At 39.8% G+C, this 144179-nt stretch overlaps 1 protein-coding gene across 3 annotated transcripts; it reads left to right on the top strand.

Moving 5' to 3' along the window:
• The first annotated feature begins 30934 nt into the window (after positions 1 to 30934).
• On the top strand, positions 30935 to 143723 carry LOC126284277 (uncharacterized). 3 transcript variants are annotated; one of them, XM_049983094.1, is made up of 8 exons: positions 30935 to 31041; positions 31147 to 31310; positions 79978 to 80242; positions 93371 to 93492; positions 110863 to 111034; positions 117146 to 117273; positions 134399 to 134607; positions 142527 to 143714. In XM_049983094.1, the coding sequence occupies exons 2-8, from the start codon at positions 31227 to 31229 to the stop codon at positions 142615 to 142617; spliced, it is 1071 nt and encodes a 356-aa protein (XP_049839051.1). In that variant the 5' UTR covers positions 30935 to 31041; positions 31147 to 31226; the 3' UTR covers positions 142618 to 143714. The 3 variants fall into 3 exon arrangements, with proteins under 3 accessions (XP_049839051.1, XP_049839052.1, XP_049839050.1); XM_049983093.1 differs by lacking the exon at positions 30935 to 31041 and adding an exon at positions 83830 to 84087 and having other exon boundaries at positions 31107 to 31310; XM_049983095.1 differs by having other exon boundaries at positions 31006 to 31310; positions 142527 to 143723.
• The last annotated feature ends 456 nt before the right edge of the window (positions 143724 to 144179 follow it).

Below are 144179 nucleotides of genomic sequence, written 5' to 3'. Positions count from 1 at the left end.
GCACCTTTCTCTACAGCGAGGCCACGAATGTATTTTAGCAAAATGATCAAATCAGAATCAGCTTCCGTGGCCTGTGCAATTATCCTATAGTTCAGCAGGAAGGATCCTGAGCATCGATGTGACAGCGAAATGCAGCAGAAGCATCAAAGTCTGTATCGGAGCCAGTCGGAAGACATAGAAGTGCATCCGCATTACCATGTTGAGCTGTCAGAGTATGCACAATCTCGTACTGGTATTGAGGCGACAACAAAGCCCACATTTGCAATTTTTGGGCAGTTCGTACAGAATCGGTTTCCTCGGATAAAACAAGGACTGCAATGGCTTGTGATCCATTACTAAGTGGAATTTTCTGTCATACAAATAGTGGTGGAATTTGTTGACACCATACACAATATCCAAAGCCTCTGTATCTAATTGTGAATGCTTATACTGAGCTTTGGACAACACTTTTGATGAAAAGGCGGTAGGCCTGTCTTTATCACCAATTCTGAGTGAAAGCACTGTATCAATTCCGTAACTTGCAGTACAACTGGTTTGCCAGGATCAAAGTGAACTAAGCGTCGATCACTGAGTAATACATCTTCAAGTTTTTGAAAAGCTGCTTGGCACTCCGCTATCATGCAATTCTTTAAGTTCAGCAGTGACATTGTCCCGTAATTCAATTGGAACAGTTCTGGACTAGCAAAATTTTGGCTGAGCAGTGTCTTGCAGAGTAATATGTGCAACAAAATTTTTAGCCTTGCCCAAACCTTCAGGAAAGAGTTCCGGGGATTATTTCACCAAGCTAGCCACACTGTCTTTTGCATTGAATGCAGACTCTGAGAACACAGTGTCTTCAATGTTAAAGCCAAAAAAATCAAATGAATCAAGACCAAATACGTTCTCACAATCGTGTGATTGTAGCACCGTAAAAGTCACTGTCGCGTATGCGAGCGATACATGGCAGGTATATTGCATTTTCTGAGAATAGGAAGTCTTGTCCATTGTAAGCCATCAGGTGCATGTTAGTTTTAGACAGGCGTGGCGAGCCTAACGTTTCAAATGTGTGACGATTCAGCAATGTTACAGAGGCACGATTGTCCAACTGAAATTTCGCACGTTTCCCGTAAAGAAGCAAATGAACAAAAAGTTTGTTGGACTGGCGTAGCACTGAAGAAACTGTTCGCTTGCTAGTTTTGCTAAGGCTGTTGCAGACTTTGAATATATGGCATTAAATACATGGACCTTGTGACTAGATTTTTGTGAGTGGGCTGAATTCTTATGTTTGTTTTGTTGCAAACATACGGATTGTACATGTCCTTTCTTGTCATAAATGTAACATCATGCTTGTTGGGAAGGGCTCTCTTGGCGATTGTGTCGTGAATGTAAGAGGGGTAACTAACTACTGGCTTCGATCATAACTAGCAAATAGGGTAAAAAGAGTAGAGATAACACATACTTCAAATAGGTCTAAACATTTAGTAAAACGCTTATCACCACCAAAATACATTAATATAGGGGTGCCACAAGGTAGGATATTAGGACCAATACTATTCCTAATATACATCAATGACTTCCCCAGTAGTGTTATTCAAGATGAAAAAATTCTCTTCACTGATGACAGCAATATTATAGTCACTGAGGAAACAAGAGAACTCCTTGCAGAGAATGCAAATGAAACTCTCAAGGAAGTTTATGATTGGTGAATAAGAAATAACGTGACATTGAACATAAAGAAAGCTAATGTCATGAATTTCAGGTTGAAGAGCAAAAATGACAATGTTAAATTAAATGTAGATGGCACCCCTATAGACTGTAACAAATGCAAAATTTCTAGGAATGAATACTGATTCTCAGTTGAAGTGGTGTGAACACACGAAGGTATCTGTAAACAGAATGTCATCAGCATGTTATGCCCTTAGAATTCTATCATCAGTGTGTAACATGCTGTGTCTTTTAGTTACATATTACTCATATGTACACTCAATTCTTAGCTATCGCATTCTTTCTTGGGAACAAACGCACAAAATATATACACAATTTTCAAACTCCAGAAAAGAGTAATAAGAATAATAACTAAAAATACCAGTCAAGCTCATTGTAAAGATCTGTTCAAAACACTGGGGATTTCAACTGCCCCATGTGCATACATTTACCAGTCAGTTGTACACATCAAATATAACATTGGTAATTACTGCACAAACAGCTCTGTCTATGGCCATGCAACAAGAGCTGGACTCAACTTACATTTACGAAAAAAATAAACATAAAACTCAAAACCGCATTTTCTACCAAGGAATAAAACTGTACAATAAATTACCAAAAGAGATTAAAGAAATTTCAAAAATACACATATTTAAAAAGGCAGCTAAAAAGTACCTGTTATCCAATACATTTTATACATTGAAGGAATAGGGGTTTGATAAGAAATGTTATACAAATAAATAATAATACTTATTATAAAACATCCAACATTCCACATAACACCTTCACTTTATGTTTTTCTCTTCTTATTTTCCTTTATAGAAATACTTATCCCCAAGCTATGCACAGCACAGTACAAACACCTCTTCCTCTTTCGGAGCTCAACATCTCACTCACTATGGAAGGATGCAGACTCACGTTTCGGGATAACAAATAAGAAGTTGTGGTACAGAAATAGTGAGTCCAGTGACTGATAATGAGATGTGAGTGAACACTGAGGCATTACATTATTTAATAAGTTATTTGTGAAAAAAGTATTGTATACCAGGAGTATATCTAATGATTGTCTCCAACTAGAAGTCTGTAAATGTATGTGCATACGAATTAGCTTATTTTAAATTGTCATAACTTGTAAATACGTTGACATGACCTATATCCTTGTAAAAAGAGGTCTACAGTTGAATAAAGCAGCAGCAGCAGCAGCAGCAGCAGCAGCAGCAGCTGCTGCTGCTGCTGCTGCTGCTACTACTACTACTACTACTACTACTATTAACACCGAGGGCATGACTTAATTCTGTTCTACTGTGTAGCCGCCTGTTTACCGAGCTGCTTACATGGCGTGGGGAGTTGCTAACGTGGCGTGGCGAGCGGAAGCTACTGCTGTCGAATGGGCTGGATGCTAACAAGGGACTCAACCTGACAAATTGCTGACTGCTCAAATTTATTGGCCAACAGGGCACCTGAATCGACTGATCTAGTATTTACACCACTTGCTGAAATGATGGATCAGGCTGTTTCAAAATCTTTTCTCAGAGTTTGACATCAGTTACAATGTACACGATCGCATCACGCAACATAGCATCAGAATACAAAGCCCCACAAGCATATTTGAATGTTCCTTTCCTTGTCATGCCCTGCAAATCTATTACTCGCTCATGATAAGTTTGTTCTGACCATTTTTTACAATTGAAGAACTGATCTCTAGTTGCTACACATTCACTTCTTGGTTATAATAGCTAGTTAGCGAATCTACAACCTGCTCATACGAAAGTTCACTCGGATGTTGTTGTTGTTGTTGGGATGTTTAAGGGGGACTAAACAGCTAAGGTCATCAGTCCCCCATTCCAAAAGCAGGCGAAACAAAATTTACGGAACAAGTAAAACCCCAAGGGGGGAGGAGACGCCCCTCCCCCAGTCACTGAAAGAACACCAATGTGGCAGCGAACACTAGAGACAAGAAGTGTACAGACGAACACTGGACAGAAAGAAACAGAAGAAAAGAAGAGGGCCGGAGACTGGTTGACTGACCATGGGAACAAAAATTGGGAAAGAGTCAACCATCCGAATACACACATTAAAATCTGCAAGCAATGAGACACTCGAGGACAAGATACACAGAAAGGGAAAGGGACAGGTCCCCCCTAAATGGAACCAAAAAAGGACTACCACGGATAAAATTTAAAACGTCGTCAGCCATGGAGGCATCGTCGCATAAAACCAAAGGCAACGTGCCCGGGAGATTAAAAGTCTGCCGGAGGGTGCGCAGGCGGGGACACTCCAACAATATGTGGGCGACTGTCAACCGGGACCCACACTGACACAGGGGGGGCGGGGGGGGGGGGGGATCCTCCTGACGCAAAAGATGTCCGTGCGTCAGGTAGGTATGGCCGATGCGGAGCCGACACAGGATGACAGAGTCCCTGCGAGAAGCCCGCAGGCAGGACTGCCACACATCGGTCGTCTCCTTAACAGCCCGCAGTTTATTCGGAGAAGTCAGACTACGCCACTCGTCACGCCACATCTGAAGCACCTTACGGCGCAACGCCAGCTGCAAATCACGAGCCGGGAGGCCGATCGCCAAAGTGGGGGCGTCGACCACCCCTTTGGCCAGCCTGTCGACACGTTCATTCCCCGGGATGCCAACGTGACCTGGCGTCCAAACAAAGACCACCGAACGACCAGAGCGGGTAATGGCAAAAACAGACTCCTGAATAAAGGATACCAGAGGAGAAGAGGTATAGCAGCGGTCGATAGCCTGGAGGCTGCTCAGGGAGTCACTGCAGATGACGATGGACGTACCTGAGCAGGAACGCATATGCTCAAGAGCGCGCAATATGGCCACCAGCTCTGCAGTAAAAATACTGCAGCCAGCCGGCAAGGAGCGCTGTTCAACATGGGCAGCGTGAGCAAAAGCGTAGGCAGGACGACCATCCACCAGGGAACCATCAGTGTAGACAGGCTCACAGCCTGAAAATGAGGCGACGAGCGCAAGAAAACGGTGACGGAGGGCCACATGCGGAACCGAGTCCTTGGGTTCCCGTGCCAAGTCCAGGCGGACGGACGGACGGGTCATACACCAGGGAGGCGTGGGTGCACAGGCCCAGAAGGGCGGCAGAAGAGGGAACGACCCCAGTTCCAACAGCAGGGACTGGATGCGGACAGCAATGGAAAGCCCAGACCTAGGTCGCCGGTCGGGCAGAGGGAGGACCCTGGCAGGGAAAAGCAGGCGATGATTGGGATGGCCCGGTGAGCAATGCACGTGGACAGCATAGTCGGCGAGCAGTCGGTGGCGGCGAATCCGCAGCGGGGGAACCCCGGCCTCCACCAGCAGACTATCCACGGGGCTCATACGGAAAGCGCCAGTTGCAAGCCGAACCCCACAGTGGTGTATGGGGTCCAACAACGTCAACACTTTGGGTGATGCAGACCCATGGGCCAGGCTCCCATAATCAAGCCTGGACTGCACAAGGGCTCTGTACAATCGCAACAGCGTGCTGCGATCTGCACCCCAAGACGCATGGCTCAGGCAGCGGAGGGCGTTGAGGTGCCGCCAGCACTTTTGCTTCAGCTGAGTAATATGAGGAACCCATGTGAGCCGGGCATCAAAGACGAGTCCTAAGAAGCGGCTAGTGTCCACCACTTCAAGTAGGTGACCGTCGAGGTAAAGTTCCGGATGAGGGTGGACCGTCCGACGCCTGCAGAAATGCATAACTCGAGTCTTGGCCGCAGAGAACTGAAATCCATGAGTCAGAGTCCATGATGCCGCCTTGCGAATGGCTGCTTGCAGCCTGCGTTCGGCGACTCCTGTAGTCGTTGAGCTGAATGAGATGCAGAAGTCGTCGGCATACAAAGAAGGAGACACCGACGACCCCACGGCTGCAGCCAGACCATTAATGGCCACTATAAATAAGGAAACGCTCAACACCGAGCCCTGAGGGACCCCATTTTCCTGTATATAAGATGAACTAGAGGCGGCACCGACTTGCACCCGGAAAGAGCGGCGCAATAAGAAGTTTTGAAGAAAAGCTGGGAGCTGACCACGAAGACCCCACTCGCGCAACGTAGCAAGGATGTGATGCCTCCATGTTGTGTCATATGCCTTCCGCAGATCAAAAAAGACGGGAAAAGGCCGTACGGATAGCAGATTCCAGGCGCACCAAATTGTCCGCAGCAGACCGGCCCTGACAGAAGCCAGCCTGGGATGGAGCGAGGAGACCGCGCGACTCAAGGACCCAACACAAACGCCGCCCCACCATACGTTCGAGCAATTTGCACAAAACGTTGGTGAGGGTAATGGGACGATAGCTGTCCACCGCCAGAGGGTCCGCACCGGGCTTCAAGATGGGGACGATAACACCCTCTCGCCATTGCGACGGGAACACGCCCTCGCTCCAAATGCGGTTAAAGATGGTGAGGATGTGTCTCTGGCAGTCCCCGGAGAGATGCTTCAGCATCTGCGCGTGGATGCAGTCCGGTCCTGGCGCTGTATCAGGGCAATCGGCGAGGGCAGCGAGGAATTCCCTCTCGCTGAAAGGAGCATTGTATTTTTCAGAACGACGTGTGTGGAATGATAACGGCGTCCGCTCGGCGCGCTCCTTTAGAGAGCGAAAGGCAGGAGGGTAAGTTGCAGTCGCAGAGCTCGTAGCAAAGTGCGTGGCAAGGTGGTCAGCAATGGTGGCAGCGTCCGTGCAGACAGCGCCGTCCAGGGAGATTCCAGGGACACCCATAGGGGTCTGGTATCCATAAATCCGCCGGATGCGGGACCACACGAGCGATGGGGAGACACGGGAGCCCAAGGATGAAATGTACCTCTCCCAGCATTCCTGCTTACGCCGTGCAATAAAACGACGGGCCAAGGCACGGAGCTTCTTAAAGGCGATGAGGGTCTCCAGAGACGGGTGCCGCTTATGACGCTGGAGAGCCCGCCTACGGTCGCGAATAGCCTCAGCAATCTCCGGCGACCACCAGGGGACAGCCTTCCTCCGAGGGATCCAGAAGAGCGGGGGATGGCAGTCTCGGCCGCAGAAATAATTGACGAGGTCAAGACGCGGACCACCTCGTCAATGTCACCCTGTGGGGGAGAAGCAATGGTGGCAGCGGAAGTAAAAGCCGGCCAGTCAGCCCTGTTGAGAGCCCAGCGGGGCAGGCGCCCAGAAGAATGACACTGGGGCAGTGACAAATAGATGGGAAAATGGTCACTACCACACAGGTCAGGATGCACTCTCCAGTGAAGGGATGGGACAAGTCCGGGGCTGCAAAGAGAGAGATCGATGGCCGAGAACGAGCCATCGGCCACACTGAAATGCGTGGGACCACCGGTGTTCAAGAGGCTAAGGTCGAGCTGAGCCAACACATGCTCCACACTGCGACCGCGGTCATCGGAGACAGTCCCACCCCATAGAGGGTTGTGGGCATTGAAATCGCCCAGAAGCAGCAATGGCGGCGGGAGTTGAGCCAGCAGCGCAGCTAAGACATGTCGGGGGAGCTGCCCATACGGAGGAACGTAAACAGAGCAAACAGTAATAACCGGCGACAGCTCAATCCTGACAGCGACTGCCTCTAAAGGCGTCAGAAGGGGGACTGGCGAGCTACAGACAGAATGGTGAAGAAAGAGGCAAACTCCACCTGAAGCTCGTTGACAGTCAGCGCGGTTCTTATAGTATCCCCGATAACCGCGAAGGGCAGGGGTCCGCATTGCTGGAAACCAAGTTTCCTGAAGAGCAATGCAGAGAACAGGGGAAACACTCAGAAGCATCCGGAGCTCAGGCAGGTGGCGGAAATAACCGCCGCAATTCCACTGGAGAATGGAAGCAGGAAGGGACTGGGAGGGCGTGAAGGCGACTAAGAGGCAGACGGCGCCGCAGAGTCAACGGCCGCCACTGGGCGAGAGACAGCTGTGTCCATAGGAGAGGCCCCGAGGGTTCCGCGAGGGCGAGATCCGCGGCAGAGGCGAGGATCTCCACCGCATCCCCAGAGCCAGAACTATTGACAGCAGGCGGTACTGAAACTGCCGGAGCGTCCTTCTTCTTGGACACGTTCCGTTCCTTCTTCTCGCGTCTGTCCTTTGGCTTAGAGGGCTGGGAGAGTTTCTCTGAAGGAGCGTCGGAGGCTGACGACGACGCAGAAGCCCTACGACCAGCAGGTGGAGGAACCTTCAGCCACTGGCTGACATCCGGCGGGGTAGCAAAAGAAACGGAAGAAGGGAGGGCCCCGAGGGACCCCTTCCGCGAGAGAAGAGCCGGCAGAGACGACGCCGGCGGGGAAGGAGGGGGAGGGGGAGGGATCGAGCCCCCTGGTTTTGGAGCAGATGTCACTCCTGAAACATGTGCGGGGGGAGTGACAGAAGGGGGTTTGCCCCCAACTGCTAAGGGGGCAACAGAGGAAGGCTTGCCCCCAGACACGAGGGGGGCAGACAGAGATGTACGGCCCCGAGGGCCCACTGAAGGCGGCACAGAGGAGGCGACAACTGCCGCCCGCGAGGGCGACGATAACGTAGCTGCAGCATAAGAAGTTTGAAGAGGGACAGGATGCAACCTTTCAAATTTCAGTTTTGCCTCACGATAAGTAAGCCGGTCCAGGGTCTTAAATTCCATAATCTTCCGCTCCTTATGAAGAACGGGGCAGTCTGGCGAGCATGGAGAGTGGTGTTCCCCACAGTTGACACAGACAGGTGGAGGTGCACATGGAGAATCAGGATGAGAGGGGCGTCCGCAATCTCGACATGTGGCGCTGGATGGGCAACGGGAGGACATATGCCCAAACTTCCAGCACTGGAAGCACCGCATCGGGGGAGGGACGTATGGCTTGACGTCACAACGATAAACCATTACCTTGACCTTCTCAGGCAATACAGCACCCTCGAAGGCCAAGATAAAGGCACCGGTGGCCACCCTGTTGGTCCTGGGTCCTCTGTGCACACGACGGGCAAAATGCACACCACGTCGTTCCAAGTCAGCTCTCAGCTCGTCATCGGACTGTAACAAGAGGTCGCGATGGTAAATAATCCCCTGGACCATATTTAAGCTACTGTGGGGAGTGACGGTAACAGGGACGTCTCCCAGCTTATCACACAAGAGCAACGCCCGTGACTGGGCTGGGGAGGATGTCTTGAGGAGGATGGACCCATTCCTCATTTTAGACAACCCCGCCACTTCCCCAAACTTATCCTCCAGGTGTTCCACAAAAAACATAGGCTTTGTCGAAAGAAAGGAGTCACCATCAGTCCTGCTGCAGACAAGGTATTGTGGTACATAAGGCTCCTGCTTGGCACTAGATCTGCGTCCCTCCCATGGCGCAGCCAACGAGGGGAACGACTGAGGATCATATTGTGCAGCATCGAATTCAATTCTGCCTCGCTTAGAGACGCTGGTGGCAGTGCGACCACCAGCTTGGTGAGATTTATTGCGCTTCATTGCGCCACATCCGCCCAGATGCCACCTACTCCGAACGAGGGCTCTCCCAAAGGGCGCCACTCAGCCAAAGCAACGGGTACCTGGCCGATATCCCATTGCCCGAAGTCCCCGTGCCCCAGACAAGATGGGCACATACTCCTTGGCATGCATGGGGAGGAAACAGCTCTGGCATCTGTAGTGCGATCCCTGCGTGGTCAGGGGGCTACCACCAAGAGGGTACATGACGACCCCACCACAACGGACTGGCTACCGTGCTGGATTTTAGGTGTTGAAAGGGTCCACAGTTGTCGTGGGCGGTAAGAAGGGGATTGCGCACAAGACGAGGAGGCAACCCAGAAGACATGGGGTGTAAATCCCTCCACACGACAATAGATAGCATGCAAGATGGAGGTGCACGATGGACCAATAGAAAAACACCACGTAAGGCGTCCTTCCCCAAATGGCACGCACTAACAACGGAAATTTTGAAAATGGCAGGTCAAACCCAAGTGGGGACCATCACATAAGGCCGAAACTTTGGAGACTCCTTTTAGTCGCCTCTTACGACAGGCAGGAATACCGCGGGCCTATTCTTACCCCCGAACCCGCAGGGGGAGTTCACTCGGAGTGACGCTCGGAAATAACTTCTAAGTGAGTCTGAACATGCTCTTCCTTCCGTGGACAATAAATACGGGAGTTTCACAGTACCCAGTACGTTGTGAGCGATTACGTGGGCTTCAGATTGTTGCAACTACTTGAGCCATTCCTCTTTTTGTTCATGAAACTGGTGGAAAGGCGGTATAGCAATTGGAGCTGCTGTTGGTGTTGCTTGTGCTGCATTAGCAGTTTGGTCAACCAGGAGCTGCTGTCCCATGTTTAGCAGCGAGGATTTTTGCTGGTTCTGGAGCTAAAAACATTTGAATTAGCTGCGTTGCATCTAACGCTGGCAGCTGTGGCGCCTGAGCATAGGGGTGGGAAAGGGGTAGGGTGAGCATGTTGAAAGAGACAAATGCAAGAAACAGGCTAGGCAAGCAAGAAAAATAAGTACAAAAGCAAATAAAAATTATGCAAAGCCCACCTGACAACACTGATTAGCAAAAACACGATAAGAAACTGTTAAAGCAAACAAATACATCTGCAATGAAAAGAAAAGAGAGAATTAAGGCGCAAGCAAAACACAAAAGAAGATTCCATGGCGGCGAGGCGCGAGGTTTTCTTTTTTTGTTTTTTTTAATTCTCGTCGTCGATATTGTGCTCCGACCACTCGTCTGATATAGGGTGTCTGGGAAGCTGTTTTCTCGGAACGCCAGACAACAATTCAAGCAAATCGTATCAATGGAGTTTATTACAGTAAGTTAAACTGACAATACTTATCTTTGCGTATTCACAAAGGTGTGTCGCAAGCAAATGGCGACATGCAAATAATCAATGTCCTTCGGTATATAAAATTTCATTGCAAGCAAAACAACACAGTTCATAAGTCACTGCTGTAACGTTTGTACTCGTATGACGGCTCGTTTTCCATTCCGCCTGCAGCTAGGCAACGCGGCGCTCATACTCTATTCGTATAGATGCCGCTCCTGTCTTGGTGTCGTCCTAGAGAGGGGTTCGTCAACCTACTATTGGCTGACGTAGTCTCACAGCCCTATCTGCTCTTACATTCTTGATCATCGTGCCGGCACTCGCAGTTACGCTGGAACACATTTCACAAGTGTACCATGAATATCAGGAATCCGGCAAAACATCAAATCTTCGACACTGCTGCGGCAGAAAAAGTTCCTGCAAGAACGGGGCCAACAACGATTGAAGAGAATCGTTCAACGTGACAGAAATGCAACCTTTCCACAAATTGCTCCAGATTTCAATGCTGGGCCATCAACAAGTGTCAGTGTGCGACACATTCAATGAAGCATCATCGATATGGACTGTCGGAGCTGAAGACCCACTCGTGTACCCTTGATGACTGCATGACACAAAGCTTTATGACTCACCTGGACCTACAAACACCGATACTGGGCTGTTGATGAATGGAAAAGTGTTGCCTGGTTGGACAAGTCTCGTTTCAAATTGTACCGAGCGAATGGACATGTACGGTTATGGAGACGACCTCATGACTCCATGGACCTTGCATATCATCAGAGGATTATTCAAGCTGGTGGAGGCTCTGTAATGGCGTGGGGCGTGTGCATTTGGAGTGATATAGAATCCTTTATACGTCTAGATACTGTTCTGACAGGTGACATATACGTAAGTATCCTGTCTGATCACCTGCATCCATTCATGTCCATTGTGCATTCCGAAGGACTTCGGCAGTTCCAGTAAGACAATGTGACACCCCACAGGTTCAATTGCTACAGAGTAGCTCCAGGAACACTTCTGAGTTTAAACACTTCCGCTGGTCACCAAACTCCGCAGGCATGAAAATTATTGAGCATAACTGGGATGCCTTGCAACGTGCTGTTCAGAAGAGATCTCCACCCCCTTGTACTCTTATGCATTTATGGACAGCCCTTCAGGATTCATTGTGTCAGTATAACGTTTAAATTTATTACTTCTGTGCTGCTAACTCTACGCCCAATAAACTTCGCAGGAAGGATACATATATACAGCTAAATGCACGTACAAAATTATATCATGGTATTGCACACAGTTCACAAGATATGACGGCATAAACATAGAGATACGTGAAAAAATACTACATCGTGCATGATGTTTTAATACATTTATTCTTTACTGCTTATACCCCCTTCAGGCGAGTCAACTTGGCGAAATCTTTGACACCTGGTAGCGCTTTTGACAGCTTTCAACTGTGGAGCGTAAAAGGCTGAAGGCGAAAACAATCACCATCCATAAAGCTATGAAGAGACGTTGCCATTGAGACGTTTTCAAAATCGCGTTGTAGCACCAGCGTTTAAGAGTTCTGGTTGCAGACACGCGAAGCAGCTGCGTCCAGCGTGTAGGAAGTGTCCGGGACATTACACTACAAACAATGTTATTTTTTGTTTCCATTCCTAACAGAAAATTGACAAAATGAATACCTGGACAATCATGGGCTTTGTCAGCTAGCAAACGAAAAAGCAAGACCACATCACAATGCCGCCTTTTGGTCCTCCATTTCTTTTACTACAGAAACTTTCCCAATGCTGATGTTAAGCAGCTTTCCAAGTTTCAATGTTTTAACTTAGTTCGTCCATAACCATTAATCTTAGATACATAAACTGCCTATTTCACATGTGATTCAAGTCTTTACGTCTTTAACCAGAAGCACTATGACATATGTGAACCTTTCCTTTTCGTTTCCATCGCTCTTCTGAAGTTACCGAGCGAGGTGGTGCGGTGGTTGGCACACTGGACTCGCACTCGGAAGATGATGGTTCAAATGCCCGTCCGGCAATCCACGCTTAGGTTTTCCTTGATTTCCCTAAATCGGTCCACCCAAATGACGGGGTGTTTCCTTTGAAAACGGCACGTCCGATTCTCTTCCCCATCCTTTCGTAATCCGAGATTGTGCTACATCTCTAACGACCTCGCTATCGACGGAAAGTTAAACTTTCATTTTTCTTTCTTTCTTTTTCTTGTGAAGTTTACTTTTACTTCCCTCTTCCCTTCTTCTGCTTATCTACAAACAACTTAATCAACATTGCCAAACCATTACAACTATGTCTTACACTTAGATTCTCCTCATGCACCAATTTTATTATTCTTACAAGATGTTCGACGATATTGTATATTATTACTAGTTTGTACCAGTGCTTCATCCCAGACTTTCAATCGTCTATTTGCAGTACACAATGCCGAAGGATTACTCTGTGCCCATAAAGAGACATTGATATTTATTAGGGTTCCGTATCACAATCGGTGAAAACGGAATCCTTAAAGGATCACGCTATAACTCCGTAGTCCATCTGTCTTCCTATTTGTCTGTCCGACTGTTCAAAACCCTGTTTCTGCAGAACGGATAGACGTATGAAGTTGAATTTTGTCACGCATTAAGGTCTACAGTCACTTGGCAATGTGAAAAAGTAAAATTTCTAAGTCACTGAAATAAAAAGGTATGGCCATTTATGTCACATACTTCGATATTCACAAACTCACAAATCAAAACCACAGGTTGCTTTCTGCTGACCTAGAGTCATGAAATTTGGTAAAAAGCAAGGTTTCACCCTACAACCGAAAGATAAAATCCGAAAATTGTTGATTTGTAATTATATCACAGGAAAAAAGTTTTGTCGTTTGTTATCAGGCTGTGTGTCCGTCCATCCATCTGTTAAGGCCCCTTTTTCTAGAGTGTCTACACATGAATCAAGTTGAAATTTATGCCACATACTGATGTCTATATTCTTTTGGTGTTACAGAATCATGAAATTTGGAAAGACGAAAGGTTTCATAGTACAAGTAAAGGAAAATATCAGAAAATTCTTAATTTGTAATTACGTCATATGGTAAAATTATTTCTTTTGTCATTTGTTATGCGACATCAAACTTGAAAGTAGAATACTCTCGAAAGTCTTGAACACTCTGGGGTCGACATCTTGCATTACCAATTTCGCAATAGATTCCGGAATGGATGAATTGTCTATATACATAATTAAGTTTGTACGGAAACCTCAGTGCGCGAGTCCTACTCGCCCCTCGCCGATTTCTTCTTTTTATGTTCAAGCAGTAAAGTGAAATGTTATAAATGCTTCTCTGATAGCATAACTGAATATCAGTGCAATTTACCTCCCGCCTAATCTTTTTCTCCCGTGCGAGTGTCTACAGTACATCGAGAGAGGTAACCTCCATCGTTTTTTAACAGACGATGGAGCAAGTAATCGTCGTACATATTTTCAGACTCAACAAAGGTAGAAGGTTAATACCACCAAAAACGAGCCTTGAAGTCCACGTTTTTTCAAAGGAGGCGGCAGCAGAGGTGCAGCGTTCCGTCTGAGAACAGCTGCGTGCCAGGGAACCAGTTTGTCCATTAGCACTGGGCTATCCCTGTACCAGCGCTTGCGATGGCAAAAAGTACCCACCGCTGCGCACCGCGCCTCCATCTGCACGAGACTGCGTGAGAACATGGCCACCTCTCGAGCCTACAGTCTTTCCATCAACAGATGGCTCCGGTCATCGGCGCGACGCAGCAAATGACTCCCACAGAAGTAACGTGCGAGCTCTCGAAATGCCGTGATTGCAAATTGCCATCCGACATTCTGATTTAGATTTTCCGCCGCTTTTGTAAATAACTTCTCGTGAATGCTGCAGTAGTCCACGGTTATCTGTTTCTCCATCCTCCTCCAACTGATCGTCTGCTGCAAATCTGATGTCGCTATCGACGAGACCTAAAAGTCCAGCCAACCTTTATCATTTGCATCAGGTCTGGAGCTATATCCTATTTCCCCTTGAATACTAAGAATGCAGTTATTACTGTGATAAGAACTTTACAGATCAGAACAGTTCGATTTTTTTACATTATTTCATTATTGGTGTTTGGACCAGTTGGCACACAACCATCTTCTGTAAACAGGTATGCGTAAAACATTTGAGCGAGAATAACTAATTATTCTATTGAAAAACTTTATAAATTTTTCACTCTCACTGGATTAGCGGCCTTCACTCGTAGGTTTTACACATATAAATACGCTCTAAGACGATTAAAAAGAAATGACGCACCTCAAAGGAATTATTCGAATGGAACAGAAATCGGTAGATGTGACCTACATGTACAAACAAATAAATAATTACAATTTCAGAAAAACTGGATGATTTAGTCAAGAGAAAGAGCCTCACAAATTGAGCAAGTCAATATCGCGCTGGTCGACCTCTCACCCTTAGGCACGCATTTATTCAGCTTGGCATCGACTGATAAGAGTTGTTGGTTGTCCCGCTGAAGGGTTTTGCGCAAAATTCCATCCAATTGGCGCGTTAGGTCCTCAAAATCCCGAGATGATTGGAGAGATCGCCCATAATGCTCTAAACGTTCTCAATCGGTGAGAGATTCGGCGACTTTACTGGCCAAGGTTCAAATGGTTCAAATGGCTCTGAGCACTATGGGACTCAGCATCTTAGGTCATTAACCTAAGGACATCACACACATCCATGCCCGAGGCAGGATTCGAACCTGCGACCGTAGCAGCCCCGCGGTTCCGGACTGCAGCGCCAGAACCGCACGGCCACCGCGGCCGGCCACTGGACAAAGAAAGGTATGGCAAACATGAAGACAAGCAGTAGAAATTCTCGCCGTGTGCGGACGGGCATTATCGTGCTGAAATGTAAGCCCAGGATAGCTTGCCATGAAGAGCAACAAAACAGGGTGTAGAGTATTGCCGACGAACCGCTGTGCTTTAAGGGTATGGCGACCAAAGGGGTCCTGCTACGTAAAGAAATGGTATCCTTTATCATCACTCCTGGCTGTCGGGCCATATGGCGAACGACAGTCATATTGATATTCCACCGCCGTCTGGGACATCTGGAGACACACCTTTGTTTGTCATCGAGGCTCACTTCGAAGCAGGACTCATCACTGAAGACAATTCTACTCCAGTCAATCAGATTCCAGGCCGAAGACATGTCTGGAAACCGCCAATACTGCGGTGGTACACCAATATGGCTATCGCCCGCCATACGGTCCGACAACCAGGTGTGATGGTCTGGGGTAATATTTCTTTTCATAGCAGGACCCCTTCAGTTGTCATCCACGTCAACCTTGCAACACAGCGGTACGTCGACGATATTCTATGCTTCGTTTTGTTGCCCTTCATGACAAGCCATCCTGGGTTTACATTTCAGCAAGATAATTTCCGCCTGCAAATGCCGAGAATTTCTATTGCTTGTCTTCATGTTTGCCAAACCTTACTTTGGGCAGCAAGTCGCCGGATCTCTCGTCTGCTGAGAACTAATGTGGCACATTACCCTCAGGAGGATATCCAACAACTATATCAATCAATGCCAAGCCGAATATATGATTACATAAGCGACAGAGATGGACCAACGCGTTATTAACTTGCTCAGTGTGAGAAGCTCTTTCTCTTGAATAAAGCAACGAATTTTTCTGAAACTGCAATCATTTGCTTGTCTGTCATCACATCTACCGATTTCCGGCTCATTCGAATAAATTTTTCGTGGTGTGTCGTTCTTTTCTCTTAGAATCTATTTTTGCATCATATTTTAAGTCATGATAGTAACTGTCTCATTATAAATAATAATCACGTTAATAATAGAAGTGAAAGCAAAATATGAAGCCAGATTTACATATATCTAAAGGTATTTGGAGTAACAGTCTGACTAGCAACTAATAATAATAGATATAATAACAACAATGTTAATAATAATAATAATAATAATAATTTTAGTAATTGCAGAAGTACTGTAGGAGTTTCTACACAGAGAACTACAGGTAGAATAAGGGGAAATAAAATGGACAAAGAGGTTTAAATATCTAGGAAATTGGATAGGGACAAACTCCTCTAAGAAGGATTTGCATCACAGATCAGAAATATAGAAGCTGCTTATCAAACAACTAAAAGTGTCTACAGGGGAAGTCAACATCACTTAATGCCAAGATAAGACACTACTGCATAGTTATATGACTGAAGGCCCTATATGCTGCAGAATGCCTTGCTAAGGATAAAAAACATCTGATCAAGAAATCAGAAATGACAGAAAGACAGATCTTGAGAAAAATTCTAGGCCAGATCAAAAAAAGATGATGAATTCAGGTAATGGCGCAACCATGAACTCTATAGACTTGTATAAAAGATCACAGACTACATTCATAGGAGGAGGATTGCTTTATATGGACACATCGCCTACATGACTCCTACATGGTTGAGTCATTGGCTCTTCCTTTACTTTCTCAACAAGAAAATCAAGGAGGTGTTGTTCATCAAGATAGAAAAAGACCTGCAAAGAGTGGGGATAACACTGGAGGATATCCATAAATCCATTCTGCTGTCGCTGCCCACTTCATACATCGTAGTGCCTAATGCATTGGCATTCCACTTCACGACCAACAACACGGGATGCCTGCATCACAGGGCTCATATTCACCAGGAAAACCTAAGTCGCCTGTGTTGTCAACACAAATATTTACCGGAAGCCACAACACCATACCAGGTCTCCACCAACGGCCGCCAGGCACCGCTACCCGTTCGCGGAGCCTGCAGAATAGCTTCACCAGAGGTCGCAGTGAGCCCAAGAACTACTCTGATACGCCAGGCATGTGATCACAAATAGTTCCGGCAGATACATCCGCCAAACGGGCTTTATACGACGGTGCACTGGCGGCAAAGGGCAGGTCGACGCACCGCTTGGAAGTATACACAGGTGCCAGCCCGTCAGACATTGTCAGACGCCTCTTCCAGCTGACCGATCTCTTGCAGATGGCCGGCCGAGGTGGCCGAGCGGTTCTAGGCGCTACAGTCTGGAACCGCGCGACCGCTACGGTCGCAGGTTCGAATCCTGCCTCGGGCATGGATGTGTGTGATGTGCTTAGGTTAGTTAGGTTTAAGTAGTTCTAAGTTTAGAGGACTGACGACCCCAGAAGTTAAGTCCCATAGTGCTCAGAGCCATTTGAACCATTTATTTGTTTCCCTTGCAGATGAACTTTGCATAGTCGACAAACATCTTCACATTGTAGAATTGTTTTATTTTGGTCTCTCTCCGTGAAGGGACGGGTCTTTTCTACTATTTGTTATTTTATATGTGACGATCCGCAGTTGGGATCGAGTCTGTTGTGCTTTTGGAGATTGTATTATTGTCTCGTTTTTTTGGGTCCAATAAATTGTTTTCGGACGTGTTTCCAGCATTTCTATTCTGCTAGCACAGATACTTCACACTCCACTCGATAATAATCTCGAAGAATATCTTGGTTTCCAAGAAAATCAAAACTAAAAGCAGGGAAAGCTTGGAATGAAGCAAGGACGGAAAAGAATAGGAACCGAAGTGCGAATACTGGGTTTACACGCACAAGTAAACGAGAAAGTGCAATTGAAATAGCGTCGTCAGGAGATGGACAATACGAAAAAAAGAAGAAGAAGAGTAGTTACTTTATAAAATGCAAATGTCATCATGAATAAGGGTGCGAACTGAGTATTAAGTCATTGCAGTTTGTAACAGAAATTGAGTTACACTTTCCCAACAAAATAGGAAATGTTCGGTGGAGAAAGAGTGTAACTAATTGAAACATGCATACGAATAGGAGTTTCCCAAATGCTAGCAAAAGGCAGGAGCCCAGATTCGACTCACAGTCCAGAACAGAGTTTTAATCTGACACCAAGTTTCAATGGCAGATATTACTCTTGTTTCAGAGTACGAGTGATTTCCTGTCTTTTTAAACAAGAAATGTGATATTGAGAGGGATATTTCGTGGAAGCACCACGTGATGCAACAGAACGTAAGAGATTTTACTTTAATTGTAATGAGTGTTTCTGCTCTGCGGTTCACATAAATGTTTTTAAGGTTGAGGAGATTTATGAGAGACTTCGAATGCTTATCAGACTGCTAAGCAGGCAGAGCATAAGCAAATCTATGGACTTGTCTGCACTTAGCCAGAAAAACTGTACATAAAATCGTGAAACATCATCAAGTAGTCGACTGTCTCAGATATAGTATATGCAGTTCACAGCTTGCTCCACTTGCCATGATCTATCTTGAATAAAAAGAACACGACTAATTTCCTTCCCATCGCTCCTCAATTTGAGCTTGGGCTCAGTTTTTGATGACTTCATCGTTGACAGGAAGTTAAATACTAAAAATTCCCACAAAAAATACTGCAGGATAACATTACTGTGACCAACAACTGGAGTTACTAGCTCTTCTACAAGTTTCTTTTTGCGGTTCAAAAGGATGAGATCTTCATTTATTGATGTCAGTTAAAATTATAACACCTGGAAGGATACCAAAAAACGAAATTTTACTTATTGTGTACATATCATGTACAGCACCGTTCACACTGCAGTAGTTCAGGACAGCATCGACAACGTGTGGTATTGTATTATCTTGCTGAAAGATAACGTCATGGAGCTTTCTAAAATAGGTCACATCCACTCACTTAACAAGTAACATACGCTTATGCAGGCAAGCTAATCAGCCACCTAGAATTGCTATGAGGTAAGGTGTATTTCATGTACAGCTGGGCGCTAGTGGGCCCAGTGCTCAGTGTGGGCCATAGCGGCTGCTCCAGGCCAGCCAAGATGAAGACTCGATGTGACCAAGTCCCGCCAGAGGGGAGCCGTACAATGGTTGCTCGCTTAGCAGAATGTGACAAACTGAACGATGGGATCTTACAGCTTTTTGAGAGTGTATAATAATTTACAATCAAATATTAACGCAAATCTGAACACATCTGCAATCTCAAAAAAAAGAGGCACGTACAATGACACATCAGTGTTTCAATATCTTTAAAACTATAGAAGTTAATATTTCACAGCCAACAATCATTTTCACGAATGAACCTGTGAATCAACAACTTTTAAACGCTTCATGCAATTACTACATGCGATATCCCTGATTATAGCACTGCATGATAGTTATCGTTCCTAATGCCACTCATCTGTATGTAATTTATATGTTGACTTATTACGTCTTTTATAACTTTTTCGTTGCGCATACGTTTGTCGGAACATCGTAGTCTCCACATTTACACACCTGATGAATACAGAATGAATACCTCAAGTATAGTAGTACTTGTGATGTTATTTAATGAACAGTTTACAATTTTGAAAGTAACTGTATTTAAATGTTTATTCCAAGTGCTACTACGTACAAAAAAAAAAAAAAAACTGTGCTGATTTAAAAGTGATCAATCGCATGTTAGCAAGCACCACAATTGAATGAGAACCGAAAGACGCCTCTGTCAAGAAGTCACAAACAATTGTTTAAATAATATTTAACAAAAATTCGATGTCATTTAATGTGAGTGCAATGCAAGAGTTATCTTTGCCTTTACACATGTCTGTGCTTGTGTGTGTGTGTGTGTGTGTGTGTGTGTGTGTGTACCTGTCCTTTTTTCCGCTTAAGGTAAATCTTTCCGCTCCCAGGATTGGAATGACTCCTTACCCTCTCCCTTAAAAGCCACATCCTTTCGTCTTTTCCTCCCCTTCCCTCTTTCCTGAAGAAGCAACCACTGGTTGCGAAAGCTTGAATTTTGTGTGTATGTTTGTGTTTGTTTGTGTGTCTATCGACCTGCCAGCGCTTTTGTTTGGTAAGTCACATCATCTTTGTTTTTAGATATATTTTTCCCACGTGGAATGTTTCCCTCTATTATGTTCATATAAAAGTATATTCATGATATCTCACACACACACACACACACACACACACACACACACACACACACACACAGAGAGAGAGAGAGAGAGAGAGAGAGAGAGAGAGAGAGAGAGTGTCAATGACAAATGACATACTATCTGAAAGATAATGAAATTAGCTATGCAATGAGCCTATCTGATATAATGTTGAGCATAAGAGGAAATTAGAATAACCAAGAATACTGTATTATATTGTGATGTGCATTAGTAAGAAAATTTGGTAATACAGTATTATAAGAGCATCATATGGCTTAAGCAGCCATGCAGAAGGATGAAGAAATAGGCTGTGAACTTGACTAGGTTCTTGCATTTGCGACCCATAATGCAAAAATAGCTATCTAAAAGACGTAATTCCAGCAATGTATAAAACTAACCTGTATAATAATGAGATGCAAGTGAATTATAAAGATAGATCTTGTTTGTTTAATTTCAAATGTGCATAAATTTTGTAACTGATTTAAAGTGGCAGTCTAGAAGTTAACAGTTTCGGTCACTCTCCTTGGACTGGATAAAGGGTTGTGAGGCCTATGGACTGCTTGAGATAATGTGGTGTGCAGATAATTTGAACTTTGTCATTTCAGTGCAACAATTTGAAATTCTGGAAATGTGTTTCATAGGATGTTAGTGTGAACACTTCTAATTAATTTTATTTTCAGAATGATTTACTCAACAGATTTCAATTATTTGGTTAGATGTGGGAAATATTCTTAGAACAACAATTAGTGCATTGGGCAGGACAACTGGCACAAATTAAATTTTTCCTGTGTATGCTCTGCTCTCTTTAATTGCACTGCTATTCCAAATTGTATATAATGATCATGTATAATATCAGCCTTTGAAAGGCTACCATTCTAAATAACTTGTTTTTTGACTTAAATAAAATTGACATTGAACATAAGTCTGGTCTCAGAGTAGTTCCTTGTCCTAAAGAACAATCCCCACTTCACTTATTTAATATTTCATATTTATTTGTGCTTTTCAATCTATTCACTGACTGCTCTTTAGGCTGACATTATTATTGAAAGTATTTCTTACAAGCACTATGCTACAGCATACAGTCAGAGCCCTGCATTAGCAGATGAACCACAATTTTTTTTAAATGATTGTGTGCTTGCTCACCAGTTCTTATGTACAACAAATTTGTTCATCTGATAAATAATTTCATCTCATTTTGTGTTGCTATAAACCAAATGGTACATCACAACTGGTTATCTTTCATCAGAAAACTAAAGCATCAATAGTAAAATGTGATGTTTTTATCAGACACGCAGTGTGTTCCTTGGAAGAATCAACTGAATCTTTGATGAATCAATTAGCTAAGTTGAAAGCAGACACGGAGGTGCATAGGCAGCTTTCTTCTATAAGAGAAGGTAGGACTTCATTTAGTTTAACCAACCCTTCATTAGAATCAGCTGCTGCCAGGTTTGTTAACACCTTTTCAGGCAAACAATGGAGGCTGTGTTGGTGTGTGACCTAGTAGTAGCCACAAGGCTAGGTTTCTAGGTGGATGAGCAACTGTTACAAATGACAAAGTTCCATTTAATGGGTGAGGCAAAGACTTACAAAATGTATCACAAAGATGTAATGAATGTGCTTACATTCGAGCAGCTTCAGGTGGATCCTGTACAATGCTATAAAAACAAAAACAAAACATTAGATTCTTTTGCGAACATTTGAATGGGGTGTCGTAGAGGCAAAATGAATTGCTAGAAGCTTTTGTGTACAGGGTAGGGAAGATAAACGCTAATACCTATGAGTTGACGGGGAATGATGAGACAAACGAAGTTATTCCCCAAGAAAGCAGAACATAGAGCATTAGATGGTTTCCTAAGGGGCTGCCACCCTTATGTGAAGAAGGGTGCATACAGGAACCCTGATGCACATGGCTACCACAATCAGGGTGGCCACAAACTGGGAAGAGGTTGACATAGTGACAGGCGTACAGGATAAAAGGGCTCTCTTCTCTGCAGACTTAAGGTGTTGTAGATGTAGTCATGGTCCCTCCCATCCTGCACCTTTATCTCATTGTCATGTAAATTTCATGCATCAGTGTTGGCCCCCTAGTGGTGTCATTCTCCACCAAGCTGCAATAAATCCTGGACAGATCGACTGTCACCAAAAACTGTTACTAAAACTGCCTGCTGGCTGACACAAACAACATTATGTGTTGGGATTAGTAAAATAAGAGTCCATATCTTACTCGAAGAGAAGACTTTATCTCTCAAAAAAATATTATTTTTCAATCTAATTTCACTATATGTATAACATCTAGCAGTGTTTTCCAGCGTGCCTGTCCAATACTCAATGCTTGCTCTACATGATGAGAAGCAACCTATCTTTTTCATATTTTTTTATTCTGTCCCAGGTATTTCACTAGCTGACCACTCATCCTATCCTGAGAGAAGCATACTTATATATTCTGTGTTTGTGTGTTTTGAGTTATTTATTTCTATTGTGTTATGATGGCAGATCATATAATATATGACTGTGACTGTGGGATGATTTCTGGATGAAAGAATAAATAAGTAAATCTTTCTTTTTTTTTTCCTAATCTTATCCTGTACCTCTCATGCAGTAAGCATGTTACTCTGGATTTGGCACTGTTAGTGGTAGAGAGTGACTGGATACCCTTCCTGTCATCACCTGTACACTCCTCCCAGAACAAGATTTGTGAACCCAATGTGTTATTCATGTGAAATTGTAAGTACAGTTTCAAACTGCCTGCAAATCATTTAGCTGACGTGGGAGATGGGTATCACCTGGGTGTTCACCTAGTCAGATGTCGCGAACTGCCTAAAAACCAGATCCATGTTGCCCAGCACACTGGCCCTCATTGTTAATCAACCAGGTGGATTCAATCCAGGCTACCCAAATCAGAATGCTAATGCACATAGCTCTCTGGGAGGGTTAATAAATTAATAAATAAAATAAATAATTTCAGTTTGTTATTTTAAGACAGATCGACAAAAGTGGGGCTATTATTTACATTTCAACAAATATTGTCCTGTATTTCTCTGTTAACAGTGCATATATCACTATGGATTTCTAAGGATGTTGTAACCTTTGGAGATTACAATATTCCAAACACCTATCCCAGGTATTGCAAATAATCTGGTTGAAATAAATCTTCCTACTGTGACACTGAATTTCATTGCCTATTGCCTTAGATAATGTTATCAAAGCCAAAGAGAACAAGTTTAACTGGCAAATAAAACACATATTTAATAGGAAATCTTTTTTTAAAAATTCTATCAATTTTTGAAGACACATTATTGGAATAAAGTAGGAATCAGAGTGATATTTGTGTGTTTCTGACAATGGTCCAAACTGCAAGGCTCAAATCTGCTTCTCACTATATCAATTTTCTTTATACAGATAGTTTGTATAATTTTTTCTTAAAAGTGTCAGTGCCAGAGGTGGAATAACTCTTTGTGGTGACATAGTAAGGATCATAGTGCATTAATACAGAAGATAGCACTCGTGTTAATTGCAATGTTCTAAAGTTTCATCTTAAAACCACTACAGTAAAAAATGAGAGCTTTCTATTACTTTCAACTTACAAGACAAACGTAATGTTGGTATCAAATGAATTAAAACCAGATAAGATCATTTGAACAGATCATGAATACATCAGCATATATCTCCGAAACAACTTAGTTTTAACAACATTATTAGGAAATGACAGATCACTACTCTGAGATTGCTATCCTGCTTGCCATGAAACAACTGCATTCTGGCCACAGTATCCAGAGGGAGCAGTCATGTATGTGTGAGATGTGACTCTGTGTGTGTGTGTGTGTGTGTGTGTGTGTGTGTGTGTGTGTGTGTGTGTGTGTGCTTGCGCGCGCTCATCTTTGTGGTGGGTGAGCAGCAAGCTATAATTTTTGTAATATTGTTGATATTCTAATCTGTTAAAATAAAACAACTATGGCTAATAAAGGACTTACATCATCTGCCCAAAAACTTCCGAGACATTTTATTCCTAGTGCCTAAGCAACATCACTGCAGTAATTACAGTGCCAGCTTAAATTAATGACTGCAAACAACAGATGTGCATTCAGTCAGCCAGCAGTAAGCATACAGTGTTAGGTAGTCACTAAATCAAGTATCAGGACATTCTCCAGAATGTTCTGAAGAAGAGAGAATTGTGTGTAAAATGTGTTTCTCACTTATTGAGCCCCTAAAAAACACAACAATCATGGATGCCTAACATGACTTGATTGAAATACAAAATGCAGACGATTCTATTCTGGAAAAAATTATCACCTGACAGTTTCACTTGGTTGTATGAAGTGGGAGGAGACTGTCGAATGCTTGAAACATTAAAACCTCCACCCTATCTTTTCTCTAATTGTTATTAATCCAATACTGAAACTTTTTGGAGTGGCAGAGTACCACAGCTACTGCATCAGTATGCTCAGAAATCTTGTGACTGAAAGCCATAACAGAGATTTCTGTGAAATGGTCATATTATTTCTTCTAGATGTAGATACAGGTTCATCTCTCAGGTGACATCAGTTCAACGAGATGCAGCACAGCACATTATTTGAGTGGACTAATGAAATATCATGTTTGGCTGAATACAGGAGCTGGTACCAAATCTGAAAATAAAACAATATTATGTTTTATTGGGGAAGTTACGGAAGTCACATTCTACCCTGATTAGTTTCACATCCCTGAAGAGATTTTTTTTTCCGATGAAAGCTACAAAACATAGCAAATTAATGGATGAATGAACCAAGTGAATGAATTGAAGAAACAGGTTTGATATCATTAGATTGCCACTGAACAGCAGAAAGTGTTGATTTAAATAAGAAAATTGCCTGAAAAAACAATTATATATAAATTTTTACGTATGAATTACTGATTCTGAAATCAGGGTAGTAGCATAAGGAAGATTTCCTAGAACAATATTTGAGAATAGAGGCAGATGTGACTCTAAGAAGTTCAGGACATCTCTTGTTTTCAAGTTGCTTCAAGTAGATATTAAGTAATGGGAAGAGTAGTACCAGTACATAAAAAAGAACGGCCGCTTCAAATCTCCATTAATGCAGACTTTTATGGTGAAGGAAGTTAAATATGAAATGTACTGAGGCCTGTAGTTCCAAAAATGTATAGTTTATTCCTAGTTCATGTCATCCCTCTGCTGAAGATATACAGTGTGTCAATGCATTATGTTTTGCATTAACATGGTAATATAGGACACACAACGAGTCCCCATACAATGGATCTGATTGTCCAGGATAACTTTCAGCAACACTCCTCATTATTGGATGAGTGCTATCTGTAGGTCAGAAATGGCATAGTGGCAATTTTTTGGTCTAGTCTCTAGAGCATCCCACACATGTTCGACTGAGTTTAAGTTTGGGTAGCAAACTGTTCTCTCAAGACAAATGATGTTGTTATGTTGCAAGTACTTGTCAAACCTGTGTGATTGGGTATTGTCACCCAACAGGAGCCTAGATCCATATGAACCACACTGCACCCCCACACACCATAGTCTTCACTGTTACTAAGATGATACTACTCAAGAGGAGAGGCCTAGTGCTATCATATATACCCCTTTTCACAATATAGGCAGATCTGTCACTTTACCAGGAGTGTCCCAATGAATATGTAGTGAAATCATTCCCCTGACTTAACTGTGATTCATCCACAAAGTAGACAATGTACCACTGTTCTTGGATCTACACACAATTGTAAAGAAAACATTCACCAAGACACAAGGTTCTTTTGCGCAAGTGGTATCAATTTGGAGTCACACACAGTCTAGCAGAGCAACCTCATGAAGCCAGTGATACGCAGTCTGATGGGAGATGTCACCCAGGGGCAGACCCTATTTTTAATGCTGCTTAAAGTTTACTCCTCCCTGGAATCTTGCTGAAACCCCAAAAAATGACAGTAAATGTGACATTCACATCCCATAATTTTAGAATATTCTTATAATATACAAATAGTAGGTATTCTATTCTTATTGCTGGAATGCTATGATTTACCAGTTTTACACCAAGTGCGTGAATTGTCAACTCAATGAAAATTTGTGCATTCATATTTAATATTCTTCTAAGTCTTTGTAGAAAGAGCTGAGTATTTAAATTGTTATTGAATAATACCATCAAAGATCATATGTACAGGATATGTAATACCACGAGAGTAGTGGAGTTCGATAAGGTTGGGCAGCAGAAACTCAAACAAAAATTGGAGAGCAAAGTGAACCAGCTATGAAGTTGTGACCCTTTGATTAAGGACATAGCAGGTCAAGTTGATGCAACAGTCAAATTCTTCTGGTTGTGCAAACAGGTGATATTAGTCACTAGAAGATATTATCTATCTGTGTCCAGTCATTACTAATACAAACTAATTCTCTTCATGCCTGTAAGGTTTAATGGAAAAGTCACTATACAGCTTATTATGTTGAGGCTTCTAGTTTTCTATTCACCCATCCTGATTTAGTTTCAATAAAAGGAATACTAGTTGTGAAAGAGGCCTACATATTTTCTACACTTCAGTATGGCTGGTGTACATCATTTTGGTGAGAAGAGCTGTTTCAGCTACTTTTTGCAGTGTTTTGTGTATCATTGCCATTAAAGGAATTAGCTATTCATAAAAACAAAGACACTATACATGCACATCTGCAAGCTAACATAGAAAAGTGTGACCATACAATATAGAATAAACTTAAACAAAGTCAGTCCCAGGTACATTAAGGCCATTATGTTACACACACTGTCAAGCTTCCGGATGTATATATAAATAAAAAAGATATACCTCTACATCTATATGTCATTTTACAGTGTGTAGCAGAGGACACTTCTAGTACCACTATCATGTTCCTCCTATCCTGTTCATGAATGGTTTGTGGGAAGAATAACTGTTGGTAAGCTTCAGTGAGAGCTTTTAATTTTCCCATCATAGGGATTTCACTAGTTGGATAGTTTTATATTCCGTGGATCATTGTGTATGATTAGATTAGATTAGTTTTTCGTTCCATAGATCTGTGTTGAGGAGATCCTTGTGGATGTGGAACATGTCACCCTCTTTTTTTTTTTTTTTTTTAAAAAAAAAAAAAGGCTGAAATAACAATACTAATAGTATAAATATATACAACAGATCATTTGTTTCTATTAAAAAATTCGTCAATGGTGTAGAAGGAGTTGGCCACTAGTAAGTCTTTCAGGCTCCTTTTAAACTGATCTTAATTTGTAACTAAATTTTTTATGTTTGCTGGCAAATTATTGAAGATGAGTGTCCCTGAGTAGTGGACCCCTTTTTGAACTAAAGTAAGTTCTTTTAAGTCCTTGTGCAGATCATTTTTGTTCCTGGTATTATATGTATGAACTGAACTGTTTGTTGGAAAAAAGAGATATATTATTTAGGACAAATTTCATTAAAGAGTAAACATACTGAGATGCAGTAGTTAGTATACCCAGTTCTTTGAAGAGGTTTCCACAAGACGTCCGTGAGTTTACTCCACAAATAATACGTATTACACGCTTTTGGACTCTGAAAACTTTTGTTTGACTTGAAGAGTTACCCAAAAATATTATACCATATGACATTATGGAATGAAAGTAGGCAAAGTATGCAAGCTTTTTCACTTTTATGTCGCCTATGTCTGCTAACACTCGAATTGCAAATACAGATTTGTTAAGGCGTTTCTGCAGTTCTGTGGTGTGCTCCTCCCAACTGAATTTATTATCAAGTTGTAATCCCAGGAATTTAAGACTGTCAACCTCTTCTATCTGCTCTTCTTCATACTTTATGCATATGTTGGGTGGAAACCTCTTACAGGTTCTGAATTGCATGTAATGAGTCTTTTCAAAGTTTAATGCCAATGAGTTGGCTTTAAACCATTTATTAATATCCATGAAAATATCATTAGCAGATCCTTCTAGAACTACACTCGACATACTATTTATTGCAATACTTGTGTCATCTACAAAAATCTTAATGATGTGAAATGAGTCATTTTACATTTGGTGTTTTCTGTGTAAGGGAGTAACAGATACCCTAGCACTTCTTGGAAGCTCTAGTCTAGAAATTTTAAAACTGAACACCCGCAGTGATACCCAATTCTCTCTCTAGTAGTGTGTGACACTGTAGTTTTATGAGCATCTCCGTAACTCACACTTATTAAACAAATCTGTGATGAAATGTGACACTCTTCTTATATCTTCTCTATCTCCTTTATCACTTGTAACTGCTAAGGGTCCCAAACTGTTGCACAAAACTCAAGAACTGTTAGAACAAGTGTTTTGTAAGCCACTTCCTTCATGGACGAATTACATTTTCTTAGGATTCTTACAATGAACATTGCCCAGGAAACTGTTTTCCCCATGGTCATTCCATTTTAGGACATTCTAAATGGAAATTCTTAGATATTTCATGATTATTACTGTTTCAGACAGTGATTAATTGCCAACATTGTAAACAGTAATGATTCATTATATATGTATATGTAAAATGTGTTACATTTATTTAGGTTGGAGTTAACTGCAAATTCTTTAACCATGAGTCAATCCTTCATCATTATTCCTGCATTTCCATAGGAACACAGTTCTCTGGGCTCATATACATTTCCTGTAAACAACAGCTTCTACAGATGGTGTCATGAAGCTTTCCAAGTTAGTCCCCTCCAATACTCACAGAAAGGGAAAAATATATTGTTATCAAGCATTTTTATTACAAGAAAATGATGCAAAAGTCAATGTTCTGCAGGTTTTTAACAGGGTTGGAACTGGAGCTTTTTTATGGCTGCTTACAAGTTACCATTTGTCTTCCAAAACATTAAAAATGTCCCATACCCCCAGGTCTAAGCACTCCTACCCCCTACATCTGCATCTTCATCTGTACTGTGCAAACCACTGTGAAGTGCATGGCAGAGGGTATGTCCTATCGTACAAGTTAATTAGTGTTTCTTTCCATCCAATTCACATATGGAGTGTGGGAAGAATGATGGATTGAATGCGTTTGTGCATGCAGTAATCGTGTGCTACGCTCATCTTCAGTTCCTGTCTCATGCACTAGGAGCTGGACACTAACTTTGGTGCCACCAACAGGCTTTGCATACAATTACAATTTCTTTGGATTTTGTGAAACGTCATTTGACTATGTTCAGCCGTGGTAAGCATTGAAGGCATCACACACTGCTCTCTTGACAGCCAAATATGTTTCATTTAATATCTTTCTATCTATAGCCCTATATTTTGTTTTACATCTCTCATGCAGTAATCTCCATCAAGTTTCTGTGCTGTGACTACGTACCATTGTGGTTCCCTCCCATTATGAACTGTTCTACTGGGTACGTCCATTGTGAGGTCAATGTGGGAGCCAGGGTTCCCCTACATGCTTATGACCGGTGCTGATAGTTTCAAGTTCCTCACTGAGATATGACATTACTGATTTTGTATCTAATTTTCTGTCACTGAGAACAGTTTCGATGTGGGTACCCTCAAAGAGGTCACATCTATTTGTTGCGATGAGATCCAATATATTTCCATCATGAGTGGGGATCCGAACTATCTGTTCTAGGTAGTTTTCAGAGATGGCATTTAGTAAAGTTTCACAGGGTGTTTTATCACGCCCACCACTAATTAAACTAAAAATTTCCCAATTAGTTGTTGGATGATTAAATTCTCCGCGTATGGTTACAGTACGATTGGGGAACTTACGTAAAAAGTGAACTCTCTGGCAGTTATCAGCTTTCGTGGTTGGAGCCGTTACTTCTCAAGCAAGTCACAAAGGCTTAGTGCACCCCCGCTCGGCAGACCCATCCAAATACTAGCCAGGATCGACAACGCTTAACTTGTTTCGGGAATCGGTGTTATAGCTGCAAGATCGCTCCAGAAGATAAGACGACAACAAATTTCTGTTTATTGACTTTTTAAATTCTGAAGTGAACACATTTCAATATCTTATATTCTACTTTTCAGAGCATGCTCTGCAAACAGACAGTGTTTCTAACTACCGGTAGTTTAGCTGATAGGCTTTTGCTCCAAGAATTCACTCTTCAATAGAATAAACCAATAGGAAAAGCCCTGCAATTGATTACACGCAGTTTTTTTGTGGGTTTTCTCTTCCAGTGTCACTGTGTCAGAGAAATAATTCTCAATGAAGGCGAATTTGTTTTTCAATGTGGTAGACATGAAAAGTCAGCTACCTGTAACGTACTATTTAGGCTATATTTTCAACGTCTTTCAGAGGGGGGCGATGGGCCACATTTTCTACGGGCGACTGTAGGTTTGGCGAAGGGAAGTGCAAACACACAACAGTGTATTCCGAGGACTCGAGTACTGCATGTTGCACATTGGGTTAACTTCAAAGACAAGAACATAAATATAATAAAACAATGCATATACGGTACCGTACTAAAAACGCTTTCTAACGGTTTGCATGGAACTATTTGTTACCAGCATATGGTGAAATCGAAAACACAACAGATCACACTAATCCTTACTGCACTAACGTTTAACACACACTTCCGCCGACCTTCCAGTTTTCATTTACAAATAACCGGCAAGTTGAACAGCCTGGTGTTTGAGAATAATGCTGCTTTCAGTTGTTTCTTCTTTGCTTGTATTAAACTTCTCTGAAAATTTACGACTACAATGATACCCATCTCTGTACAGAGATACAAATTCTTATTCGTTCTCAATTACATCGTCGTCTTGCAGCCTCGGGTAACAATGCTTTTACTGATTATTGTGTTTACAAGCGAATGTTTGTATTGTTATACGTCGTTGAATCAACAGTTAGTGTCACAGTCGCTTGTTCGTATGTCGTAGGTCGCTCTGATTAGCATAACACGGCTTTTTAAAAAGAAAGGAATTAGTGTTTTCTTGTAATTTGGACAGTACTGGCATTTATGGAACAGAAGCCGATAGTTCCTGTTAATTCGGGGCCATCTGTCCAGTACTGTTGTGTCCTATTGGAGCAGCTGAAGAAGCACGTGAGTCACCCAAATTAAATCTTATTTTCGAGACTGTTAGTTATTTCAAATTTCGTTGTGTTATTCTTGTATATGTAATTAACAAAGTAAGATACTGACCGATATTACTGTATTTTGCTACAAGATTTATTCTGCTGCACGTAACTGTGTTTGATTTGGAGACAGATGAATCGTTTCATTTTGTTTCGATGAAAAATCACTATAGCCGTGCTTATTGCTGACAGTCCACCAAGGCACTTGAGAGTTTGGGCACTTGCAAAACATCTGCTCCGTAGTTGTATAATTGTTTTTGTTTCATAATGTTTGAACTTTGACATTTTGGCGTCTGACTTTAAATTTCGGGGTTTTTTACTTCAGATAAGGTACATATGACGTTATTTTCGTGAGGCCAGCCAGTCCGTCAGGTGTAGATTACGTGATATTTTTTGCTGTTATTCTGTACTGCACGGTTTACCAGTAATTCTGGGTGTGAAGTTCGTTGATCCGTATATATATAGTGAGTGATTCCCGCTTAAACATTTTTTATTTTTTTTTTAAAAGTCACGAAAGTGTTATATAACGTAGGGTACATTTACAGAAATGAAGTATCTTTGAGAAGTAAACTTGTTGCTGAGTAACGAATAGTATCGTATTGAGCAACCAGTAAGCATGCTAAGCAGGTGTGTTTGTTGAATTACTGCCAGTGATGTTCTTCCCGAACTGGAAAGACAGAACGCTTGGTGTTCGTATTGAGGTGCGCCCACACATGCAGTTTTTGCGTTAAATTTTGCGCATGCGTATAAACTTCCAATAGCGCAACTACGCATGCGCATTTTTCTAGATGTGAAGACCGTGCATAAAGCTGCCTCTAGACGGTCAATAATATTGCCCAATATTACCGGAAACGCAGTAACATTGAATGTGTAGGGGTGAAACTGAGAGACCGCGCCATGAAATTGAGAACATAAAAAAACTTCTGAAATATTTTGTGCTCTCCGGAAACGTGCCGTCAATGGGAAGTGTTGCACAGTAGCCATTGAAGTCTCGCTCGTGCTACAGACACCGGATATCTTTTGTTCACTGTACGTTATTGTTATGGTGTTGCAAGTGAGTTCAAAACTAGAGGAAAGAGCGTTTATAATTAGAGTACATCGAAATGTGTATATAATTGCTAGCATTGTGATATCTCAGGGCATTTGAGTACAACAATAGAAATATTAAGAATGAATCATACTCAGAAAATAAAAGGAAAGGCCACAAATGACTATGGTTTTTGAAATAATTAATGCAAAATTATAAAAATAATATATGGATAATTGTGTGTGTGTGTGTGTGTGTGTGTGTGTGTGTGTGTGTGTGTGTGTATACATTACCTGCCCACAGATAATCGTATTATTTGCTGACACGTTTGTATAATTATGTGCCAAATACTTAAAGTTGACATTGCACTTGAAAATTTAAAGTCTTCGAAAGAATTTCCAATGGCAAGGTGTTGTAGCATAATAGGCAATCGCTGCTGTAGTGGAATTACGTGCCTCATTATAGTATTTTGTTTTCTGATCACGTGGATTTCAGTGTCCGTGGATACTTAACCAGGAATGAGGGGGCGCTAAAGGACTCTAAAATTTATATTTTTCACGTAAAGAGGCGGTCAGTTTTTATAGAAAAACTTAATATCCCAGAAAACCAGTGCTGGTTGTCCACACAGTTTTTGTTACACTGTCATTATTTCGATACAACAAATAACAACAAATAATCGATCATTCAGCAATTGCTAAAGCGGTAGTATTGTAACTGAGATAAGCCTCGCAGTGTCACATTTGACTAAACGAGAGATTTAGCGGAATCACAGGAAACTACATCTGCAAGTTTATAATAATTTTGTAATGAATAAAAACACTGCAAAGAGATTCCAAGAGGGAAGGGGAGGAGCAAATGCATATGCATGGGTACCGTTAAGTATGTTGCTAACCATTTCCAGTGATGTGTCAAATGTTGGAACATCAAAACACACGAAGTTATGATAATCCTTTTTAACCTCAATTCCATCAACAAGTTTCGTGAGAGATCTTTAACGCTCCTTGTCCTTCGTCCACCGTGCAACAAAGTAGAGCCTCTATCACAGCAGCAGCGTCTTTCTCGTCAACAGTATGAACCACAGTATTATTGCACAATATTGTTGTGCAGTATTATTGACCGTGCAGGGGCCGCTCGCCCACACCATGCCTTTTTCGTCTTCAGCATTGCGCGTAATTGCAGGAGTAATTTCCTGGAAATCGAGGCCGTGCGTAAAGCGCATTACTACCCGCCTTCTGTGAGAATCGTTGTTGCTTTTTAGCAGATGATAGATAACTGAGGCCCATATGTGTTTGATAGTCTTAAGTGTTCAGGTTATGCCGTGAAGCGAATTATGTGCAATAATGTCTTTTGATTCCAAAGGAAGCACGCTTAATTTTATAGATGATTACAGACAAAGACGAAAGTCGAATAGAGTGCTCCTTCTGAAGATTATTTGAATAAAAATTCGAGATCTGTTGTCCTGAGCGTCAAGTAGCATTTAAGAGGTCACCGATCACATATTTGTAGAATGAGATACAGTAAAGCTTAGAAATAGGAACAATTGAGAAGAATAAGCCAAAAATTTACAAAAAGTTTGTTCTTGTATGAAAACTGTGGCGACTTAAACACAACAACTAGGGTACCTGACATTTGAACAAAAGAAGTGATGTGGTATGTTTAGCTCCTCAAAGAAGTTCTAAATATTGAAATGAAGTACAGTGGTACACATACAGTACACAATTGAACAATACAACCTCTGTTCTAGTTTATTCTGGCATCTATGAAATTCCCAAATTTGTCGGGTGCGAGAATATTAACTGACATATCTTTCATGATTAAAGTTATTTAAACAAATAAGATACAAATGATGCATTGAAAGCTAATTAACCTTCACATAATGACTAAGAACTTCCTTCCAATATTTCTCAGTTTCAGGAATAGTCACTACAATGAGGAGAAATAAATAGTTCAAACTGGTATATAAGTCGCCATTTAGTAGCTAACGAAATTTATTGCCAGCCTTATCGCTGCAGTTTCCCAAGCAGAAAATCTAAAATCTCGCGTGAACTCTTGTAATTTGCACTCCATAAAGTGTAAATGGTAAATATTATCATCCAGTACTCCATTTTGCAAAGCAACAATAGGAATTTTTGCCGGGGTTTTTTTTTACGACGTTCACTGCCACGGCACTACAAGCGCTAGCTGGCGTCATTCTGTATTTCCGTAATATAACACAGCCCTTGCACTTCTTAGAATTTCGTGTTCGGTGGTGGCGGCACGTGTTTGTGCGAAATTTCGGCATTTGGAAACCGATGAAAGAAATAGCATCCACGTTAAGTGCAAATAACCTCAAAACTAAGTCCTCTCTCTCTCTCTCTCTCTCTCTCTCTCTCTCTCTCTCTGTGTGTGTGTGTGTGTGTGTGTGTGTGTGTGTGTGTGTGTGTGTGTGTGTGTTCTCTTACAATTATTGCTGCTACATTGAGAACTAATAATTAAGTGTAATCAAATGAACACTTTACAACACCAATAACACTTGTCAACCTATAACAATAGACTGATTTATAAGTTCACTAAAATATGTATAGAGAATCTGTAAACTTCGTTAGTCGCAACGTTACTGTTTAGTTTCAAGCAGCTATCTTATTAGTACGGTATCAGTATTAAGGGGCTGTCACATGCTCAATATTTATTGCGCAGTACTGAGTACTGCGCAATAATATGGACAACCTGAGAGCGTTTATGATGGTTTGCACAGCAGAGCTTAACGAAGTTCACGTATTCGTTGAAAGAGTCTCCATTCATCCTTTAAACATTCAGATACTCATCCGGCTTTGCTGCAACTTCTGTTAACCTTTAAATATAACCATGGGGCCCAGGACACCCCACCCTTTCCTTTTCAAGTTATTTCTCTTTGAAAAGAAAAGGTACGGGTATTTTACTCCTACAGGGTACGTTCCGAAAGTAATGCAATTGAATTTCCCGCGCCGCTCCTAGTAGTCGGAGTGGGAGCGGGCCACATGGAGTAGGTGGGGGGGGGGGGGGGGGGGGGGACGCTAAGCTTTGCCGCGAAACCGGTTTCAGTGCTCTCCGAGCTGTGGAAGCGGCAGGACGTCTGTTATTGTAAACCTCTGCGCGCCGACCGTGTCACAGAAAAAATGGAATCGACGATCGACCAACGTTACGCGATTAAGTCTTGTGCTACACTGAACAAATCTTTTGAGGAGACTAACAAAATGATTCGTGAGGCTTACGGGGACTCTGCTCTGTCCTACTCACAAGTTTCGAGGTGGTTAAAGGCCTTTAAGGAAGACCGGGAAGAGGTTCACGACGAACAACGCTTTGGGCGGCCGTCAACCAGCAAAACCGACAACAATGTGGCTCGTGTGCGACAACTGTTGGACTCTGACCGTCGATTGAGTATCAGGATGGTTGCCAATGAACTGAACTTGTCGTCTACTGTTGTTTTTCGCATTGTTACTGAAGATTTAGCGATGAGGAAAGTGTGCGCCAAGCTCGTGCCCAAGGTGTTGTCAGACGACGAAAAGACCAACCGAGCGGAAATTTCAAGTGAACTTTTGCAACGTGTTGAAATTGAACCTGATTATTTGGACAACGTCATCACTGGTGATGAAACCTGGGTTTTTGAATACGACCCAGAAACAAAACGCCAAAGCTCTGAGTGGCACACTGATCAGTCCCCCAAGCCCAAAAAGGCAAGAATGAGCAAATCAAAAGTGAAAACAATGCTCATTGTCTTTTTCGACAGCAAAGGAGTGGTCCATAAGGAGTTTGTTCCTCAAGGACAGACAGTTAACGCTGCCTACTACGTGGATGTGCTGGAAAGACTCGGCAAAAGGGTCGTCAGGACGAGAAAGGACATCTCCGCTACCTGGCAACTCCATCACGACAACGCGCCTTGCCACAACGCGCTACGAGTCCGCGAGTTCCTGGCCAAACACCAGGTGCCAACGCTGCCCCCCCCCCTCCCCCCCTATAGTCCTGACCTCGCCCCAGCTGACTTCTTTTTGTTTCCTAGGATTAAGTCAGCCCTGAAAGGAACCCGTTTTTCGTCCATAGACGAGATCCAATCCGCCGTGACGAAGACCTTGCGAGAGGTCCCAGAAGACGCCTTCCAGGGCGCGTACCGGTCATGGCAGAGTCGCTGGAAAAAACGTGTAGAGGCCCAAGGACAGTACTTTGAAGAATTTTAAGTGTTTGTGCAAATCTGTTCAATAAATTACTTTAAAAAAATAATTGCATTACTTTCGGAACGCACCCTGTATGTATATTCTGTTGGCATCCGTGTGATGATTTTGCTCTATTGCCCGCCAGCTGTCAGTCTGCACCCGGTTGCCCGCAGAGCAAACAACCTGCTGTGGGGTCTGCTGGACCCCAGCGTTATATTAACGTGTGCGTTTTTTAAGTTGTAAGTTTTTGTTTACATTTGAGTTTCATCAGTTTGTACTAACAAAATGGCAGAAAATTTACGTGATAGGCCAGACTTAATTCTAGCTTTGTTAGAAGCAAGTGAGGAAGAAGATTCAGAAAGCTTATTTGGTGGTGATACTGATTCTGATCCAGATGTCGTTCTTGAAGATGAGGATTTAGATGATGAGCTGGTTATTAGTGAACCTAATGATGCACGGAATAGTGGTGAGCCTCGTGAAATAGAAAATGAAGATAGTCAATAAGATGGTGACAAAGATGATAGCAGGAAAATGAGGAACACCAACGAAATAGACATCTGATTCGGGGGAGGAACAAAAAGACGTCATATATTTGGTCCACCAAACAGCCAGTACGCCATGGAAGAGTTGCAGAAAGAAACCTGGTAATGCATTTAACTGGTCCTAAGCGAGCTGCTAAAGAGGAGGAACACCTGAAAATATTTGGAAGCTTCTGAACTTTGGTCAACTGAGTTAGGGTTTTCTATTTACAGAGCTACTATGTCCTTACCTCAATTTGGCTTTATAAGTACTTGCTTGATGATCATTTGGCTGCGATACGATATTTGCGGGACACTTTTGTGGAGCACTGTATTGCTTATTACACACCATTTCAGCACTGTACCATTGATGAACACTGTTAAACGCAATTCCTTACATTGGAAAAGTAAAAATCCTGAACACCGAACCTGTACCCATGTATTATATAAGGAAGCTAACTGAGTCAGTATATGGGACAAATCGTAATATTATGAAGACAACTGTTCAACAAAATGATTGTCAACCACAAACTAACAATGGTTGGAACAACGAGAGCTGACAAAACTGTGACACCTTCTAAAATATTGCAATCTAAACCTGCAGGAGAATCTTTATTTGCTTTTGACCATATGAAGACCTTAGTTTCTTATAGCCCAAAAGAGAAGAAGAATGGTATGTGGCTCTCGACAATGCATCACAGTGCAAATGTAGATGCAGAGACCAATAAACTTGAAATAGCTTTTATCTATAACTCAACAAAAGGAGGGACTGATAGTTTTGACAAATTGTGCCACGGCTACAGTGTCAGCCAGAGAATGAAACGTTGGCCGGTAAGATTATTTTTTGGAATGTTGGGTCAGTGTGGCGTCAACTCTATGGTTCTGCACCTTTTGAATACAAAAAATCGTAAACTCATCCGAAGGAAGTATTTGCCGATGTTGGCAAAGAACCATGGCTCTATGAACGACTGGAAATTCCAACGATTCAGAGAGGAATCAGACTTGCTATTCGAGAAATACCGCAGATTCCAGCAGAACGTCAAGTTTCAAATGTCGTCGAGCCACCTAGAAAACAACGCTGCTCCTTCTGCCCTCAAACAAGAGGTCGGAAAACAAACCACCTCTGTACATCATGCCGATCTGCAATGTATGAGGAACATCGTACAATGGTTTGCAGAGATTCTATGAAGTAGAACATTTACGTTTTTCACTTAATGGTTAATTAATTGTCTTAGAATTCAATGGTCTAAAATTTATTTAACATTATATGAAATAAATGTAGTTTATAGTGAGTAAATAAAAGTCCTGGGAACAGATTTGATTAGTTTTCAATTTATACCTATTTTATAAGAGCCTGTAACTATGATGTAAGAGGATTTGGGTAATTTTTGTAGTAAAAAGTAATTTTTTTGTGTGGTATTATAAGAAAATCTTTAAATGCTTTCACTTTTCCAAAAATACTAAATTATTTTACTTTTTGTGTCCTTTCTGAAAATATAAGTAGATTCAATCCAGTTTTTAAAATTTCAATTTTTTTTGTTTTTTGAAATCAATACGTTTTAGTAAATAACAGTGTAACATCTTTTGAAAATTGCTACTAAAATTCGACAAGTTAAGGTGACCAACCAAAAATTGTTTCAGCATGATTAAATGTACATGAGAAATATGTAAACAAAATATTTTAAAAAATTTCAAAAAAGTGTGGTAAATATAAGAAGAAATACATTGTCTTCCATGAGACTCCAAGGTTATATTTGTGTATATTTTAATAAGTGTTATATTTAAAAGTTAAAAAGATGTTGGGATAGTCATCTGGCACTGCTGCAAGTTTTGTTAGGATGTTCACATAGCTGCACATAGAAGAGCTTCCAAACCCCTTTTCACCTATTGTCGCTTCCTTTTTCTTTTCCCTTTGCAGCCCATAGCCACTGCAATTGTAAATACATTCGTGTTTTACATCACCGAACGCTGTCAAGTTCACCACAAAAGTAGAGCTCCAACTGATGGGTCCCGGGCATAAATCTGTGGCTTGGTTCTAAAAGGGCCCCAAAAAAATAATCTTAGTTTTGAGTTATAAGCTTCTGAATATTTTCTGGAAACTATTAACAATATGTTTGGGCCTATGTGCTACTATCATTATAGTAAATCATCTTAACTAAAGCTTATTTTTAAATAATACACTTCTAGAGTTTTCAACTTCAAACTAAAGGACATAAGAGGACATTGACCCTTTTTAACATCATGAACTCTCTTCAATTATTTGACATCGGCCCTTTGGACATCAGGGTCAGGTAAATTGAACAACCAGAAACAGATAATTGTAAGATAAATATTTCCATGTACTCATTAAATAAATCACTTTATTCTTCCCTGAAGAATTTAATAACTGATGGCAATTGTTACATGTTCTAAAAGTCACGTTTTATCACGGTAAATCATGATAACACTGTTTGGTCTTTTAATCAGGTGGGAAACTATTTATTACATTTTTTAGCATTAGACAAATGGTTGCTATTGTAAAAGGGGAGAGAAAAAATATCACAAGTTTGTCATTATCACCATCCTCAGCCTCTCCTTCGTAACATATCTGTTTACCTCTTTCATCTGACTATGTTAGAAAACTACCAGAGTTTCAAGCACTGAAGCTGAAATCGTTGTAGGAGCAGAAAAGTGGCTGAAGCCGGAGCTAAGTTCTCCCGAAATTTTTACAGAGGTGTAAACATTGTTCAGAAAGGATAGATTAAATAAAGTAGGTGGTAGTGTGTTTGTGTCTGTTGGTAACAGTTTATCTTGTAGTGAAGTTGAAATAGATAGTTCCTGCTAATTACTGTGGATAGAGGTTATATTCAACAGCCACACCAAAATAATAATTGGCTCCTTCTACCGACCCCCCCCCCCCCCCCCCCCCCCCCCCCCGATTCAGATGATGTAATAGCTGAACGCTTCCAAGAAAACTTGAATCTCGTTACAAATAACCCCACTCATACGGTTATAATTGGTGGAGGCTTCAATCTATCCTCGATTTTTTGGCGAAAATAAATTTTCGAAGCCAGTGGTAGACAGAAAACATCTTCCGAAATTGTACTAAATGCTTTCTCTGAGAGTTACGTCGAACAATTAGTTCATGAGCCCACACAAATTGTAAATGGTTGCTAAAACACACTTGACCTCTTTGCCACAAATAATCCTGATCTAATAGAGAGCATCATGACAGATACACGGATTAGTGAACTCAAGGTCATTGTAGGGAGGCTCAAAATCATATCAATCAAAAGATCAACACAAGTATGGTTTATACTGTACTTAATATTTTTATTTTTAAGCCAGGGAAAAATATCCGCTTTTCTGGTGTTTGTACTTGGTGTTTTTTCTATAACAGTTGTATTATAACTGGCAATGAAGCAAGGTACGACAAGAATTGTGAATCACATCATGACACTGGCAGCGTTTATTTCCAAATGGTAGCCACTGCTGTTTTTCTTACATGTAAATACAAGTTTATTTTCAGAAGCAAAACCATAAGAAGAGTCAGCATGCGGAATAATTATCTAAGAAGTTATTCCTATGAGAACTTTAAAAATGCCAGTACAATCACTCATTTTCCAGCATGTCTTCCTGGAATGATTCTAATTGACATGTGTTTCACCAAGGTAATACACTGCTGAATTGTCTCCTCCTTTTGTATTGTAAATCTTTATATGGGATGTAGTTCATGCTGCACTTAAGTCACTTCTTTGAACTAAAAACTCTCTTCTAAACATATCTGCAACCATAGTCTCTTAAAATTCTTTACATTGACAAAGTGCTTACCATTGAAGCCAATTTTCTCCTGCATAACTGTAACATGTTTTTGTGATGTCAGATATTAAGCATTCACATGGAGCACATTGAAACATGTTGTTGAAACCATCCATTTGTGTTACAGGTTCCTTGTGGTTTTGATGCTTTCCAGGCAACATGAAACCAACTTTTTCTGTGGTTTCTACAGTTCTGACACTTTTGTTCAAAATTCTCTTTACAGTTCCCTTGCTTACACCACAAGGTTATCATGTCTTCAGATGTCAACAGTAAGAGGCCTGCTTTCAAATTCACGTTTGAAAAGGATATAAATCCGGTAAATAATCCCCTTCGCCTGCGTGTGAAGCACTTCACACTTATTGCCGTCACCTGATTATTTTTAATTGCACTTCAACATTTACAGATACCCATTCAAACACAGACTGATAGCAACACCTCTAGTGGTATGGAGATGAACTAAAAAAGAATAAACATTGAGGGTTGCACCCCTCCTAGCTTACATACATTGTAGATCTTTTTTCCCCTTTGTAATTTTCTTATCTCAGTTTTCTGGTCACGCTATGTAATTATTGTGGCTAGCATCGCACTAAAATAATTTAAACACAGCTGTAGTACATTGCAGTACAACAATGACAAACCTATTATTCAGGAATATTTGTGGTCCAATTTAGCAGCAACAATTTTATTTAGCTTCAGTTATTTGTACTACAAGCTTGTTTCAACTTACTGTCAGTTTCAAGTGTTACATCTAGTTCTTTAGATGCACGAAACATCCTGGAGCTTTTACATGTTGATAGAAATTGGTATAAGTGTGTCACTTTACAAGTCTATTTTTGACGTTTGTGTCTGACAGTCGCTGCTCCTATTATGTTTTCTCAAGCAACGACGGTCAGACGCGAATGTCAAAAATAGACGCGCAAACTGACACACCTATATTGTTTTCCATCAATATATAAAAGCTCCAGGACTTCTTGTGTGTCATAAGAACTAGACACAACGCTTGATACCGACAGTAAGATGAAACAAGCTTCTAGTCTAAATAAGTGTCACAAGCTAAATAAAAATTGTAGCAGCTAAATTGGACTACAAATATTCCTGAATAATGTCATACTTTTACATATTACAAGCTGTGGGGTCAAGAGAATAATAAGCAGTTAAAGAGATTCAACAAAGAAATCTTTATCACAGTGTTAACTACTGAAGAATTCTAAAATTTATTATAACTTTGTTTCAGGACTGTAATTTCTGAGTAATTGCCTAGAGACTATTAATTTCTTAAAAAATATTCCTGCACCTTATGAGTGTAAATGCTTCAGTACGAAAAGGAGACATCAGTTTTAAGTACCAAAAATAGGAAAGGTGGATAAAAACATTGAAATGAAAACAAAACTTACTTTTTATTTCTCAAGTGCACAATAAAAATTTTCTTTTAACTATCATACAGCTTTGAACCTTGTACTAATTTTGTTTTTAAGAACATTAAGTCTTTTATTATCGATGGTGTCTTTTCAATTGCTCACATGCTTGTAAACCAAAAGAGGTGCACATTTTCTTAAAATATACTGTTCAGAGAAATAGGCTTTGCAAAATGTTATATCCTCTGGAAACTTAAACAGTGAATAGAATGTATTCTCCAATTTTTCCGGATGGTCATATTTATCTAAAATTGCATACAACTGACTATGAATATTTGCTATAAAGGACATTAAGCATTCACTCTCCTCTCGAATAGGCCATGAAGGCCCAAAGGTACCGACCAGCCGTCATGTCATCCTCGGCCCAAAGGCATCACTGGATGCAGATATGGAGGGGCATGTGGCAGCAGACTGCTCTCCCGGCCGTATGTCAGTTTCCGAGACCGGAGTCGCTACTTCTCAATGAAGGGCTGAGTGCACACCGTTTGCCAACAGTGTTCAGTAGACCGGATGGTCATCCGTCCAAGTGCTAGCCCAGCCTGACAGCACTTAACTTCAGTGATCTGACAGGAACCAGTATTACCACTGCGGCAAGGTCATTGGCAAGTATCCACTACCATACAATAATTGTGGGTTTAAAGCATCATATTCCTTGAAAGTTGTAAGTAAATGATGCTCTGTGGGTATTGGTGCGAACAGAGTTGTTTTTCCGTCACTAGTTTCAGGTGGTACATCCATATTTCGTAGAATGTAACCAGCTACATATGCTCATGCTTGTCTATAATTTATTACATAAGCCAGACTGTAGCGGCTAGAACCGCACGGCCACTCTGGCCGGCGATCAATAATGGAATGGTCTGTTGTTGAGTCAAGAAAGCTGTCATCACCTGCTTCCAAAAATTACCTTAAATTTCTCAATGACATGCATCTGTCATCCTCACAATTACCTAGTGAATTTATAAGTGTGGACATGTTATCGACTACAACTGTTTTCAATGCTGGTTTGAACTGAAAGCAAATTGGGTTGGTGTTTGCAACATCATGTGGCCTCACACAACAAAATGCATTCTCCAGTGGTTCTTGATTGAAAACCCTCATGCTTAAAAAATTGAAACCAATATTTTTAATCTATTCCAAATGAACATCAGTGATCTTATTGTAGTCTGCCACCCACTTATGAAACTGAACATTTTTGTCTTATCTCTCCCTTTGCCTTGCTCCAACACTTTCCAATTTTCTATTTCCTTTAACAGACTGTACCACATTTCAATATGTTGGGACTCTGCAGAGAGGGCACACTTATAAGAATTGTCATCTTGTGGACAATAATGGGAACTGTTCAGTGAATCAGATAAGCAATCCATCTTTTCAGCAAATTCTGCACTGTGTATTGCCTCAGCTTTCATTTTAGTAAAAGAAACCTTAAATTCAAAATGATTACTCCGTAATTTTGGCAATGTCTTTAAAATCTTATACTGATCCAGATGGTAAGCCCTCTGAATAAATTCAAAACTGGCCTTTTTTTACCCAAGCTGTATTTTATTTCCTTGCAGAGCTTTTCTAGTATTCTTTAATCTGACGTGGGACATCATAAATTACTGCAATAGGTTCATCACTGACTAAAAAATGAAATGGACTGGACTCATTTCTCATGGCACAGTTCCTTCAGTGCTCTCTGGTTGGTTACACTCTGGTCACAAACTGCACAAACTACCTTTATCCCTATTTCTTGCAATTGCCTTATAACATAGGTAATAAGACTTTTTATAATGATACTTGAAAGTGAGTTCTGAGTGAAGTAATAAGCAACGACCCGCTTCTAGCTTTTATGTAAGCCTCTAACCATGAAAACTAATGCATGGTTTCTTTGTACATTTGACCTCCCTAAATGCCCTAAATCTTGAAACATTGAAATTTCTTGTTTGCTTGCATCATAATAGAACCCTCTGTCCAAAGACATTACATCAAACACAAAGCACAATATTTATTAATGTTGTTCGTTACCTCAGCTTCTGCTTTTATTATGTTTATCATAGAAGAGTTCAATCCTGGTTCAAAAGGTATAGAAGACAACAGAGATTTCAGATACCTCACAGAAGGAAGATAAAAATGAACTGACAAATATTTGTATAGGCGGCGAATTTGTATAAGGATAAAGCAAGCAGTTTGTCCTCAGATGTCCATTGCCTTGCATTTTCTGATCGATGAGCATTTCTTATTTGGCTATTTATGAAATTTTTGGCAACAGAATTTAAATTAGTTTCTATGAAAGAGACAGTATTGCTGTCATATAAATCTTTGAGTGTTTTCAGTTCTGATTTTTCATGATGTAGGTTTGATTTCAGTTTTGATAGTCTTGTTAGAGTATTCCTGTGAATCTTGTACATTATTAATTTTCTTGGAGTTAAGTCTGCTTTTGAAACCCCTGTACCTAAAGCCCCACTTTCATCATTACAAAATGTTTCAGATAAGAATGTGACCTCATTATCGCAGATACATTTTGCGGGGAGATAAAAAATTTATGAGGGGTATCACTCAATGAATTACTTTGCTCAGCATAACTAGTGCTAGGTAATTCACTAACACAAGTTTCACTTCTGGTATTGGCGCCTGTATAATAAAGATATTCCATGGCACTACTAGTGCTTGGTAGGCCTAATTCATTATTAACTACAGTTTCACCTGATTCACTACTGATATTAGCAGTTTCACAAGGAACACCTGCCACACATTTTGGAAAAACACCCCTCTGTTTAGACTAGGCCTCATTTTATTCATAGAATCTTCTTTGTAAAAATGATTGTCACAAACAAAATAAGTAGCACAGTTCACATCAGTTGACAATTTACGAACACTTCTCCATTTCAGAAGGAACTCTTGAAGTTGTTTAGGAAACCTGTAGAAATACTTGTGGCTAACTTTCTCCGTTGAACCCAGTTAGTAAACAGATGAACAGCCAGAAATTCTGAATATTCTGAAGAAATATAAAATGCTTCATTAAATAAAACTACTACTGCCATATCAAAGTTATTTAAATAAACAAACGGAAACCACATAGCTTAATTCATGATAGAAGAGACTACATTTCATTTATAGGCTATGAGATTATTTACTGGAAATTAAATGTCTTACCTTAGGATTAATTGTGGACATTTTTTCAGCAGGAAATCTCTTATATTCCACAGTGAACTTTATGAAATGTAAAGTAAAAAATCTTTTTATAATGAGGATCAGTAATAGGTAAATAAAAAGCAAATACAAAGGCACCTGTATCCATAGACTTCAGCACAGAGCAAGACGATAGAATATCAACAACAGCCATTGGACAGCTCTCATTGGTCAATTCCAGCTTTGTTTGACCCTTAGCGGCTCTAGTGGTCTGGAAGGAACTACGTGGCTTGTTGCCTCTTTGTCCCATTCAGCTTTCAAGCCCATGAGCAGAATGAATAATTTGGTTGTTGCGAAGCACGGCAACAGTGCAGGATGTAGGAGCGAGATTCTCGCTGTCCAGCTGTAACTCAGTGCTAGCTGCTTGGAAAGAAAATGAACATTATTGGTTGCCAGTGGCTAGTGGAGGGAGATGCAAAGAACATCTGAAGATTGGGCCGCCTTCCTTCATGATGCGGACTTAAGTGTCAGAAGGGACAACCACCTTAGAAACCAAAGGCCGTAATTGATGTTTTTCATATTTGCGTGTGTGTATCACGAAAACATGTAGTTTCGTGATACATTGCGCTAATGACCTCCCCAAAACACATCTTTCAGAGTGTGGTTTACTGTGCTATAGTGGCAGGATATGCGATTTTTGTGTGTAACGTTTTTGTCAGTGAGGTTATGAGCACAGAATGGTTAATTTACATGGTGAAAATACATGTTTCTGTTATATGATGCAAGGATAAAATAATGTATGTAAGTAAGCAAATATCTAATTAATGAAAGGGAGATTTTGGTTTCACAGCAGCTCACTTTATTCTAAAACACTTCATTGCTCTCTAAACACTTCCCCAGTGGATCTGAGAAAGGAAGTAACAATGTTCCTGGGGGCAGTATTATTTCAGATTGAGTGTTGCTCTTAATAAAGAAAATCAGCAAAGTTGCAGTGTCTTTTAGTGTATTTGCACCACTCCAAAACTCGGTTTAGAATAAATTAAAAATTATGTAGTACAGGTATTTAAGGTGCTAGAGTGAAAATATTAGATTTTAAATTAGTATTTCGAGTGACATAAGTAACATCCAACACATCACATAAAAACTTTGAAACTGTACTTTCCATAACATGGTATGAGGCCTAATTATTGGGAAGATGTAATTGAGAGATATCAAATATCAAGTGCCATTCCTAGTTTTACTTGAATCAGAACTGCATAGTTAATGTGAGAATCAGATTTTTAATAGACCTCGAGTCACACCTCTACAATTAGAGACCTACTTGAAATCTGTTTTGCTGAATTTATTTAATGTTGTATGGGTATAAGTCAATTAACCTTCAATGACTGTCATTCAGTATGATTGTGAAAGACAAACACAAAGTTTAGTGTAAGATTCTCTGAACACCTAAAGCACTGAAAAATGGAAACACCTACGTCCACCACATTTGCAAACTACTTCATGTAACAGAATCACCACCCTCTAATGGATTCACCACCCTACTGCCATAAAAATCATGCCAGTAAGCAGTAATAATAATTTGTAGACAGCTGTTGCTCATCTATGACAACCCAAAAACATCCACTATAGTAGCTTTAAGCAAAAGATAAGCCGTCATTGTCACTTGAACAAATTATTTTTCCAGGTCATAATCAACACCTACAATTTCTGATAAAGATTTTGCCCACTTGTGACTTCCAATAAACCTGCAGTTTCACTCCATAGATCGTCTGCAGTTTTCAGTCCATAGTTTCCTAACTGTGTCCCGGTTATATTTTTTATTCCCAGAATGCCAAAATCTCCATATTTGACTAAACTTATCAGTTTCCCACAGTTCTTGTTTCAGGTCATGTCGGCCATTAAGACCAAAGAAAACACACTGATTTGAATTTCACCGGTTGTTGTCCGAAATACATACATTCGTTCAATGAGGTTGGCTACATTGTGACTGCAGTCTGTTCATTGAATGACTACTCAGCGTACATCTTGTGTGAAGTTTTCCGTATCCAACTTGGATACACTGGAAATGTATGGAAACTTTGTGGTGGGCTTGGAGTAATCTTAGAGAAGTTTGCATAAATTATTCCATTAATAGTAATATTCCTTGATTAGAATCGTAATCTTCAGGCATGTTTGTTGTCAACACAAATACAGTCATTCTCTTCCTGTATTTCAAGGTTTCGACCTTGTGTGTGTGTGTGTGTGTGTGTGTGTGTGTGTGTGTGTGTGTGTGTGTAAGATAGCACACAAGTATATCATTGTAAGAGAGGTTTATGTTCCCAAGTATCAACAATGTTCCCTTCACTCTGATGACTATTTTGGACTAACATACACAGCAACACAATAATTCCTGTCACAGTTCTAAACATATACTGCACTTCACAACACAAGAAAATCACTGGGAATTAAACAACTATGTGGATTGAGTAGCTTCCTAACAGGATTTCGCTTTATTTGAACAGTTTATGGCTATGGGTGAATGGTTCTCAATTTAAACAACCCAAGCCAATACAAATGTCATTGATTGACTGGCAGAGGTCCTGAGGCCTCATGGAGGGTGTGTCCACCAGCACACATAAATACATCATGATAGAGCTTGTACAGTTTCACCCAAGAACACAAAATTAAATATATTACCAATGATACTCCTTCACACTGAAAGCAAGAGCATCCTCTTATTTGGTAGAGGAACCAGAAGCAAAGGCAGACTGACCACTCCTAGATATAAACTCCCCCCACCCACTGACTCTCTCCACTTTTTCTACTCTTCTAATCTCTCTCTCTCTCTCTCTCTCTCTCTCTCTCTCTCTCTCTGGTCAAACCCTAAGCAAGGGTGTAGTGACATCAGATGCTAAGCCCTCTGAAGACCTGCACCCACGAAGCTCTGTCTTGGGTGTGTTAACTTGCTTGCTGCAAGCCCTTCCCAGTCAGGCTCTTACCCTGTTCTGTCCACTGCTCCTGGTGCATGTCCTCTAGGTCTTTGGCCACTGACTTTTCCACAGTGACTCTTCTTTCCATTGACACTAGCCTTGTGGCAATGTGGCCCAAATATTTGAACTGATTTTGGTTGACAGGAGCTGAGAGTCTTCTTCTGATCCCAAGGTACCTCAGGATCTATTCATTAGTCCATGGTATTCGAAGTAATCTTCCATAGAACTATATTTTCAGAACATCAATCCAGCAATGATCCATCATCTTCATTGTTCAAGTTTCTGCTGTGTAGGTCATATAGGGAAGATTAGGGTTCAGACAAGGGTGAACTTTGTCCTGGCACTGATGGAGATGTTCTTCAAGATGCAAGCAAGTTTTGCTGTAGACTTTCTCACAATCAAAATGCAGCTATAGATCTCAGGCCTGCAATCTCCTGTATCAATGATGACCTCTTAGCTAGCAGTTCTTGCAATGTCAGGTCTGTTGTCATGAGGATGATCTACTATCACCACTTTGGTCTTTGAGTTGTTACTTTCCAGACCATATTGTCTGCTTTATTCAGCCAACCTTAACATGATGATTTGCAGTCGATGTTTGACTGTGGCAGTTACCAGAGTGTCATCTGCATACCTAAGACTCATAATTTTTGTGTCACCTACAATGATGCTGTCATATCAGTCTTCAAGAACCTACCTCATAATGTATTCACTATATGCATTGAATAATAGTGGAGAGAGAATGCAACCTTGTTACATACTATCATTTGTAGAAAAGATGTCTGAGAAAGTGTTTTTGATTCTTATTGCCACTGTTTTGAAGAGTAATTGCCAAATCTGGTATGCCAGGTGCCTCGGCATACCTACCTTGATATATACACGGTGTAAAAAACCATAACAGTGACCATAGAAAAGGGGCATACAGAACAAATAAGCTTCTTACATAAAGCTATTACAAAGAAATTAGCCAACACATATTCATCATTTACAGGAAAACTATCGCAACATACACAATACTACACCAAACATCAAACTGCCCATAGTCTCATGAATAATCACATCTCGGCTTCTTACATAAAACTATTACAAAGAAATATCGCCAACACTTATTCATTATTTGCATTTCCTGTCACAACATACACAAGACTACAGCAGACATCGACCTGCCCATAGTCTCATGAATAATCACATCCCAGATTCATGCTCTACAGATTAAAAACAGTGCCACTAGACAAGCACAACAATAGCAAGAACTAGACATAATAACTCAAACAGCATGAAACAATAGTTACTATGAATTCCTTGTAAGAAAATTGAATAAGAAAATGCACAAGAAGACAAAAATTAAACAAGCTAACAAGTAAAGCTGAACAGCAAGGACCCCCCTCCCACACACACACACACACACACACACACACACACACACACACACACACACACACACGTAAATTGAATAAGAAAATTCATAACACAGAGAAGGATATTCAGTGTAATAGTTGTGATGTTATGTAGTTTTCGTGTAACATACAAAGAGAGTGGAAATATGACACCAATCATTGAACACTAGCAGAACGCCTTAGGGTTTTGTAGCAGAGTACCTAAACAAAATATCTGTCACTGACATTTCACCTGCCCTGCTGAAAAATAACTACGCTATTCTGTAATTCAAAGGGAATAAAACTTATTTATTGATGCATAACTCTGTACAGGCCAATACATAATTGTTTATATGTAACTACTCCGATATACAGTACACAGTTTTGATATAAGGATATGAGGATTTCTCAGACACACAGAGAGTAAAACAAGCTACACAGCATATATGTGGCATTTGAGGAAATACTACAGTGAGCTGGCATGTGGTCCATACCAGACAACTCACTGAAATGTCAGTTGCAAAGTTACTTTAATCAAAGTTTAAATTGCTCTGTCTTGGTGGGCTACCAGCCTGCTGATATGACAATCCTCCTCTGTAACATTCATGTACATTCTTCCACAGCTTCTTAAGTATGTGGTGCTCTTGACATCTATAATCGTGCATTTCTGCAAATGTTCCTGCCTCAGGCAAAATTTGAAACAATAGCAATGAATGTAATGACCAGTAACTCTGATAAGAGTGTGTGATCCCCTGTACAGTACTTGTGACCTACTCATCCATTGACTTATCCTTGGTTAACCTTAGGTAACTGTAATCTCGAATCTGATTCTTTGAAAAGCCAAAAGAGATGACATGTCATCTATTCATGCTCAGTGCAACTTGGGGTTTACTTTTCTTGACTGACCAGGCAGTGGTAGATCAGAACAGTGGTTGTGTCTCCCAGTCTTCAAATTACCCAGAGGAGATGGTATAAAGAGAGGAAAAATTCCATAAAAGTTGCTATTCTGTGTAAACACTAATTTAGTGGTTGCAGCTAAACAGAGTGTTTGTAAAAGTACATTTATTACAGTCTCATTATGTGGTATTTTCAGTATGGCACCCAAACAGATTACATAACAGAAGGATGTAGGTTCTCAATTAGTAGTACAGTGGAACCTTGCTTAACGAGCGATGTTTCGCATAATGAGTGACGACAGTTTAGTGTGACGGCATGAGCCATACGTGCATGGCTGCGGAAATGTTCAACAATATGAACACCTTTCATTATCGGCAGCAGCATATGTACAATGTCGTTAGTATCAAATGTAAAATCTGAAAAATGCAAACTTGGTGTGAGCATTGCTGATTTAGAATGAACCTGCAATCATTGTACATCAACTATTTGCACTGTCCTCAAGAACAGGTACAAGATTATGGAGACAGATGCTTCATAGGGAATGTCAAGAGTATCTACACAATGGTTTTGTATTCTGGCCAATGTTGAAAGGTTGCTCTTTATATGGATAAATGAAAAGCAATTGCAAGGCAACACTATTAACAAGAACATCATTTGTGGGAATATGAGACTGATTTTCACTGACCTCGTTAAGAAAGTGCCAGGATCATCAGTGGCCAAAGTGTACGAGGGAAGCCTTGGATGGTTTAAAAGAAGAAGTTTAAGAGAACTGGCATCCACAGAATTGTGAGGCATGGTGAATCAGCCACCTCTGAAACAAAGGCAGCAGAGAACTTCATCAGCAACATCAAGATGCTCATAGATTCTTAGGATTATCTCCCACAACTGGTTTTTGTGATGGGATGGGTGTATTCTGGAAAAATATGCCAAAGTGTACATTTATAACAACACAGGAGAATGCATTGCCCGGTCACAAGTCAATAAAAAGCCATCTCACATTACTGTTCTGTGCCAATTCAAGCATCAATTTGAAAATTAAACCACTGCTTGTTTACCCTTCAGAAACTCCACTAGCATCCAAGAAGTGTAAAGTCCAGAAGAGCAGGTTAAATATGATGTGGAGATTGAGCAAGGCTTGTGTGGCATCTGATTTTTTAGCCTATTGACCAACATACTATTTCTAATTTTAAGAAGCTACACATTTAAAGCACGTGTCAAGTATTGCTTTGAATTGACTGAAGCTACCAATCTCACTCTCACAAGGGGAGGCCGCCAATTGTGAAATTCAGATTCGATTCATACTGCACATAATAAAAGCTCATGGCCAGAGGTGTAATGTGGCAAAGCACCAAATGGCACTTCTCAGCCGTTGTCGAGAAAATCGACAGTTAAAAGTAACATTTTCGGTGAAATACTCTCTATGATTAATAATTTTCTACAGCGTCGTGGTGCAGCGGTAAGCATTTGGGTTCATAATCCGAAGGTCGCCGGATCAAATCTCGCGCCATGCAATTTTTTTTATTATCAGTTTTTTGTAATTCATATATAAACTATTAATCAATTGCTTATGCATCTTGATGATAGCAGATCACTCTCCAATTGTATCGCTTCCATTTTTCCATTTGTTTAACAGGGTGTACCAAAGCTCTCACGTCTGCACTGATTTTTATATATATATATATATATATATATATATATATATATATATATATATATATATATATATATAATTCCCGGTAATCAGGTGCAACAATTATGCATATAAGTTGTTGAAAGTCGTTTGTTGTGGAAACACTGGCGACTTCGAACATCATTATGTTTTCCGCAAACAAAGTTGTATTTCACAAATGTTATTAATTGTCTTCATAATGTTAACCACGTACAGTTAACGGAAGACGTAGAAACGATATTCCGAAACGAATACGTATAGCGTAAGTCAAACGTTCAAATTAGAATAGATACCCCATGAACACAAACTTGCTGTGGCAGGTATGAAATATAAACTCCGTTACTCTCTCATTACACTTGAAGGACAGATGTTGAATGGGCCGAAACGAGCCGCCGCATAACAGCGTAGTTGCCTGCTAACTTTGAAAGAAGGTAGATGCGGTACCTAGGGCAACTTATAACATAGTCGAAAATCAGTGCGGACGTGAGAGCTTTGGTACACCTTGTTAAACAAACAGAAAAATGGAGGTGGTACAATTGCAGAGCGATCCACCTTTACCAACATTCATAAGCAATTCATTAATGTTTCAATTACAAAAAACTAATAATAAAGAAAACTGCATGGCGCGAAATTCGATCTGGCGACCTTCGGATAACGAACCCGAGCGCTTACTGCTACGCCACGACCTGTAGAAAATTATTAATCGTAGATAGTATTTCACCGCAACGGTTTCTTTTAACTGTCAATTTTCTCGACAACGGCTGAGAAGTGCATCTTGGTGCTTTGCCACATTACACCTCTGGCCATAAGCTTTTATTATGCACAGTATGAATCGAATCTCAATTTCACAATTGGCAGCCTCCCCTTGTCAGACAGTTTTGGAAATATCACTTCAACATCATTGCCTGCATCAAGATGATTGAAAAGGCCTGGGAATGGGTTACCAAGAGAACCCTAACTTCCACTTGGAAGAAACTTTGGCCAGAGTGAGTTGTCGAATGTGACACTGAGGCATTTTAGTCAGTACCTATGCTGTAGCCAACGAGATTGTGTCTTTCGCAAAGAGCATGGGACTAATGTGGATGACAATGATATCAGTGAGCTTGTGGAAGATCCAGCCAAGAAATGACCACCAAAGATCTTACAGAAATTTGTGGAGAGGAGTTCTTCAGAGGAGAAGTAACATCAAAACAACAATCTCCTGGTGCAATAAGAGAAATGCTGAAAGCATGGGAATCTGTTGTGTCATACATTGAATGTCATCACCCAAATAAAGCAGTGGGTATGCACGCTACAAATTTATTTTACAATAATGCTTTGTCAAATTTTTGACAGGCCTTGAAGCGTTGGCAGAAACAAATTACTATAGATAGTTTCGTAGTAAAAAAGAATTAGTTATGTAGTGCGATAATAAAGTACATAATACTCTATGTATAATTTTACTTGAATAAGTGGCATGAATAAGAAAAAACTTGTAATACTTTTTCTGCATAGAACATATTATCATATTTTACACTAATTTTTATGGGATAAATTGTTTCACTTGAATGTTTCACACTAGGAGTAAAGTACTGGAATGAATTATGCTCACTATGTGAGGTTTCACTGTACTAAGGTTATATCAAAGAGTGCTCACAACACCGTGGTTTTAAAAGAGTGAGTTCTAGTGCCTTAATCAGTGCTCTCTTTTCCAGAGTTGTGACCGCAGACAGATTTAAATGTACGTTTCATTAATAAAAATGTAATAAATATTAACTTGGGCCTGGGTGCATCCACACACATTTCAGAGTCATTTATCCTAGCAAATCAAATATCAAATTGCTATGGAAAGCATGGTCTGTAAGAAACACAAGTACAGAAACAAGTTTCTCATCTGTTAGCAGGTACAGGTATTAAGCTGTCACCCCATCGTAAGGCTGTGTCTTGGTGTAGTAACAGTAGAACGAGGCACCTTGACAAGGGGTTACTCCCTTCATCAATACTTGTCTTCCTTTTCTCCACTTAGTGGGTTTTATATAGCCTCCTTGGGCCTTAGTTAAGTTTTGAGTGATACCATATCAAGTGTTCTGAGGGTCTCTACTTGACCATCTCAGGTTTTGTTCAAATTTTTTGTGCAAGTTTGCTAGGACATCAAAGGAAAATAAAGGAATTAGTGTTCCACAGATTTCAGTGTTAGTAGGATCATCATAAGTAAAGAGTGCAAAAAAAAACACTGAAACCTTTCAAAAACTTGGCCCAAGTGTTTTATTTCAGCGAATAATTACTGCAAAACTTAGCAAGATAGTTGAACAGTTTGCATTGTGCACCTTCCTTAAGTTTTACATTTTTATTTCCCAATTTTTTGCCCAATTGGCATGCAAACCTGTCAATAAATTTTGTCATGACAAATCTTGTAAGTTTAAGTAACATGATCTCTTCAGGCGGTTGGTTTGGAAAGCTCTTCGTTTGTGATATTGTTGGGTAGTGCCTTTATTATAATATCTGCAGGTTTTATTACCTTTGGGTTTATTGTTTTTTAGATGTGCACGGCTAAAGTTTATCTTTGCAAGTACCTTTCATAATGTTACTTTAAAATTATCGTGGTTTCAGCAAGTGAAGAAGACCTACTATCACTAATTTGGATGCCTCAAGTTGCCAATTGCTGACTTATAATTCCAGCTATCTTTGCAAGTACCTTTCATAATGTTACTTTAAAATTATCGTGGTTTCAGCAAGTGAAGAAGACCTACTATCACTAATTTGGATGCCTCAAGTTGCCAATTGCTGACTTATAATTCCAGCAAAACGGTGCTAAATCTTGAAGACTTTTCTCCTGAAGGAACTGTTTTTTAAAAGTATTGTATGAGATTCCGTGATGAATCAATAATTTGTCTGCGATTTTAGGCTTTCTTGGTGTATGATGCCTTTGAAACATTCCCAGGTTTTCAGCTGTGTAGTGGCATTCGTGTGGTCAGTTTCAGTTAGATGACTTGTTTTTGTCATATTCAAGAGTTTCTGATGCCTAAGTTGTCTTCTGCTGTGGTCATCTTCTGTACCCCTTCCTCCACGTGTCGAGCTTGGGCGGTGGTACCTGTGGGTGGCTCCACTGGCAAAGTGCAGAGGAATGTGCACTGCTTGGACATGAGTCACAATCCTAAGTCTCTGTCAGTGATTGGAATCCTGCTTATGCAGAGGAGGCATGTCAGTGTGGTGTGATCTAAGCTTCTCTGTTGTATGATGTGAGTGGATCTTCCCACAGCCCGCCATTGTACATCGAGCCCACTCGAGGCTGGGTTCCAAGACTTAACTGGGAACCACTGTCTACATATCAGCTCAAGTTACATGATTAATCATAATTAACAACAATGGTTTTCAGCTAAGTGAAACTTGGGATATGACTATCTGACTGCACTATGTTGTTTTATGGACTTACGTAGCTAAAATGTTGGAGTGGAACATTACATGACCTGAAAAAGCTTTATGGAACATCACTTTTGTCTGTTGTACAACCAGACAGATGGCCAGGACTCTGCCAACAACTTCATGTTCAGTTTCTAATGGGGTTTTATACACCAAGGATTTCATGTAACCTCATACAAAAATATGTAGGAGGGAGAACTAGCAGTTGCACTGACTGTGGGACAGAACCTCCCAATTCAATTTAGGTGCTCATGGACAGTGATATCAAAGTGGGATGGTGCACTGTTTGATTGGAATCACACTTCTTGCAGAGAAGAGGTACTGTCTCCAACAACTGTGGCATCTTATCTCAGATATACACCAGATAAAATGCACTTTTCAAATGAGGGCTGGAAAATAAGGCTTTATTGGTTTATCTTGAGCAATTTCAGTAGAAAAGTTTATAGAAAACCATTCCCGATGCTATTACTCCAACAGAGCTACTGCAGCAGTTGAAAACATCATTACTGTTACAAAAGGTCTCTTGTGTGAACAACACAAACTGTAGGAAGATCAGCACTTCGCTGTACTTGGTAACCTATAGACAAAATTGTACTCTGGGTTCAGATTGCTTGGGCCCCCTGTGTACAGAGATTTATTATTATTATTATTATTTTTATTATTATTATCATTATTGGGGTACAGTATAAGACAAGTTATATTGTCAGACACAAGATCGTCCACACATAAAATGTTACGTTACCTGTTAGAACACAGTATGTAAGGAACATAGATGCTGGCAGTACAGAGAAATCATCAGCCACTAGGTAGTCCTCTTTTCGTAGATAATCCAACAATGTCTACTCATATTCTAATATGTTAGCAAATATTTGTTGGGGTCTTGGCCAAGCCCCAGTGGTTTGAATGACTTGTTTTTTCCTAAGTTTCTCTCTGCAGTGATACATTTATTCAAATTAGGATGAAGGCTATTGCAAAATTTTCCCACATACACTAATTATCTTTCTGGGAGCTACATCCTGTGAGTTCCTGCAACAAGCCTTCTGCGTCCATTCTCTGTATTTGATGTACAATTGTACTACTGCTCAAAAGTAATGTGCTCCTAAAATAATGAAACATTATTTCTAAATTATTTTATGCCAATTCATGCAGTCATGGGAGCAAGGACATACATGGCGTAATTAAAGAATTGTCCATAAAATACTTGAAAATGGTCTAAGACCAAAATTTTACAATTGTACATCGAATAATTAGAATGGCAGCTGAAAGCATCTCCAAATCATTCAAAAAATCCTATATGTGTTTACAGCCTATGTGTAGATTCTCATGTCACATGCATACCATACATGCTGCACCGATAGCTACATGCTAAGTATTCATTCTCAGGCCCTTAACAGAGCCTAGCAGAACGCTGGCCTGAATATTTTGCTGCATCACCCTACAGTTGGCTGCACTCCATCAGGTGTTGTTGGAGGTGTTGGCATGCAACACTGCACTTTGCTGTACAATAAACTTTCAAAGAAGAACATCATAGTGCTCAAAATCAAAGGCTCATCACTTTTCAACAAGCACAGTTGCAAAGAGTTATCTTCTACCAGCATATACACTCCTGGAAATTGAAATAAGAACACCGTGAATTCATTGTCCCAGGAAGGGGAAACTTTATTGACACATTCTTGGGGTCAGATACATCACATGATCACACTGACACAACCACAGGCACATAGACAAAGGCAACAGAGCATGCACAATGTCGGCACTAGTACAGTGTATATCCACCTTTCGCAGCAATGCAGGCTGCTATTCTCCCATGGATACGATCGTAGAGATGCTGGATATAGTCCTGTGGAATGGCTTGCCATGCCATTTCCACCTGGCTCCTCAGTTGGACCAGCGTACGTGCTGGACGTGCAGACCGCGTGAGACGACGCTTCATCCAGTCCCAAACATGCTCAATGGGGGACAGATCCGGAGATCTTGCTGGCCAGGGTAGTTGACTTACACCTTCTAGAGCACGTTGGGTGGCACGGGATACATGCGGACGTGCATTGTCCTGTTGGAACAGCAAGTTCCCTTGCCGGTCTAGGAATGGTAGAACGATGGGTTCGATGACGGTTTGGATGTACCGTGCACTATTCAGTGTCCCCTCGGCGATCACCAGAGGGGTACGACCAGTGCAGGAGATCGCTCCCCACACCATAATGCTGGGTGTTGGCCCTGTGTGCCTCGGTCGTACGCAGTCCTGATTGTGGCGCTCACCTGCACGGCGCCAAACACGCATACGACCATCATTGGCACCAAGGCAGAAGCGACTCTCATCACTGAAGACGACACGTCTCCATTCGTCCCTCCATTCACGCCTGTCGCGACACCACGGGAGGCGGGCTACACGATGTTGGGGCGTGAGCGGAAGACGGCCTAACGGTGTGCGGGACCGTAGCCCAGCTTCATGGAGACGGTTGCGAATGGTCCTCACCGATACCCCAGGAGCAACAGTGTCCCTGATTTGCTGGGAAATGACGGTGCGGTCCCCTACGGCACTGCGTAGGATCCTACGGTCTTGGCGTGCATCCGTGCGTCGCTGCGGTCTGGTCCCAGGTCGACGGACACGTGCACCTTCTGCCGACCACTGGCGACAACATCGATGTACTGTGGAGACCTCACGCCCCACGTGTTGAGCAATTCGGCGGTACGTCCACCCGGCCTCCCGCATGCCTACTATACGCCCTCGCTCAAAGTCCATCAACTGCACATACGGTTCACGTCCACGCTGTCGCGGCATGCTACCAGTGTTAAAGACTGCGATGGAGCTCTGTATGCCACGGCAAACTGGCTGACACTGATGGCGGCGGTGCACAAATGCTGCGCAGCTAGCGCCATTCGATGGCCAACACCGCAGTTCCTGGTGTGTCCGCTGTGCCGTGCGTGTGATCATTGCTTGTACAGCCCTGTCGCAGTGTCCAGAGAAAGTATGGTGGGTCTGACACACCGGTGTCAATGTTTTCTTTTTTCCATTTCCAGGAGTGTACATTAGCCACTGTAAATAGGAAGAAATGTCCTGTTGACAATGATGTCATGAAAGACAGAGTCCTAGCCACAGCTTTTGTCCCATACATTTTATGGAAACCACAAAAATCTGAAGCAAGGTGATCAGACACTAATTTTAAACTCTCTCTTCTCACGTATGTTAAATATTGTGATAGGACAACTTGAAAATCTTTGACAGAGATTTTGTATCCGCTTCATGTGCAGGGACCTCAGTCATCATCTCATACTATTATTTTGACTTCTACCAAAACCCAGCCAATGTCGTTTCTGTGTAGAGTCTGAAGGGTTAACCCTATTACTGCTTTCTTTCTGTAGGATTTAAGACAATTTATTACAGCAACTGTTGGTTTGTTCCGTTTCATTACATATGGCCGAACATTAGGTGTGGGGATGACCTTTTGGCTAAGGATTCTTCCATATGCCTGGCAGTTCTAATTCCAAGAACTGATCTGTTGTTATTAAGTCCTGGCTAATTTTTGTGTGTAAAAAATTTATATTCCATTGTAATTTTTTGTGTTCCATTTGCTGTCACTCCTACATTTTAAATGAGTTGTTTACCTTATTATTCTTGCCCTCTGTCTACGCACTACATTTCTGCCTTACTGTTCTTCTACATCTACATCCACATCCATACTCCACAAGCCACCATATGATGCATGATGAAGGATACCATGGACCACTACTAGTCATATGATCTCCTATTCCACTCACAAACAGAGTGAGGGAAAAATTACTGTCTACAAGCCTCTGTATGATCTCTAATTTCTCTTCTCTTGTCTTCACAGCCCTTATGCAAAATGTGTATTGGCAGCAGTAGAATAAATCTTCAGTCAGTCTCAAATGCCATTTCTCTAAATTTCTACAGTAGTGCATCACAAATAGGGCATCATCTTCCCTCCAGGGATTTCCATTTCAGTTAGTGAAGCGTCACTTTAATACTTGCATTCTGGCCAGACCTCCTGGTAACAAATCCAGCAATATTCTTCTGAAGTACTTTGACATCTTCCTTTAATCTGACATGGTGATGATCTCGAACACTTTAGCAGTACTCACGAATTGGTCGCACTAATGTTCTGTACACCATCTCCTTTATAGATGTGCTACACTTACCCAAAATTCTCCCAATAAAATGAAACTGCGTGTTTGCTTTCCCTACTATCTATCTGATGTGCTCAAGCTCATTCCATTTCATATCTTTTTGCAACATTATGCCTAGATATTTAATCAGTGTGACTGTGTCAAGCACCTGTATTCAAATATTATAGGATTGTTTTTCCTACTCATACACATTAATTTACATTTTTCTACATTTAGAGCAAGTAGCCATTCATCACAGAAATAGAAATTCTGTCTAAGTCAACTTGTGTCCTCCTACAGTCACTCGGTGATGACACCTTCCCTTACATCACAGCGTCATCAGCAAGCAGCTGTAATTTGATGTTCACCCTGTCAATAAGATCATTTATGCATACAGAAAATAAGGGCTCTCCCATCACACTTCCCTGGGGCACTCCTGACGATACCCTTCTCTCTTATGAACGCTTGCTGTGCAGGACAACATAGTGTGATCTATTATTGAACAAGTCTTCGAGCCACTTAACACATATGGAACTCCAATCCATATGTTCTGACCTTCATCAGCAGTCTGCAGTGGGGCTTTATGTCAAACATTTTCCAGAAATCTAGGAATAGGAAGTCTTCCCTTTGCCCTCCATCCAGGGATTCCAGGAGGTTGTGTGAGAAAAGGGCAGACTGAGTTTTGCATGAGCAATGCTTTCTAAATTTTTGCTGATTTGTGGACTGTCTCAAAACAATTTATTCTATTTTAACTCAGAATGTGTGCAAGAATTCTGCAGCAAGCCAATATTAAGGATATTGGTCTGTAATTGTGTAGGTCTGTTATTTTAGTTTTCATAAGGACAGGAGTCTCCTGTGCTTTTTTTCCAGTCACATGGGATTTCTCACTCTGTGAGATTCATGATAAATTTGAGCTAAGTAAGGGTCGATGCAACAGAGTACTCTTCTTTAAAACCAAATTAGGATTCAATCTGCACCTGGTTGATTTATTTGTTTTCAACTCTTTCAGTTGCTCCTCTATGCTAAGGATGTCTATTTCTAAATCCTGCATTTGGGAGTCTGTGCGACAGTGGTATGTTTGTATGATCATCCTACGTAATGATTTCTAATTGCATGATATTTAAAACTTCTCCTTTCCTTTTGCTGTCTTCTATTGCCACCCCAGACTCATCGATGAGTGACTGGATAGGAACCTCTGTCCTGCTTAGCGATTTTATGTATGACCAGAATTTTCTCATATTTTGACAAGATCTTTCACCAACATATGATGGTAGAAACTGTTGAGTGCCTCGCGTGTTGATCTTACAGATGCATAAATTTCTACTTTTGCCTCTTGACATTTTTACATTCCCCTTTCTTTTTTTTTTTTTTTTTTTTTTTTACTTGGCACACACATGTCAAGAACACTATTTACAATAAGTTTAAACTTTGCCCAAAATTCCTCTACATCTGTCATATTGGAACTAAATAATGTCCATTCATTGTCTTCTTTCTCTGGGGCCATTCCATGTCAAATTACCCAGGTCACATCATTGTCATGTCAGATTTGCATGAAACTTTGTATATGTGAGGGGCATTCAAAAATAAACAAGCTGGAGGCATAATTACAGAAACAAGTACTTGTATGTTAGAAATATTGACCCTGGCTGTTTTGAAACACTTGTCCCATTGTGACAAGGCAGTGAATGGCTGTCTCATAAAATTCCCAGGGCTGCGATGTTAACCAGCTGTGCGCATACAGCTGGACATCGTCGTCCAAGGTGAATTGTTTGCCCCTATGCTGACATTCTTCTTTGACCAAGATGGCCCTCTTCTGATTCACTTCCTAATTCCTGCAGCATGGAACAAAAGTGAACGCTCAGTGTTACTCGCAAACCTTGACCACCTTTCACCAAGTGATCAAATCAAAACGACTAGACAATCTCACCCCTTGGGTCATTCTTCTCCACGACAATGCAAAGCCACATATGGCCAACACAGTCGCCGCACTCCTGCAGGAATTAAAATGAAAGGTTCTCAGCCACCCACCATACAATCCGGACCTCTCTCCCTGTGATTACGCCATTTTTGGTCCCTTTAAAAAGGCTCTGAGGGGCAAACGATTCACTTCAGATGACGACATCCAGCTGTACGTGTGTAACTGGTTAACACTGGAGCCCTGGGAATTTTATGAGACAGCCATTCACCGCCTTGTGTCACAGTGGGACAAGTGTCTCAATGGCCAGGGTCAATACCTCATACATACGGGTATTGGTTTCTGTAATTATGCCCCGGCTTGTTTCTTTTTGAACGCCCCTTATATTTATACATATAAGAACTTCTGAAAATTCCGTTTAGTCTGAGTCTAAAACTTTTTTACATTGAATTTTCTGTATAATGATGCTCTGATAATTTGACTTTATGAGAATGTCCATGTAAAGTGGTACTTACATACAGAAATACTCATAACTCAGCTGTATATGAAGCTTTTGATTTGAAATTTGTTTCAGAAATTAAGACAGGAATATAGTTAACAACAAATCATTTACTTAAGCTGTAAAGCTAGAAAGAAAATTACAAAAATACAGGGTGATTCAAAAAGAATACCACAACTTTAAAAATGTGTATTTAATGAAAGAAACATAATATAACCTTCTGTTATACATCATTACAAAGAGTATTTAAAAAAGGTTTTTTTTTTCACTCAAAAACAAGTTCAGAGATGTTCGATATGGCCCCCTCAAGACACTCGAGCAATATCAACCCGATACTCCAACTCGTTCCACACTCTCTGTAGCGTATCAGGCATAACAGTTTGGATAGCTGCTGTTATTTCTCGTTTCAAATCATCAATGGTGGCTGGGAGAGGTGGCCGAAACACCATATCCTTAACATACCCCCATAAGAAAAAATCGCAGGGGGTAAGATCAGGGTTTCTTGGAGGCCAGCGATGAAGTGCTCTGTCACGGGCTGCCTGGCGGCCGATCCATCGCCTCGGGTAGTTGACGTTCAGGTAGTTACGGACAGATAAGTGCCAATGTGGTGGCGCTCCATCCTGCTGAAATATGAATTGTTGTGCTTCTTGTTCGAGCTGAGGAAACAGCCAATTCTCTAACATCTCCAGATAATGTAGTCCAGATACAGTAGCACCTTCGAAGAAAAAGGGACCAAAAACTTTATTGGCTGAAATGGCACAGAAAACGTTCACCTTAGACGAGTCACGTTCATACTGAGTTGTTTCCCGCGGATTCTCAGTGCCCCATATACAGACATTGTGACGGTTGACTTTCCCGTTAGTGTGGAAAGTTGCTTCATCACTAAACACAATCTTTGAAACGAAAGATTCATCTGTTTCCATTTGAGCAAGGATAAAATCACAGAAATAGATTCTTTTAATCTTATCAGCTGCAGACAGTGCTTGAACCAATTTCAGACGATAAGGTTTCATAACTAACCTTTTCCGTAGGACTCTCCATTCAGTTGATTGTGAAATTTGCAGCTCTCTGCTAGCTCTGCGAGTCGATTTTCGTGGGCTGCGAACAAATGCTTGCTGGATGCGTGCTACATTTTCATCACTCGTTCTCGGCCGTCCAGAACTTTTCCCTTTGCACAAACACCCATTCTCTGTAAACTGTTTATACCAACGTTTAATGCACCACCTATCAGGAGGTTTAACACCATACTTCGTTCGAAATGCATGCTGAACAATTGTTGTCGATTCACTTCTGCCGTACTCAATAACACAAAAAGCTTTCTGTTGAGCGGTCGCCATCTTAGCATCAACTGACGCTGACGCCTAGTCAACAGCGCCTCAAGCGAACAAATGTACAACTAAATGAAACTTTATGGCTCCCTTAATTCGCCGACAGATAGTGCTTAGCTCTGCCTTTTGTGGTTGCAGAGTTTTAAATTCCTAAAGTTGTGGTATTCTTTTTGAATCACCCTGTGTATTAATATAGGTCACTTTCAAATTTCTAGAAAAATTACAAAGATGTTGAAAAACACTTATATCACAGTAGCTTAGTGCCCATTGCTTTGCCTGCATCGACTGTATGGCCTGCAGATATTTTTTGTTTTTATTTAATTTTAATAAAATTTTTATGTTGTTTACAAATTGCAACACCTTCTAAGCTTTTCACGCTGATTATGGTCAAGGCCATATAGGCATGGTCTTTTCTGAATGTACTTCTGACCAAAAAGTGGTTCTGGTAGGGAGTCCAAAGTGTTTGTTAATCATGCATTTTGCTTTCTTGTGGAGATATTTCCATAGCAAGTTTCATCCCCTAATATATATTTCTTTGTATCTAATTGCGAAGTGAAATACCAGTTTTCATAAATTTAAGCTTTACAATTTTTTTTAATATAGGCCTAATGAAATATTTTCTTAAAAATTTTCGTTCCGCAATATAGAGCACTCTCAACTCCTGTCGTGTCGTGGTTGTGGGGTACGATGTTTGACTGCAACGTGGGAGATCTGGATTCAAGTTTTTTTTTGCTAAAAATCAATCAAGTGAAACACTTTTTTTTAAAAAAAAATTGCTGACTGAGGAGTCAAAATACCAGTTGCCATAGATGTAGCCTTAAAAATCCTTTAGTAGTTCTTTAGTAATTTTTTATTTTCAAAAAAAAAAACTTTCACTGACTATTTTAACCCCTTAGTGGTTGAATTTCCAAAAATGCTGAAATGTATTTTTATTAATTATCTGACTGAGAAATCAAATACCAGTTTTTATAGTTCTATCTTCAAACTTTCCTTAATGGCGACAAACTTTAAAAAGCCTTTCATTCCCTGTTTAATCCCCTTAGGAGTGGAATTTCAGACAATCCTTTCTGTAACTATGCCTGCAGTATAAGATCCTCAGCCTCTCCAAACTTCAAGCTTCTGTCCTTAGCAATTTGGACTGGGTAATGATGAGTCAGAGAATCACTTTGACCCTATTTCACCCCCTTAGGGTTTGAATTTCCAAAAACAGTGAAACACATATTTTTTCATCTTTGATCTTGGATCCAAAACACCAATTTTCAAAGATTTGGCTTTAAAAATGCTTTTGCAATGAAATGTTTTCATAAATCCTTTCATCACCTTAGGGGTTGAATTTCCGAGAACAATGACATGTATGTTTTATTTCTAACTGTGAAGCCAAGTACAATTTTTTATAATTTAATAATGAAAATGTTTGCACAATGAAATATTTCCATAAAAACTTTCATCCCCCTTTTCACCCTCATAAAGGGTTGTGTCTTCAAAAACAGTAAAACATGCATTTTTTTATTTGTAACTGAAAATCCAAATTTAAATTTTCGTAGATTTAGCTTTAAAATGCTTTCACAATGAAATATTTTTATTTATGGCCGAGAAACTAAATACCAATTTCCATAAGTCTACCTTCAAAATTGCCTTAACAGTGACATTTTTCTTAAAAAGAAAACCTTCATCTCCTATTTCACTCCTTTAGGGTTGGAATTTCGAAACATCCCTTCCTTCTTCTCTGAATTTCAAGTTGCTGTCCTTTGCAGTTTGGGATGTTCGATGATGAGTCACTCAGTCAGCCTCATGTGTATGTAGAGATTCCTCCAACATGCTGGGAATCTTGTTTTGGTCCCAAATAATTCCCCAGGTTGTAGGCTTTCTAATAAAATAAAAAATATTAATGAGTTTTCTGTGAATGGGCTCGTAAATAAATCAGAAATCAAAAAGCTTTTTAATGTGATGAAAAACAGATCATTCCTAGTAAGTTCATCAGGTTCTAACTCCCACTGTCTCAGATTTTCATGAATTTTTTTGTACTTGTTACTTTTTCCATGGTAATAACAAGTGCAAAATTTTTCCATGTATATTTCATACAGTTTTTTAAGAAAAATATGGTAAAGTTTTCAAAAAGCTTGCACTGGGACTAAAGCTTCCCATTTGAATTGCATTACTTTAGGGAAAAAATTAGAACTTAGTTAATTTTCAACAAATTGTTACCACATTTTTCCCAATACCAAAAAAAGAATTGATCTTCATCTGAAAAACATTTAATGACTCCCCTCGACTTATGGTATTATAGAAAATCAACTTTAGTTGTTATGGCTGAAACAATGATCTCGTAAATATGCAAAATACTTTTGTACAGAGTTGTTATCAGGCCAGTTTTTTTTATATTGAAACTCAAATACGATGTGATTAAAAACAAATAAAAACTGCCTGGGTTTTCACATATAGAGGATGTTAATTTAAAGTATTTGTAACATTGTTAAAAGGTCTTTTAAAGCACGTAATGTAACTACTAAGCTTTAGTGCAAGTTTCTTGTTTGGTTAAACCATTAAAAGTACAGAGCCAAAAGTTATAATTTTAACAGAAATATTTTCATTATTAATATTAACTTTATTTAAAAGTATCAGATGTGTATATTTATGTGGCTTCAGCTGTCAGAGACTGCAGTCATGTGTGAGTTGCATTTGCATGCTTGTGTGTGTGTGTGTGTGTGTGTGTGTGTGTGTGTGTGAGAGAGAGAGAGAGAGAGAGAGAGAGATCTATTTTTAACAAAGGCCTTATTGGCCAAAAGCTTATATCGTGACAGTCTTTTTGTTGTGCCTATCTGTGACTCAATATCTCCACTATATGGTGAGTAGGAACTTTCCTTCTTATTAAGATTATTTATTTAATACCGACTATGAAGTGCATAATGTGGTTACACACACACACACACACACACACACACACACACACACACACACACACACAAAACAACAACAACAACAATTGACGAAGACGAACACCCTCAGTTCTACTGTCCAAAGATTCATTTGTACACTTATGACAAAGATATGAAAAACTCACATAACACAGATATTAAAAGGTATATCATTTTTCTTTTAATATCGATACTTCCTTCAAAGTAAAGTAAAAGGTGAGTATTGAATTTCACATGGATTTAATCTTCTGCTCTCCAGTTCTTTCATGCAGCATCTCAAATCGAATCCTTTCCAGTGGCTTGGTTAGTAGGTCAGCTAACTGGTTGGTCCCATCAATGTGCTCTAATTCAAGATCCCCATTCAAGAATTTTTCCCTGATATAGAAGTGACGGACTTCTATGTGCTTTGGTTTTCGATGATATCAACATATGGATAGCTGAAATTCCATTAGACTCAACCATTCTAAATCTTTTCAGAATTTCCTTTGTGTAATCTTCTTGGTTCACTGCTATTGACCTGTCTTCATTTTGCTGTATCTTCAAACCCAAAAAGTTGTTGGGGACCCTTAAGTTGTATAAAACTCCAGCTTCAACATTTTTCAACATTTTTATGAACACTACAATATCTGAGCTGTTCCTGCCCACAACTAAACCACTATCTATATAGATTGCAGCATGTAGACAGTTCTTGTTGCTCCAATGGTAGTAGAGACACAAATCAGCATCACTGTTTTTAAGTCCGGCCTTCATCATGAAATCTACAAAACGTTTCTTCCAACAATGTAATGCTTGTTTGAGACCATACAGACTTTCCTTCAGCAGACAAACACCCAGTACATCTTCGAAACCTTCAGGTTTTTCCATGTATACATCTTCTTTGAGTACAGCATTTAGAAAAGCTGTTTTGACATCAAACGGGTTGAGCTTCAATTTCTCTGCAGCAGCTACTGCCAATAGAGTCCAAATTGCATCATAATGCATGACAGGGCTGAACGTTTCTTCGTACTCAATTCCTTCTCTTTGTATGTGTCCTTTGGCCACAAGTCGACCTTTGAAGTGAGCTTTCCTATTTTCTGCAGTTTTCTTGCGTAGAAATCTATACACCACTTGGATGTATTATTGTCTTTCAGGGACTTCAATTCTTCATGAATGGCTTCCAGGCACAAATTTTTATTGCTAGACTGCAAAACTTCTGCATATGAACTTGGATCCTTGTCCCTGATTATAGGAGTTCCAGCCATGTACACATAATGTCCACTGCTCATCCATTCTGATTTCTTCCTCTTTCATTTGCTTCTTTGTTTATCACTCAAAACTTTGGTTCCTCCAGAACTTGATACCATATCCAAATCTTCTTCTTCCTCCTCATTTCTTCCTCTGGAACTTGATGTTGTCTCCAAGTCTTTTTCCACTACACTTACTCTTTCTGTTCTCTCGTCATGGCTGACAGCTTCTGACTCATCAGAACTCTGATTAGGCTGACTCTGTTGAACAGTGTCTTCACAAGCAACTTAAAATTCAGCATCACTGGTGTGCATATTGCATACAACTTCAGGCTTGAATTTTACATCATGACTTAGTACAAATTTTCTTTGAGGTGGAATCCAGACGCTAAAGCCATCTCTGTCATTTATGTACCCCACAAGACGTCCAAGTACAACTTTGTCATCAAATTTTGAACAAAAACTCTTAATTACATGCACATAACATTTTTCCAAGGATTCTCGGACGATCCAGGTTGCCCTCTGGTTGTCCATACCACAGTTCATATGGAGGCTGTTTTCAGTAGTGGACTTCACAGTGCGATTTAAAAGATATACAGCAGTATTGCAGGCTTATGCATACAGTTCCTGTGGCAATGTACTGGGGTCCAACATTGAATGTGCACACTCCCCAATAGTGCAGTTTTCTCTTTCTGTAACACTATTTTGCTGTGATGTGTAAGGTGAAATGATGCAGTGCTCTATGCCTCTGATTGCGAGTAATTCTAAGACATTCTTTTTATCAAACTGTCTTCTTCCATCACACCTGAATTGTTTGACAACATGACCATTTGCCTTGGCTTCATTCAAGAACTGTTCCAGGACTATACTGTCTTCAAATTTCTGCTTAAGAAAGAAAATTTTACAGAACTTGCTAAAATCGTCTTTGAAACACAAGTAATAGCAAGCTTTTCTGAGAGACTTTGTAGACATATGTCCATTTATGCCAGCATGGGTTTGTTCGCCTGTAAGCATTGGTTGATTCATTCTGTTTCTGAATGGCAGTCTGTGCATTTTTCCGAGTGCACATCCATCACAGATTTCTTCTTTGCATCCATCCACATTAATGTTCATCTGCTTCAAGATGTATTTCACTTGTTGTTTGTGCTGATGTCCAAATCTGTCATGGTAAACTTACAGCATATCTGACAATGTCACCAAATACACTTGAGCTGGCTGTACTGGTTTTGCAACACCATGTCGAGAACATAGAGATCATGGCTGACATGACCAGTCATCATTGTTTGCCCAGTCACTGTGTCTTCAGTTTCATCACTTTTGTCATCAAGTCTAGTGCAAAACCTCTTCACACAGCTGCTTTGACAGATAACAAGTGAGCACTCACTTCAGGAATATAAACTACATCTTTCAGTTAACCAATTTTCCTGACATTATTCAACTGCATTTCAATTTTCACAGTTGTCTGTTTCCAAATAGAATTTTTTTCAGGGATGGCGAACTTCATATATGATACGAAATATTGTTTATTTGCATTGATGTGATTTATATTACCACTCTCACAGTACCAACTGTCATTTCAAACACAGTTTTCGACTGAAGCACTAAAATTGTATGACAAAAATGCAACATTCTTTTCCATGTTCTTTTCAGAATGATTGATGCAAATGTTATCTGTCTTTTTCATTGGATACTCTGCTGCCCAATGGCCTACCTGCCCAGATTTGTGGCAAGGAAATCTTCATTTCACGCATTCAACATTATTTTTCGTTTTTTCACTACTGGTGTCATTACTTTTGTTTCACTGAATTATCTTTTTAGGACAACTGTGTGTAACAAACTAAGCTGATTCAACCCTACTTTGATCATGCAATCAAATTGTGCACAATTTTTCGATCAAACCGTTCACACTTTGATGATTTTCAGGTGGAATTGTGTCCCACAGGTCCTTGAAATTGTCATATTCTTTGCCTGGTGTGGAAATAATTCAGCCATTTAAAATTCTTTCAGACATCGCATTTTCATTGTGCTTCTGCAATTTGTCATTCGAATCCACGAAAGGCTTCTGCAGTTTTGCAGTGTATGTACTAATGTCCTCTTTGGTGTCACGTTGAGCACGAAAAAGTGCTTCTATCAACATGTTCAGTCATTGTGTACTGCTTCATTTGAATCCTGCATGTTGCACTTTTTTCAAATTTCACTTGCATGGGTGTATGTTAACACGAGCTCTGCAACAGGTTTTCTTAATACACTTGCTAGTAAACTTGTTGCTTTCACATCATCCTACAACACTGCTGATGTGCCGCCTTTTTCCCAGTGGTTGCATCATGTGGCAATTCAGGACACTTGTTATGTATCATTTATGACACCTTCAAGTGCATATATTTGCAACAGCATCAACACGTGCCACTTCCACATCACCCAGTCTTCAGGAGCTTCAAGTTTTTCCATTACCTGTTAAGATTATTTATTTAAAACAGACTACAAAGTGCATAAGCTTTACAATAACCATTACACACACACACACACACACACACACACACACACACACAAAGGTTCAGTTCTGTGACACAGATGAGCACTCTAGGTTCTACTGTCCAATGATTCAATTGTACACAAATGACAATGGTATGAAAAAGTCACATTACACATATGTTACAATATATTTCATTTTTCTTTTAATATTGACACTTCTCTTATATTGTTATTTATGTGATCAGGCACAGTAAATGAAGCACGAAAATATGCCGGTTTGTGCAGAGTAATGGCAGACAATGATACATGCACAGAAAAAACAGCAAAAACCAAAGCATCAAAAAATGAAAGATAACACAAATCAAAGAAAAACAGTGTTGCTTCTTTAAGATAACATTAACATTGTACCATTAACACCCTCCCTCAGTGTTAATTATCAGTGTTACTAAAACAAATTACAACCTCTAAGTAAGTCCTAACAAGGCTCTAAATTTTTCAAATTTTATTTTAGCTTGTGGCTTTGTTAGAGCATCAGCTTGTTGGTCATTTGTGCTAATGTGCTTTAACACAACTTTCTTAGTAAAAAAACCATCTTTCACAAATAAAATTTTCACATCTGTATGCTTTTGAGTTTTCTTGCAAAGGCTTATTATTGGCGTATTGTCTTCATAAAGTACAACAGCTCTTTCACTGCCAGAAAGACTATGATACAAATTACTGAGCCAACAGTTTTTCACTCATTGCCACACTTAAGACTACAAATTCAGATTCTGTTGATTAGAGACACACTGTGAGTTGCTTCTCAGATCCCCATGAAACACTACAATCCAAAACTTTTAAAACATAGTCACTTGTGAACTTTCTGTATACTCTGGCACTAGCCCAATCAGAGTCCACATAACCAATTATAGGATCAGTACTCTTTTCATACCTAGCATATAACAGACCCAGTTTTAGCGTTGTCTTAATGTAACAAAAGACATGTTTTAATGTATTCCATAAATCCAGACTGGCACATGATTGGTACCTACTTAGAGTACTTGCAGCTATACAAATATCTCATCTGGAACCTAACATAGCATACATCAGTGACCCTATTAATTTTCTATACCTCTTGTCAGTGTCTTCATTTTCAGATTTTCCCCTTTTAACTTACTGTGATGAAAAGTTTCCTCCATGGAGGTTGAAACAGAATTACATTCAAATGTATCAAAAACTTTCAACACTTTTTCAAGGTGATTTCTTTGGCAAATAGTAGTAGTACCCTCCCTTAAATTTTGAGCAATATTCATTCCCAAATAGTTCCTAATCATTCACAAATCTTTCATTGTAAACTTATCACTTGACAATAGCTTTAAATTGCCTATTTCACTCTGGGACATAGAAGCTATCAGCAGACCAGTGTTAACAAGTATGTATGCTTTATGGCTATTTTCTGTCTTTACATACAAGCAATAGTCAAAATCACTTCTTACAAATCCAAGCCAGTAACATTCCAATTTTTGGTGAGTCATACAGAGCCTTTATAAGTTTACAAACTTCACCATTCATTTTACTGCAACATGCAGTTGGTAATTTAACAAGTCTCCAACTATCTCTCCATAGAGAAATGGCCTGCAAACATCCAGTTGATAGATAAGAAAGTTATCTTCATTGAGAGAGAGAAATAATAATAATAATAATAATAATAAAGAAATAAGACAGAAAAAGTCTCACTGAAGTTAATTTTGCTACTTAATTGTAATCTCTGAATAAGACAAGCTTTGTTTGAAAGTTTGTGCTACAAGACAGGCTTTATAAGAAACGATATTACATTTCTCATCTCTTTTTTGCCTAAAAACCCACTTTGTGCCAATAACTCCACAATCATTTGGCTTACGTACATAATTCCATGAATTGTTTACTTCCAGGGCATGCAGCTCTCTTGTTATGGCATCTTTCCAATTTTTAGCTTCACTAATAGATATTGCTTTAGTGTAGGTGCTGAGGTGTTCATCATTCACTGCTGTCAAGAGGCCCAACTCATAATCCTCCAAGTAATTCAGGTGTTGAATTTTCCTCCTGAATCTAAGATTCTATGTCTTCTTGTCATCAAAACTGCATCTTCCTCTGCATCCTCAAAAGAAATGTCTCTGTTTTCTGTGTCTTCACTGATTTCTTGTTCTTCTCTAGGCTGACTCTTATTTTCTTCCATGACCTCAGTCCTAATTTCTTCTTCCTGTTCCTCTGAAGCTGAAGCTTTATCTGTGTTCTCTTCATCACAACAAATAGTATTTGATTCTTTTACTTGAACATCAGTTTTCTTTTGCCATTCAGATACTGCTGGTGCCAAGAAAATTACATCTCGATGCACCACAGTTCTCTTTGTGGGAGGAATAAATATTCTGAACCTCTTTACATCATTATCATAACCCATAAAAATTTTTATCTTGTTTTTGGGCCTAGCTTCAGTCTCTTTTCTTTGGGTACAAGGACAGACACACGACTTCCAGATATTTTCAAATCTTCTAAGGTTAACTGTCTCCCATAAAAAGCTTCAAAAGGAGTTTTATCTTCTACAGGACTTGGACCAGTCCAGTTTAGTACATAAGCTGCCATGTTAACTGCTTCAGTCCATAAATGCTTGGGAATTCCTGGAATCATGGAACGAGAAGCTGTAACCAAATTGCACACTACCCTCCCAGCTCTTCCATTTTGCTGTGGTGTGTACACAATGATTCTTTGATGGGTTATGCCATTTTCACTCAAAAATTTACCTAAGTCAGTATTCATAAACTCCAGTCTATTATCACTCCTCAGAACTTTAATTTTGAGACCAGTTTCTCTCTCAGTATTTGCAATAAAATTCCTAATCAAACCTTTAACTTCCTTCTGCTGTTTCATAAAAAATACTTTGCAATAAAAAGAGTGGTCATCCTACAAAAGCAAAAAATTTCTTGCTCCTCCAAGTGAATGCATCTGCGTGGGTCGACGTATGTCATCATGAACCAGTTAAAGTGAGGCATTAGCTCTTGACGAACTGACAGGGAAAGGCAAGCAATGTTGTTTACCAGACAAACATTCTTCAGAAGTCATCAATGAAGTTCACTCCTTTACATAACAAAAATGCTTTCACATTTGTTATGCTGTGATGGAACAATTTTTTGTGCCAGACACGGAAGTTTTCAACATGTCTAGACAAATTGACCAGGCCACTATCAGTACTGACTTATGAAAGCTCACTTGCATCATTAGCTTCAACTACGGATAGTCTTTTATGTGCACACATCAGAGTAACTATTGACAGTTCTGATTGTTTTCCATTTAGTGAAAACAACTTGTGGTACATTTTGTTGACATGTTTGGATAATGTATGAATGTCACATTTAATGTTCAAAAATTCACATTGTTCCTTGTTTAACACTAAAGACATATCTTTGTCTAACACAGTTTCTACAGAAAACAGATTGAATTTCAGTTCAGTCACAAAAAACATTCCACTAAGTACTGTTTTGATAAATTTAACTCTGTTCCATGCATACAGTTCCACCATCAACCACAGTAACTTTCATTGAGCTTTGCACACTGCCAGTTTTGTAACCAGTTCTCTCTTATTGCACATATGCTCACTAACACTTGTATCCATCCAGTTATCTTCTAGATCAAATCCTTCATTCATACAGATAAAGGCATTTACATCCTGAGCTTTTTTGCCTTCCTTTAATTTCAATATCCTGCAGTCCGACTTCAAATGACCTTTTTTCTTACAATAACTGCAGGATCTCATTTCTCTCTGCACTTTACTTTTGTAGTTCTTTGCATAATGACCTTCCTTACCAAAAGCATAACAGGTCATTCTTTGCTGCCTGTTTACATTGACCAAAGCTACCTACGGCTGATTGGACTGGCTATTTCTCTCTCCCTCTATGAGCAATCTTGAAGTTAACTCATTAAGCATCTGCTTCCCAAAGGGGACAGACTACAATACTGAGTGGAAACATTTATATCGCTCTGGCAATGACATTGACACTTTTGTTGTTATCATTTTATCTGAAAGTGGTTCACCTGCTTGCTTCAGTTTTACATCAATTTCTTCTATTTTTGACGTAACTGTAACCACAGAGTCATCACCAAATTGGAGCAAGGAAAACTTGCTGAATTAGGTGAGTACACACTGTGGACTCTTTTTCATACACAGTTCAGTTTTGTCCACATGCCGGCTGGCATACATAAAAGTAGACAATTGAGTGCTGCTGCTTCCGCCCATGTCACAATAAGTTCATGCATTTTTGCATCCATTTCCAGCTATGTTTTACTCCAGCTTCTTTCTCCTATGGTGGCTTAATAACAATACCATTGGCAATATCTAAAAGGCCTTTTACTCTGAATGTCACTTCCATTTGGAATTTCCACACCGTCCTAATTGGTCCCGTCAGACAACTTTAAACACTGAAACTGATGTGTAGATTGTTCCATTGTGCCATGCCAAATTTTGGAGTTATGCATGACACCACCAAACAAATCTCTGCCACTACATTGAAAAACAGACTTATGCACCTCAGCCCACAACCTGTGATCAGGCGTAGTAAGTGAAGCTCGAAAATAGCCTATTTGTGCAGAGTTCATTGTTATGTGTAACAGCTTATAAATAAAGGCAGACAACAATACACACAAATCAAAGAGAAACAGTGTTGCTTCCATAAGATAACATTAACGTTGTGCCATTAACAGTTTAAATGGTAATCATTCTATGCAGACAAATGTTAAATTTAAAACGTACATGTTCAGCAGTGAAGATCCTTGGAGCTCTCAAGTGAAAGTTTTAATAGCATCTCTGTTTTGAATCCATTGCGAGAAATTAAATTATGTTAACTTCAAATTATCTTCATTAAGTCAGCACTCTATATTTTCCTGCATTGTTAACATTCCTACCTGCAGTTTCCAGGTGCTGTGTTCGGCAATGCCTACATAAGACAATAAAGGTCTGGCACAGTTGTTAGATCAGTTATTTCTGCTATAATGGCAGGTTATCAAGATTAAAGCGAGTTTGAAAATGGTGTTTTAGTTGGCGCACAAAGGATGGGACACAGCACCTCGGATGTAGCGATGAAGTGGGGATTTTCGTGTACGGCCATTTCATGAGAGTATTGTGAATATCAGGAATTAGGTAAACTGCCAAATCTCTGACATTGCTGCAGCTGGAAAAAGATCCTGCAAGAACGGGTCCAAAGACAACTGAAAAGAGTCTTTCAATGTGACAGAAGTGCAACCCTTATGCAAAGTGCTGTAGATTTCAGTGCTGGGCCATCAACAAGTGTCAGTGTGTGAACCATTTAATGAAACATCATCGATATGGGCTTTTGGGCTGAAGGCTGACTCGTGTATCCTTGATGACTACACGACACAAAGCTATACATCTTGCTTGGGTCTGTCAACACCGACATTAGATGTTGATGACTGGAAACAAGTTATTTGGTCGGATGAGTCTTGTTTCAAATTGTATTAAGTAGATGGACATGTGTGGGTATAGAGACAACCTTATGAATCCATGGATGGGCCCTGCTTGTCAACAGGGGACTGTTCATACTGGTGGAGGCTCTGATCACCTGCATCCATTCATATCCATTGTGCATTTCGATGGACTTGGGAAATTCCAGCAGGACAATGTGATGCCCCACACATCAAAGATTGCTACAGAGTGGCTCCAGGAACACTCTTCTGAGTTTAAACACTACTTTTGGTCACCAAACTCCTCAGACACAAACATTATTGATCATATCTGGAATGTCGTGCAACATGCTTTTCAGAAGATCTACACCTACTCATACTCATGGATTTATGGATAGTCCTGCAGGATTCATGGTGTCATTTCCCCTCCAGCAGTACTTCAGAAATTAGTCGAGTCCATGCCACATCATGTTGCAGCACTTCTACATGTTCTTGGGGGCCCTACATGATACGAGGTAGGTGTACCAGTCTTTTTGGTTCTTCAGTGTATGTTCTTCCAAATGTGCCTGTTCTGGTGCAGTACATAAAATGTTTTCCAAAGGCACAAAACAAGAGTCATTCTTCCCAGGCCAAAAGAGTGCCACTGGTGGTCAAAGTGGGTGGAGAAAAATCTAGTTCAGCATCTCATTTTTCATCCCACACATTCTTAATGAAGGCAAAGTACAACCTGTCATCATATACAGCTGTCACAAGAATTTTGTTATGGATGGGTATGTATCCACTGCAGGGCATTTTCATTGAATGAGAAATTCAAGGAATTTCTAATGAATCCCAGGAAAGTGGTTTGTAATTGTGAAAATTCCTGGTACCAGGTACTGTGGCGGCTGTCAAAAGTCTCTTCACGAGTTTCTTTCATAGGAAATCTACATTGATTTTCTCTAAGAAATGGAAAGATATTTGCTAATGTTAGCCTTGAAGAAATTGCATACACCAGATGCAGTTGTTAGTTGTACATCATCCTCTAGTTGAAGACTAGCATTTCTCAATACATGTTTTACAATTCCTCCAAATCCATCACACATAGATTTACCATTACTAGTAGCAAAAAAGTAATGTTTAGCATCATTAACTTAAGTTTTTAAAGTTTTTTCTATTTTTATATTGAGTAGCACATACATCAGTGTAACAGCACAAGTTCTTGACTAATGGGTAGTATTAAGCAATTGCTTAATCTTTTCTTTCTTAACAACATTTACAAATCTTACAGCATCATCCATGTCATCACTTATAAAGCAATGGTTTGCTATTATTAGTTTATTGTATTTTCCTCATTTATCACATAAACGCAAACAGGATGGACTGTACAGGTGGTTCTTGTCCAGTGGTAACTCTGGATTCCATTCTGAATTACAAAACTGTAGTTTTCATCAAAATCTCGGGCTTTAAAGAATACCCTGTTATTAACTGCCTCTTGAAATGCGCTGGTTTTGTCACATCCATAACATAACGCTCCTGGTAGTTCATAAAGGTTTTCTTTTCAGCATCAAATGCATTGGATTTTACACCTTCACTTCAATTCTTATCTTTAAAATCCATCAATTGAATTTTACATTTTACATATTCAACTGTCTAATCTTCTTTCTTAGGGCACCAAACTTAAGTGGGTGCTAGAGGTAACTGAAAAATTTCGAAACTTGGTGTATCATAATTAGTAGCAGCCACTTGGTGCATCTCGGTGAGTGGGCACCAGGGGAACGCGAGTGCAAGATTTATACACAGTGCGTATCACGTTTTGTAGTGAAAACTGATATAGGTGAAAGTGTTCAAGGGAAAAGGGGTGGTGGGGGCAGGGAACGGGGGTGGAGGGGCAAAAAGCAATGTGTGTGGGAAAACGCTCTTGAGTTGGCTCTGACTATTAACGTACATTATAGCAATATGTGTTGAAAACCATCAAAGGAAAGAGAAAGAAAGAAAAAGAAATATACTTCACACAACTGTTATACGGCGATACTGATGTTCCTCAAACCATTATTTACATGGAAAATGTAAGTCCTTTTGCTCTGTCTCACACATTGTCCTGATCTGTAACTGAAGACATGGAAGTACAGAGACACGCAATATTTAGCACTAACTTCCAGAGTTTGCTGAGACAGATAAAGCATAGGTACTCCTGTGTAATGTTCCACAATTAATATTTTCATTAAAGTTAAAATGCAGAGGAAAAAAATTGGAAATCACATTTTACAATATATGTACAGTTCACACAAGAATGTTTATTGATTTAAATGGAAGATGCAGCACATCTCACCACCAAATGCAAAAAATGTTATTAAATCACTAGTTAAATTATTATTTGAGGATCATTTCAAAAGTTCTGCACACTGTAAGACAGAGTTGAAAAACAATATATTTTACAAAATACCTTTACAGGCCTTCTAATTAATCTCCATTCTTGCTTATGGCATCCCCCCCCCCCCCCCAACATTTTAGCAACTTATCTATTCCACACCTTCATTGTTTAATTATCTGCTAACAGGTCACCTTCATCAAGTGTATCAAAACGTTTTCCACATAGCTGTTCCCTCAATTTGGGAAACAAATCAAAACTCTGGTGGGTTCATATTAGGACCATATGATGATTGGGGAAGTATTTCTTGTCCAGATTTGTCAAGCATTCCTCTCACTGGTAGGGCGGTATGGACTTTTCCTCTATCGTGCAAAATGAGGACACCAGCTGCAAGCATGTGGAACTCACCTCACAGCAAATTTTCTCATCTTTAACTGCCCAGTTATTAGTCTGTAAGCTGAAGTGACAGACATTCTGACCTCAAATGCAATTTCCTACCATGTGTTTTGTTGGCCCTTTCTCAAAGTTTCATTGACAGTAACCTGAGAAGTGTGGTCTGTTGCAGTTGATAGCATTCTGATTTTTGGGTTTCCTCCATGTTTACTCATCCTTCACAGAAATGAACAGACCACTGTAAGACTGTGCTGTGATTTTCCATTGAGTTCCTTTACACGAAGAGTTTCAATTTTGATGTTACTTTCCACGAAGAGTTTCAATTTTGATGTTGGAATGCTGGTTACTATATGTAATCTGACCTGACTTGATTTTAGCTTCCATTTTAAAACTGAATTACTCCTGACACAGCCATTCAAACCAGCAAACACATATAAGAATGTCACACCTGAAGTCTGCTCACAACCGACATGAATTTCAACTTTACACAGAAGGATACATGGAGTTTGACTGACAAGTAATGCCTCCACCTTCATAACTTTTCAACAGTTGGCAGCATTGTTATATGGCAGGAACTGGCTTGTTCTGTAGCCTCTTCTCTACAGCTCCAGTTGGTGGGTAGTCTTAGCATTGAATGGTTATGTTGTTACATGTAAAGTATGGAATGCTGTGCAGATGGTTGGTCAGTGTGATTTGAGCAACATGCACCCATTGAAATCTTGACAGCAGAAGGTGTCACCCCAAATTAGATTCATCAGAGAATGAAAGCAGTTTATGGTGATTGTGTTAATGTGACTACTGTGCATCTTTTGGCGAGTAAGTTTAAAGATGTCGAAGCAGGAACATCTGACCTGCATGACAAACAAAGATTTGGACATCCTGTGACAGCAACCACCGACTTTCCAAGCAAAATGTTGACAGATTGATTCAGGACAATCGTTGTAGCACTCAGAGAGAAATTGCAAGCAGAATTGGCATTTCACAAGAACATGTGGGTCACATTATTGGTCTGCATGGTGGGTACCCCAGATGCTGACTCCTGACTCTCACCACCATATGGCATCCTCCGTACAGTCCAGATTTAGAACTGTCTGACTTACATCTGTTCCTGATAATGAAAGCCAATCTAAGGGGACATTATTATGCTTCTGATGATACTGAGAAAATTGTGAGACTGTGGTTATGCAAACAGTGTCGACTTCTTCTATGATGGCTTCAGAAAACTTGTTCATTGTTGACAGAAATGTATCCAATTGGCTTGTGATTATGTGGAAAAATGAATATTGGTAATTAAAGATCACATTCTAAGGAATATTTATGTGTTTGGTTTATTAAAATATTCCCATCCAAACCCGATTAAAGAAGATGAAGGCATTACTTTTCGTTCAACCTTCATTTGTGACCAAGTCAGGAATTTGCTTATTTACTTCCCATTCTTAAATTATGTCTTTTTTAGTATTTACTAAGAGAACAAGACAATTCTTATAGTACGTGATTACAAAATCACCTTTCAGTAAAAGCACTAAACAGTAATGATATGGAACGTCGTTTTCTTTATATTGGTGTAACAGTTGTTGTAAGACATTACTTAAGCCTTAGTCTATTAATTACACTAGCCACTGCTTTCAACATATTTATTTTCTGTCCGTTTTCAGCTTTGCATTTTATATCAAGAGGCTCAGCTTCTTCGTAATGTGGAAGAAGAATTTATGCACAGAAAAACAGTTTTCAATGAATGCAACAGTTCCATCAACAATAGACTGTTATATTTGTGGGCACTTAGTGATCAGCAGCAGCAGGACAGAACAAAAAATAGCATGCGTAATTTCTTGATACAGACTACCAAGAACTGGAAGGCGACAGAGGAAAAAATTGCACAAGAATCTGTCAGCCTTCCTATATTCTGCAGAACATCTCCAAGTAATTGTGTTATTATTTCATTAATAGTAACAAATGTAGCAATTATTTGAACCCATAAGTGGAAAGGAAAACACAGTACTTCTTCAGTATGCAACCCTAAGGGTGTCAGTTATGCTATGTTAATGTCAACTCGAACCTTTTTTTTAAAAATCGTGTAGAGGTAAAAAGTTTGTGTCAATTACAAAGCAGTACTGCTAGCTGGATATAATGGGCTGTATTTATTCAGTTGATGTTTCTTCCTATCTGATCCCATCCAAAGGTTTGCTTTGTGTAGTAACTGAAGATAAGTTGTAGAAAGCTCATGTACATTGCATGAAAACAGTTTCTTATTGTTGATCATAATGAAAATAATGTGTGACAAAATATTTAAGAGTTTTTTGAAAGTACTGTTGTCTTAAATTTAATTAGCTATTAATATTTTTATATCAAATATTATTTTTAAAACTGCCCATGGTGCAAAAATTTTGGTTACCTAAGAACCCTTCCCAAAGTAAAGAGGCTTCTGAGATGCATGGAATGATAAAAATTCAGGAATTTGAACCGTATTGAATATTAGATTCTCATTGTAACCTATGTAAAAGTAACAGTAAGAAAATGGTACACTGTGAGGCTGTAAGGGTTCAATAAACAGTCATATTTTGTACATGTTCAGATCTTTTCATGTTGTTGTTGTTGTGGTCTTCAGTTCCGAGACTGGTTTGATGCAGCTCTCCATGCTACTCTATCCTGTGCAAGCTTCTTCATCTCCCAGTACTTACTGCAACCTACATCCTTCTGAATCTGCTTAGTGTATTCATCTCTTGGTCTCCCTCTACGATTTTTACCCTCCACGCTGCCCTCCAATGCTAAATTTGTGATCCCTTGATGCCTCAAAACATGTCCTACCAACCGGTTCCTTCTTTTTGTCAAGTTGTGCCACAAACTCCTCTTCTCCCCAATTCTATTCAATACCTCCTCATTAGTTATGTGATCTACCCATCTAATCTTCAACATTCTTCTGTGGCGCCACATTTCGAAAGCTTCTATTCTCTTCTTGTCCAAACTAGTTATCGTCCATGTTTCACTTCCATACAAGGCTACACTCCATACAAATACTTTCAGAAACGACTTCCTGACACTTAAATCTATACTCAATGTTAACAAATTTCTCTTCTTCAGAAACGAATTCCTTGCCATTGCCAGTCTACATTTTATATCCTCTCTACTTATCAGTTATTTTACTCCCTAAATAGCAAAACTCCTTTACTATTTTAAGTGTCTCAATTCCTAATCTAATTCCCTCAGCATCACCCGATTTAATTTGACTGCATTCCATTATCCTCGTTTTTCTTTTGTTGATGTTCGTCTTATATCCTTTCAAGACACTGTCCATTCTGTTCAACTGCTCTTCCAAGTCCTTTGCTGTGTCTGACAGAATTACAATGTCATCGGTGAACCTCAAAGTTTTTATTTCTTCTCCATGGACTTTAATACCTACTCCGAATTTTTCTTTTGTTTGCTTTACTACTTGCTCAATATACAGATTGAATAACATCGGGGAGAGGCTACAACCCTGTCTCACTCGCTTCCCAACCACTGCTTCCCTTTCATGCCCCTCGACTCTTATAACTGCCATCTGGTTTCTGTACAAATTGTAAATAGCCTTTCGCTTCCTGTATTTTACCCCTGCCACCTTCAGAATTTGAAATAGTGTAGTCCAGTCAACATTGTCAAAAGATTTCTCTAACTCTACAAATGCTAGAAACGTAGGTTTGCGTTTCCTTAATCTACCTACTAAGATAAGTCGTAGGGGCAGTATTGCCTCACGTGTCCCAACATTTCTACATAATCCAAACTGATCTCCCCTGAGGTCGGCTTCTACTAGTTTTTCCATTCGTCTGTAAAGATTCTGCGTTAGTATTTTGCAACCGTGACTTATTAAACTGATAGTTCAGTAATTTTCACATCTGTCAACACCTGCTTTCTTTGGGATTGGATTTATTATATTCTTCTTGAAGTCTGAGGGTATTTCGCCTGTCTCATACATCTTGCTCACCAGATGGTAGAGTTTTGTCAGAACTGGCCCTCCCAAGGCAGTCAGTAGTTCTAATGGAATGTTGTCTACTCCCAGGGCCTTGTTTCGACTCAGGTCTTTCAGTGCTCTGTCAAACTCTTCACGCAGTATTGTATCTCCCATTTCATCTTCATCTACATCCTCTTCCATTTCCATAATATTGTCCTCAAGTCGCTTTCTTTTCTCCAAAGGTATCTTTAATTTTCATCTATCTTACCCCTAGTGAGATAAGCTTCTACATCTTTACATTTGTCCTCTAGCCATCCCTGCTTAGCCATTTTGCACTTCCTGTCTCTCTCATTTTTGAGACATTTGTATTCCTTTTTGCCTGCTTCATTTACTGCATTTTTATATTTCATCATTTCATCAATTAAATTCAGTATTTCATCTGTCACACAAGGATTTCTACTAGCCCTCGTCTTTTTACCTACTTGATCCTCTGCTGCCTTTACTACTTCATCCCTCAGAGCTACCCATTCTTCTTCTGCTGTATTTCTTTTCCCCATTCCTGTCAATTGTTCCCTTATGCTCTCCCTGAAACTCTGTACAACCTCTGGTTTGGTCAGTTTATCCAGGTCCCATCTCCTTAAATTCCCACCCTTTTGCAGTTTCGTCAGTTTTAATCTACAGGTCATAGACAATAGATTGTGGTCAGAATCCACATCTGCCCCTGGAAATGTCTTACAATTTAAAACCTGGTTCCTAAATCTCTGTCTTACCATTATATAATCTATCTGAAAACTGTCAGTATCTCGAGGCTTCTTCCATGTATACAACCGTCTTCCAAGATTCTTGAACCAAGTGTTAGCTATGATTAAGTTGTGCTCTGTGCAAAATTCTACCAGGCCGCTTCCTCTTTCATTTCTTACCCCCAATCCATATTCACCTACTACGTTTCCTTCTCTCCCTTTTTCTACTGCGAAATTCCAGTCACCCATGACTATTAAATTTTTGTCTTCCTTTACAATCTGAATAATTTCTTTTATTTCATAATACATTTCTTCAATTTCTTCGTCATCTGCAGAGCTAGTTGGCATATAAACTTGTACTACTGTAGTAGGTGTGGGCTTCGTATCTGTATTGGCCACAATAATGCTTTCACTATGCTGTTTTTAGTAGCTTACTCGCATTCCTATTTTCCTATTCATTATTAAACCTACTCCTTCATTACCCCTATTTGATTTTGAGTTTATAACCCAGTAGTCACCTGACCAGAAGTCTTGTTCTTCCTTCCACAGAACTTCACTAATTCCCACTATATATAAATTTAACCTATCCATTTCCCTTTTTAAATTTTCTAACCTACCTTCCCATTAAGGGATCTGACATTCCACACTCCGATCCGTAGAAGGCCAGTTTTTTTTTCTCTCCTGATAACGACATCCTCTTGTATAGTCCCCACCCAGAGATCCTAATGGGGGACTATTTTACCTCCGAATGTTTTACCCAAGAGGACGCCATCGCCATTTAACTATACAGTAAAGCTGCATGCCCTCGGAAAAAAATTACGGTCGTTGTTTCCCCTTGCTTTCAGCTGTTCGCAGTACCAGCACAGCAAGGCCGTTTTGGTTATTGTTACAAGGCCAGATCAGTCAATCATCCAGACTGTTCCCCTTGCAACTACTGAAAAGGCTGCTGCCCCTCTTCAGGAACCACACATTTGTCTGGCCTCTCAACAGATACCCCTCCGTTGTGGTTGCACCTACGGTACAGCTATCTGTATCGCTGAGCCACGCAAGCCTCCCCTCCAATGGCAAGGTCCATGGTTCATATATGGAGGATAGCTATGAGAGTGAGTTCTTGTTTTCAGTCTTCAAATAACACCTTTTAATTGGCATCAGGAGATTTGTGATAGAATAAATATTATTACGGATAGAGCACATAATCCTTGCTGTTCCATCTCCCATAATAGAAGACCAATAAAAAAAGTTCCATATGGCAAGTACTTTTGAGTGTCCACAAAGTGGTCAGTTGCTCACCTTCAGGTTGTAATGCTCATTAAACGAGAGAACTCACAGTTTGAGGAAAGAAAGTAATTAATAACAGACAACACCAGCTTTTCGTTGCAAATATTAGGAAAATAAGAAAAATGTAAAAGGTGAAAAGGAGCAAAATAACAGAAAGTAACAGATTATGCCAAATATGGCATAATATAGGAAAACGTTAACTTTGTAAGACCAAATTGAAAGCTATAGAATAATGTAATACATGATAACAACAACAATAATTTTATTGCCACAGACACATCAAAGTCTGGTTCACTGAAAGTGAAAACTGGGGAAACCTCACAGCGATGTAATAATTTTTCTGAGGAAGGAAATAATGACTGTCTTGCCTATTCTCATTGCAGTGATTATATGTGTGGTGCTCAGTTTTGAGTACAATCTCTATGAAGTGACATGTAGAACACTGCCAGGTCCTAAGCAACAAACTGTTCTGAGAGTTAAAATCAATCATATCTGTATCGCTGTGGTTGGACTTTCACTTGTTTCCACTTGTGAGAAAACCACAGATGGCATGACAGCTTTCTGTAAATGTGAATTTGTGAGTGGCCTTGTCTAGATCTCAAAAGAAACATGAGAAAAATAATTTGACATGTGGTCTTGGATGAAGAGGAGCATTGTAGGTGGTAAAAATTATGGTTTAGAATTAATGGAGAGTAGCATTGAGTTCAGTGAAAATTATAAAATTGTTTGGAAAAAGTGGAATAAGGACTACCCGAGAAACAAAAATAACTGTTGTTTTTAAGCAATAGCTGTGAAGGACTTGAGTTCAGTGCCCAGTATGACCAAGAATTTTTCTTGGAACCAAGGACTGGAACAGGGTGCACACAGTCTTGTGAGAACGGTTGAAGTGCTAATTACAGGAGAAGTGGTGGCTTCAGTTTATTTCTGGCTGAAGGAAGATAGTTTTCCAGATAGAATGAAAATAACTAGAGTCTTGCAACTGTCCAGTGTGCTCCGACAGTTACGGACCAGTTAGCCAACTACCCATTATCATAAATTCATTGAAAAAAAATGCACATTAGATTTATGTCATATTTTGAAAGAAATGTCATTACAAATGGCAAGCAGTTTGGACTCTAAGAAAGAAAAATCAACAATTTCAGCTTGATTTGAATGGATAGATATAATCTCAGCGTTACTAGAACAAGACTAAACTCCTCATTATATATTTTGTGACTTAACTAAGATTTTTGACCTATAAATAAACTTGAGCACTAAGCGATTAGAGGAACAAACTCTTTGTATCATTAAATCATACCTGAAAATAGAAAATAAGCAGTATAAAGAAATATTAATCGAAATTTGGACAAGTAAATCATAAGAGTGCAAAACACTGAAAGAGAAACAATTCTTTTTGCAAATGATGCCACCCACATCACCATTGACACAAATTTATAAAGTACCATAAAAAAAGGAAAATGATAATTGAATCTATTACTCAGTGGCTTGAAACCTATACTGTTTAGGAGCAATAACAGAAAAAGAATGAAGGGATCCTCACAATTACGAGTACTGGATATAGATGCAGTTCAAAATAAAAAAATTCTTAGGAGTCACTGTAGGTAACTGCAGAAAGATTACATTGATACCAAAACTAACAAACTGAGTTCCTCCGTATTTGTTCTCCAGAACATTGACCCACCACTAGCAAATAAGGTTATGAAAATGGCGCATTTCTTTTATTTTAATGTTGTAATGACCTACATGGTAGAAATATTGGTTAAGTTGAGGAATACAATTAAAATGTTCAAACTGCAAAAAGTATCGATCAAAATAGTGGCTAATGCAAGATCAGGTGGCTATAAGCCACTATTCAAAAAACTTCAAATTCTAACTTTCTACATTGCATATATATGGAGTGCCCCAGGATGAATGATATTCAGGGATATGACAGGAACAATAATTAATAGCAAAAAGGTGTAGTAAGTATCAGCTCTAAAAATATCTTAAGAACTATGAGCATTTCTTCATCTTTGATACTGTGAAACAAATCTCTTCTTCCACAAGCTCTTTGATTTACATGTTTTGGCAGGTGTTAGTATGCACCAAAGCAAGTGAAAATATCCAGTACTTAAAATGGGCTTGAAAGTATATAAAATGTTACTATTTGCATGGGAGCATATGAACAAGTACAATAAAAATAGAGACATACCCAGCCATGTTACCAGAAACTGTATAAAGTTAAAAGCTCCTCAACAGAAAACTGCCAAACTTGAAAGCAGCATTACTTGTATGGCAATAGAACTATACAACTGTACAGTACTTATATGTCAAACATCGTCTTGAAAAAGACATTTAACCAAAGAATAAAACTATTGTTCCATAAAATTTTGGGCTGATTGTTGGGTGCCTGTATCTTGCTGCTGCAATATTTTGATGCAGACTCTTCTGGCCATCTTCAGGCGAATACTGGCAAAAACACACTGAGCTCAGTGTATTTCCACCGGTATTCACATGAAGATGGGCTAAAGACTCTGTTCCGAAATTTCGTGGCAGCAAGTTGCAGACATTTGGCAGTTTGCCCGAAGTTTTGTGGGACAATCTATATGCCTAAAAATTTTTAAATTTCTCTCTAAAACTATTCATTAGAAAGTCCTTTCTACTCAGTCAGTGACTGTGTGCTACATGTAACACATTGGAAATAGGCATGTGGTGTAATAGACACTAAAACTATTCCTTATAAAGTCAATGGCTGTGTGATATATGCAAAACATTGGAAATAGGCAGGCAGTGTAATAGAATTAAAATTAGTGTAGACATATGGTTAGTAGATTCAAGATGTGTGCTTACATATGATGTGTTAGAACTAAAATGTGTATAGGTAAATTGTACAGTAGATTCAAAATTTATAATTATGTAGTGCCTCTGGGACTCAATCATCTTTGATTTATCTTTCTCTGTGTTCTCTCGGTGCACTACATTTGTACTTCCATTTCGTATTCACTTACTTCTGTGCTAAATAAATGTATATTGGATGTCTAAAGTGTGTTATTACCACCCTATGACACATAATAATCACAGTGGTGACCCTGACATCATCGTCATATGTGTTTGCGTATTTACAAGTGTATCTGATGTGCATTTTGTTAAAAGTGAACAATTACCTATGCCCAGCCATGCCGGTGGCCACTTAACTTTAACCAGTTCAACATGGCCACCGTCAAGTGCAACTACGCAGAAACAGCTGCTACATGGACAGTGCATGCTCGTTAGTGACATTGTGAACGATAGTCCAGTGAAGGACGTTGTGGTTCACCCCTCAGCTATGCAGTCTACTTCGCTTTTGGTTTGATGTGCTGATGAAGTTTGAGAATAGTAATTCGAACATTCCAATGCACGTTGTCATGCATTCTTATTTGCCTAACATTCACTGCCACGCTGGCTTCCACAACCATCGTTCTGTGGTCGCACCACGGTCGCCTTCTGCCTGCTTTCATTATGCCACTGCCCGTTCTTGCTCCACAGGATACAGGATCAGCCCAGCCCCCTCGCCCCTCCCCCACCTTCCCTTGGACTTTCCATGTCACCAATGTGGATGAACCTGTGATCGGGTTGGACTTCTTACACCATTACGAACTTAAGCCAGACCTCCTGCATTCCGCCACGCCTCTGGCTCTACCTTTCTGTGGTCGAACAAGTTCAGCACGACTCTGTTCTCCATCTTCTTGACTATGCTTTCCACATGTGCATCTCTGCTCAAGCATATTACTGCACAACTCTCTGATTTATCGGACGTGCATACACAAATCGACAAGCTCCGCATACATAATGAGGCATTATGCACTCGCATTGTCGGTGCCTCTGCTGAATTATCACATGCACGGAGTGTGATTCACATCCTCTCTTCAGAGCTGCAACCATCACTTGCATCTACTGCGCCTTCGCACTACATCGCTCCCTTGTTGAGTTTCCCTCCACCTGCTGCCATGTCCACGTTGTCACAGGCGAATCTACAGGATGCTCATGTTCTCGCTTCGCGGGATTCCTCGCATCATGTGGCTGCCTTGCCATGTCCTCTGTCATCTTCTGCTGCCGGTGCCCAGCCCATGCCGTTCCGGTTCGGCAAGATCAGCGAACCACTGTTGCACCAGCCCCCCCTCTCGCTGACCCCTGTCTGCCACCCTTCATGGGTATTGGCCATCACCAGCCCCCCCCCCCCTCTCGCTGACCCCTGTCTGCCACCCTTCATGGGTATTGGCCATCAGCAATGGCACTTGTCACAGAATCCGCTGCCAGTTCACCTGCATGTTATAAAGCTAGGCATCTTAATGCTTCCAAACTTCTGCGAGGGAAAGCAATCACTCAGGGTTTATTGGCTTCCGGAGTGCTCCGACCACCAGACAGCAACTGGTCTTCACCTATCCACCTTGTTGCTAAGATGGGTGGCTCCTCACACATGTGCAGGGATTAGAGGTCCCATAATGCTCGTACAATTATTGATAACTATCCCATTCCTTAAATCCAGGATTCACACAATTACTAATGGCTTGAAGTTCTTCTCAGTCTTGGATTATTCCGAAGACAGTTGTCCTTGGTACACAAAAGGGTTAGAACACTGTTGCAGAAACAACAAAAGAAACATGCTAAATTTAAACAGACGCAAAATCCCCAAATTGGCGATCTTTTACAAAAGCTCGAAATTTTGCACGGACTTCGATGCAAGATGCCTATAACAGTTTCCACGGCAAAACTTTGTCTCCAAACCTGGCAGAAAATCCAAAGAGATTTTGGTCGTATGTGAAGTATGTTAGCGGCAAGAAACAATCAATGCCTTCTCTGTTCGATAACAATGGAGATACTATCGAAGACAGTGCTGCCAAATCAGAGTTACTGAACACAGCCTTCCGAAATGCCTTCACAAAAGATAACGAAGTAAATATTCCAGAATTTGAATTAAGAACAGCTGCCAACATGAGTAACGTAGAAGTAAATATACTTGGAGTAGTGAAGCAAGTTTTCTGGTCCAGGCTGTATACTAATTAGGTTCCTTTCAGAGTATGCTGATGCATTAGTTCCATACAATCATATACAACCGTTTGCTCGAAGAAAGATCTGTACCCAAAGACTGTAAAGTTGGACAGGTCACACCAATATTCAAGAAAGGTAGTAGAAGTAATCCACTAAATTACAGGCCCATATCGTTAACATCAATATGCAGCAGGATTTTGGAACATATATTGTGTTTGAACATTATGAATTACCTTGAAGAAAATGGTCTATTGACACACAGTCAACATGGGTTTAGAAAACATCGTTCCTGTGAAACACAACTAGCTCTTTCTTCACATGAAGTGTTGAGTGCTATTGACATGGGATTTCAGATCGATTCCGTATTTCTGGATTTCCAGAAAACTTTTGACACTACCACACAAGCGGCTTGTAGTAAAATTGCATGCTTGTGGAATATCATTTCAGTTATGTGACTGGATTTGCGATTTTCTGTCAGAGATGTCACAGTTCGTAGTAACTGATGGACAGTCATTGAGTGAAACAGAGGTGATTTCTGGCGTTCCCCAAGGTAGCGTTATTGGCCCTTTTCTGTGCCTTATCTATATAAACGATTTGGGAGACAATCTGAGCAGCCGTATTCGGTTGTTTGCAGATGATGCTGTCATTTATCGACTAATAAAGTCATTTGAAGATCAAAACAAACTGCAAAATGATTTAGAAAAAATATCTGAATGGTGCAGAAAGTGGCAGTTGACCCTGAATAATGAAAAGTGTGAGGTCATCCACATGAGTGCTAACAGGAACTCATTAAACTTCGTTTACATGATAAATCAGTCTAATCTAAAAGCCATAATTTCAACCAAATACCTAGGTATTACAATTACGAACAACTTTAATTGGAAGGGACACATAGAAAATGTTGTAGGGAAGGCTAACCAAAGACTGCATTTTATTGGGAGGACACTTAGAAAATGTAACAGACCTACCAAGGAGTCTGCCTACACTATGCTCGTCCGTCCTCTTTTAGATTACTGCTGTGCAGAGTGGGATCCTTACCAGATAGGACTGATGGAGTACATCGAAAAAGTTCAAAGAAAGGCAGCAGGTTTTGTATTATTGCGAAATATGGGAGAGAGTGTCACAGAAATGATACAGGATTTGGGATGGAAATCATTAAAAGAACGCGTTTTTTGTAGTGACGGAATCTTCTCACGAAATTCCAATCACCAACTTTCTCTCCCGAATGCGAAAGCATTTTGTTGACACCAACCTATATAGGGAGGAACGATCACTATGATAAAATAAAGGGAAATCAGAGCTCGTACGGAAAGATATAAAGATATAGGTGTTAATTCTTTCTGCACACTATACGAGATTGGAATAATAGAGAACAGTGAAAGTGGTTCGATGAAGCCTCTGCCAGGCACTTAGATGTGATTTTCAGGGTATCCATGTAGATGTAGATGTAGATCACACCCTTTGGCCTATTTGAATACTGTTACATGCCTTACAGCTTGAAAAATGCTGTGCAGATGTGGCAAAGGTTCATTGATTCCATTTTGCTACCTCTGCCTTTCACTTTTGCTTATTTGGATGGCATTCTGAGTTTTTCCTCCTTTGCCAAGGAGCACCAGTTTCACCTTGGTTGCAGTTCGTTCGTCTCTCGTGGCCAACAGTGTGGTGATCGACCACAATAAATCTCGACTCTGTTTTACATCAGTTACATTCCTAGACTATACTGTCTCAGCCGATGGCCTTTGACCAATGGATTCTCATATTGAAATCATTCTCGCACTGCCTCTTCCTCAAGATTATGCTCAACTCCTTTGTTTTCTGGATATGATAAGCTTTTATCGACACCATATCTCTCAGACTGCCTCCATCCAATCAGCTCTTACCGACACCCTCTCCAGTAAAAACATGATATGGAAACAAAAGTTGGACTCAATCAAACCCATCCTTGACGACACATTTGATAATGTCTAAACTGCAGTTGCGAAAGCTGTCACTCTTGCCCACTCCAATCCTGAGGCGCCAGCTGTGGGTGCTGTTTTACAACAGCACACCACTGACTCCACCCACCCTCGCCACTTCTTTTCAAAAAGACTAACCAGGAGTCAGTGTAAGTGGTCAGCTTTCGACCGCGAGCTTCTCGTTGTTTATGAGGGAGTCGAAAAACACTTCTGGAGCGACCTCAAGGGGTGCTCTTTTGCCTAAGTACTTGGATCAAAAGCCTCTCATGGACACAATATGCAACCTGGAGAATGATCTTCTGCAGCAATGTTTCTGGCATATGGACTGTATTTGCCAACATTCTTCAGATGCTTGTTACATCCTCAGTGCAGAAAATGTTGTAGCTGACTATCTATCTCATATCTTGGTGCTTACCGCACCCTTGAACTTAGATGAAATCGCCTGACTCCAGACCGAAGACTTAGATACACAGTGATTAGTTTTGGACAATGACCTCTTGTCCTGCATGGGTCGACAACCCCGGTCCTTTGCGACATTTCTACGGGCTCCCCCTGCCCCTTGGTACCATTTGCTCTTCGGCGTGCGATCTCCGATATTTTACGCAACTTGGCCCATCCCGGAAGGTGGACAATGATGAGACTAGTCACTGAACTGTTTGTCTGGCCTGTCATGTGGCATGATTGCTGCACTTGGAGCAACACGTGTCCCATGCCAAAGTAGTAAAGTTGGCAGACACGCACAGCTTCCTTTAGGCAAGTTTGACATCACAAGGGCTCACCTCCAGCATGTCCACATTGACATGGTCGGCCTGCTCCCCCCTTCTTACGGGTACAAATACATATTGTCTATGATCGACAGTGTAACCCGTTGGGTGGAGGTGGTCCCTCTCTTTGACATAACAGCAGTCCATGACTTGTACTTTCTTCTACGCATGGGTTGCGAGGACACATTGCCGGCTGATGCCATCGATCTTACGCCCCTTGTGGAGTGGGTCGGTGCACACGTCTCATGCCTACGCCCTGCCCCGCCTCGCCCTCATACCACGCCGCCGGTGTTTGTCCACAAGGACCTGGCATCGTGTGAATTCGTGATGCTGTGCAACAACTCCTTGCAAGCAATATTGCAACCATCTTATTGAAGCCCACACCACATCTTATGTCATGGAGTGAACACTTTCATAATACATCTCAATGGATGCCCTCTAACAGTTTCTGTTAGCCACTTAAAACTGGTGTGGTCCCTGTCCGAACCACATTCTGATACTTCCGATCTGCATGCATTCACTGCCATGCCTGCTGCATTGCCAACGTGATCTCGAGCAATGTTTCACCATCTATGCAGCAGTCCAATGCACGTGACTCTGTCAGTGCAGTTCCCAACGTGACCACTTCTCATACTGGACGCCACCTCCAACTGTCGTGCTGGCATGAAGGTTGGAGGGTGAGCTATGGGCATGGGAGCCATTCACCATACACTCTTTCACATCTCAGTACTGTGTTATCTATCTCTGTACTGGACAGAAGTTAATTCCTTTTGAGGAATATGCCAACGAAGCCCTACAGTATGTAGTTATTGTATACTAGCTGAAAACTCAATTTTACCTATTTGTGTCAGCACAATAGGAGTGAAATGTCACCAGTTAATCAGCAAACCTGAAGACCTTCGAATATGACACTATTATCTGTCAATACTTCCCCCTGCCCCCTCCATGTCACAACTGTCCCATACTCACCCCTACAATGGGATGTACAGCAAGCCTTCGCCCCACTCATTTTCCAAATACTAAGTGATAAGTGTAACAAGCTTGTTTGAAGTTGTTTCACACATTCTATACTGACACTTTACATACAGTCCATTTTCCACTCACCCCTATGGATCAGTTCATTCAGTCTAGCAAACCAACTGTTACGGATATATCACTAACATTTGTCATTTTTTTTAAATCCCTTTTATGTCACCTAGCTGCCCTCCCTCAGCCCCCAACACCCAATGACCCACCGAGCTATCACCTCATCCCCTCCCCTCCCCACATTCAGACATGTGATAATGCTACTGTTAATGTTTGTTATGAAAGTAAGGTAGAATTTCTTACCTGGGTGACGTAACATAACTCAATTGCAATGAGGCTTTATTCTTATTTTGCAGATATTACACTGTCTACAATCTTGGAGAAGACACAGTATGTAGCAGACTCAACAAAATATACATTTCAGACTATAACAGCACATTTTCTATGTTCAAGACATGCTGCCTACCTTTATAATGAGGTAAGCATAGGTAATATACGTGCAGCATAGGAAAATGGGATGCCTCTTTTAGGTAGATATTTACATCATGCTTGTTATGGCACCAACCAAGCCATTATATCACTTGACATTCAACAGGCAAGATACTTTATCGTGAACATTGTTTTCTAAGTTCAAAGATATCAAATGATGATTCAAAAAAATTAATTTGAAACAATTCTCTCTAATAATGTAAATACCACATGGTCTCCTAATAATTCTTTTACATATAAAAGGCAAACCTACGTTTCTAGCATTTGTATACTTAGAGAAAGCTTTTGACAATGTTAACTGGAATACTCTCTTTCAAATTCTGAAGGTGGCAGGGGTAAAATACAGGGAGCATAAGGCTATTTACAATTTGTACAGAAACCAGATGGCAGTTATAAGAGTCGAGGGGCATGAAAGGGAAGCAGTGGTTGGGAAGGGAGTGAGACAGGGTTGTAGCCTCTCCCCGATGTTATTCAATCTGTATGTTGAAAAACCAGTAAAGGAAACAAAAGAAAAATTTGGAGTAGGTATTAAAATTCATGGAGAAGAAATAAAAACTTTCAGGTTCGCCGATGACATTGTAATTCTGTCAGAGACAGCAAAGGACTTGGAAGAGTAGTTGAACAGAATGGACAGTGTCTTGAAAGGAGGATATAAGACGAACATCAACAAAAGAAAAACGAGGATAATGGAATGCAGTCAAATTAAATCAGGTGATGCTGAGGGAATTAGATTAGGAATTGAGACACTTAAAATAGTAAAGGAGTTTTACTATTTAGGGAGTAAAATAACTGATAAGTAGAGAGGATATAAAATGTAGACTGGCAATGGCAAGGAAATCGTTTCTGAAGAAGAGAAATTTGTTAACATTGAGTATAGATTTAAGTGTCAGGAAGTCGTTTCTGAAAGTATTTGTATGGAGTGTAGCCTTGTATGGAAGTGAAACATGGACGATAACTAGTTTGGACAAGAAGAGAATAGAAGCTTTCGAAATGTGGCGCCACAGAAGAATGTTGAAGATTAGATGGGTAGATCACATAACTAATGAGGAGGTATTGAATAGAATTGGGGAGAAGAGGAGTTTGTGGCACAACTTGACAAAAAGAAGGAACCGGTTGGTAGGACATGTTTTGAGGCATCAAGGGATCACAAATTTAGCATTGGAGGGTAAAAATCGTAGAGGGAGACCAAGAGATGAATACACCAAGCAGATTCAGAAGGATATAGGTTGCAGTAAGTACTGGGAGATGAAGAAGCTTGCACAGGATAGAGTAGCATGGAGAGCTGCATCAAACCAGTCTCAGAACTGAAGACCACAACAACAAGGAGTGACTTATTTATTTATTTATTAATCCATGAAACAATTTAATTGTATGGAATTTGTCATTTGAAACATTGATAAATTAATAGCTTAAAATTAATTTTTACATTGATAAAAGACAGTAAATTCTCTTTTAATCTAATTACATTTATTTTTCTAGTCTTAAATAATTATTATTTATATATATTTGGAATACAGAACTCCTTAAATAAAGTAACCAGTTTTAATTGTGGTACTCCACTGTCATATAAAAACATTTATTTTGTAAATAATTTTTTAGTTTTGTTTTGAAAGAGCAGGCAGCAGCAATGTGTGTTATATATTGTGGTAATTTGTTATATAATTTAATGGCGTTGTACAATAAACCCTGCTGACTTAATTTTATTCTGTTGAGTTGCAAATTATGGCTGTCTCTAATTTCAAAATCATGTACTAAATAATTCTTAAGAGTGTAGTCAATATTTTTAGGGTTCCTCAGTCAGTAGAAACAGAACTCTTATGGATAACTTTATTGTCCACCTGTCTGTCAGTCCAGCTATTTTCTCAAGAACAGGTAGACATATCAAGGTGAAATTTCTGCCACATACTAAGGTTTACAGTTCCTTGCCGAAGTAAAAAATTGACCCTTCTAAGTCAGTGCAAACCAAAGATAATTGCCGTAAAATCATGAAATTTTGCATGAAGCAAGGTTTCACAGTAGAGCTACAGAAAACATCCCAGAATTGTTAATTTGTAATTATATCACATGAACATCCTCCTCCTCCTTCTTCTTCTTCCATTTGAGTCATCTCATGACCAAGCACCAATTTCATTGTGTCCTCCTTTGTTCTTCTTTCTTCTTCCTCGAGTATGTTTTTATCTTCTCACTATCTATTCTTTTTCTGTCCTGAGACAATTTTGACCCTGTGTTCTTCTCCCTCCTGCCTTGGAATCCTTCCATTTTGAATACTTTTATCTCAAAGATTTAACTTTCTGTTGCATCTTTTTCACTTATATTGTTTCTTTCCAAATCTTTACTAACTTTCTGAATCCAGGCTATTGTTGACTTCTTGTCCCAAAGATATTTAAAAATATGTTTGGTTAACCTGTTGCCATTAATTACGTATACATGTCCAAAAAGTAGCAGTCACCTCTTTCATAGTTTTCCAGTTATGTTTTCTGTGCTGTGATATACTCTTTAGTTTGTGTAACTTGTAATTCAGTACTAAACTTCACTTGCATAGAGTGAGTTTGGTATTACTACTGAGTGGTAGTGTCGTATTTTCATTCTCTCTCTCTCTCTCTCTCTCTCTCTCTCTCTCTCTCTCTCTCTCTCTCTCTCTCTCTCTCTCTCTTTTAAGGGGAGAGAGAGAGAGAGGGGGGGGGGGCCTTTTGTTGTAAATATTTCTGATTATACCATATGCTCTCTCCATTTTATGTACTTCTTCTGGTACAGAAAATTTTTGTAAGCCATTTTCTTGAATCACTTCTCAGTAACACGTAAATTTTGTTACCCTCTTTATTTGTCCAGTATCTGTTACTAGCATTTTTCTAGCGTTTTGTTTGTTTGTTTGTTTTTTCTACAGAAATTCTTAAACCAGCTTTGTTGGCTATTTCTTCTATGAGATTGAATTGTATTTCTGCATTTGTTAGGTTTTCAGAAATAATGGCAAAATCATCCACAAATGCTAGACAGTAGATTTCAGTACCTCTGTTCTTAGTGACTAGTCTTAATTGGCGATAGCTTTTGTTCTTTTAGTTTTTGTTTCCATTCTCTTACTATTTCTGTAGGAAAAGTTGAAGAGGAGCGGAGACAGGCTGTCACCGTGTGTTACACTAGGTTTCATTTTGAATGTCTTAGGTATTTCACCCCGAAACTTTATATTTGGTTTGATGTGTGTGAGATTTCATGAATAATGTTTGCTAGTTTAGATATAATGCTGAATTCTCAAATCACTTTATCTAGTGTTTACCTATCAACCAAATCAAATGTCTTTTTAAAAATCTATAAATATTACAATTATGTCTTTAGATTTTGTTGCCGGCTGGAGTGGCCACGCGGTTCTAGGCGCTGCAGTCTGGAGCCGAGCGACCGCTACGGTTGCAGGTTCGAATCCTACCTTGGGCATGAATGTGTGTGATGTCCTTAGGTTAGTTAGGTTTAATTAGTTCTAAGTTCTAGGCGACTGATGACCTCAAAAGTTAAGTCGCATAGTGTTCAAAGCCATTTTAGATTTTGTTAATGTATGAAAGACTATGGACTTTAGGTTGAAAATCTGTTCCGAGCAACATCTGCCTTTTCTAAATCCACTCTGACATTCTTCCAAGCACCAATCAAGTGCTGTTTCTACCTTGTTTAGTAATATTGTTGGCAATGGACATATACCCCTGAAGTTCTGTACTTCATGCTTATCAGCTTTCTTGTGCAAAGGATGGATAAGAGCCATTTTCCGGTCTTCTGGAATCTTTTCATGAACATTATTATTATTATTATTATTATTATTATTATTATTATTATTATTGACATGTGGAATAATAGGGTCTACTGCCTGATGTTTGTGTCGCTCTGGCACAATATTTCGGCCACGTAACTTGTTGCCTTCTTCAGGTGCTACCTGAGACTGCCGTGTTGGAGGATCTTGTCCAGTATTTATGCCCAGAGGGTGCTGGGTGCTCTCTTTGCCATCCGCGCCCACCTGGTGCTGCTTGTAATGTGTTGTCTATTCCCCGGTGCTCCCTTTGACGTCCACGCCCAACTTGACCACCATCTGTGGCAGCTCTCTGAAGCCTGTCCTTAGTTGGGCGCTCCATTTGCGGTCCGTGCCCACCTGGCGTTGATCCTGCGGTGTTGGCACTTCCCTGGTGTTCCAACGGTCGTCCGTGCTCGGCTCGTCCATCATCTGCAGTCGTGGCGGCTGTCAGAGGCCCGTCCTGCGTCGGGAGTTGCGTTCAGGTTCCGCACCCGCCTGGCGCTACTCCTGCAGTGTTACTACTTCTTGAGGAGGTTGTTGGTTCATTTTGTTGAGCCCTGATAAGCTCCAGAGCCGGATTCCACACCGAGCTGAGCTGGTAACTGCTGTCTCGGTTTATTACGTTGTCTGTGACCTTTATCTCGATGGCCTCCTTTACGTCACTGTCCCAAAATCTTGGCATCTGTGTCACAATTTTGGTATTGTTATAGTCCATTGAGTGGCTGAGCTCCAGACAGTGCTCCGCTATGGCACATTTTGTTGCCTGTCAGAGTCTGGTGTGCCTCTGGTGTTCTTTGCACCTGACATCCACCGTCCTGGTTGTCTGGCCAATGTATGACTTTCCACACTGGCACGGGATGTTGTAAATGCCTGGTTTACGTAGCCCCAGCTCGTCCTTCACACTCCCTAGCATGGTCCCAATTTTGGAGGGGGGACAGAAGATACTCTTTATATCATATTTTGAAAGAATTATGCTGATGTTTGCAGAAATAGGTCGAGCATATGGCAGGTATGCCACCTTCTTCACCGTCTCTGGCTCCTCTTGTGTACCCTGTGGTTGACTGGTAGTACGAAGTGCCCTTTGGATGTCTGTGGAGGAGTATCCATTTCTGCTGCACATCAGCTGTAGATGTTCTATCTCTGTGGTGAGACTTTCCGTATCTGACAGAACTCGAGCCCTGTGAACTAATGTTTTCAAGACTCCATTCTTCTACGCTGGGTGGTGCCAGCTACTGGCTTGAAGGTATAAGTCAGTGTGGGTGGGCTTACGATACACACTGTGCCCAAAAGTGCCATCTGCCTTCCTCTTGACCAGGACATCCAGGGATGGGAGTTGTCCATCCTTCTCTATCTCCATAGTAAATTTTATACTTGGGTGGCGTGAATTTAGATGTTCCAAAAAGTCCTCTAGCTTCTCCCTACCATGGGGCCAAATGACAAAAGTGTCATCAACATACCTAAGAAAGCACTTGGGCTGGTAAGTGGCTGATGCAAGAGCCTCTTCTTCATACCTTTCCATGAAAAGGTTGGCTACCACTGGTGATAAAGGGCTGCCCATTGCCACTCCTACCGTTTGCTCATAAAATTGACCCCCATAAAGAAAATATGTTGAGGTCAGTAGATGCTTGAGCAGGGCACCATCGAACTTCTCTCCAATGATACTGAGTGAATCGGTGAGAGGCACTCGTGTGAAGAGCGACACCACATCGAAACTGACCATGATGTCAGAGTCCACGATGTGTAGCTGCCTGTAGGAAGTCCTCAGAGTTCTGAATGTAGTGTGAACATTTGCCCACATATGGTGCCAATATCTTCTTCAGGTATTGTGCAGTGAGGTATGTCGCTGCGCCAATGTTACTGACAATAGGTCGAAGAGGGACCCCCTCCTTATGGACCTTGCGGAGTCCATAGAGTCTTGGTGGTACAGGTGCTTTGGGATAAAGCTTCTTGGTGACCTGTTCAGGTAGACCTGTCTCCTTCAGCAACTTCTGGGTCTTCTTGTCCACCTTGTCAGTGGGGTCACCATCTAGTGGTTTCTAAGGAGTGAAGATCCAGATGAGGTCACCAGGCTGGTAGACAACAGGGTGGTGGCTCGCGTCATGCCTTCGGCGATCGTTTTCTTGAGCCTGTAGCATGCAAAGTCGCTGTAACTGCCAAGCTTCCTCAGCACTGGTTAACACGTGGCTGATGTAGTTATCGTCCACATCATCAGGATGTAACGGAACACAGTGACCATTGTTGTAGTCACCCCATGCCCATGAACCAGATTTGTTGTTGTTGTTGTCTTCAGTCCTGAGACTGGTTTGGTGCAGCTCTCCATGCTACTCTATCCTGTGCAAGCTTCTTCGTTTCTTGTCAAGTTGTGCCACGAACTCCTCTTCTCCCCATTTCTATTCAATACCTCCTCATTAGTTATGTGATCTACCCATCTAATCTTCAGCACTCTTCTGTAGCACCACATTTCAAAAGCTTCTATTCTCTTCTTGTCTAAACTATTTATCGTCCATGTTTCACTTACATACATGGCTACAATCCATACAAATACTTTCAGAAACGACTTCCTGACACTTAAATCTATACTCAATGTTAATAAATTTCTCTTCTTCAGAAACAATTTCCTTGCCACTGCCAGTCTACATTTTATATCCTCTCTACTTCAACCAACATCAGTTATTTTGCTCCCCAAATAGCAAAACTCCTTTACTACTTTAAGTGTCCCATTTCACCCGACTTAATTCGACTAAATTCCATTATCCTCGTTTTGCTTTTGTTGATGTTCATCTTATATCCTCCTTTCAAGACACTGTCTATTCCATTCAACTGCTCTTCCAAGTCCCTTGCTGTCTCTGACAGAATTATAATGTCGTCGGCGAACCTCAATGTTTTTATTTCTTCTCCATGGACTTCAATACCTACTCCGAATTTTTCTTTTGTTTCCTTTACTGCTTACTCAATATACAGATTGAATGACATCGGGGAGAGGCTACAACCCTGTCTCACTCCCTTCCCAACTGCTGCTTCCCTTTCATGGCCCTCGACTCTTATAACTGCCATCTGGTTTCTGTACAAATTGTAAATAGCCTTTCGCTCCCTGTATTTTACCCCTGTCAACATTGTCAAAAGCTTTCTCTGAGTCTACAAATGCTAGAAATGTAGGTTTGCCTTTCCTTAATCTATTTTCTAAGATAAGTTGTAAGTTCAGTATTGCCTCACGTGTTCCAGCATTTCTGCGGAATACAATCTGATGTTCGCCAAGGTCGGCTTCTACCAGTTTTTCCATTTGTCTGTAAAGAATTCGTGTTAGTATTTTGCAGCTGTGACTTATTAAACTGATAGTTCGGTAATTTTCACATCTGTCAACACCTGCTTTCTTTGGGATTGGAATTATTATATTCTTGAAATCTGAGGGTATTTTGCCTGTCTCATACATCTTGCTCAACAGATGGTAGAGTTTTGTCAGGACTGGCTCTCCCAAGGCCATCAGTAGTTCCAATGGAATGTTGTCTACTCTGGGGGCCTTGTGTCGACTCAGGTCTTTCAATGCTCTGTCAAACTCTTCACGCGGTATCGTATCTCCCATTTCATCTTCGTCTAAATCCTCTTCCATTTTCATAATATTGTCCTCAAGTAAATCGCCCTTGTATAGACCCTCTATATACTCCTTCTACCTTTCTGCTTTCCCTTCTTTGCTTAGAACTGGGTTTCCACCTGAGCTCTTGATGTTCATACAAGTGGTTCTCTTACCTCCAAAGGTCTCTTTAATTTTCCTGTAGGCAGTATCTATCTTACACCTAGTGAGATAAGCCTCTACATCCTTACAATTGTCCTCTAGCCATCCCTGCTTAGCCATTTTGCACTTCCTGTCGATCTCATTTTTCAGACGTTTGTATTCCTTTTTGCCTGCTTCATTTACTGCATTTTTATATTTTCTCCTTTCTTCAATTAAATTCAATATTTCTTCTGTTACCCAAGGATTTCTATTAGCCCTCGTCTTTTTACCTACTTCATCCTCTGCTGCCTTCACTACTTCATCCTTCAGAGCTACCCATTCTTCTTCTACTGTATTTCTTTCCACCATTCCTGTCAATCGTTCCCTTATGCTCCCCCTGAAACTCTGTACAACTTCTGGTTTGGTCAGTTTATCCAGGTCCCATCTCCTTAAATTCCCACCTTTTTGCAGTTTCTTCAGTTTTAATCTACAGGTCATAGCCAATAGATTGTGGTCAGAATCCACATCTGCCCCTGGAAATGTCTTACAATTTAAAACCTGGTTCCTAAATCTCTGTCTTACCATTATATAATCTATCTGAAAACTGTCAGTATCTCGAGGCTTCTTCCATGTATACAACCGTCTTCCAAGATTCTTGAACCAAGTGTTAGCTATGATTAAGTTATGCTCTGTGCAGATAACATGGTGTAAATCCTGTGGTGTCTTGTTTGGCAGTGTTGTAAGCAAACATTATGAAAGGTAGCACCTCATCCCAGTTGCTCTGCTCAACATTGATGAACATTGATAGCATATCAGCCAAGGTCTTATTAAGGCATTCAGGAAGCCTGTTAGTTTGCCGATGGTAGGCAGTTGTCATGTGATGAGTAATGTAAAGATTCCCAGACTTACCAAGCGGGAAAACACCAGCAGACAGGCACAAGAACAAAACACACAAACACACACACAGAATTACTAGCTTTCGCAACCGATGGTTGCTTCTTCAGGAAGGAGAGGGAAAGACGAAAGGATGTGGGTTTTAAGGGAGAGGGTAAGGAGTCATTCCAATCCCGGGAGCGGAAAGACTTCCCTTAGGGGGAAAAAAAGGACAGGTGTACACTCGCGCGCACACACACACGCACACATATCCATCCGCACATACACAGACACGCGGATGGATATGTGTGCGTGTGTGTGTGTGCGCGAGTGTACACCTGTCCTTTTTTTCCCCCTAAGGGAAGTCTTTCCGCTCCCGGGATTGGAATGACTCCTTACGCTCTCTCTTAAAACCCACATCCTTTCGTCTTTCCCTCTCCTTCCTGAAGAAGCAACCATCGGTTGCGAAAGCTAGTAATTCTGTGTGTGTGTTTGTGTGTTTTGTTCTTGTGCCTGTCTGCCGGCGTTTTCCCGCTTGGTAAGTCTTGGAATCTTATATATATATATAATTGGACTGACGGTTTACTTCTGTCACAAGATTCGATTGAAAAACTTTCTCTTGATCTGTAATTTACCACCTTTGGGCACTGTGTTTTAATACAATGTCTTCGACGATGAATGTGGCTACCTTGAATGTATCAGCTGTTTTCATGGCTTTTGTAATGGCATAGTGTGTCGGGTAATCAGTGTAAACGATAATCCATCTATTGCCACTAGCAGATGTTGGAAATCATCAGAGGTCAATCCCAACACACTGGAAAGGCGTTTCGGCTGGTGGAGTCGGCCAGGTGGTTTCTGAGGAACTGCCTTTCTCCTCTGACACTCTCGAAAGTGCGACACATAGTGATGGACACTCCTAAATAAATCTGGCCAGAAAAATATCTTGCGGATTCTACCGTATGTCTTAATAAATACTAAATGTCTGGCCTCAGGTGTGTCATGGAATTTCTGTAGACATGTACGCGCATGTGATTAGGAATCACTGGTAGCCACCTCATTCAAAACGGATCAAAGTTTTTCTTGTAAAGTAATCCATTAAGTATCTTAAATTGTCCTTTCACATCCTCTGACCGATTTAAGGCAAGCATAATTTGAGATATCTTGGCGTCCTTTTTCTGCTCAGCAGAGAGATCCTGGAGTGCAGCAAGACAGTCACTATTTTCACCAAAGTCTTGATGTTCTTGCACAGGGTTTCTTGAGAGACAGTCGGCACCTTTGTTCTTCCACTTTTGTACACTATGGTAATGTTATACCCTTGAAGACGTAGTGCCCACCTGGCGAGTCGTCCTGTTGGATCCTTAAGACTTGTCAACCAAAAATTTGAATGATGGTCTATGACAACTGTGAATGGTCCTCCACACAGATATGTCAAAATTTGTACATGGGCCAGATCACAGCAAGACATTCTCTTTCTGTGTTTGAGTAGTTTCTCTTGGCTTTTGGAAGTGTCCTAAAAGCATAGGCTATACCCTTCTCTTTTTCATCCAAAATTTGCAGCAGAACAGCACCAATCCCATACCCAATGGCATCTATGTGTAGCTCTGTAGGTGCTTTCTCATCATACAGACGAAGTACGGGGTCGGTTGTCAGAGCTTTTCATAGCACATCGGAAGACTCTTGTTAGCACCACCCCAGATAAATTTAGCATCAGCTTTTAACAACTCTTGGAGTGGCCTGGCTTTGATACAAAAGTCTTTGATAAAATTACAGTAATAAGAACATAATCCGAGGAAGCTTCTCATATCTCTAATACTTTTAGGAATAGGAAATTTCATTATACATCGCCTTTTCTGGGTCTGGCCGCACACCTTTGGTTGACACAAGGTGTCACAAGTATTTTGATTTCTTTTGCTCCAAATAGACACTTGGAACAGCCCTCAGTCTTTTTATGTGTGCATCAAACGTCTCTGAGAACACTATAATGTCATCTAAATAACAAAGACACATCGTCCTCTTCACGTGACTTAGGAGATTATTCTTCATCCGTTGAAAAGTTGCTGGTGCACTTCACAAACCAAATGCCATTACCTTAAACTCATACAGGCCCTCAGGGGTGAAAACTGCAGTTTTCTCATGATCAGTCTCATCTATTTTGATTTTCCAGTATCCCAAGTACATGTCTGTGGTTGAGATAAACTTAGCCCCCTTCAGACAATCTAGTGTATCATCAATTCGTGGAAGGGGGTAAATGTCCTTTTTAGTCATCTTTTTAAGCTTCCTGTAATCAACACGAAAGCGCCAACTGCCATCGTTCCTCCTGACGAGAACCACTGATAATGACCATGGGCTCTGTGAAGGCTGAATGATCTCATTCTTCATCATTTTCTCTACCTCATTGTGAATTATTCGCCGTTCCGTTGCTGACACATGGTATGCTCTTTGGCTCGATGGTCTCCAGTGCTAACCTGGTGCTTCACCGTCGATTTATCTAATTTGCTCTTTACCTGTGGATTGAAGCATTCAGAGAACTCTTGAAGAATGGCAAGTAGCTTCTTCTGTTGTTCCTTAGTGAGATCTGGTGATAGTCGAGCTAGAAGATCTTGTCTCGTAGCAGCAGCACTAATTTCGTCCACAGACTCGGCATGGGAGGTTTCTAGGATGCTCAGCTGTTTAGCAATTAACGGCTCAGCATTTGCAATTTGCATGCGCCTTGGAAGGATCTGCAGTTCTTGGCAACAGTTAACTATCCACAATTCACTGAATCCATTCGTAAACGAAATGACAGAGGCTGGGGTGACCAAGTTATTTTTCTGTGGTATCCTTCTCTTACATTCCTTTACAAGGTCCATGGGTTGATGCATGGCATGACACATGAGACTTACCTTCCTAGTGCTGACTGCACTTCATCCAGAACACATTGTCTCCACACACTGGGCTGCACATCTTCCTGTCCACAGTGTCTCATCTCATCTAGCATAATCTTCGAGTGGCCACAGTCTATAATTGCCTGAGAAGCTTTCAAAAAGTCCCATCCGAAAATGACATCATGACTACACTCTTGTAAGACAATGAATTCTAGGGGCTGTGTATGACCACTTACACCCACATGCATGACACATCTTCCTGTAGGTTTTACATATTCCTCACTACCCACCTTCAGCAGAGATGTTTTGTTGTCGACGAATATGGTTTTCTGCAACTGGTGACGGTAATTCTTCAGAATTACTGAATTTTATGCTCCAGAGTCCACAAGAGCTTGGGCTGATTGGTCATCTACGAGGAAATTGATGTAGTTTCCTATCATTTCTGTAGTGATCAACGGTGGAGGATTTTTCTCTTCAGCGGCCTCACCTCCAATGAAGATCGCACCCTTTAGTTTTCCAGGTTGCAGCAGATAAGGTAATTGGCTGGAGCTTCTAAATGGCGATGGAGACTTTGATCGGCTTGCAGGGAAGCGTCCTCTCCAGCAGCTAGCTTGCAGCGATGGTGACCTAAATCGTCCTGGACCCACATCTTCTTGTTCATCTTCGTCATCCCGGAGTTGGCGCCAGCTAAGATTGGTCTGCTGTCTTCTGGCGCAGGCATCATGAAATATATGCTGCCTTTCTCGACAATAGTGCACCACATGTCCCGGTGATCCGCAGTGGGAACATACTGGTTGGTTATCCTGGGTCCTCCAGGCGTCAGTCTTCTTTAGTGCCAACGCAGGTTCCTCATGCGGCATTGTAGGAACGTAACTTCGCCTGGGTCTCGGACTTTTTCACCTTTTTAAAGGGAAATGAAGGACAAGAGATTGCGTTCAATGTCTGTTCCACTTCCCCCCTTATGAGCTCTTGAAGAATCTCGGTTTTTTGCTTGCCGTGCAATCCAATTGCCTTCTGAACTTCCTCTCTCACTATCTGACAAAGAACACTTGTGAAATCAGTTCCTTCCTCCGTCACAGACATCGATATGGCGTTTGGAAGCTGTTCAAACTTCTTGCATGTAATTCTTTTTTGATGCATTGTCTTGATATACTGGCACCATTTCATGAAGTCAACTGCTGTCGAAACCTCCTTCAGGAGTAGGGATTGATACATGTCCTCAGCAATAACCTTCATGAGATGCGCAACCTTATCTTTCTCCTTCATTCTAGGATACACTATTTTACACAGCTCCAAGATATCCTGAATGTAGGATGCTGTAGTTTCTCCTGAGCGCTGTGCCCTGCATGTTAATTTATCTTCAGTGTTGCACTCCTGTTGTTGTGTGTCAGCAAAATACTTGGCCAGTTCTGCCATGAATACTTCCCAGCTTGTGAACTTCTCGTTGTTGTTCTCATACCATTGCTTGGCAGTACCCTACAAGTAGAAAAATACATTAGCCAAACACATGGTGCCATCCCATTTAAATTTGGCTATACACTCATATACTTTCAGCCACTTGTTTGGATCTTGGCTATCGTCACCAGAGAACCCGGAAGGATGTCTCATGTGGTGGCACGCAGTTGCTTTCATCGTAATGTCTTCTTCTTCTTCTTCTTCTTCTTCTTCTTCTTCTTCTGTCTCCGATAGATTGCGATCTGTTGAATATGGCTCAAACTCAGGTTTCTCGCCACGTAAACAGCAGCTCTGCCATGGCCTGATGGAAGCCATTGTGTCATTGATAATGTGCAGTATCACAAGTTCCAGTACCCAGCACCTCCATCAGAATGATTGCACGTAGAAAAAGGTGTGCTTAGATGAATGATGAATACTAACTTCACTTAATGAAGGTTTATTCAGCACTTGCACATACAAAAGTGCAGAGTGAACTGCCTCCGGCCAGAACACAGGCCGGAGTGGCCGAACAGTTCTAGGCGCTTCAGTCTGGATCCGCACGACCACTATGGTTGCAGGTTCAAATCCTGCCTTGGGCATGGGTGTGTGTGATGTCCTTAGATTGGTTAGGTTTAACTAAGTTCTAGGGCACTGATGACCTCAGAAGTTAAGTTCCGTAGTGCTCAGAGCCATGTAAACCATTTGATTTCTGAGTGACTCATAAGTCGATTCGTGAATGCGTGCATAGTGTATATGATGTCTCTTTCAGGGGAATCCTCATCGCATGTAGAAAGAAACTTTCCTACAGACAAAAGGGGTTCATGAGCTGAGCGGAGCAAGGCCAAACGGATGTATGGCAACTGCTGTCTGATTGTGTGGTTGATTGGGTTTGCGAATGGTGAGCATTGTTATAACTATCGCTATACTAGTAAGGGTCAGTTGTACAATCCCTGGCCAGCAGCCGCATTAAGTTATATTCTGGAAAAAGCACGGAAAACACATTGTATGAACATGTAACAACACCTGACTGTAGAATAATCACGGGATAACTAAACTGGTGATTCTGGCAAAGTTAGTTAAGTTAACCTGCGCATAAGCTTTGACATTGGCAGGAATAGTTACAGAATTAGTGATAACAAGACTGTTCGTTAGAAAGAGGAAGGAGAAGAAACGGGTGCATCACACAAATTGTGGAACAATGTGACGATTCCAAGTTTGTATAAAAATTCTTGTACTACTACTTTTCAATTTCATACCTGAGAAACTGGAGTGTATGAATTGAAGTGTGAAACTATTTCCTAAAGTAAAGCTTTTTGCTTGTAGTAGGTCTAACAGGTATTTGATATTTACTGCTCTCACGCTAAATGAAAACAAAAGATTTCTGTGGCCAGGAGCCACCAAGTGAATTAGAATACATTCACATAATTACGGAAGGCTAAAATGAGTTACTAGTTGCAGATTTTATTTTATTTCCCCCATTCTGACAGTCAAGCATTAATTGTCTTACAGAACAATGAAGTCATTTTTGTCGGTTTGCTAAAGAAATTTTCTTTTATTAATCTTTTCCACTGAGGCAGACAATATATTTGAAACGAAGTGTTTGATTCCATACACTGTTCGCTGAATTTAAAGTGGACGTTTTCAACTTCCAGCATGTATGGCATTATGCCGTAATAAAGAACCAAACATGAGATAACACAGTACTGGTACTCCAAGAAAATTTACATCCCGAAAACCACATTGAAAACTTATTGTCAGGTCGTGGCCTACTTCACTGGGAATTTGGACATAGAAATGTGCACTTAAAATGTGCACATTTTAGTATGGGTCATGAAATTCCGATGCTCTTGGAGTATCCTCTGATGTCTTGTTTCTTTTATGATATAATGTAATATCTTTTAATGTTTTACACATACGAACATACAGGCTCCCTACGACATCGTAGTTGTGCAAACGCAGTGACACCTGTCATCTGGCGCTCTCTGGCAACTGCAGAAATGAACCTATTTCTAACAGGTCATGGGAAAATATTCGGAATGGTGATTTGAAAAGCATTACCATCAAAGTACCATTCTGGCAGTTACACCAGAACTATGTGCGAGAATGTAACAATGAATTTCTTAAATCACAGAGTGTTTCACTCTCATTTAAAAATCGACTCTTTGATGACAAGCCATTTAGATGAATTTTGAGACCAGAAGATCAGAAATTTATGTCGTTATTTAAAACTTTACTGGTACATTTGTGTGATATATCTTAAATTGTAATATGCGCATAAAAGACCAACATTATATGTGAAAGCTTAGCTTCTCTTGTAGCATATTAATGTTATAGACCAATATGACTTGTAAAAGCCTTGCGTTTCGTGTAGCAACTTTATGTATATTAATTTAAACCATTAACTGTTTCTGTTAGTGTGTTCGCGCTACTTAACAGTGATGTTGCTATTGGCTGACTACATCACGTGTCCTAAGCTCTGAATACCCCCTGACATCAGCTGGCAAGACCATGTGACATGAGCTATGACTGGCTTACAAAAGCGCATCGAAATCTCAATTTCAATACTGTGGAAAGTAACATGCAGTGTTTTCTGGAATTCAAATTTATACTTTTGTAATATGAAAATATGCAGCGTAAATGTTGCTGTACATCAAAGATCTTTCCAAAACGCGTTTCTTCCCTGTGTTTAGTTTTTGACGCCGGGAAATTCTATGCCTGTATACAAAACCCTAAACATTCAAAGGACCTGATAAGTTATACAGTTCCGAGAGAAAATATACTGTCAGTTAACAGGGGAAAAGTATGTTTTCACCCAGGAAAAAGTGTATTATTAACTGGGAAATCCGGCAATTTTTTCCCCTTGTCCGCATTTACATCCTGTCTTGAACTCGCAACCCTCCATGCAACAATCTAGTATCATAACCACTACACCACAGTGACTGTGCTACTCAGCTTCTTCTGCGACAATGTAATCCATTGTTGGTGTAATAAATTTAAGCTTCTAAGATAATGCTGTGAAAAGATACAGCCTTTTGCGTTACATAATTACATTGATACTCACAAACTCATTCATTAAAAGCTATAGGGTACTTCCCGATGACTTAGAATCATGAAAGTTGGCAAAAAGCAAGGTTTCATGGTACAACTAAAGGAAAATAAATACAATAGAATTTTTTTTTTCCCCTTAAACAACAAGAAATATAGTCACAAGTGACAGTTAAGATTTTCAGAATTTTAAAAAGTTCACGGCTGTGAGCCATACTGCTACTCATGGTAATTAAATGTATTGCCTTGTTCTGCAGTCTGACTATAGCTTGAATAGTTTTTCTGTCCACGCCCCAAAAAATTATGTCATAACTAATAACAGAATAAATACAAGCAATTCATGAAATATTTCATACTGATAAAAGAATTTGGAGGGCATATCATGCTGTAGAGTTTCTGTTACTGAGTATTTTCACAAGCTCTTCACACTTTAATCAACAGTCAACAAGTATTCCAAGAAATTTGGTGCTTTCCACACATTGTATGAAGTTCATAGTGCATGTTTTCTTTATAGTAAGTGTGACTTCATTGTTTGTTACCCACTTATAAACACTGCTAAGCATTTCTTCAGCATTCTGTCTTAGACTTATAGTGACCAGTCAGAGATCAGTACTTCGTCCATGTTTGATTCTTTGTGGGAAATTGTTAATGCAAATTAGGAACAATACTAGACGTAGCACACTACCGTGTGGTGCGCCTGTATATATAAAGTTAGAGTAAGTGTAATTTCAGTCAGCTGTACTCTGTTTTCTAGATATGACTGGAACCACTTCTTCACTAATACCCACCACCAACACCACCACCATCACCACCACCACTGTCAACCACCACTGCCCCACCCCTTATTTCCAATTTGTATTTTGTGATCATTGTATCCAATGATTTAGTTAGATTGAGTAATGTACCTTTTGTATAGTTCACTTTAACCAATGCTTCTAGGACACCTTGTTAGTGATATGCTGTTGCTGATTCAGTGCCTTTTCTTGATCACAAACCAAACTACGTGTTGAAAAGGATTTGTATTTATTTAAATAGTTAATAAGTCTATCGTCCAGGACTTTGGCTGGACGATTTCCAATAATACAATACCATTTATTAGCCAACCAGTTTCAACATTACATTATGTCATCTTCAGACCTGCGTATATCGAGTAACCCTCATGTTACAAATTAATGTAGCACTGTCAACTGGTCTCAAAGATTTTTTTCCCACAGGCATGTGCGCTTCTTGGGCAGCTGTCAGTTGGTTTGCTGACAGCTGTCCAAGGAGTGCACATGCCCATGGGCACCTGCACTTGCTGGCTATTTGTGGCTTCTGCAAGTGCTACACTGCAATACTTCCAAAGTAAAGCCCAAAAAATTGTGGCAGTTCTGCAGTTCTTGTGTCTTGAACATCAAACGAAAATATAGCCAAGCTGTGGAATAAAATAATTTTTTACTTCATTCTTCAAAGAAATGCTTCATCAGTATAATGATATAATTAAAAGAATTACAAGCAAAAAAAAGAAAGTTTTTGTTGGTGTACTCCAACACTCATGTTTAGTATTGAGAACCAATTTTTCTGTGTACCATTTCAGGTTAATGAATGTTTGTAAAGAAGAAAATTGAAATGATGGAATTTCGTGTGGTGTTACAACATCTCTTTTCCTTCTCTTATGATTGACAGATAATGTGTGCCATTGCACGTCTGTCAGGCTACATAGCAGGCGCACACTACTCTTTGCTGATGTCCAGGCTGACTCCCTATCTGCTGAAGTTGGATGCCACACTGGAGACAGTTGTCAAGACTGGTAGCTCTGAAGGTGTACAGCCCCCACCAGGACCCTCCTCTGGAACAGGTATTTCATTTTGTGTAACACGCCAACAAACATCTAAAAGGACCTACATTTTCACCAGTAGATATTATGACATCTTTGTTGTAATTACATTTAGAAGTACATAATATGAAATCTGTCTAGTGGTAAAGATGCCAGATCCTGTAGGGAATATAAATAATGGAACAAGAAAACATAACAACTCAACATATAGTAGAGGCATTGAGCTGTCAGTGGCACATAACTAGACTGAAAAAATTTCTACACTTTTGAGTGATGGCCTTTTTCAGAAAATGCATACACACATCCATGGCTATATTGTCCCAGCTGGCTATACTGTTTTGTATAGTTCAGGTGTTCATCAGTCGATAGCCAAATAGACATTGCTAAGATGTCAGATGATATCCTTTTTTGTAGACAGATAGACAGAATGACATACACATACAAATCTTGTATACCTGCATGGCAACATTGCCCCAGTCGATTACATTGTACGGGCACTGAAATTGAGCAGTTCTTTTATGCAGTACTTATTAGCCCTAGAGAAGGACATCATCCAAGCCTTGGAAGCTGTGTGGTCAGTGCAATGGGTTGCTAACGGAAGGAGCCCGGGCCCAATTCCCAGCCAGGTCAGAGATATTCTCTGCTCAGAGACTGGGTGTTGTACTGTCCTTATGTTTGCATCTTCATAACTGATGTTACATTATTGATATGGCTGTATGGGTGTGTCCAAAAAAATAAAAAATAAAAAAATAAAATAAAAAAATAAAAAGGTTAGTAGAAATTTCAGTATACCACATTGCACATGTCCTCTTTATAACTTGTCAGATATACACTGAATTGTAGATATAATGAATATCTGGACTCATTTTTCATGAAACTTTTATGAAAATTTCAGTTTTTTACCAAATTCACTGCCACATTACCTTCTACTTGTTTTTGCACAACTCATTTTTCATTATGCACTATACGCATCCACAACAAGAATTGCTATATGTGGTATTTGACTAACATCTGCTGTTTGTTATGTATTCATTAACATTTATTAGTATCTAGTTGGACAAAATTTAATGTGTAATTTTAATCTTTATTTGGAGGATACTCTTCTCACTAAAATTTATCTTATAAGTTGAGGAGAGGTCATGGGAGACAGTTTCTGTCCTGTATTAGATAATAAACCTCTCCATGTTGCATAATGCCCTCAGAGTTAGTAAATGACTTTCATTTTCAGTCACTTATTTATATGGTTTTTGTTATATTGAGCAAAAGCATTTAGCATCTAAAGTTCTCACAGGTACTGCCAGATCCAATCGTACAGTTCCACAATATTTCAATGAATAACCATTCTGCCACCATCAGGTGATGCTTATGGAATGGTGTATCTGCTGTGTGCTGGTGCTATTTATGCCTGCTGGTCCAGAGTTTGGGCCTTGCCGACTCCACTCCACGCTTGCTTGGTGGTGGGGAGTCTCATTTGCCTTCCACCCGCCATCCTTGTTGCATCTCATGTCCAGGTCTTGCACTCTGCATAGATGGAGCTTAGTATTGGCTCCCGTGCCTTGCTCAGTTGGAAGCCTGTTTCCACATTGATCAGATTATCAGTCACACATTTTAATTGCTACTTTGAAATTTGAGTCCCAAGATTTAGGAACTTTCTTTTTCTGGTAATTCATTTTTATGTACATTTTCAAACCAGTGTTCTGCTATTGCAGACTTGTTGGGCTGCAAGAAACAGATGTGGTGCTTGTGTTCTGTACATTAATTTTTTATTGTGTGGGTTGTTTGTTCAATGTAAATTTTTCTGCATTCTCTCAGAACTTAGTACACCACACCTTTTTTGAGTCATAGGTCGCCTTTCACTGTCCATAAAAAAGCTCTAGTTGGTGAAAACTGGCATTATGTGGTGTTTTCACAGCAGTCATCTGATACGGAGTATGCCCTGTGTACTAGAATGAACCATGGACCTTGCCGTTGGTGGGGAGGCTTGCGTGCCTCAGCGATACAGATAGCCGTACCGTAGGTTCAACCACAACGGAGGGGTATCTGTTGAGAGGCCAGACAAACGTGTGGTTCCTGAAGAGGGGCAGCAGCCTTTTCAGTAGTTGCAGGGGCAACAGTCTCTATGATTGACTGATCTGCCTTGTAACAATAACCAAAACGGCCTTGCTGTGCTGGTACTGCGAACGGCTGAAAGCAAGGGGATACTACGGCCGTAATTTTTCCCGAGGGCATGCAGCTTTACTGTATGATTAAATGATGATGGCGTCCTCTTGGGTAAAATATTCCGGAGGTAAAATAGTCTCCCATTCGGATCTCCGGGCGGGGAGAAAGAAAACTGGCATTCTACGGATCGGAGCGTGGAATGTCAGATCCCGTAATCGGCAGGTAGGTTAGAAAATTTAAAAAGGGAAATGGATAGGTTAAAGTTAGATATAGTGGGAATTAGTGAAGTTCGGTGGCAGGAGGAACAAGACTTCTGGTCAGGTGACTACACGGTTATAAACACAAAATCAAATAGGGGTGATGCAGGAGTAGGTTTAATAATGAATAGGAAAATAGGAATGCGGGTAAGCTACTACAAACAGCATAGTGAACGCATTATTGTGGCCAAGATAGATATGAAGCCCACACCTACTACAGTAGTACAAGTTTATATGCCAACTAGCTCTGCAGATAACGAAGAAATTGATTAAATGTATGATCAAATCAAAGAAATTATTCAGATAGTGAAGGGAGATGAAAATTTAATAGTCATGGGTGACTGGAATTCGGTAGTAGGAAAAGGGAGAGAAGGAAACATAGTGGGTGAAAATGGACTGGAGCAACGAAATGAAAGAGGAAGCCGCCTGGTAGAATTATGCACAGAGCACAACTTAATCATAGCTAACACTTGGTTCAAGAATCTTGAAAGACGGTTGTATACATGGAAGAAGCCTGGAGATACTGACAGGTCTCAGATATATTATATAATGGTAAGACAGAGATTTAGGAACCAGGTTTTAAATTGTAAGACATTTCCAGGGGCAGATGTGGACTCTGACCACAATCTATTGGTTATGACCTGTAGATTAAAACTGAAGAAACTGCAAAAAGGTGTAAATTTAAGGAGATGGGACCTGGATAAACTGAAAGAACCAGAGGTTGTACAGAGTTTCAGGGAGAGCATAAGGGAGCAATTGACAGGAATGGGGGAAAGAAATACAGTAGAAGAAGAATGGGTAGCTTTGAGGGATGAAGTAGTGAAGGCAGCAGAGGATGAAGTAGGTAAAAATACGAGGGCTAGTAGAACTCCTTGGGTAACAGAACAAATATTGAATTTAATTGATGAAAGGAGAAAATATAAAAATGCAGTAAATGAAGCAGGCAAAAAGGAATATAGACGTCTCAAAAATGAGATCGACAGGAAGTGCAAAATGGCTAAGCAGGGATGGCTAGAGGACAAATGTAAGGATGTAGAGGCTTATCTCACTAGGTGTAATATAGATACTGCCTACAGGAAAATTAAAGAGACCTTTGGAGATAAGAGAACCACTTGTATGAATATCAAGGGCTCAGATGAAAACCCAGTTCTAAGCAAAGAAGGGAAAGCAGAAAGGTGGAAGGAGTATATAGAGGGTCTATACAAGGTCGATGTACTTGAGGACAATATTATGGAAATGGAAGAGAATGTAGATGAAGATGAAATGGGAGATACGATACTGCGTGAAGAGTTTGACAGAGCATTGAAAGACCTGAGTCGACACAAGGCCCCCAGAGTAGACAACATTCCATTGGAACTACTGATGGCCTTGGGAGAGCCAGTCCTGACAAAACTCTACCATCTGTTGAGCAAGATGTATGAGACAGGCAAAATACCCTCAGATTTCAAGAATATAATAATTCCAATCCCAAAGAAAGCAGGTGTTGACAGATGTGAAAATTACCGAACTATCAGTTTAATAAGTCACAGCTGCAAAATACTAACGTGAATTCTTTACAGACGAATGGAAAAACTAGTAGAATCCGACCTCGGGGAAGATCAGTTTGGATTCCGTAGAAATGTTGGAACACGTGAGGCAATACTGACCCTACGACGTATCTTAGAAGCTAGATTAAGGAAACGCAAACCTTCGTTTCTAGCATTTGTAGACTTAGAGAAAACTTTTGATAATGTTGACTGGAATACTCTCTTTCAAATTCTGAAGGTGGCAGGGGTAAAATACAGGGAGCGAAAGGCTATTTACAATTTGTACAGAAACCAGATGGCAGTTATAAGAGTCGAGGGACATGAAAGGGAAGGGAGTGAGACAGGGTTGTAGCCTCTCCCCGATGTTCTTCAATCTGTATATTGAGCAAGCAGTAAAGGAAACAAAAAAAAAATTCGGAGTAGGTATTAAAATCCATGGAGAAGAAATAAAAAGTTTGAGGTTCGCCGATGACGTTGTAATTCTGTCAGAGACAGCAAAGGACTTGGAAGAGCAATTGAACGGAATGGATAGTGTCTTGAAAGGAGGATATAAGATGAACATCAACAAAAGCAAAACGAGGATAATGGAATGTAGTCGAATTAAGTCGGGTGATGTTGAGGGCATTAGCTTAGGAAATGAGACACTTAAAGTAGTAAAGGAGTTTTGCTATTTAGTGAGTAAAACTAACTGATGATGGTCGAAGTAGAGAGGATATAAAATGTAGACTGGCAATGGCAAGGAAAGCGTTTCTGAAGAAGAGAAATGTGTTAAGATCGAGTATAGATTTAAGTGTCAGGAAGACATTTCTGAAAGTATTTGTATGGAGTGTAGCCACGTATGTAAGTGAAGCATGGACGATAAATAGTTTGGACAAGAAGAGAATAGAAGCTTTCGAAGTGTGGTGCTACAGAAGAATGCTGAAGATTATATGGGTAAATCACATAACTAATGAGGAAGTGTTGAATAGGATTGGGGAGAAGAGAAGTTTGTGGCGCAACTTGACTAGAAGAAGGGATCGGTTGGTAGGACATGTTCTGAGGCAGCAAGGGATCACCAATTTAGTATTGGAGGGTAAAAATTGTAGAGGGAGACCAAGAAATGACTACACTATGCAGATTCAGAAGGACGTAGGTTGCAGTGGGTACTGGGAGATGAAGAGTCTTGCACAGGATAGAGTAGCATGGAGAGCTGCATCAAACCAGTCTCAGGACTGAAGACCACAACAACAACTAGAGTGTTCAGCATGCCGTTCTGTGAAGGATAATGGCAGCTGGAGCCTTGGAGATGTAAATTCATATGCATTGGCTTATGTTATATGCTATGGGCAAGTGGGCCATCAGACCTATTCTAAACTTGAATGTTTTTATGGATGGAACTCAGATGTTCTAAGAATTTCTGTAGTTGCTTAGGTGCATGTAGTCTGACAAACAAGCATGGATAGAGTAGCATGGAGAGCTGCATCAAACCAGTCTCAGGACTGAAGACCACAACAACAACTAGAGTGTTCAGCATGCCGTTCTGTGAAGGATAATGGCAGCTGGAGCCTTGGAGATGTAAATTCATATGCATTGGCTTATGTTATATGCTATGGGCAAGTGGGCCATCAGACCTATTCTAAACTTGAATGTTTTTATGGATGGAACTCAGATGTTCTAAGAATTTCTGTAGTTGCTTAGGTGCATGTAGTCTGACAAACAAGCATGGTGTCGGGCCAGTGAGGCTTAAACTCGGGGCCAGCAAGCATAAATACTGCCCTCATGGAGCAGATGTATCATTCTATCAACAATATCTGATGATGACAGAATAGTCATTTGCCAAAATGTCATGGTCCTTAATACACAAAAAACCATGGAATAAGCATATACACTGATGAAGGCTCTGATCACATATACATTTATTTTAAGTTTGAACTAAATGATAAATAGATTTCAATAGAATGATAACCATTTTTAACATAGATAAGCTCATGACATTTGTCATACAAGCAAATACTTTGAATGAGAGAAAAAACAAAACATTGCATCCTGTAAACATACCCAACTTCATAAATTTGCACCTACATGTTGTTATCTTCTTCATAATGCTTCATGCCCTTTTGAACTAATATCCGCAAGTTATGACTTATATTCTGTGTCAAAATAAAGTTTGGTCTTGAGATAAAAGAATGAGAGCTGCCTTTTGTGCATAGATCTGGAGGACAGCAGCCAGGCTGAGCAGAAAGCCCACAGTGACCACAGCTGTGCCTCTGGCCCTACAGCACCCAGCTGTCGGGATCCTATGTTTACTGTTGATGGAAAGCTTGCTCCTACTGTTCAGGTAAAAGGCATCAACTTTCACTTGGATGAGACACTTGCAATGTATTTTGCTCAGCCAGTTTCCATTCCCTTAATTCCCCCCCCCCCTCCCCCCCCCCCCCCTCTCTCTCTCTCTCTCTCTCTCTCTCTCTCTCTGCTTAGTGTTCATTTACTCATAACTTGTCATATATAGTCAATGCAGCATATACTCCATCTAGAGTTTAAAAAATTCGTATAACTTTATTCATTTATTAATGAAAATGTAAATGATGACCATTCTAATGATATATTGGATGCAAAATATTGATATTTTCAATGTTTTGAAAGCAGCTTCAAGGTATAGTTAATTATTTAACAGAAAGAAGAGTTTGTAAATTTTGTAGAGAGAGATTAAGGTTCTGATACAGTCAGCAGGTTCAAATGACCATATGTTGGAGTAATTATGCAGGAATGAAGATACTTGCACATGAGTTAAATCAGAAGAAGAAAGAAGATTTAGAGTGGGATATCACATCAACAATGTGGTTATTAGAGATGGGGCACAAGCATTGATTGGTTAAGGGTAGGAAAGGAAATCAGTTGTACCTTTTTTGAAAGGAAAAATCCCAGAATTTGCATGTAGCAATTTAGTGGAATCATGGAAAATCTAAATCTTGATAGCTGGCCAGGGATTTGAACTGTCGTCCTTCCGAAAGTAAGTGCCACCTTGCTCAGTAGGAGGTGCATCAAACCAGTCTTTTTACTGAAGACAATGACAATAACATTTGATGGTATGCATGAAAAATATTGACTACTTATAAAGGTACATAACAATAGAATTGTAATAGACTGGTGTACTCTTATTGATAGTATAATATCAGTATATAAACAAGGGAATTATTTCTACAAAATATCAGTATATATGCTATATCAATATATCATTGCCATCTTTGGGAGTAATTACAGATGAGGTACATGAAGTATTTCAAGTATGAGAAAAGGAACGGTGTTGCAATGATTTTGTACGTTATGCTTTGGACCAGGATCAGAGGTTGTTATATGGTTTCTTACCTACCTCTGATTTTCTGATCCCTACTCCATGACAGTGAGCAGCATTCTGAAAACATGAGCCACAAGCTACCTGCAAGTCACACATTTCCGGGCCATGGTGAACAGTAATCTTAATTCTTTTTCTAGGTATCATACAAGCTTCTTTTTCTGGTTATCATGAATGATAGTTTGGTAACATAACTCTGCTGTACTGTTCGGTAAGCATCAGTACAAAACACTGCTACTGAGTCCATGCTTGATAGCATAGTTACTTCTTGGTAGAATCTGTACAGTTAAAAAAAAAGTGTTCTCATCTGAAGAAGATATGAACAAAAATTGAACTATCACAGTCTCATCCTTCTTCCGTAAAAGTATTTTTTTAAAACTACAGCGAAACCCCTATTTTACATTTTGATGTGGTCCAGACTTAAGAACCCAAAACTGAAGAAAATGTTAAAACTTCCAGAATAATACAAAAACATGTGTAATTGGCATATGTGATTAAAAACCTTAATCATATCAAATACATTTACAAAATCTGTATAAGTGAAGGAAATTAAATATACAATACAATGCTTACTCAATAATTTATAATAATGAATGTCATCACTTCTTACAAAATCACAGATGTGTAACAGCAAGTAAAAACTTGTAAAAAAATTGAAATTGATGTCTGGGTATAAGGTAATTGTGCTATTTTCCAACATGGTATGACGACAAATAATATGTTAAAACATGTGTTTTTAAGAGAGTTTTTCTTTGTACACATCCAGATAAAAGCAAGAATTGATCAACGTAGTGAATTAAACCGAAAACCGTGAAATACGGTGAAAGGCATTGGAGTCTTAACATATGGGGATGTGAATTTCTGTGCACTGTGTAAAGTGTAAATTTCAAAGAAAGCTCAGGCCCTACAGTTTCACTTCGTGCCTTTTAGTTCTGCAGGCAATCTTTATGATTTACATTGTGTGATGCAAAGTATATATGTGAGTACTGTATGCAGTTGTTTCAACAGTATTGTGTCAGATTTGAATATGAAGGTCTGTTTTTTAAGCCCATAAACATGAGCAATGACAGAGGACAGAAGGTATGCTGTCATGTCTGTTGCATGTCAACAAAGTTAACGATTTTTGAAGTGTCATAGAAACAGGACAGCATAGAGGCGTATATCCATGCAGATTAGAGTTCTTGTTTAATAGATTGTCAGGGCATTAGTTTCACTGTAGTTTACACAGCTTTTCACTTGCCTGTGAGGTGTCATTCAGTGTGTGACCAATAACAGCAATTTACGGGATAAAAACACAATATAATTTTTTAAGCATGTTCCAGCTTTGTGCAATACTATAAATGTGATTAAGAGAATGGTCTCAAGCACTTAGACCCTGTAAAATGGATATTTTCCTTTAACATGTCCATAAGTAATTTTTTAAAGTAATTATAGCCTAACTTGTGTAACACAAAGGCCTACCTTTCCAACAGTAGGCTATTTGTTTATTTTGTGGGAATATTTCTCACCAGTAACTGTCAGTTTTTCAGGCATAACCAAACATATCCCAACTATAATGTGTGTCTACTTTGATTGTCTGCTTCAGTTTACTTTTGAATTTCATTCTGAGGTTTTTAAAGTATATAAGTTTATACCATTCTTTGTGATGTACCAATAGTTAGTTTGCTGGTTTGTTAATTTCGTGTCCCATGCATCATTTGCATGATAACTCATAATGATATGGAGCAAGTCATTTTATTCTCAATTAACGTTGTTTTGTAAATATTCCTCCATGCTGATCATTTATTAGATTTTTGTTTCTTAATTAAAGACAGACAGATGTTAGTAATTCCTACCAGTAGCCATTTACACATTACAGTAATAGACAGTCTTTTGCAGAGCAGGAGAAGTTGTCAAAGAGAAACATTTTCAGTTTAGTTTCAAATTTTCCTCTGCTGTCTGTCAGGCATTTTACATCACCCAGTAGGTGATCAAAACTTTTGGTTGTAGCATTGTGAAACCTCTGTGTTTGCTAAGGCAACCTTAATATAATATAATGAATGTCATATTTTTCTTCTGATTTTGTAGTTATATACATGATTGTTCCTGTTGATATGCAGTGGATGATATACCAGTGGATTATTTACAACAATATTCACGAGGCAATAACTATACTGAAAAACAGATAGATTGCTACTCATTCACTGAGCAACAAGGAAGCACTAGGAAAAGAGTGTGAACGTAAGTTTCTGGCCGAAACCTTCTTCAGAAAGGAAGCAGACACACATTCATATAATCATACACACAAACCTCACACACACATGACCCCTGTCACTGGCTGTTACAGCCAGATTCTTTTTTAAATTGGGAGGAAATGTGAACAATGAATAAATACCAGCAGGAGAAATTTAAGACATGGGATGCTGCACCAACAGTAAGTGTGGTCAGGTAGCCGTGTGTTATGCGGAGGCGAGATAGTCGATACAGTGTGGCTCGAATGGTTTGTTTGCAGGGCGGAAGGCAGTGCAAAACACAGAAATGAATACCGTATTTACTCGAATTTAAGCTGCACTTTTTTTCCGGTTTTTGTAATCCAAAAATCCGCCTGCGGCTTAGAATCGAGTGCAAAGTAAGCGGAAGTTCTGAAAAATGTTGGTAGGTGCTGCCACAACTAACTTCTGTCATCGAATATATGTAGCGCTACACAGGCATGCTTTGCAGGCACAAAGATAAATACTGACACCAAAACCTCTGCGTCAGTAAATAAATTAGAAAAGGTGGAAGACAAGCTTTTTTCCTCTGCCCCGAGTGTCGACCACTGCATTTTCATACATTATCCATCGAAGTAAATACAAATTCCATATTGTTCATCTTCAAATGTTGCAGCATTTCAATGTACTACGAAAATCTGACTGGCAAGATTGTTAGGGATGTTTGTCATTTGGCCAACTCTACGTTCTGAATTTTTTCCTACCTGTGGGAAGAGTTGGTTGCTAATAGGAACTTTTATGAATTGTGAATCACATGCAATATTCTCTTCACCATAAGGATAATACAAATATAAACATTTTGCCATGTATTTTTTCGTGTTTGCTGCTATCTCATTTAAATTCCGTCTGCCTAATAAACTACGAAACTAGAGTGAGACAACAGCAAATGCGGAAGAATACACATATCACGTCATTTTTATATATTCACATTATTCTTATGCATAATAGAGATACAGTCATAAATGACTAGAGTTTTAAATCTAAGATGACTCTAATTAATGTGCAGAATGTAATGTACTAAAGAGGCGTCTGCAAAGATTTTCAAACAGAGAAAATTTTTCGCTAAACTCTCGTTGAGAACATCTTCAATCATACGCAATCTATTATTTGGTTCTTGTTGATCATTATCAAAGAAAAGAAGCAGTGCAAGTAACAACAAATAACAAATAGCGGTCTCTTGCCACTGTTTCACTAGTTAGACGACTCCTTCCGCGAGCGGCGAGAGGCCGTAAACACAGAATGCCACAAACAATGCATGACGCAGTATAGTAATACATTTTTAGCTTAGAGTGACGTAAACACCTATAACAAAGAGAACGGCAATTATCAGATCAAAGAAAAATAAGCAACCAATTCAAACCAGTTGAAGCACGTGAAAAAGGAAGGGTACCCATATAAATACGGACGGAACGCCTGACGCATAGCAACAGCTACCTGGTAAAACTTAACTGCTAAGATTACGACTCGAACCAAACTACTGCAGCTGTATCATCATTCATTCGACCCAAAATTGTCTCTAATTTTACAATGGACCAACATTGTTTCGATTTGGAGGTGGGGCCTAAAACGTTTCTCTCCCCTTGAATTTCGAGTCTAAAATTTCAGGTGCGGCTTAGATTTGGGAAATTTATTTTTTTCCTTGATTTCGAGTCTCATTTTTCAGGTGCGGCTTAGAATCGAGTGTTGCCTAGATTCGAGTAAATATGGTAAAAGCAGACAGGGCAAGCATAATTTATATACATGAAAGAAGATATTGCTTCAACTGCTCCACTTACGAATAAGATGTGACTCCTTTAAACTTTACATAACAATCGGATTGCTTAGTACACCCATAAATTATTCAAGCTGGCATTTTTTATGAAAAAAATTACATCTCCATACAATCAGAGCACCAGTTGCTATTTGGGATACAACCGCAAAGTCAATAGATATCCCCAGCAACCGAAACTGAGCATGGACGGATCAGAGTGACATCACAGGGAAATATCACCTCCGTGAACCATGAAGGTGTAAATGTGGTGAATCTAATGTTTTGGGCTACATAAGATGGTAGACATTGGCTTCAAGTTTGTGATGTAATGACAACTCCCTTCTTTTTTAACCTCCATGGTTTTTTCCCTGTACTGACTCTTGTCTGTCTTGAGTGCTGCTTATTTTCATTTACACATCAGGGTCAAAATTGCTGTTGTTGTGATAGCTGTCTGTTGTGCAGTTTGGCATCTGATTGGTAAAAGAGAGGATATGAAGGACTATTCCTTTTATAGAAAAATTGTAATATAGTAACAAAATGCAGGAACAAACGATGTCAATAAAGAGTTTATCAATGACCCAGGCAGAACTGTAGTGGAATTTCTTGCCAAAAGTCGTGTGATAACTTCTCTACACTCATGAGAACTGAAAGAATACGAAAAGTGTCATTCAAACACTCCAGAACATGTTCATGTATTTGCTTGAGAAAATATATACTTGAAAACACATAAGACAGTATGCAAAATACAGTAAATAGTGCCTTTTTCCTTTATCCTTTGCATCTGGTTTTATTGCTAACTGTCACATAACGCCACAAATTATTTTTCTCATCCAATAATTCTGACTTTTTCGCTATTGAAATAATTTTAATTAAAACATGTTTATCTATTTAGGTTCTTATTTATGCACAGTGTAGGTTTTTTTCTCTGTAAAATGTAAATGCTTTTTGCTTCCAGTTATATATCCCTCTTCTAGGAGATCACTAAAGTGCGCATCATTTATGACGGCCGCCGAGTTTAGGTTTGTTCTGCGCATCTGACGTCACAAAACACAGTCAGCCAATGAACAGAGAATGACGTTGCCAGAGCTCGACTGCAGTGCAGAGCATGGACAAGTGTCTTCAGTTTTAGAAGCGTTCAGTCATAAATAAAGTAATTGAATAAAAGCAATTTCTTGATAGCAGACTTTCTTTTATAGAAAGTTTGGAAAAAGCATTCTTTATACCAATTGCTTCATATTATATTAATCAACTAAACCAAACAAGCAATAAGCCTCCTAATGCAGGCGATAGCAAGGAAAGGTGTTTGTGTCATTCTCACGAACCGCTTTTTCGCAATAAAATTGTTTATTTCATATTGTACTTCGACAAAACGTGAGTAATTCATAGTCATACCAACAGTGTCTGTCATTATTTTGCGTGATGTTTTAGAGTCCTCCAGGACTCCTCTTCAATAATGAGCTGCATTAGTGTAAGAGTTAAGGTGTTTGGCTGCTAAGTGATAGGTTCTCAGTTCAAACCTTGTTCGGTGCTCAATATTTTCTTTACAAGTGGAAACAGTGAAGTTGACTACTGAACAACTCAGCAACTAGGATACAAACAGCAAAAAGGCTGTATCTATGAATTTCCACACAACAGAGGACACAAACCCTTGCCAACCACTTGTAACCATTGATAAGCACTTAGGCACTACTAACACAGAAGTCAAACTTCTGTGTCTACATGTACAAGATATCTGAAATTGAATAAATACATTGATCACAGACAAAAGTATACAAGCATGATCCGTAAGATATGTTATATTCAGAGATAATTCTCCAAATGCCCTTAGCATCCTTAGAATCCAGAGGAGAGACGTGATGATCATTAATGGAAGCAAAATTATAGATCCTTGCAAACCCATTTCCAGAAGGACAGACATCCTGACTCTGCCTTGCTTATGCATTCCAGAAACCATGTAGTGCCAATCAAATGCAGACTAAATGAAAACAGTGGAAGCCATGAACATTTCACTAGAATAAATGGAAACCTGCACTTGTTATGTGAAACACACACCTTTCTCAAAATAGAGTATTCCACATGGGCATTCAGCTGTTCAATTATCTCCCCACACATATAAATTCTACTGAATACAATACATAATTTTGTAAAGTCAGGAGGTCTTATTTGCTTTGTCACTGTTTTTACTCTATAAAAGAATACCTAGAACAGTAAATGTGCTGTTTATGGTTAAGTACACCACATTAAATATTCAGTGCAGCAAATTTCATATAAATGTGTTGTCAAGTATTGTAAAAAAATGTAATATACCCAGTGTAAATATTGACATAATTTGTCTTACATATGTAACTCACTGTGTAATGTCAGATCACATAGACCAAATAAATAAACATGGGCTCAATACTGCATCTAATACTGTGGCATCTTGAATGGTGCCCATACACCAATATTTTAATGGGAAAAATAAACCACAAGTATCAGTCAGTGTCTGCTCTTACTTTACAGAATAATTTCTTGAAAATTGATATTGTGTTATTAATACATTTGTTGTGTTTGTTAATGTAGATATTGCAAATGCTTCTTATTTTAGCTTTATACTTACATCAAATGTAGGGTCACTTTTTCACATAACATCCACAGATTAATACGGCCCTTGATCTATCTGTTTTTGCGTCATTCACTTTTCAGATACCACAAGCATGATCACTGCTAGTACATTTCAAGAAATGGTCCCTATTATGAATTTTTTAAATGTCAAAGCACATACACAACAAAGTTATTAACACAAGCAAACCAGAATATTCCGAGGGTGCTTCAAAATTTAGCCATTATATGTACGTTATAATTAATGTGAAATGCAGTCATGTAAATGATCAGGGTGTTCTCACATTTTACAGTGAGAAATTGTATTATAATTATAAACATTGTCTTTCCATGTCATATCAGGCAAACACACTTTGTATTTGTGGTGAGGTAGATCATGTGAAAGGTTTATTAGAAAATCCACAATAACTATGTTAAAAATGCAAATTTCTACTTCTGTCATTGTGACAGTTTTATAAATATTTGATGTAATCCATAGTAGAACATGTTGATTGTGTTGCAGTAATCCGAATTATGCAGCAACCAGCACCCACAACAGAAGCATATAGCACCTAGCACCCACAACAAACATTAAGATGTTGTAGTACTACAGCTGAAATAAGGACATGAAAGTTTTTTCCTGGAAAAGTTCAAGTATTTAGTTTAATTTTTTATGAGATATAGAAATTTTCCTTGAGTAGACCATCCTTCTTTGTAAAGAATGTGCATACGGTATATTTGGCTGGGAGTCCCCTTCTGTGGAGTTCGGCTACTTATGCGTCAATGATGATGAAATTACGCAGTGCACAACACAGACACACCCAGTCCCAAGCAGAGAAGACCCAGGGCCCCATGATCAAGAACCAAAAATGGTGACAGTAAGACCATGAGCTATTGACAGCTTTGTAATTTGTACTCCGAGGCTCCAAAAATCATGACTTAATTTGCTAATGAGATGTAGGAACTTCTACAAATTAGCAAAATGCAATCACTGGACACTATTTATACTCTGCTAGTTGTTGAAACACACAGAGAAATATGTGCTTTCATGCAACTAAATAGTCCCGGTAATTAATTTCAGCAGATGGAGAATTTATAAAAAGGTAAATTGTTTGATTACACTGCAGAGTGTTTAGGACCCAGGACAACTGGGAGGTCCAGGAAAAGCCCAGGAGTTTTTTTCATCCAGGAGAAAACTGACAAAATCCTGGGAATTTTCATTGTTTTAGTTTTCAATTAAATTTTTGTAATTTTGACTGGTAGGACCCATTACTCTGAGGGATATTACTGTATCCTGCTACTGCAGAATAATACTGCACCAATAAAACATGAGCGAGAGAAAAAACAAAAGTAAAACTTAAGTTGCAAAGGAAATGCGCTGTATGAAACAACAAACAGGTACTTGTACAATCATCTGACAACAGCAAAGGCTTTAGGAAGACTATGCAATGCTTCATAACAATAAATTGCCTCCAGTGAGTGTGACATGACAACCATTTACATTAGATTCGTTTGAACAGTTGCGAGCAGGCTCTTGCGCATGTGCAGTTTAGTTGCATATGAGTAGTACCTTCTCCCACTTCTGGATACAGAAGTTCGGCTATTAGCTGTACAAGCAGTAGCAGCTCCCACTTCTGGATACAGAAGTTCAGCTATTAGCTGTACAAGCAGTAGCAGCAAGCAACCTGATGCTACTTGGAAAAATTTTACTTGCTCACCCAGGGTGCCAGAATCACCATGTGCAGCAGGCCTGGAGGGGGGGGGGCACAAACTGGGTATCTGCCCCAGGTGCATTAGACATTTAATATGGGTACTTTGTGAATTATATTTGTCATGTATAAAAATGACCATTTGCGCCAAAAAACTCCCGTTGATTTCATGTATTTTAGAATTGCTGCAATGTTACAAAGGCCTATTTTGTTTTATCTAGCAGTGACAAACTAGGCATAATAAGATCAAGAAACCACACCAGTCTTGGGTACTATTTGTATTAACAGCTTTTTCAGTATTAGACAATGACATTTTGATTTTTCATATAGCAAAATATTTGATGAACTTTGATTAGGTAATAGATTCTTTCACAGATGGGAAAGCGCATCATGTAAAGCTGTAACAAGATTAGAGAGAAAAAATTGCTAGGACCTAATTATTGAAGAAATGTATATTGTCTTGCTTGTATCTTGTTTTATGTATCCTTTATTTAATTTCATGTCACACAAAACAACAAGTTATTAGCAAATAGGCAATAAAGATTGCAAATTTGCTGAAGAGTTCTTGTTCTCCTGGTTACAAATAATCCCATCTAGTATTAATTGTGTGTGTTTTTTTTAAGAGGGTTAGAAGTCAAACCAGCTGACTGGGAGCAGGAGAGGCACCACAGGACATTTTAATTTCCACTGTCCTGAATATAGCTTGATGGCATCCATTACAAAATATACATGTTTGAATTTGACAGAATGAAATACAGTGATGTGCAGTAGAGGAATACAGTGTGAAGAGGCATGATGCTGCACTTCTACACACCTAAGATCAAATAACATGTCGTATATTTTGTCAAACACGTATGTTTTATGTCGCAGACTCTTCAGAAAGGACATATTTTTAAAAGTCCTATCTCAAACGCTGCTGGGTGGGGGGGACACTATCTCCTATTGACCCGGTTCAGAAATATCGTAAATCTGGAGCTGATGTGAGAGCAATCTGAGTTGTTGTGGGGAGATGGGTAGCCTTCACGTGATCCGTGTTTATGTTTAGTGATTTTGCTGTTTCCTCTTCGTTTACTTCTCTCGCATCAAATAAAACCAGAATGGATTTCTGTGGCTGGGAGTTATCAAATGAATTAAAATACATTTACATAATTATGGAAGGCTAAAATGTGTTATCAGCATTAATCACCTTGCTGAGGAATGAAGGTTTTTTTTCCGATTTGCTAGAGAAATTTGGCTTTTATTAATCTTTACTGCTGAGGCAGTCAATTTATTTGAAACAAAGTGTTTAATTCTGCACTATTGACTAGCTTTATCTGTTTGCTGCATTTCAAGTGCATGTTTTCATCTTCTAGCACATATGGTGTCATGCCATAATAAAGAACCAAACATGAGATAATACAGTACTGGTACTCCAAGAAAATTTATATCCCAAAACCTACACTGATAAACTTAAAATCAGGTTGAGATACTTCATTGGGTATCTTGATATACAAATATGCACTTTAAGCCGAATTATGCATTTTAATATGGTTCATGAAATTCTGATGCTCTTGGAGTATCCTTTGATGTCTTGTTTCTTTTATGGCATAATGTAAGATCTTCGGGGCTTCCTGCGTCATCATAGCTGCACAAGCACAGTGACACCTGTTATCTGGTGCTCTATGGCAACTTCTGGAACAAACTTGTTTCTAACAGGTCACGGGAAAATATTGCAGATGGTGGCTTGAAAAGCATTACTTTCAAAGTAAATTTCCTTTCACACAAGATGAACTATGTGCGAGAATGTATGATGAATTTCTTAAATGACAGAGCATTTGACTCTCATTTAAAAATCAGCTCTTTGATGATGATGATGATGATGATAAGCTATTTAGAAGAATTTTGAGCCCAGAAGATCAGACATTTATCTCATTATTAGAAATTTTACTGGCACATTTGTGTGATGTATTGTAAAGTGCATCATGTGCAAAAAAGATCAACATTATATGTGAAAGCTTCTCTTGCAGCTTATTAATCTTAGAGACCAATATTACATGTGAAAGCTTTGCTTTTCTTGTAGCAACATTACGTATATTAATTTAAACCATTAACTTTTTCTATTTGTGTGTTCGCACTGCTCAACAGTGATGTTGCTATTAGGTGCCTACATCATGTGTCCTATGCTTTGAATATCCACTGTCATTGACTGACAAGATCATGTGACATGAGCTATGACTGGCTTACAAAAGTGCATTGCAGTCTCAATTTAAGTGTTTCAGAAAGTAACATGGTGTTTAGTGGAATTCAAATTTAAACTTTTGTTATATGAAAATGTGCGGTGTACATGTTTCTGCACAACAAAGATCTTTCCAAATCGAGTTTTTTTCTCCAGAGTTTCGTTTGCTAAAGTGACGGGAAATCCTACAATGATCTATGAAACCATAACCATTCAAAGGATTGATAAGTTTTACAGTTCCAATGGAAAGTATACCGTCACTTGACACTGAAAAAGTGTATTTTAACCCGGGAGAAAGTTTATTTTTATCTGGGAAAAATCTGGGGATTTTTTTTTTTTTTTTTTTTCCCTTGTCCACATACACAACCTGTACTTGCATGTGTCAGTCTGGATAGCCAAATCGTTCATTCAGATTGTTTGTAATGCCTTTCAGTCAATTCTTGATCATAAGGTCACTTCATGTAGCTCACTGTTATTCTGAAGAATGACATTATTGGTAGGATACACAAAGTTAACACATTTGTGTTAGCAGCTAACTTTCTAAATTCCCATATAGGTTGTCCGTTTTTTCATTCTACACACAGAACTTCACATAAAAAACTATTTCAGTGATATATTCTTCTTTTAGGATCACTTTATTAGCCTTAGGTAACTACTTTCAGCAAATTTATCTGGAAATTGCAAAACAATTGTACTATACAAAAACTGAAAAACACAGTTATGGCACAATGTTTACCCACAGAAATCAATGTAGGCACACTACTGCCTTGTATTAAATGATATGAAAATTGCAATTTAATTTGCTGAAACTACTTATCAATGTACACATATTGTCAATCAAGGCTAATGAAGTGATCACACAAGAAGACTACACCATTGATAATTACTAATCACCTCCTACACAATTGACAATGTCAGGTAATTGAAAAATTATTTCATTGTTGTGCCATACCCTTGAAGATTGTGTTGGATTCTTGTTGAAAACACCATTACATGTTGCTGTTTCCACACTGCTGTGTGTGTTACGGTGTCTTCAAATTGACTGACATTGAGCTTTGAGCAGGCTTAAAGCTGTCACTAGAGTAAGCTGAAAACCATCATCTTTATTTATAATCCTGTAACTGGTTCTCCATTGATTACTTTCAGGTGCAGCCCAGGAGGTATAGGCTTAACGTAGCAACTTAATGTAGCATACTGAAATCCTACACATACACTTTTGTGCTTTCATGCTTCCAACTGTTATCATCCATCACAATAGCATGTTGTCTTAAAGTATTTCAGTATACAGAGCTCAGAAAATCACTGATGAAATCCTGGTAATGAAGTTAAAACTCTTACACTCAGATTTATGAATGAAGTATTACAACAGTCACCAAATCTGATGTACCCTGAAACTGATGTAGCTTGTCCCACATGTTACTGGAGAGGAACAAGAAACAAACCTACAGTGACGGAGTTCTTTCCATACATCACAAATACTTTGGATGAAATTGGAAACATTCACTGGAAATAAAAAGTTATGCATATTCAATTTGCTGCCAAAAAATAAAGCTTTAATAAGCTCTGTGAATGAAACATGAAACTCTGAAAAACCAGGAATCTGCATCATCCCATGCCAGTGAAAGAACATTTAATTAGGTTGACCATTCAGATTGTATAGGGAGGTACACAGAGCACAGGTGCCACACTAGTAAGTAACAGCTAATGAAGTTGGCTGTTGCAGATCGTTTCCTCTTCACAGTGAATAACATGAAGTATGGCAGGAGCAAATTATTACAACAAACCAATACTTTCTGGGACTGTGTCAAAAGGAAATTAGTAGAGATCAAACAATGTAATGAAAACATAGATTGCTCTCAACATAAAGATGACACATTAAGTTGCAGTCAGGCACAATTAAAAACACACATTAGCTCTCAGCCACAGGCTTTGCCAGGAAAAGAAAGAGAAACACACACCATTCGTCCACACAAGCAAGCACACTTCACGCACACATGACTACCAACTTGGTAGCTCGGAGCTTAGAACAGTTAAAATAATTTTTGGTTTAGTAAAGCATGGGACCGAGTTTTAAGCCAGCTTAAAAAACAACACGAGCTAATTCAAAAATTCACCCACACTACTCTTAATTGAAAGTCTGAGGCAATATCACAAAGACACATCTCTTCCACCCCATCAGTCACGAAGTCAGTTTGCTAAAATATTGCCTGATTTTACACAGCTGCATTTCCAAAAGCTATTGAAGACTTTTGTGTACCATTTGTTTGTTTATGTGTATCATTTTTTTTTTTTTTTTTTTTCATAATGTGAAGGAAGGGAGAGAGTGAAATTAGCTCTCAAGTCAAATAAATGCACTATCCAGTGTTAAAATCTCTATCCACAGGTTGATATCTACCATAGTGCTTTATTCCTTCACTGCAAAGAAACAGTGAAGACATGTAGATTGTATGTCAGTCTTTGGCTCACTATCTGGTCCTCAGGAACTGTATGCTGATAATTTTACCTTTGCTGTAGGTCAAATCCAGGTGGTAAATATTCTTCTATGGGCAATGTTCAAATGCCTCAATGAGTCAGATATTTCAAGCAACAAAGATGGACTTAGTTCATTTGATCACTTTTTTACTTCCTGTAAATTTGTTGCATCATACATTTCTTGTTGCAACATCTAGTTCAGGGTTTAAAAACTCACTTACTTAGAACTGGAGCATTTTTGCTAGTCCAGGATCCTACCCACAAATGGACCAGTTGTAGTATGCCAGGAAGTGAGGGAAATGTGTTAGTACATGGTTACAACAACACTGGAGGAGCACCAACTCTGAAGTGGGGGAGGGTCAGTTTTGAAAGTGATGCTACCTAATAGCTGGAGTTTTGAGCCAGCATCTTGTATCACCACCAGTGACTTTGCTCTTCAGTCCATAGTGGGAGGAATCTTATTTTTACACAAAAAGATGGGTTTCCAAAATGTTTAGAGTGTTGCAAGACACTGAATACTTTTCGGAAATTCAGCTACAAAGGCACTAAATGTCTCAATCATGCTAAAAAGTTTGGCCTTGAAAAATATGAACTGGAGCATGTGCTAGAGATATGAAACCATTAAAGGAAGCTCTCTGAAGTTGAGGACGAAGGTAAAGTAAAATCAAATCATGGGTCAGCTACAAAATTGCACTACTTTTAGCAAAGTTCTTGCCCTCTTTCAAGGATGGTGCCATTACCAAACATGGCAGTTATGATACACATACATGATATGATAGATGATGTTCAAGATCAGTTTGCAAATTTTTGCAAACAGTTTGTTATGATAAAAGTGTACATATCATGGGTGCAGATCAACTAGCTATTTTTATCAGAGGTACAAATAGTGAACTTGAGATCAGAGAACAACTCCTGGGCATAGTAGGTATTAACAGAATGACAGCTGGATGTGACATTCCTAGTACTGTTTAAAAAAGTGTAGCAAATATTGGTTTGTCATCGAATTTATTTGTTTCTGTACCTACAGACAGAGTGCTTGTCACATTGGGATTTGTAACACTTCTGTAAGGGAAAATGAATAAATGCCCAGTACCTGTATCCATTGAAATCAGGAATGTTCACTGCATGATTCACTAGGATAATTGCTGTACAAAGAATATTTCTTTGAAAGATGTGGTGTCAGTTGTTCGTATGACTAACCATACATGGAAGCATGACTTCAACAGCACAACAGCCAGTATGGAAATCTGCTTTATTACACTGAAGTGCACTGGCTTAGGGACCAACGGTAAATCGATTTTTGTCTTTTAGATAAGATGAATATATGAAGAACAATAATATACATATTATGGCAATGAATAAAGCGTGTGTGTTCCTGAACTGAAATGACCTTCATGGAAAAGTGACCTTGCATTCCTAGCTGATATAACCAGCTATCTGAATAGCTTGAACATGTCAGGGTAAAGAATTGTTGATAACACATTTGGTCAAGCATATGCAAGCGTTCAGAATGAAACTGTCATTTGGGAGGATCAGCTGGACAAAGCAGTTACAGTTCATTTTCCAAGGTTGTCTTCACTGAAGGACTCTGGTATTAACATAAGCTGCAAATACTTTCCAAATGCTCATGTGATCTTAAGAAAGGACTCTAGTTTCAATTTAATGATGCGATGATACTAGAAGATGATTTTTATGTTTTCCTCTCCATTGAATATTGATGACATTTAGGTTGATTTGCAGCTTGAAGTAATTGTAGATTTCTACAAGCATTTCCCTTGGGATTGATTTTCTCATTCACACAAGTCAAATGCAGGCACATCAGTGTTCAGTTCCATGCATGTTTGTGAACAACTATTTTCCATGATGAACAATAATACATATTTGTGAAACATTGTCTGATGGTAACCTTAGTTGCATGCTCTGTGTACAATGTCCACAAGTGATTGTGCCAAATATAGGCACTATTTCCTACAAGTAAAAGAGAAATAAGGTGAAGACTGCAAGAGTTGATTAAATAAAATGAGAAATAAGTAACTATTTAATAATAAAAGTATATTGAGGCATTGCACTTTGAGTTTATCCAGTTATTTTATGGCAGTGAAATATCATTTCGAGTGACCTACATGTTTGTGATTGCAAAATTAATAAGCCTGAGAAATATGCCTTGTCCCCTCTCAAGTCTCCACATGGCTCCCCACCATCTACCCCTGTGCTGTAAAGAAGGGAGTGGAAGGGGGGGGGGGGGGGGACGGAAGGGCTACAGTACTCGCTGCTCATAGGCCTGCACTTGCTGTCTGCTCACAGAGCACATTATATATGAAGCCCTGATCTATCTGGTATAAGATTTCAAACAATGGAAAATCCAGGATGGAATGTAACAATATTGTGAAAAGGAGACTGCTGTCATGTTGTGTGTGTGAGTTGTGTATGCATGTTTGTCATCTAATTTTGATGGAGGCCTTATTTGTGACAGTCTTTTTGTTCTGCCCATCTGTGACTCACCATCCCCCCAATATGTTGCTTAACTGCTTTCCTTTTCACAACGTTGTTAGTATAAGGTTTCTGTACGTCAGTGCATAAAAGCAGGTTTAAGAAAGTATTCTTTGGAACGCTATTTTGAAGCATGCCGAAATTTTAACAGTTATCATATTTTGACTTGCATCAGCATAGTGTAATCTTACTAAATTTTTGCACCAGAATGATTCTTTATGGTATGATGTAGTACATTTGGGATTTTTGTGAGGTTTACTCTGTTCTCAACATGTTTTCTCTGATACCAGATTGTCTACTGTCTTTCACAACTGATGACTAGCTTTTGCTCAAGTTACGCCGCAGATACTCTTTCGCAACTAGTTGAATATATATTATTTAACCAAAATTTAAGTTACTGCAGTGGATATCTGATAGCACAAATAAATGTCTATAGATCAGGAGTGTATAATCCAATGTTGAAATGTTTTGATTGGAAAACTTAAGAGATGTGTAATTGCTGAAAGGTGTGTGCGTGCGTGCGTGCGTGCGTGTGTGTGTGTGTGTGTGTGTGTGTGTGTGTGTGTGGTGTGTGTGTGTGTGTGTTGCTTTAATGGTTCATGTATGGTTTTTGTTAGTATTCTAATGCTTAAAAAAATATTGACAGGTGCCAGCACAGCTGTGTGCTGGGCCATTTCCAATGCCGATGTCTGTACGTCTCCAACGCTTGCTACGGTCATCGGCATCCCAAGTGTCACTCCGTACGGCCACCATACCAGCTAATACAACTGGCACTGCATCCACTATTACTGTCAAGGCAGAACCTCCAGATCCTGATGCATATGCATCACCACCACATGCTACTGTCAGAACCATGTGAGTATCTTTACCAGACTGCAACCATCCCAAAATATTTGCATTGGAGAGTATTCAGGTACAGTTGTCAGCAAATATCTTTATAATACCCACCAAAGTTATTGTTAGGACAAATCTTTGATTGAGTAGGAATTGTGACCTTATATTTGATGCAATAAAACCTGCACATTCTAAAGAAGACAGTTGTGTCTCTGCTATATCAAAAACTGTTGACATATTTCTGGTCCCACAGTATCATATAAATTTGTTCAGACTTTTTTTTGAGATACCTCTATCTGCAGGAATCACCAGAGGTATAATTGGACATGTCTGAAAGAACAGACACCAATCCAGTAACCATTTTGAGTTAAGATACAAAGGAATTACAGACACTGGTTGAGAGCAGGCACTGATTGAAATAAATGTGGAAAATTGAAAATTTGCACTGGATTTGGATTTGAACCGGGGTCTCCTGGTTACTAGGCAGATGCTCTCACCACTAACCCATCCAGACACAGTAGCCATTGCAACTGCACAGGCTACTCTAGCACAACTCCCATCAGATCCAAATTCTCAACTTTTTTTTTTGTCATCAGTCTACTGACTGGTTTGATGCGGCCCGCCACTAGTTCCTTTCCTGTGCTATCCTCTTCATCTCAGAGTAGCACTTGCAACCTACGCCCTCAATTATTTGCTTGACGTATTCCAATCTCTGTCTTCCTCTACAGTTTTTGCCCCCTACAGCTCCCTCTAGTACCATGGAAGTCATTCCCTCATGTCTTAGCAGATGTCCTATCATCCTGTCCCTTCTCCTTATCAGTGTTTTCCACATATTTCTTAGGTTATCAGTCCACCTAATTTTCAACATTCGTCTATAGCACCACATCTCAAATGCTTCTATTCTCTTCTGTTGCGGTTTTTCTACAGTCCATGTTTCACTACCATACAATGCTGTACTCCAGACGTACATCCTCAGAAATTTGTTCCTCAAATTAAGGCCGGTATTTGATATTAGTAGAATTCTCTTGGCCAGACATGCCTTTTTTGCCATAGCGAGTCTGCTTTTGATGTCCTCCTTGCTCCGTCTATCATTGGTTATTTTACTGCCTAGGTAGCAGAATTCCTTAACTTCATTGACTTCGTGACCATCAATCCTGATGTTAAGTTTCTCGCTGTTCTCATTTCTACTACTTCTCATTACCTTCGTCTTTCTCCGATTTACTCTCAAACCATACTGTTTACTCATTAGACTGTTCATTCCGTTCAGCAGATCATTTAATTCTTCTTCACTTTCACTCAGGATAGCAATGTCATCAGCGAATCGTATCATTGATATCCTTTCACCTTGTATTTTAATTCCACTCCAGAACCTTTCTTTTATTTCCATCATTGCTTCCTCAATGTACAGATTGAAGAGTATGGGCGAAAGGCTACAGCCTTGTCTTACACCCTTCTTAATATGAGCACTTCGTTCTTGATCGTCCACTCTTATTATTTCCTCTTGGTTGTTGTACATATTGTATATGACCCGTCTCTCGCTATAGCTTACCCCTACTTTTTTCAGAATCTCGAACAGCTTGCACCAATTTATATTGTCGGACGCTTTTTGCAGGTCGACAAACCCTATGAACGTGTCTTGATTTTTCTTGTGCCTTGCTTCCATTATTAGCCGTAACGTCAGAATTGCCTCTTTCATCCCTTTGCTTTTCCTAAAGCCAAACTGATCGTCACCTAGCGCATTCTCAATTTTCTTTTCCATTCTTCTGTATATTATTCTTGTAAGCAGCTTCGATGCTTGAGCTGTTAAGCTGATTGTGCGATAATTTTCGCACTTGTCAGCTCTTGCCGACTTCGGAATTGTGTGGATGATGCTTTTCTGAAAGTCAGATGGTATGTCGCCAGACTCATATATTCTACACACCAACGTGAATAGTCGTTTTGTTGCCACTTTCCCCAATGATTTTAGATATTCTGATGGAATGTTATCTATCCCTTCTGCCTTATTTGACCGTAAGTCCTCCAAAGCTCTTTTAAATTCCGATTCTAATATTGGATTCCCTATCTCTTTTAAATCGACCGCTGTTTCTTCTTCTATCACATCAGACAAATTTTCACCCTCATAGAGGCTTTCAATGTATTCTTTCCACCTATCTGCTCTCTTCTCTGCATTTAACAGTGGAATCCCCGTTGCACTCTTAACGTTACCACCCTTGCTTTTAATGTCACCAAAGGTTGTTTTGACTTTCCTGTATGCTGAGTCTGTCCTTCCGACAATCATATCTTTTTCGATGTCTTCACATTTTTCCTGCGGCCATTTTGTCTTAGCTTCCCTGCACTTCCTATTTATTTCATTCCTCAGCGACTTGTATTTCTGTATTCCTGATTTTCCCAGATCATGTTTGTACTTCCTCCTTTCATCAATCAACTGAAGTATTTCTTCTGTTACCCATAGTTTCTTCGCAGCTACCTTCTTTGTACCTATGTTTTCCTTCCCAACGTCTGTGATGGCCCTTTTTAGAGATGTCCATTTCTCTTCAACTGTGTTGCCTACTGCGCTATTCCTTATTGCTGTATCTATAGCGTTAGAGAACTTCAAACGTATCTCATCATTCCTTAGTACTTCCGTATCTCACTTCTTTGCGTATTGATTCTTCCTGACTAATGTCTTGAACTTCAGCCTACTCTTCATCACTACTATATTGTGATCTGAGTCTGTATCTGCTCCTGGGTACGCCTTACAATCCAGTATCTGATTTCAGAATCTCTGTCTGACCATGATGTAATCTAATTGAAATCTTCCCGTATCTCCCGGCCTTTTCCAAGTATACCTCCTCCTCTTGTGATTCTTGAACAGGGTATTCGCTATTACTTGCTGGAACTTGTTACAGAACTCAATTAGTCTTTCTCCTCTTTCATTCCTTGTCCCAAGTCCATATTCTCCTGTAACCTTTTCTTCTACTCCTTCCCCTACAACTGCATTCCAGTCGCCCATGACTATTAGATTTTCGTCCCCCTTTACATACTGCATTACCCTTTCAATATCCTCATACACTTTCTCTATCTGTTCATTTTCAGCTTGCGATGTCGGCATGTATACCTGAACTACCGTTGTCGGTGTTGATCTGCTGTCGATTCTGATTACAACAACCCGGTCACTGAACTGTTCACAGTAACACACCCTCTGCCCTACCTTCCTTTTCATAACGAATCCTACACCTGTTATACCATTTTCTACTGCTGTTGATATTACCCGATACTCATCTGACCAGAAATACTTGTCTTCCTTCCACTTCACTTCACTGACCCCTACTATGTCTAGATTGAGCCTTTGCATTTCCCTTTACAGATTTTCTAGTTTCCCTACCACGTTCAAGCTTCTGACATTCCACGCCCCGACTCGTAGAACGTTACCCTTTCGTTGATTATTCAATCTTTTTCTCATGGTAACCTCCCCCTTGGCAGTCCCCTCCCGGAGATCCGAATGGGGGACTATTCCGGAATCTTTTACCAATGGAGAGATCAACATGACACTTCTTCAACTACAGGCCACATGTCCTGTGGATACACATAACGTGGCTTTAATGCAGTGATTTCCATTGCCTTCTGCATCCTCAATTTGTTGATCATTGCTGATTCTTCCGCCTTTAGGGGCAATTTCCCACCCCTAGAACAAGAGAGTGCCCTGAACCTCTATCCGCTCCTCTGCCCTCTTTGACAAGGCCATTGGCATAATGAGGCTGACTTCTTATGCCGGAAGTCTTCGGCCACCAATGCTGACTATTTATCACAATTTAGGCAGTGGTGGGGATCAAACCCGGGGACTGAAGACATTTTGCTTATGAATCAAAGACGCTACCTCAACTTTTCAAATACTACTAATGTAGTGACCCTTGCCCATTATCCCCATTACTGACAATATTTCACTGATTCCCGTAGGAGCTCAATCCTGGTGTGCATCTGCATTGAAAGGATCATTGGCGAGCCTCACCTTAATTATGTATGTGGTGTCTGTTCTTTCAGATTTGTCTGAAAGAGCAGACACCATTTCGATCCTGCAGCCATTATGAATCAAGATACAAAGGAATTAAATGACATTTACTGCAAGTGGGCGCTGATTTACATCAATAGCGAAGATGAAAATTTGTGCTGTACTTTCCCCATTTATGTGAATCAATGCCCACTAGCAGCTAAATGTCATTAATTCCTTTGTGTCTTGATCCATAATAGCTGCAGGATCAAAATGGTGTCCATTCTTTTGGACATGACCAAAAAAACCGGCATCACATATATACATAATTAAGGCGAGACAGCCAGTGATCTCACCACTAAAAATGCACCCGAGGCTTGAACTCTTACAAGAATCCACGGAATCCTGTTAGTAATGATGATTTTGGGCAAGGGGCACTACATTAGTAGTGTACAGTGGTGGATACAAGAAGCCTCAAGGAGGAGCCACTAAAGATATCTTGAGCTAGCTGTACTTTTACTATTGTTGCATTATTATTAAAAATATTGTTACAAGTCTCTTAACAATTACCAAGAAATTACTACGAATTACTATTATTAATACTTCACCATCAACTGATCACACTCACTCTTGACTAATCTTCAAACTTGCACTTTCTACAACTAGGACTTTTTACTTATTTATTATTCAGTCTTAATATTTCTGCTTCTGAGTGTAAACTAGCTTCCTATTTGGAGAATAGTCCATATTTATAATGCTATGTATCGAATGTTCTCTGCACAAGAAAACAGTAGAATATTTGAGACTTATCTTGAACAAATGCCAGACAGAATAACATATCGAGATCACTAGAATGGCCACGATTTTTCTTGTAGGTATGTGTTAGCTATATAATGTGCCAGACAGAAACTTATAAAATATGATGACGCGGACATGCGTGCTACATAGGAAAGTACAACTACTCAATAACTTTGATTCAGTTGAGTCGACTGATGAAAGAAATGAATGAATAGTGTGCGGGCTGATTAGCGGGGGCGGTGCGGGTGGCAATGCGCGCCCTCCATATGTATCCACAACTAGTAGCATGTGATAAGTTATGAATTTGGATCTGACCGGAGGTGTGCTAGGGTACTCAAGCAGCTGCAATGACCACTGTGTCCAAATGGCTTAGTGTCAGTGCAGGTACTGCTTGTTGACTCTCAGCATATACAAATATAAAACGGGGTGTCCAGGTTAAGTGTATAATAGTATAAAATGTATTAACTTGAGTCATAATTAAGATATTCATTGACAATTTTCTTCTACAACCATGATATCTCAGAATGTTTTCGGTATTTACTTGTAGCAGTTGTTACTGAGTGTGCATGTGTGGGCATAACTCCTTTGTTCATGTAAACGCAAGTCAGTAGTGTATTCAACAGTAGAAGCTGTTCTGTGTGCTTCCCCGCACAGAGCTAAAGTCTGCTACACTGAGCTGCAAGCTGTCTTACAACTTCCTTGTGATGTGATTTTTCAACAGGATGGTGCACAATGCCATGTTCCACTTGTAGAGAAGTGAAACACAGATTAGATGTCCATTGGGCCACTAATGGTGTGCATGTTTAGATGTATTAGGAGTGTGTTAAAAAAATAAAATCAAATGAAATTGATTTATCATACTTACAGAAACATGCCATCTACAAATATCTCAATTACTTCGCAAGTTATAATATGTTATATTAATATATATGTTTAAATGAGGCACTCTGTGTATTGTCACAAATAGATGAGACTTACAAATATTGTTTGATTAAACGAGTTGCAATCAGAATAATTTTAAATAAAATTAGTTATAGCAAAAACATTTCCCAAGCTGATATTCATTGAAATTATCATAAAGAAATGCAATTCATGCACAATGGAGATGCCTTACAGTGTCCTTGCTCAACTAATTCTTGAATGTTACTTGTCAGTGTGGTTTGATGAACAGAGGAGAAGAGCTGCATATTTTTTAATTTGGTCTGGACAAATGAATCACAGGGAAGCTCTTCCAAATGTGAATGTTACAGGAGAGATATTGAGTGTGTTGGAGAGAATTATGGTTAAATTTTGAAGAACCTGTATTCAAAGATGGATCAGACAATTTATTATTTTGCCCTACACACAGGAAATGAAATGACCATGATGTTAAAATTAAATATATTGAATCTTACATGCATTTGTTCTTGCCGAGAATGATTTGCAAATGTAATATGCAGAGGGTAAATGTTAGTGATACACAGTGTATCCTTCACAACACACTGTAAGGCAGCTTCCAGAACAATTTTTAATATATTTGGCTCCTCATATATTTTTTTACTCTTAGTTTTCTTATTTGTTTCTTCTTTACCTTTTTTTTTAAAGTATCCACTTATTGTAGTATTTTGTTTTGTAAGTGCCATTGCTGGGTGAAAGGACCCTGTGGGCTTCTTCAGTAGCTAATTATAAAAGATATTTTCCTTCGCATTCCACACCAACGTTCAATCGAGGTTTGCCTTACTTGTATATCTTTAAGTACAGATGACTTTTATACATACATACACAGCCAATCACATTAATATGACTGCCTGTCAAAAGCCTGAAATATTCCCCAAGGATAGATGCGTGCCTGTGCTGATTCATACTAACCTCCATAATGATGAGATCAGCCAGGAAATGCCACAGAAACATTGTCCATACTATAACCCTCCCTCCTCCAGCCTGGGCCCTTCCGATGATTGTTGCAGGCTGTTTGCTTTCAGACATTTCATGCCATACCTGTCAGCAGCCATCTGTCCAATGGAGCATAAAACATGATTCTTCTGAAAAGGCCACCTGCATGAACCAGCAACTGCTGCAGATGCCCGTACGTAGCAGCATTCATTGAACAGTCATTGAGGAGATACTGTAGATAACCCCATGTTTCAATTCAGTGGCCACTTGCTTAACAGATGCATGTCTGTTGCTTATACACATCTCTGTAGCCACCATTTACCCTTGTCATCTGTGGCCTGTGGGGGCACAACAGTTGCCTCAGCACGAATTTTGGATAGCACCATTTTGCCATGCACAGTACCTTTTAACTATAGTGGCATGTGAATGATTTACTAACTTAGCCATTATGGAAATGCTTGCATCCTTCATCTGAAAGCAAGAGATCATACCCTTTTGGATATCAGATAAGTTGCTCTAGTTCTGCATTACGGCAATGACTTTACTGTTTTCCGTGTTCCCACAACATGCTTTATGTACCTTTCACTGCTAATGCTGCCACCTGTTGTCTGTGAGTTTATTGGTCATTGATATTGAACATAGGCAGTGGTCACAATGAAGTGACTAGACTTGTATAAAGGCTATGTGTTGTTATAGCGTCATTGTAGAAAATTAAGGAAGAGGTAAATCTCATAGCTGCCATAGTCATACTTTGTGAATGCCACCAAGAGGGCAACCAAACTTAATGCTTTCATTTGGCAAATGGATCACCTTTGACATTGTCACCTGCTTTCTTATTAAGTGATACTGCAGGCAGTACTGGAACCTAGCTCACACCATGGATGCACAGTCTAGTGATCAGGAACTTACCTTGCCAAATAAATTTCTTTTGTTTCAGTGATTTGAACCATCTACCTCTTGAGTTATTTGTATTCACACTAATGTACATATGAGACATCAGTAACAAAGGCAGATACGCAAGGAAATAGATATAATTGTATTGTATGAGAGCAAATGACTGCATCGTGGAACATCTTAAAACACAACTGCAAAACAAAAACACAAGTCACACCGTGTTTACTAATTTTGTACAACAGTCTTATGGTGAGCCACTGCCAAAACTACCACTAGCCATTACCAAAACTAGTTGTAGTTAAAACTAAGTATCTAGGTAACAGGTTTATTTCAGAGCTTGCTCAAGTCATATAACATTTTATTCCCGCAATTCACATATAGGTGATAGCTTGTTTTGATTACTGCACAGGAGTGCTTTGGATAACAGTGAGGAGGAATGTGATTTGCTGCCCATCAAGATGCCCCGGCTGGAGTCTGGCCTCTTGTCACCGCTGCCATGAGTGTATCCTGCAAGTGGCATCCACTATTAGTCATGACAGCCTGATGATGACAAGTGAATCTGCAAGTGTCCAGCTATCCAGTCTGACCAGTGCCTGCTATGGACAGGCATTTCATACATGTTAGCATCCAGTTTAGATTATGTTCCTTGGAAAGTTCTTTCACAGCAGAAGTAAATGTTTATTGAGTCCATTATGAAATTTGTTGTGATCTATGCTTCAATGTCTAAATTTTTCCATTGCTTAATGTATCGAATTGTCTTTACTTCATGGGCCAAGAGGGAGTTGGCCTAAATATTGCTTAAGTGATCCATGGTTTTCTGACACATGATCACATTTCCGGTATATCAGTATATCTGCACTGTCAATTTTAAGCAAAAACATTAGTAAAGGATTTATCCTGTTAAAATATTATACTTCTGAATTTGTACCTTTCATGCCCAATTATGTGAAGTTTCCATGTCATGCATCCAGCTAACAGAAAAATGTTGTACTATTCTGTGAATTACCAGTGCTATACACAACAGCTGTAAAAGCTCATTTCACAAAACTGACTAATGATGCTGTTTCATGATGGAAATGGGAAATTAATACCCTGCAAATAAACTTTTTGTTTTCACAGTTGTATTTTTACAAGTATGCTTATAGTGCTTAGTGAAGCATTATTGTATGAATGATGTTCAGAACAGAAAACCTAAAACCTGTATTTTAGGTTGAACCTTTTGGAAGCACAAGCTTCATAGGTTTCTGATTATATGGATTTTGACTTTTTATATTTTCATATTTGGTTTAATCACTGCCATCAGAAGGAGACAGTCGAGAAATAAGTGCACTAGCAAGGCACTTCTAATGTTGTTACACCTTTACATACTGGATATCTGACTTGTCTGCATATTTATCACTAGTGTACCTTGAGACTGAGCTGTAGCCATTTATGGAGTAGAACCACATTCATTGTGAAAAAGTACATGTGTCATATGTTCCCATTACAAGCTGAGAGTACACTATGTCATGCCAAAGTGGGCTAATCTTAGACAGCTACCATCCTTGTATGAGACATTGTGAATATGCAGATATGAAATAAAATTCTTAAAAAATTATGTGTCACCAATTATGTACATTTCACAATCTGGAAATAGCACCAAATTACCTACATTTATCTGCAGCTACATACACAGGGCTAGTTGCAAACAAACCTACTCAAGCAGTATTTTTATTTCACGAATGAGAGTCATATTAATACCCAAAAAAGAAAATCAACAGAATGGTGTCTTATGCTTTGAGCTGCGTAGCACACCATAGCAACTGGCACTGAGGGGTCCTCTCATATCACCTGTTATTAACAAAGCTGCGGCAGAACACACACGTAAAACAGGTTGTAATTAGGCAAGCTTTCAGAGCCAATGGCTTCTTCTTCAGACAGAAGGGTTGAAGGGGAAGGAAGAGGGGTGCAGAAAAATGAATGTAGATGTCAAGGAAAAGGGGCAGATTTCAGGAAAGTCACCCATAACCACATGTCAGGAGAGACTTACCACACAGGATGAGAAGAAAAGAGTCTCTCATTC

This window comes from Schistocerca gregaria, chromosome 8 (assembly GCF_023897955.1).
Source record: "Schistocerca gregaria isolate iqSchGreg1 chromosome 8, iqSchGreg1.2, whole genome shotgun sequence".
Classification (NCBI taxonomy): domain Eukaryota; kingdom Metazoa; phylum Arthropoda; class Insecta; order Orthoptera; family Acrididae; genus Schistocerca; species Schistocerca gregaria.
Note: the sequence above shows the minus strand (reverse complement) of the source record. Positions and strands in the feature narration are given on the sequence as shown.

Coding starts and splice junctions, on each gene's coding strand:
- LOC126284277 (XM_049983093.1), top strand. CDS start 31,227: ATGGAACAGAAGCCGATAGTTCCTGTTAATTCGGGGCCATCTGTCCAG. Junction 80,243..83,829: donor ATTCTGCAGAACATCTCCAA/GTAATTGTGTTA, acceptor CCTTGCTTTCAG/CTGTTCGCAGTACCAGCACA. Junction 117,274..134,398: donor AGCTTGCTCCTACTGTTCAG/GTAAAAGGCATC, acceptor AAATATTGACAG/GTGCCAGCACAGCTGTGTGC.